This window comes from Leuciscus leuciscus (assembly GCF_965113295.1).
Source record: "Leuciscus leuciscus genome assembly, chromosome: 11".
Lineage (NCBI taxonomy): Eukaryota > Metazoa > Chordata > Actinopteri > Cypriniformes > Leuciscidae > Leuciscus > Leuciscus leuciscus.
The window spans coordinates 33,144,828-33,289,006 of NC_138735.1; the positions used below are offsets into that span (position 1 = coordinate 33,144,828).

General features: G+C 41.0%; 1 protein-coding gene and 1 long non-coding RNA gene across 3 annotated transcripts; both read right to left on the reverse strand.

Moving 5' to 3' along the window:
* Nucleotides 1-960: 960 nt before the first annotated feature.
* LOC309509811 (uncharacterized protein) lies at nucleotides 961-92,631 on the reverse strand. Of its 2 annotated transcripts, none has more exons than XM_082184762.1 (6): nucleotides 92,532-92,631; nucleotides 92,218-92,402; nucleotides 87,057-87,211; nucleotides 86,407-86,870; nucleotides 83,983-84,191; nucleotides 961-1,429 (listed from the first exon to the last, which is right to left on the reverse strand). In XM_082184762.1, exons 1-6 carry the CDS (start codon nucleotides 92,545-92,547, stop codon nucleotides 1,259-1,261), a joined length of 1,200 nt encoding a protein of 399 aa, XP_082040888.1. In that variant the 5' UTR covers nucleotides 92,548-92,631; the 3' UTR covers nucleotides 961-1,258. The 2 variants fall into 2 exon arrangements, with proteins under 2 accessions (XP_082040888.1, XP_082040887.1); XM_082184761.1 differs by lacking the exon at nucleotides 961-1,429 and adding an exon at nucleotides 83,060-83,559.
* Nucleotides 92,632-120,160: 27,529 nt separating this feature from the next.
* LOC309509834 lies at nucleotides 120,161-128,269 on the reverse strand. The gene is made up of 3 exons (XR_014210082.1): nucleotides 127,991-128,269; nucleotides 126,224-126,604; nucleotides 120,161-120,452 (listed from the first exon to the last, which is right to left on the reverse strand). It is a non-coding gene; the product is annotated as an uncharacterized lncRNA (long non-coding RNA).
* Nucleotides 128,270-144,179: the final 15,910 nt, after the last annotated feature.

Sequence of the window (144,179 nt, forward strand, 5' to 3'; positions counted from 1 at the left end):
TTACAGCATGTTTAAATTGTCATTTTTTGGGGCTCAGAAAAAGTTTTAGTGTGTGCCCTTTAAATGCAAATGAGCTGCTGCTGCACGGCACAGGGGGCACCTTTTAGGAGCAAATCAGTTACTCCTAAAAATGGTCCCAAATATTTTTCAGTTTCAGAGATTGAATGCTTTTTATGTCTTGATTAAATTGTTTCACATAATCCTCTGATACTATTCGCATTGCCAGTAGAATATAAGCCAAATAGGATCTACCTTTCCATCCTTAGGAAGGAATGGATAAACTTTGTTATCATAAACAAGACGTGTGCCATTAGAAGCAACAAGTGTTTTGTTTGTCGTTGTTAGAATAGTTTTGTCACATTTGGAAAATTGGAAATGCATTTCTGGCCTAGCTTTCACTACACTGTTTCCTTCAATACACCAGGAAGAATTCCCTTCAGATTTAACAATAAGAGCCAACTGATAGTTAGAATCAATACTGTTGAATGCTGGTAAAGGCCATGAACTATAATGTGGATGCGAACAATTTCTGTAGTGACGTACACAGCTTGTAAACAGCAGCTTGTCTTCCCATGAATAATCAACTGCCTTAAAAACACATCTGTAAGGATTTGATGTCATCAACGGTTTTAAAATTGTGCATTTGGCACCAGCTTGACCCTGTAATTTGATACTAATCAGTAAGGAGACCAACACAGTTAAGAAAAGCCTCATGTTAATTTGCTACATATCCTTCAGTGTGATAGTTGAAAATTGTCCACTGGCCTGGCAACTACATGTCAACTTATTCTAACCCTAACTCTTCCAGTCTACTAATACTCTAATAAGTCTCAAATGATATGTCAGCAACTATGTTAATGGGTTTGTAGCATACTTAGTATGAAATAAATGTATTTTAAATACATTTTGGTATAGGTTTTTTTTTTTCACTAGGGATGTAAGAAAACAAAAAGTCAATAATAATGTTATCAAACTTTATTAGTAGAAGCATTCGTCCATTTTTATCCATTCAACAAGAGTCTTTTAGCAAGAGCTCATAAGAGATGATACATACAGAGAGGAGTATATAAAGAGTGTTTTAGGCATTAAGTAGAAAAGATTACAGAACTCTAGTTTACAAGTACAGTGTTTAAAAAGGCTAAACATCATCATACCAGGTTACCAGCATCATGAGGCAGAAAACTCAAAGAGGACGATGAGTGTGTCAGCGCTCTGTAGATCATTCAGTAATGGCAGGTGTAGCAGAGGATGACACACTTTATTGTGGGTCTATTTCCTCCAGTTTTTCCTTTACACTTTCGTACTCAATTTGCCACTCCTCCTTGGAGAGAGAGGAAGGACTGACCTCCAAAAACTTGTAGGCATCTTTGGTCTGGAGCTTAAAGATGACAGATGCTTTTTGACAGTCTGCACCAAAACAGCCCCAAGCCTGTGGAATTAAAACATTTATAAATCAAGTCACCTTTATTTATAAAGCGCTTTTTTACAATACAGAGTGTATCAAAGCAGCTTCACAGTGATAATATGAAAATAAAACAACAAGTTTGTTTCTAGAAGAAAATTGTGTCATCGTCCACCCTAAGAAAGGCAGATAAATAATATTGTTGAATATTAAATGTCCCCAACTAAGCAAGCCAAAAGCCAAGGCAAAGTCACATTAGACATTTAGATGAAAAAATGAGACTGCCATTTAAACGTAAAATATGGAATTTTTCTCCACTAGGGGTCGCTAACCTATTTACAATAACAAAGGCGTAGTTTGATGACGCAACACATGCTAAAGGCCTATTTATACTTCTGCGTCGAACTGCCGCCGTAGCTACGTCGTAGGCTGTGTGTAGCGCGCGTACCCTACGGCGTACCCTGACGTGCACCTCTCCAAAAATGTAACAACGCGTCAATTCTACGCGGACGCAAAGCGCTGTGATTGGTCTGCCAGAACCCCTCCCTCGGGGTTTCACATGCTCCCTAGGTGCGCGTCAACGCGGACAGCGACGCAGAAGTATAAATTAAAACCAACACGTTGCCTACGGCGTATAGGCTCCGGCGTAGGTCCGACGCAGAAGTATAATGAGGCCTTAAGAATTATGGATGTTGTCGTCAACGTCAAGCCGGCCGTCGGCTGATCTAATAATGTTTATGGATGACTGAATACATCAATGCTTTTATCATGGCTGTGATATGAAGCAGTTCGGGATTGCTAAGAGACAGCTATCAGCTCCAAACGCGACACGAGCTCCCGATTTTCATTCTACCGAACTACACGAGTGCAGAATTACTGCTCACAGGTCAGTTTATTAGACAAATTAAACTTGTGAGGTAACGCAGCGCTGTTTCACCTGGTCTAACATTAACGTTACATTAGCACACTAAACTGCATCTGAATGTGTTGAAATGTATGTGTTAGTTTGTCTGTATGAGACTAGCAGTAAGCTAGATCAACATTCGAATAACATACAGATCATATTCTAACATTTTATCATTGTTGATCTATATAACATTGATTAGTTTTATGTAAATGTGCTCACCTGTTTAATAAAGTACATGTAGGAGCAGTCGAAGTCTCGGACGTGGAGCTCTCGCTTATATACTGTCTATGGGAGCTCTAGGCACCTCGAAAACACCGCGCTGATATTGATTCTCCTTTTAGTTCTGCTTTTTTATCCAAAGTTTGCTTGCCATGGTCCATAATGTTTGAAAACAACAACAACAGCGTGCAGATAGACATTGCGAACTCCACAGTTGTCTGCGTCTGTCGCCTTGGTTAATCAGAGGGCTCTGCTCATAGCTCTGGTTACCATGGCAGTACGAGTGGAAACCATAGGCGGAAACCAGGCAACGCGGATATGACGCCATTGACTGCGACAAAACGGAAATAAAGACACGGTCCGTGTCTTCAAATTAAAATATTAATTTCTCTGGATTTAGAAATTAATTGGAACTGTCGGGATAATGTAAATACACAACTTAAAAAAATATATAACATAGATATATTATTTTTTTTATATTTTTAAAGCAAAAAAAAAATACATATTGTGCCTTTAAGAGGGAACCCTCAAGCCTTCCCTCAGGTACAAATAAAGATAATAATAATAATAATAATAAGAAGAAGAATATCTTCCTGGAAATGTTCTTGTAATCATGTAAACATTAATTTTACCTCTGTGGCTGTTTTGATTGAATCAAGAAATTCATCTTTTAGGTCGGCAAGGTCTTCGATAAGATCTTCTCCAACAAAGGTCTTCTGTTCCAGGGAGACCAACAACACACCAACACTCGCCCAGAAGTTTTTGAGCTCACCCAGAATGTCATGAATTTTTGTCAAGCTTTTCTGAACTTCAGGTAGATAGATGGGGTCGGGTATGGACTCTGCAGAGGGGAAATAAAGGTTTCAACAAGCCACACATTCGCTCCCTGTCTTAAACTAGACTTGAATCTTGGCACAGTCTTAAGCATTACTTGTCATGTAAGTATACTTAAAACATGAAAGAAAACAGACTCACTCCTGTCCTTCATCTGCAGATCCATCGTCTGGAGTTGGATCTGCCACTGCTTCTGTTTCAGAGCAGTCTTATCAGCGATGAGGATATTCAATTCAGCTTCAAGAGCCTTCAAATGTGCATCTTGTTCAGGATCATGGGCAGCATCATAAATGCTTTTAACAATTAGCCCGATGAATGGAACGATTGCAGCGAAGACGCAGAGGCATCTACTTGTTTGAGTTATGGATCTGACAAACTCTTGAATCTCATGGTTTTTACTGTTTATCTTTTTCTCAGTTTCAGCAAGCTCTTCTGTGTTTTTTTTAAATTCAGCTTTCATATCATTCAGGGATTTTTCAGTCAGCTCTAACTCGTTGTCTTTTTCTTTAAACTTTTTATCTGTATCATCTTTTTCCTTGATAACATCACTGGTGGCCGATGTTACATCTTTAATGTGTAAATCATACCTATACAATGTTGAAGAAATGTTGCTGTTAAATTAGCATGTTATACCAATGGGCTTATTGGGCTGTGTAACTAGCTTAAAAGTTTATCTTAAAATTTGTTCATACTTTTGCCTGATTATAGCAGTTGCATGTAGAAGAATAATGTTTTCATGAGGAAAATATTCTTACCTTTCCACTATCTTTTCCACATTAGTGATAATGTCTGTGATCGAGGCTTGTGCTTTTCCTAGGACTTTGACCACCAAAATCGGCTTATTTTTCTCCACAGCTGACACCAACATGGGAAACAGCGACTTAACCAGGTTATCACTGGTCAAAATACACTAGAATTAAGAGACAAGTATCTTAGAATTTAAAAACCGACAGTCACACTGATGGCGACGAAACGTTCAGAACTCTTATTGCTTGTATTTTTCCAGTAAATCTTTCTGAAATGCATTAACTGTTGTCATTATAATTTAAGTTAAAATTTAAGTTGTAAAAATGTGAGAAATGCATTTAAAATTTATAAGCATATAAAACGTACTCGGTTACTAATGTAACCTCGGTTCTCTCTAGAAGAGGGAACGAGTATTGCGTAAGGTTAGCTTACGCATCGGGAAAGTCTTCTTTCTTCGAGATCTGAAGCCAAAAAATTATCCTTAATTTTGTATACATTGTCAACGCAGTTCAGCAGCCGACAGACCTAGGCAGGCTGTATATGCGTGCTCATTGGCTGCTCGGCGGCAACTGCTTAAGCCTATCGGTGAGCGCTCTGAACGCGGCAACCAATGAGGGCGCTTCGCGCCCTCCACACCCTTCTAACCGTCAGAATGGGTGTGGCCAGCGTGTATATATTCAGCGCTCATAGGCTAAAATTCTGGTTTTCGCAGTCTGAAGCGCAAAAGCTTGTGGCGCGACACGGCAGGTTACGCAATACTCGTTCCCTCTTCTAGAGAGAACCGAGGTTACATTAGTAACCGAGTACGTTCTCTTACGAGAGGTCTCTCGTATTGCGTAAGGTTAGCTTACGCATCGGGAACCCTTTGTCAACGCCGTGTGCCCCGAGCATCGAGCCCATGAATCCCAGGGAAACCAGGGAAAACACTCTGCTGGGAAATGTGGCCGGTCGGAGAGATGGGCCAGCGCAGTACAGGCACTTCATGCAGCATATGAAATAGAGCGGCGCGGCCGGTCTATAAACATATAACAGTACAAACAGTAGGGCCGGCAGAGCGAGCCCATACAGTACATAAGCACTCATAAGGGTAGGAGAAAACGACATAGTCGGTCTCACATGAAGGGAAAAATTCCCGCGCGACAGAGAATAATACGGGCGGCCAGCAGCGCGGGCCAGCACCGACAACAGCGCGTAACGGGAAATAGGAAACAGAGCGGATCAGCCGGTCTGAGTCAAACACTTCACCCTGAGTATAGTACCAGAATAGCGCCAGCATATGAACATAGTCTGCACACGAGAAATGGGCAGAGCATACATGTTACTTATGCTGACAGTATTTTTGCCTGTAGGGCAGGAACTTCCAGGTTATAAAACCTCATGAATGTTGATGGGGAGGCCCAGCCCGCCGCCATACAAATACCGTGAATAGAAATTCTGCTGGACCAGGCCCACGACGAGGCCATGCCTCTAGTGGAGTGGGCTCTGATGCCCAGAGGGCACTGCAGGTGTCTGGAGGCATAAGCTGCTGCTATCGCGTCCACTATCCACCTGGACAAGCTCTGCTTCGAGGCGGCAAGAACCTTGGTGCATCCGCCGAAGGAAACAAAGAGCTGCTCTGAACGCCTGAAAGCGGCGGAGCGCGTGATGTAAACTCTCAGCGCCCGGACAGGGCATAGGAGGTTATCACTGTCCCCACTGTCGGATGCTGGCAGAGCCGAGAGGGACATAACTTGAGCCCTAAACGGGGTTCCAATCGCTTTGGGGATGTACCGTGTCTCGGTCTGAGAATGACTTTCGAGTCATTCGGCCCGAACTCAAGACATGCAGGGCTAACAGATAGCGCGTGCAAAACACCCACTCGTTTGACTGAAGACAGAGCTATCAGAAAAATGGTTTTAAGTGACAGATACTTTAGATCCGCGGATTCAAGCGGTTCAAAGGGAAAAGCCTCTAGGGCCGCTAGGACCAAGGACAGATCCCACGAGGGAACCGAGGGGGGCCGCGGGGGATTCATCCATCTAGCTCCTCTGAGGAAGCGGATAATGAGCTCATTCCTTCCCATTGCCCGGCCGCGCGTCGTCTCAGCGAACGCTGAAATAGCGGCCACATATACTTTGAGCGTGGAAGGGGATCTGCCCTTTTCCAACAGCTCTTGTAAGAAGGAGAGCACCCGCGGGACCCCGCATGCGCGCGGATCCAAGTTTTTAGTAGCGCACCATTTAGAAAACACCGACCATTTAGACGCGTAGAGCCGTCTCGTGGAGGGGGCTCTCGACTGTGTGATCGTGTTCACGACCCCTTCTGACAGGTCAACGGGTATCCGTTGATCACCCATGCATGCAGCGACCAGCGGTCTGGATGGGGATGCCAGATCGATCCACCGGCTTGGGAGAGGAGATCCTTTCTCACCGGGATCGGCCATGGGGGTGAGTGCGACAGCCTCACTAGCTCTGGGTACCAAGTTTGGTTTTCCCATCGTGGGGCTATAAGCAGCACTGAGTGGTGCGTTTCTCTGATCCTCGAAATGACCTGTGGCAACAGGGAGATCGGAGGAAAAGCATACAGCGGGAGGCTGGGCCATGTCTGGGACAGCGCGTCCTCGCTCTTCGAATAAAACTTCGGGCATTGAGCATTGTCTTTCGACGCAAAGAGGTCGATTTCCGCTCTGCCAAATAGGCGCCAGAGAAACTGGACTGTCTGGGGGTGCAGAGACCATTCTCCCGGGGGAATGTTGTCCCTGGACAGTCTGAGCGGTAAGCCCACACGAGAAGGCGTTCTGTCAGCCTGCACAGATTCCTGGATCTGACACCGCCCTGTCGGTTCACATAGGATACCACGGAAGTGTTGTCCGAGCGGACTAGCACATGGTGATCCCGTATGAATGGGAGGAAGCGCCTGATCGCGTTCTCGACCGCTATCATCTCCAAACAGTTTATGTGGAGGCATTTTTCCCGGTCTAACCATAGGCCAAAAGCCAGTTTGCCCTCGAACAGAGCGCCCCAGCCTGAGGTGGAAGCGTCCGTCGAGATAACTTTGCGGTGTGAGATAGCTCCCAATGTCACTCCCCGCTGGTACCAGTCGGCCGCTAACCAGGGCTTCAGAGCTGAAACGCAGCTCTGAGTCACTCTGATGCGAATACCCCCGGAAGCCCATGCTCTGTGAGGCACTCGGGCATCCAGCCAGCGTTGTAGCGGGCGCATTCGTAAAAGACCCAGCCGAAGCACTGCTGCGGCTGAGGCCATACAACCCAGTAACCTCTGAAATGTTTTGAGAGGTACGGTGCTGCCCGGCCGGAGGGACGCGGCCAAGCGTCGAATGCAGCGCGCGCGCTGTGTCGACAGGCGGGCCGTGTACTGATATACCTGACCGTCGAAGGCGAATCTCAAGAATGGCCTGTGACGGGGTATTATCTGGATCTGAAAAGCACGCGTCTTTTAGATCGAGAGATATAAACCAGTCCCTCGGGCGAGAATTTGCGAGAATTTGCGCGAGAATTTGTCTGGTTGTGAGCATTTTGAACGGTCTTCTCATAAGAGCCTTGTTCAAACGTCTCAGATCCATAATTGGTCTGAGAGCTCCGTCCTTCTTGGGAACGAGGAAATAACGGCTGTAAAAGCCCAACTCGCTCATGGAAGGGGAAACCGGTTCTATAGCCCTTTTGCACAGAAGTGTAGCTATTTCTGCTCGAAGTAGATGTGCTACTTCCCCATTCACTCTGGTCTCGATACGCGCTTGAAAGCGCGGAGGGCGGCGAGCGAAATGCAGAGTATAGCCCTGTTTTACTGTGCTTAGCACCCGTTCTGATGCGCCTGGAATAGCTTCCCACGCTTTTGCGTGTGCAGCCAGGGGCAGAATGGCCTCCGGGCTCCGATCGCCGCGCATCGCGGGCTCGAGAGCTAGAAAAGGAGGGGCGGGCGCGGCGCGCACGCTCTTGGAAACAGTAATAATGTAAAGGATATGTCGCCGGATAGCGTAGCAGGCACGGATGGCTGAAGGCGGCGAAGACGGCCGGCTTCCTCAGGCGCTGTCCTAAGCTTGCTGGTCGCTGGTTTCAACGGCGGCGGCTCTCAAGATCCAGCGATGCGAAGAGCGTCGCTGAAGACAAGAAAATCAGAATTTTAGCCTATGAGCGCTGAATATATACACGCTGGCCACACCCATTCTGACGGTTAGAAGGGTGTGGAGGGCGCGATGCGCCCTCATTGGTTGCCGCGTTCAGAGCGCTCACCGATAGGCTTAAGCAGTTGCCGCCGAGCAGCCAATGAGCACGCTTATACAGCCTGCCTAGGTCTGTCGGCTGCTGCACTGCGTTGACAATGTATACAAAATTAAGGATAATTTTTTGGCTTCAGATCTCGAAGAAAGAAGACTTTCCCGATGCGTAAGCTAACCTTACGCAATACGAGAGACCTCTCGTAAGAGAACCAAGTACACTTATTTTACCTAAGATTGTTCAGGGCTCACATTATGATATTATGACACATTATTGATTTATTTCCAGTGAGGGGAGAGACTCTCATAACCAGTTTAGCTCAATTTAATCTCTAGCTAAAAGACAGACTATATGACATGCTATTTACTACAGACCCTTCATGTTTGGTATATTGACATACTTTTTTTTCTTTCTAGGAGGCAAGATAATGAAATCAAGAGAAATCTTAAACTGTACTTTCAACATAGTTGCATCAGAGGAGCCAAACAGAAGCTGGGTTTCCACAGCGCGACTCCTGATGGTTCTCTCCAGGTTGGGGAAGTTGACCAGGCACAGGTAAGAGAGATGGTAGAGAAGCGCTGTCTTTTCAACAACAGGGAGAAGCTCTTGTACAAACGCCGGGCTCCACTGGGACACAGCCACTGGTGAAAAACATATTGTATATTTTTAAAGACTGAAAACATCACATTGATGGCTGTATTGTTTTCAAATTTGTTTGATGAAATAAGATAATACTTGCTTTTGCTATCAGCCATCCTTAGTAGGTTTACACAAAAATGTTGTGTACTGAAAGCAGAACAGATTTTTTGGGTTTAAAAACATGTCTCAGAAAATACAATATGTAACTGGAAGGATATCTGACAATTATTATAAAAATGTTATGTGAAACTGACTTACCTTTGTTTTAGTAAGTGATATGGACAATGTATCCGGTTATTTTATACTAAAGCTATAACCATCCTGCCTCCGCCCTCTCAGAGAAGGACTTCCAAAGAAACTGAAATTTAACTTATGTCTTTATTTAAGAGAAAGGACCACAGGTGCTTAGGAAACTATAGGCCTAGTTCTCGCCCTGGAGTGTCGGTCAGAACGCAGGACAGGAGGCAGGAATCAGTCCGAACACTTTACTGAACTTTCTTCGGCAGCACAGACATTAGACTGCAACGATGCCACAATTTTCACATTACAGGGCAGATTTGAATATAGTAGTTGCCTCTTAGCTTATATTGATGGAAATGGTTGGTTTACATTATGTACTTAAATGCATTTGTGTAGCTGCAAATAAACAAAACTGTAAGAAATGTTACATATACTGTATAAAGTAGCATTATTGATGAAGTCTATCAGCTTAACATTATATCTAACACAATACACCAGCTTAACCCCCGGGGGTTGACAATCATGCCGGCGTGATAGGCTCACTTTTTTTCTTATCAGTTCAAACGAGAGTCCAAATAATCTGTTGACTTTGATCTTACAAACCAGTTTCATACATCAATCGATCCTGTTAAATGTGTATTATATTTGTGTATACTCACAATAAAAACAAAGTGTTGTTCTTTTTGCCAAATAAAGAAAAATAACTTGCTTCGTAGTTCTGCCTTCTCTCTGTCAGTGAAGTCCATTCTGAAACGCGTCCGAAAATGAACAATAACTCAGCGAATAGTCAGTCAAACAGACATACAGACACACAGGCATGAAGCTTGAATTCTCTTCTTTTAAATGAAGTATTTTTTATAAAAAACAAATATTCTCAGTTTATGTAATCTGTAAGAAAAGAGCGAGATGTCAGTCGTTCTCATCTCAGTGAATTATTTTTAATGTGACCCCGCCCACGGAGAGCGCGCGCTATTCAAACGCAAATGACTGAGGCAATCGACGCAAACCTGTGAACGCCCCCATATCAGCTCGAGAAAACACATCAAGTTTATTCAGATCATTGTACTTGTTTACACCACCTCGCAGCGCTGTGAGGAATAATAATAATGGAAAATGTACCTCAGAATTGCTGGTATTTCGAGGAACAACGGATGCCGCTGAGCTGAGGAATACTGTAGTAATTTTTTTTTTATTCTCAAGTGAATCGCGTTTCTGTGTGTGAATGAATGAACAGAGATGCGCGCTGTTTACCACAACTCGCAAAAAGACGGTTTAAATTTGAATCGCATTTCTGTGTGAATGAATGATCCGCTTTTAGCAAACTATATTGCTATACTGAGATGAGTAAAAATTGACTAAAATATGTTGAAATAAAATGTATTTGTATAAGCAACGTATTAAACTGACTTATATAAACGAAAGACCTATGTTACAGACATATGAAAGACAACATTTCGTTGATTAGTTTTGGATAGATTATACATTTTTACTGTAAAATATCTGCCACCTCAAATAAGCTTTTGTTTGCCAATTTTTGCCCATATGTTAAGTATAGTATGTTTTGTCAAAAATAATCAAATAATCAATCAAATCCTTAACTTTGAAATATGTATGATAAAATGTATACTTTAGTTTTTACAAAGAAAGATTACACTTGAATTGTTGTTGCAATTGTAATCTTTTTAATAAAAAAATATATATTTACAAGGTAGATGTAAACAAACTATTAAAAGGTAAATAGGACTTCCGGTTTAAGGGCTAATGGAGTAGACGTGTTGTCTCTTGCTCCCGTATCTTTCAGTTTAACCCAACATTTTAAGCCAATTTGATCGTTTATTTAGTTTCAAAACTGAACTAAATATACTACGCACGCTGAAACTTTGTCTAAACATGACTTCTAAGTCGGCTAAGCAGAGCAAAAAAGAAACGAAAACGGACTCTGTAGATGACACTGCTAGCGAGCTTAACATGGCGGCGATGGTCAAGCTCCTTGAACAACATCGCCAGGCCTTATCGACCGAATTCAAAACAACCATCTTGACGCTCGAAGAGAAGATTGATCGCATTCAGACTACACTGTCGGACCACACACATAAAATTGCCTCGCTCGAATCGAGTACCAATGATCTAGACGAACGGGTGCGGGCGCTGGAAACGACTTGCGTCACAATGGCTGAATGTAATGCGAAATTACAAGATAAAGTTGTGGACCTTGAGTCACGCAGCCGCCGAAACAACATTCGGATTGTGGGCTTACCGGAATCACTCGAAGGGCCACGTCCTTCAGTTTTCTTCGCGCAGGTCCTCGCAGACATTCTGGGAGAAGAAATTTTACCCTCTCCGCCGGAGATTGACCGGGCACACAGAGCTCTTGTTAGTAAACCAGCGACCGGGAAGAAACCGAGGCCAGTTATCATCCGGCTCCACCGCTACCGTCAAAAAGAGTTGATCGTCCGAGAGGCTCGAGCCAAAAGAGGCAAACTGGTTTACCAAGGCAACCCGGTCGCCATCTACGAGGATTACGCGCCTGAAGTGGCTACTGAACGCGCTAAATACCGGTCTGTTATGGCAGAACTATATAACCTTGGATATAAACCAACTCTGTTTTTCCCCGCTCGGCTCTCAACTGGACCAAAGACGGAGGTAAGAAGATGTTATCTTCAGTGACGGAGGCCGAGAACTTTGTTGCAGCTGCCCGCTCCTCGGATCATGTGCCATAACTGTCCAACAGTCAACCAGCCGGCGGGGTTAATAGCTGTTCTCAGTTTTCTAGCGGTTAAATTGATGCAAGTTACAGAAACTATTTCCAATGTTTCCACTTTGTGCTGAGAGCGGGGTTATTTTTTGCCTTTTTTATTTATTTATTTTTTGGGGTGTTTTTTCTTCTTTTTTCCCTCCCTTTTCAGTCACACCAGAGAGTCGGAAATTATAGTAGTCTTTCTATCCGCTCAATGCCGTCTATAGTAACTGTTTGGTTGGCTTGACATGATTATTGTATCGATTATCTTGTTAATTCAACGTATTTAGGTATGCATACTTGAATGTACTATACATTGTTATTATTTCTGGCATTGTTTTGTTCGACTGTTTTCACGTTAAACTATATAATTGTACAATTATAGGGCCAACTCTTACATGTACATATGCATGCGGAGACTAGGCATTTATTTATCTAGACATTTATTTATCCTAAGGTTTATTTTTTTCTTCATACTGTTGTATTGCAAAATCACATGGGTTGCCTCATAGCTGGCAACTTCACCTTAAAAACTATTACTATTATTATTTATTTATTTTATTTTGGCACTATATGTGTATATTATGTATAATATTTTTATTTATTTTATGTATACAATTATTTTTACTCAACTTATTTTTATTTATTTTAGTTTGTTGAGGCTCTTCCTTTTTGTACTTTTATGCTATAAAAAGTTATGTTTTAAACTTCAAGTTCAAGTTTTATAGGGCTTACTACTGGAACGGGAATGAGATCCAGAAGGATAGAAGCAGTAGCGGAAGTCGAGACTAAGTGCTCAGGCAAGTGAATTGTTAAAGGTGGGTGGGGGGTGGTTAGCTGTGGGGTGGGGGGGTGTTGGCTATATTGGTCTCCTTTACCTTTACCTTTTTTTTTTCTCTCTCTCTCTTTTTTCCTTTTCTTCTTTTCTCTTTTTTTTCTTTTTTCTCTCCTATATGTGGATCCAGAACGATTTCCAGTCCAATGCGATCCTGTTTCGTTAAACTCACAGTATGGTTAATACCATAATGTTAAGTGATGGAAACCTGCGCTTAGTGTCATGGAACACCAAGGGGATGAACAGTGCCGTCAAAGCTAGTAAGATTTTAGCGAATATTTTAGCGCATTTACGGGATCTCAAGGCAGATATTATGTTTCTACAAGAAACTCACCTACGAACGGTAGATATACTGCGTATTAAGAGATCATGGATGGGTCACCTGTTTCATTCCAAATTTTCTCAGAGAGCTCGCGGGGCTGCTATCATTATCCATAAAAGAGTTATGTTTGAGCACACTGATACTATTATAGATCCAAATGGACGTTTTGTTATGGTCTCGGGCAAACTAAAAAACATACCAGTAATTTTAGCTTCCATTTATGCCCCCAACTGGGACAATGATGAGTTTTTCGTTAAGTTTTTTTCAAGCTTACCCAAAGTAGATGAACATCATATAATTATTGGAGGGGATTTTAACTTGGTTCAAGACGTATCCATGGACAGGTCTTCCTCTAAACAGTCTACTCTAACAAAATCAGCTAACGTGGTGTTAAACAACGCCTCTCAACTGGGACTCTCTTACCCTTGGAGGTTTAAAAACCCTCAAGGCAAGGCTTTTTCATTCTTTTCTCATGTTCACCATACATTTTCTAGAATTGATTTCTTTTTGGTAGATAATAAATTGTTACACTGTATTTCCACGTGCACTTATCACGCATTAGTGGTCTCTGATCATGCCCCAGTATCTATTGACGTAACTTTGCCAACTAACAGACCGTCACCCCCACCCTGGAGATTCAACTCCTCCGGGCTATCAGATAGCGCATTCAAAGATTTCCTTTCCTCGCAGATTAAGTTTTACTTCGAACTCAATCAGACTCCAGATGTTAGCAGTCACACCTTGTGGGAGGCTTTCAAAGCATTCATTCGCGGCCAGGTAATTTCATATTCCTCACAAGTAAGGAAAGCCAAAAAGCTTAGACTATCCGCAATAGCTGATGAACTGTCTAAGTTAGATGTCTCTTATGCCGCTTCCCCTTCACCTGTCCTCTATGCTAAAAGAGTTCAATTACATTCAGAATTCAACCTTCAGTTGACCGATTTAATAGAGAGACAGCTTAGGCAATGTAGACAGCATTTTTTTGAGCATGGAGACAAGGCTGGCAAGCTCTAGGCCTATCAGGCTCGATCAGCTAGCACTTCAAGATGGATTTCTGGTATCAGATCCCCAACAGGTGAATTAGTTACGGAACCAGCTGAAATTAACCTGGTTTTCTCAGACTATTATGCTAGACTGTACACTTCAGAAAGCCCTCCCAATAATACTACAAATTTAGATCTTCTCAACTCTCTTGAATATCCCACAATTGATGAAAACACTGCCAAGAATCTAGGCAACCCAATTACAGAATTAGAGATACAGGTAGCAATTAATTCCATGAAACCGGGAAAATCTCCTGGCCCTGATGGCTTTACAGTTGAGTTCTATAAAGCTTTTGCTCCCCTTTTAGTTCCTACTTTAGCATTGCTTTTCAATGACTCTTTTAAGGTGGGCTGCCTTCCTCCTACTTTATCCGAGGCCTCTATTTCTTTGCTCCTTAAAAAGGATAAAGATCCTATTTCTTGCGGTAGTTATAGACCAATATCACTTCTGAACGTAGATTTTAAAATTTTGGCTAAAGTTTTATCTTCTCGCCTCGAACATGTATTACCATGTTTAATTTTTCATGACCAGACAGGCTTCAGCCCAGGAAGACACTCTTTTTTTAACACTAGAAGGCTTCTCAACATTCTCTTTTCCCGCCCATCTGACTTACCCGAAATTATTGTGTCTCTGGATGCTGAGAAGGCCTTCGACAGGGTGGAATGGGGTTATTTGTTTTTTATTTTGGGAAAGTTTGGGTTTGATTCTAATTTTATTTCCTGGATCCGACTTCTTTACTCCTCCCCAATGGCATCTGTTCATACTAATGGCATACGATCACCCTATTTCTCGCTTCAGCGTGGGACGCGACAGGGATGCCCCCTTTCTCCCTTAATTTTTAATCTAGCCATAGAACCTTTAGCTATCTGGCTCCGTAGCCACAATGGCTTTGAGGGAATTTCTCGTCATGGTTTAGTTCACAAACTCTCTCTTTATGCTGACGACCTTTTATTATATGTCTCAAACCCTGCTGCCTCCCTACCCCCAGTTTTGGATATCCTAGACAAATTTGGTCAACTATCTGGCTACAAGATAAATGTTCAAAAAAGTTAAGTTTTTCTGGTTAACTCTGAAGCTAAAAAACTTCCACGATCACTCTTACCCTTCAAGATTGCGCCTGATGGTTTCAAATACTTGGGGGTCCTTTTTACGAATTCATATAATAATCTTTTTGCAAAAAATTTTCAACCGCTTGTGGACAAATCAAAACTTGATATGTGTAGGTGGGCCTCGCTACCTCTATCCCTTGTAGGTCGAATTAACTTGGTCAAAATGGTTATTCTACACAAATTTATGTACCTCTTTCAACACTTACCTATTTGTATTAGGAAATCTTTCTTTACTGGCTTTGACAGTATTTTGCGGTCATTTCTATGGGGGAATAAGCCTGCTCGCCTTAAGAAATCAATTCTCCAACTTCCTAAAGCTAAAGGAGGCCTTGCACTTCCCAACTTTCAGCAGTATTACTGGGCCTGTAACATCAACAAGCTTCTTTTTTGGAACAAAGATATCTACTCTGGCAGCCCTCCTTGGGTGCATACAGAAACATCATCAATGAAAAGCACTCTCTATTCAGTTGTCTGTTCTCAGCTTCCCTTAGTTGTAAACAAAGTCTCAGATAATCCAGTAGTCACTAGCTCTCTTAACATTACGGTTTGCATAGAGGCTCCACTTATATGCCCATCCTCAATAACTACTTTTCCCCTCCGTCTAGTTCAGACCCTGCATTTTGTCTCTGGTCATCTAATGGCCTTCTCAAGATTAGTGACCTCTATGATGAGGGAGTATTTGTCTCTTTCTCTTCCTTATCTAAAAAGTATAACCTACCCAGTCATCACTTATTCCGGTTCTTTCAAATCCGACACTTTGTTCAGAAGCAGTTCCCCTACTTTCCCAATCGTCCCCCTGAAACAAAAATTGATCACTTTCTTGCTTTAAATGCCAACCACAGGCATTTAATCTCAGTCATTTATAATTTAATAAATTCTATTAATTCTGACACTAATGCCACTCTTAAAGATACCTGGGAGCAAGACCTCGGTGTTACTATTACAGAGGACCTATGGAATAGCATCTTGAACCAGGTACATACCTCTTCCATATGTGCGAGGCATGGCAATTCAATGTAAAATACTATTCCGAGCGCACTTAACCAATGCCAAATTGGCAAAAATCTTTCCAGACAAAAGTGCTGCCTACAACCGTTGTAAACTTTCTCCTGCCGACCATCTACACATGTTTTGGACTTGTCCGCAGCTGGTGTCCTTTTGGTCTAATGTATTTCAGACGCTTAAAAAAGCTATCAACACTAATATTGTCCCTGATCCAATTATAGCCCTATTTGGGGTTTCCCCTATGCCTGATTTAATTTTTTTTAATTTTTTTTTATTAATTTCTTTTTAAATTATTATTATTATTATTATTATTATTATTATTTTCTGAACTATTGGATGGTGGTGGGGGGGGAGAGATCATGTAAGGGGTTAATAATGGACAATATATTACTCTATACTGTTTATGATGTTATATTCTGTACTGTCGTTGAAAACCAATAAAAAAGATTTGGAGTAAAAGGTAAATATAAGCATTTTCTTTAAATAATTTTTATTGTGTTTTATTAGTGACAAATTTGGGGAGAGGATACATATTCCAAAACTGAAAATATGAGAATTAACTGCACGATTACTAGACATGTTTTCCTTGGATAATATACAATTTGAAAGCACAATTTGTGATTTTTTTTTTTAAATAATTAGATGCTTCCAACTGTGAACCAATTTGGTGTACAAAAAAAAAAAAAAAAAAAAAAAAAATTTATATATATATATATATATATATATATATATATAATATGCATATATGCATTTTTTCTTGTGGCTCAGTGACACACCTGAATGAATGGCTCATTATGTCACATGCCTGTCCTGTCTTGTGCTGCACATGGGTGTTTTGTTATTTTGGGCCATGTGCTCTTGTTATTGTCTGATCCCTCCCCCTTGTTATCTGATTATTGTTTGAGTTCATCCACCTGTTCCCTCCTGATTAGTTTCCCTTTATTAGTTCCCTCTTGTTTGCAGTCTGTGTCGGTACATTGTCTTTTGTTTCCTGTTTCCCGAGACCTGCCAGAGTGTTCTGAGTTTGTTTATTGTTTTTGTATTTACTTGGTTCTATTTTTCCCCCTCGTGGGTTTTGTTTTGCATTTTTGTTATTAAATACTTCTTTTTCTCCAGCGTTTGAGTCCTCACATTTTTGTTCTTAGTTTGCCGTGACAGAATGTACCGACCATTATGAGGACTCAGCGGAGAAGAGAGGCGCCACCAGTCTCCTGTCCGCAATGGGAGCGGATTCTCCGTTTTCAGGAGTTGGTCTCCCTCCGTCAGCAGGGGATGGAGGTGAGGGAGTTTGGTCAGAGGTTCCGTCGCGCTGCTGAAGGGCTGAACCTGGGCGAGGAGGCTTGCAGGGATCTGTTTAATTATGCGCTGGATAAACCGATGGACTGGCTGATCTGTAGGGCTTTTGACCATGTCAGCTTTGAGGCGATGGTGGAGGGTTTCATTCGCCATCGGGAGAGGATCGCCAGGGGAGTGGTCTCTGTTCCGGTGATCCAAGTTCCAGTGGACCCAGTTCCGGTGGTTCCGAAATGGAGGAGGAGAAGGAAGAACCCCTCCGTGGCTATTCCGGTGGACCCAGTTCCGGTGGACCCAGTTCCGGTGGACCCGAGTCCGGTGGACCCAGTTCCGGTGGACCCAGTTCCGGTCGACCCGAGTCCGGTGGTCCCAGTTCCGGTGGTCCCAGTTCCGGTGGTCCCAGTTCCGGTGGTCCGGGGACGGAGGAGAAAGAGAAAGGCCTCCTCAATGACCTTTCCGATGGCTCCTAACCCGGAGGCCATCCCGGAGGTGACTGCCATCCCTGACGCGTCGCCCTGGTACCTCGCCCTGCCGGCCCCGCCCAAGCTGCTCGCCCTGCCGGCCCCGCCCAAGCTGCTCGCCCTGCCGGCCCCGCCCAAGCTGCTCGCGCTGCCGTTGGTGCCAGTTCCAGTGCCTGAGCCGGTGGTGCCAGTTCCAGTGCCAGTTCCAGTGCCTGAGCCGGTGGTGCCAGTTCCAGTGCCTGAGCCGGTGGTGCCAGTTCCAGTGCCTGAGCCGGTGGTGCCAGTTCCAGTGCCAGTTCCAGTGCCTGAGCCATTGGTGCCAGTTCCTGAGCCGGTGCTGTCGGTGCCAGTTCCTGAGTCAGTTCCTGAGCCGGTGTCGGTTCCTGTTCATGAGTCGGTGTCGGTTCCTGTTCCTGAGTCGGTGTCGGTTCCTGTGCCATGGCCGCCCGAGGGGTCGTCTCCGCCATGGCCGCCCGAGGGGTCGTCTCCGCCCTGGCCGCCCGAGGGGTCGTCTCCGCCCTGGCCGCCCGAGGGGTCGTCTCCGCCCTGGCCGCCCGAGGGGTCGTCTCCGCCCTGGCCGCCCGAGGGGTCGTCTCCGCCCTGGCTGCCTACACGATCTTCTCCGCCCTGGTCGCCCGAGGGAGAATCTCTGCCGTGGCCACCTGAAGGGTCGTCTCCGCCCTGGCCACCTGAGGGAAAGTCTCCGCCCTGGCCGCCAGATGGACTGACATTGCTGTCCTGGTCTCTCGAACCCTGTGGGCCACTCTGGTGTCACAATCATTTTGTTTCTCCCGTCCCACCCTGGTCTGTCCCTCCCGTCCCGCCCTGGTCTGTCCCTCCCGTCCCGTCCCGCCCTGGTCTGTCCCTCCCGTCCCGCCCTGGTCTGTCCCTCCCGTCCCGCCCTGGTCTGTCCCTCCCGTCCCGTCTGGGTCTTATGGAGCGTCTGGTAGCCGCTCCATAGGGAGGGGGTAATGTCACATGCCTGTCCTGTCTTGTGCTGCACATGGGTGTTTTGTTATTTTGGGCCATGTGCTCTTGTTATTGTCTGATCCCTCCCCCTTGTTATCTGATTATTGTTTGAGTTCATCCACCTGTTCCCTCCTGATTAGTTTCCCTTTATTAGTTCCCTCTTGTTTGCAGTCTGTGTCGGTACATTGTCTTTTGTTTCCTGTTTCCCGAGACCTGCCAGAGTGTTCTGAGTTTGTTTATTGTTTTTGTATTTACTTGGTTCTATTTTTCCCCCTCGTGGGTTTTGTTTTGCATTTTTGTTATTAAATACTACTTTTTCTCCAGCGTTTGAGTCCTCACATTTTTGTTCTTAGTTTGCCGTGACACATTAAGTATGCAGGCCATTGTCTCCTCAGGTGTGAACCACTAAATATGCATGATGGTGTTGGATTGTTGACGCCCACTCGCATATTGCCTTTCCAAACAGACAGTGTTTTGCAAAATTTAAATCAATGTATTGTGTTATGTGAATTAGGCAGGATGATTTTCACATCATTTTGAAGAAAAAACTCTTATTGACACATGTGTTTTGTGGCCTTATTTCAGAAACTTTAGTTTTTAGTTTTTTCAATAACCATGCACAAACATGTATATTCATGTTTCTCACATATTATGGTAGCCCTGTTTGTGCTAAATAGAGTGTAATTACACCTTTGCCATTAATATGTTGATAAGCAACTGAAAAAAGCACAAATATCAGGGCATGTCAGAACATCTCAAGAACCCCAAAAACACCTCAGACCCCAGAGGGTTAACCAGGTGACTAATAACTCATGAGTCACCATTCCTTAATGTAATCTGTACAGAATAATGATATATTTGTGTGAATAATACAAGCGCAACACTTAAATCAGTTACAAACAACATGCTTAAGCATTCTACAATGACATTCGTTCTTTGCTAACTACACGGCATGACTCGTCATTTATCTTGAGTGGATTTATGACCCAAAAACTCGATTATTCCTAGATATTCACATATATAATCGATCTTAAACAAGTATTGCGTCAAATGAAACTCACTTTTCTCACATAAGGACATACACAGTTATTGATTTTCAACACAACCACTGCACCGCGACTTCTGGAACAGTCTTACTGTGGAGAGCACAGCTGTTTAGCACCCATATCACCCTGTAGCCCAAGACTTGTTGGCCACTGAAGCTAAGCAGGGTTGAGCCTGGTTAGTACCTGGATGGGAGACTCCTGTGAAAAACCAGGTTGCTGCTGGAAGAGGTGTTAGTGAGGCCAGCAGGGGGCGCTCACCCTGTGGTCTGTGTGGGTCCTAATGCCCCAAAAGGACACTATACTGTCAAAGAGCACCGTCATTCAGATGAGACGTAAAACCGAGGTCCTGACCCTCTGTGGTCATTAAAAATCCCATGGCACTTCTGGTGAAGAGTAGGGGTTGTAACCCCAGTGTCCTGGCCACATTCCACCCATTGGCCCTTCACAATCATGGCCTCCTAATAATCCCCTTACATTGAATTGGCTCTATCATTCTCTCTCCTCTCTCCACCTGTAGCTTGTGTGTGTGTGTGTGGGTCATATACACCTCAGAGAGCGACGGGTCTGTGTGTGTGTGTGTGGTGAGCGCACTGGCGCCGTTGTACTGTGGCTGCCGTCGCATCATCCAGTGGATGCACACACTGGTGGTGTTGAGGAGAGATCCCCTGATATGATTGTAAAGCGTTTTGGGTGTACAGTTGTACATATGAAAGCGCTATATTAAAGCCTCATTCTATTCTATTCTTCTTCTGTTCTTTATATCATGCGCATTCCTCTGGCAGGCTAATGTGGCTTAATGCATTAGACTGAGGCCTTGTCCACACGGACACGGGTATTTTTATAACCGTGACTTTTTTACGCGGTTCGTCCGTTCGTCCACACGGAAACGCAGTATCAGGTCACTGAAACCGAACATTTTTGAAAACCCCTGCCAGGGTGAGTATTTTCAGAAACGCCGGTTGCAGTGTTGTCGTGTAGACAGTAAAACCGGGGGTTTTGCTTCTGATTCAGGCTTCTGATTGGCCAACGTGGCTTTACGATCGCCGCCTGCTGGTGTGGTATGCTCTTGACAGGGCGTGATAGCGTGTTTTTGTGTTTTCATGTAGGTGGAGATTTCTTTTAAACCGAGCATGTGTGGACGGGTTTTTTTTTTTAAAACGCAGGAGGAAAAAGTCAGGTTATAAAAATACCCGTGTCCGTGTGGACTAGGCCTGATATATATATATAAAAAAGATATTATCAAACTCAGTAAACACCATACTAATAATGTATGCTACAGAAAAGCAGATGAGCACAGAATATGACGAAAGAAAGCACATTTGTGTTCAGTTCAAATAAACCTGCTGCCTGTGTTTTATTAATTATAATGAATTGTGTTTTTTATTTTATTTTATTTTATTTTTTTTATAACTGTTGGTCCATTAAAGGGATGGTTCGGAGTAAAATCAACCTAGGCTCCTTTGCCTTTAAATCATTATTTTTTTCTGAAGTGTTAACAACTCTGTGTTAACTAATAATTGTTGCAAACTGGTACTACCAAAAAAATATTAGTGCATTCCTGGAACTGGGCGTCATTACTCAACATGCTTATGCATCGCTTTCTGACAGGACTTTTACAGGCTTTTCCCAAATAACGAACTCTGCCATTGCCGGTCCCAAGCCCGGATGAAAAAGGAGGAGGGTTGGGCGTGGGGTTAGCAACCCCACCCAGGAAAAAAACCCTAACTGCTACAGAAACGCCAAATAGAAAAACAGAGACTAATTTCCTGGAAACGGGAAGATCTCCGACAATTCGGGGACGCATGACACTAGGTGGTGAAAGCCGAAAGGAAGCCACCGAGCCGATTCTTCTTTCAACCAGAAGAACCCATATCGGCACATGGAATGTCAGAACCATGTACGAGACAGGTAAAACAAAGCAGGTAGCTGCCGAAATGAAGAAAAACTGTATGATCTTACTTGGCATCAGTGAAACCAGATGGACGCAAGCTGGACAAAGGAGACTGATGACAGGAGAGCTATTGCTTTACTCCGGGCATGAGGAGAGTGACACACATCACAATCAAGGAGTGGGCTTTATGCTATCCAGGCAAGCACAGAGGGCACTAATTGGATGGGAGGCACATGGCCCCAGAATCATCACAGCATCATTCAGAACCAAACAGAAGAAGGTCAACCTCAACGTCATCCAGTGTTATGCTCCAACCAATGACTCCTATGAAGAAGACAAGGATGAGTTCTATCACAGACTGCAGAAAGTCGTGGAAATATTCAGAGCCAGAGACATCGTCATTCTTATGGGAGATTTCAACGCCAAGGTTGGACTTAACAACACAGGATATGAACAGGTTATGGGGATACATGGACTAGGGGTGATGAACGATAATGGAGAAAGATTTTGCTCAACAACCTGGTCATCGGAGGTAGCGTCTTTCCTCATAAGCGGATCCACAAAAACACCTGGGTATAACCGGACGGTATGACAGAGAACCAGATTGACCACATCTGCATTAGCAAGAAGTTCAGAAGATCCCTTCAGGATGTTAGATGTAGAAGAGGAGCAGATGTGGGGTCCGACCACCATTTAGTAGTAGCCAGCATGCAGCTGAAATTAAAAAAGAACTGGATGGAAACAACACCATATAGAGTGAAGTATGATGTCAGCCGCCTAAATAGTACCAGCGTTAGAGACGAGTTTGAACTTCAGTTAAAGAATAAGTTTGAGGTGCTACATGAGCTGGACAAGGAAGTGGAAAGGAGCAGTGTACAGGCCAACTGGCAAATTATAAAAGAGACACTGAGAACAGTCTGTCAAGAAGTGGTCGGGACACAAAAACACCATCACAAAGAGTGGATCACAGCCGAGACTTAAGATAGAAGAGAGAAAACAGAAGAAGGTGGCAATAAACAACAGCAGGACTAGGACAGCAAAGGCCAAGGCCCAAGTTGAATACGCAGAAACCCACAAAGCAGTCAAGAAGAATATTAGGAAGGACAAGAAAGATTACATAGATGGACTGGCAGCTATAGCGGAACAGGCAGCATACAGTGGCAATATGAAACAGCTGTACGACACGACAAAGAAACTGTCTGGGAAGTATAGCAAGCCAGAACGACCCGTCAAGGGTAAGGATGGAAAGGCCACCACAGGACTAACGCAGCAGATGGATAGATGGTCTGAACACTCTGAAGAGCTTCTTAACAGACCAGCACCACCAAATCCACCAATCATCAACCCAGCGGACGAAGATCTCCCCATCAATTGCGACAAGCCGACCAGAGAAGAGATCAGGACGGCCATCACCTTGCTGAAGAACTGGAAGGCGGCTGGACCTGATGATATACCAGCAGCGGCCCTGAAAGTAGATCTGAACTTGTCAGTGGAGATGCTGTACCCACTCTTTGAGAAAATCTGGGAGAACGAAGAGATACCGACTGACTGGAAGGAGGGTTATCTAATCAAGCTTCCAAAGAAAGGTGACCTCAGCAATTGTAACAACTACAGAGGTATCACACTCCTGTCAGTGCCAGGCAAGGTCTTCAATCGGGTCCTCCTAGAGCGAATGAATGACGCTGTCGATTCACAACTACGAGATGAGCAAGCTGGTTTTCGGCCGAACAGATCATGCACTGACCAGATCGCAACGCTGCGCATCATAGTGGAGCAGTCTTTGGAGTGGAACTCACCATTGTATATCAACCTTGTCGACTACGAGAAGGCATTTGACAGTGTGGATCGAGAGGTCCTATGGAAGCTCCTCCGGCACTACGGCATCCCATCCAAGTTGGTAAACCTGATAAAGAACTCATACGAAGGCATGACCTGTCGAGTGATCCATGCAGGACAGCTCACCAACAGCTTCCGGGTGAACACTGGAGTCCGACAAGGATGCTTGTTATCCCCGTTCCTTTTCCTCATCGCCATCGACTGGATCATGAAGACTTCTACCAGTGAACGCAGGAATGGGATTCAGTGGACCTTACGGAATCAACTTGATGACCTAGACTTCGCCGACGACCTCGCACTTCTCTCCCACAGCCAGCAGCAGATGCAAGAAAAGACCAGTGTGTTGGTAGCCACATCAGCACAAGTTGGACTCATTATCCACAAAGAGAAGACAAAGATCCTTAAGACCAACTCCGGCAACGTCAACCCAATCACACTGAGCAGAACCTCTGGAGGAAGTGAAGTCATTCACCTACCTGGGCAGCATCATTGCCTGCCAAATCCCAGTGGAAGTAGAAATATGGAAGAGGAGATGGGGTTGGATAGGGCACACCCTCCGCAAACCGCCAACCAACATCACCAGGCAGGCTCTCAGGTGGAATCCTCAAGGCAAGCGAAAGAGAGGCCGCCCAAGAAACACATGGCGACGCGAACTCGACGCAGACATCACTAGGATGGGTTACAACTGGAGCCAACTAGAAAGAATGGCCCAGGACAGAAATCTCTGGAGATCTATCTTTGGCGGCCCATACCGCCAGGGGTGGAGGGCATAAGTAAAGTAAGTAAGTCCCAAATAACAGAAGTGACCTCGACGTCCGGGTTAACGGTAGCATGAGCCATCAGGCAAGTATTATTTAAATAAACTCCTGATTCCTGAAACTACTTGTCTGCGAGTGCAAATTTCAACATTCAACTTCAGATTTTTATTTTACCGGTTTTCACATTAAGTTTAACTTCGTTCAATAGAGTGCCAGATTTCTATAGAGAAAACCCAGCTAAAACACACAATAAACCGGCCTTAATATGTAGCGGAAAAAACACCCAATCTGGCAACACCAGCCGCCAGTGTCTACTGACTCTGTTGTTCGATCTCGTTCATCAAAATGAACAAATCTTTTTTCAAGTCATTTCGTTCATTTAAGGGGCTTTAAATGTTATACTATTAACTGTCAAATTCCCAGAACACATCCACCTATGCAATCTTGATTATATTCTGAATTAAGAAATCATTATAATGCAGTCAAAAATCGTTTACAGGGAACATAAATAATTACTTTACCTTCCGAGTCTTTCGTTCATTTGTCACGTTACAGACGCAATGAATGGATTGTTCAACGACTCATCACTTACCTTACAAATCAAAACAAAAAGCAGCAAGGAGGCGTCGTATGATAATTTAAACGAGTTTTTTTTTTACAGTCTATGGTTTTATGACAAGGTCGGTGAGGATGGGACAAATCTGACACAAACACATTCAGTGTTAAAACTGATAAAATAATTGTCTGTGGTTCTATATGGGCTGTGGCAATCATTTTGAAAAATAATATCTCGCAGCAACATGGAAAAAAAGAACTATGAACTAGTTCATTTTAAAATTTGTGAACTGAACTTTGAACTAGTTCATGCAGAAAGTGAACTTTACCAACACTGCCTATAGTATATCAGATAATAGCCTAGTTTATATACAGATATGAACTGTAAAATAAAGCTACAGGCACCAAATGCCTGAAACATGTCATCTTTTATTTTTTTAAGTTGAACATTTAAAATAATTTATTTTCAGTAAACATGATGAGAGATCATATCACATCTTAGATTTGAATAGAAATAAGTTATTTTATATTACGATGTATTGTAGGCCTAGGCCTAAGCAGTTGTTACAAATTGTATCTTTTATAAAGGAATTGATGGTGTACTTACATGTTCTGTTTCTGGTTCCTTCTTCATCTGGCCTGCAGCTGCTGCCTCAGTCATATATATAGTGTGAGATTCTTCCCTTAAATCACGTGCTTTCAGAACATTCTTAACATGGGTGTTGGAAGCAAAAGAATGTGAGAATGTTTTACTGGAGTAGATTAGGGGGTTTCCCGAAGCCAAATACCTTATCTAACCTTTTGCAAGCTGTGCCCCCCCCCCCCCCAAAGCTGGTTCACACACACACACACACACACACACACACACACACACACACACACACACACACACACACACACACACATATATATTCCAGCATTGCAATCTTGACATCGCAGCCTGTTCATTATAGCCTTAATAAAATATAATAATAAAATAGTCAACCTAACATATAAAAATTACACTGCTCTAAATAGTCAAATTTAGAGCAGTAAATGTAAAAATGTAATGAATTATTACAATTCGTACATTCACAGTAAGCACCGCTCCACTGTGATGTTTCCAAGCACATTTTTTCCGTCGATATTAGAACACGAGTGAAGAACAAAGCCTATAATAAAGAATAGTTTAGCATCCAAATACATTGCAAATGTTGAAACATTTTTATTCTAATGAGAGGGTTACGTGAGCCCAACACTGCTTTACTTTCATTTTTATTTTTACATAAAATTTAAAGAATTTGTTGTGGAATATTTTGAGTGTATCATAAAATCAAAATAAGGTAAGTCAAGTAATATTTTCTGTCTTTTATATATTTATGTATGTGTGTATATAGCTGCGAGCAGCGATGAAGGGCCAAAGCCGGCGTTACCGCCACCCCAGTGCCTTAACTAAAGGCACCGGGGTTGCGGTGCCACCGGCTTGGGCCCGTAATCGCTGCTCGCAGCTATATTTCTTCTTCTTCTTCTCCAAAGTGAATCGCTTTTTAGAGGGCCTTAACATGCTCGAAAACTCATGAAACTTTGCACACGCTTCAGAAGTGGTGAAAATTTACGCGTGATATGGTTTTCACGCGTAAAGATATGGGGGGGGGGGGGGGTACATACATGTAATGACCCAATACCTACAAAAAAGTATCTTGGAGCATAGCCCTAAACACAACAGGAAGTCAGCTATTTTGAACTTCCTCTCAGATTTTGGGCATTTTCCGCCATTTCCAGATGTTGTACTTTAACAAACTCCTCCTACAGTTTTGATCTGATCCTCTTCAAATTTGGTGAGTGTAATCGGGGCTCTAGGTGACTTTTTAACCTTAACTGAACACCTTTGGAGTCAGTGGAATGGTTATATTCCTTATTTTGTGTTGAATTGTGGTGGATTCGCACCCCCCTGGTGCCCGAGAGTGGAAAAACTCACTTGCAACTTTGGGCCGCCGGGTCGGCGTCAGGAAGTATCGCGTGATATCAGGTCTCGCGATGTAACGAATTGCTTGACGGCACTGCACACGTACACGCCCCCATTCAAGCACTGGCGGGCTAGCTATAAGCAAAGGGCTACGATTGAGTTATGGCTGAGCCTGTAAAAACTAGCAGAAAGCTAGCAAATCTTTGTCGGAGGACCAACGAAAGAGGAAACGGGAGACTGACCGAGCAAGAAGTCAGACTCGAGTAAATATCGGACCAGCTTTTTCAGAATGGTGAGAACTGAGAGAAACAGAAGCCTGCAAAACAGATGCTGACCTGGCTGCTGTTGCAAGTATCTTTGGAATAAACTGTGTTTAATATAAAAATTTCAAGTAATTGTGACCTCAGGATGTTTGCTATTGTCTGTAAAGGTTTTTATTATTCATGATCGCTGTCTGTTACGGGCTTACTAGTACGCTAGATATAACTTTGATGTTAGCATTGTCATTAGCAAACACGTTTGATTTCTGTAGTTGTTTGTCCGTTCCTCTGTCGGTTTTATTTGTGTAACTTACACTTTTATTTTATGTCACTAAGTCAACGCGTCTGATAATAGGCAATAAACATGGTGCACATATCATGATTGAGCTAGAATGTTTTCTTAGACAGGCAAAGGTAAACCGTCAATCTACCAGATGAACGTATAGACCTTGCTAATATAACTTTAGACAAATATTAGCCTCCGATGTATATTTTTTTTATGCTCATGCCCATTTTTCCAATCAATAATCATCAAAAAAATTCTAAATTTCAATTAACGGTCGATAAGGGGAACCAAAATATTTGATGGCACTAGGGCCACTTTTACTAAAACGGTTATAAATTGTGAACGGAAAGAGATTTTTTTTGCTAAACTTGGGATACATCTTCCTGAGCTCAATTTGAGATCACTTGAAAAAAATCGCAACAATTGGCCACTTGGTGGCACTATAAAATGGTTATAACTTGTGAACAGAAAGAGATATTTTCGCAAAACTTGGGACACATATTCATGAGCTCATTCTGAGGTCACGTGAAAAAAAATCTTAACAATTGGCCACTTGGTGGCCCTATACAGTGAAAAAAATCATGAAAATAGCTATAAGCGCACCCAACCGTTAGTTTACTGAAAATTGGCACGCAGTGTCTTTGTCCAGGGTTCCATGATAGTCTATGAGAACATTGGTGAACATCTAAAAAAACTCAGTATACGTCATTGGCACAATGCCTTGAAGGAGCCTTAGAAGTTTCAAGCCAGTGTTTTTTCACAGGAGTGACCTCCTAAGACTCCTGAATCCTTGCCGAGTCCAACAATACCAAACATGCCAGGTTTTGCCTTATGGTTTTTGTAAGTGTCACTTAGAGCTTTAAAAAATTGTGGTTATCTTCAAAGCCGTTAGTCCGATCGAGACAACAACAAAAAAACAAAATTTTTAAAATTTTTAAAACATAGGTAAATAGCTAAACAATAACGCCAAAATGTTAAAATTATGATAGGAACTGACAAAAATTTTTTAATTAAATCCAATCAATTTCACCCATGGATCATTTTGATGCTCTCACATGTTTGAAACGAACAATGATGGATTGTGATGAAATTTGTTTTGAATTGGGACTGGCGAATCCCCGTCCATACTGTCAATGACCGGTCGCAAAGACCCGCCCACTTTAGTTACTGTTGCTATGTCTGACAAGCGACACCACTCTCACACCACACCAAGTTCTCACGCAGTAAAAAATACATTGCGGATCAGAGAGGAGACTGCGCGCTGACAGACAAGTACTTTTGATATGAAACAAACTCTCACCTTTCAGATGTAGTCATTTTTTAGAGAAGTTTAAGCAATAAATACCATTTTGTGACTCTTTAATGTGTCTGACAGATCGCTGTAGACTCAAGGCTCAGTTAAAGCTGCCCGTGAACCGATCATCTCTTCCTTCTAGTTAATTTGTAGCATTAAAATAAACATGAATGAACATAAAAGGAATGTTGTTTTAAAGTGCTAATACTGTTACGGAAGCAGACGGACAACAAGGTAAGTGAAGCAGTAATGTTTATTTGAACAACTGAATGTCAAGAAGGATCAACGAGTTGGATATAGGTGAGTATCAGAGTTCAGAGGTTGAGAGTTCTGGAATGTAATTCGCGATGACTGATAGTAGTATCTTTGCAGGAACGGCAGGATGAGACTTCAGAGTGGAGATGAACTTTGGCTGAAGAGGATGACAGGTGACAGCACACACTCACGCACCACTAGATGATACTGACAGGCTTACGGCTCGGACACCACTCGAGATGAGATCTGGACAGACTGGAACAGACTGGAATCTTCGTAGAGAACTGGTAAGTAAACACAGGTAAGTTTAGTAGTGAAACTCGCAGAGAGAAGCACTAGAGTCCGCTTCGGATTAACGAGCCCGGACAACGAGGAGTGCGTGAGGTGTGCTTAAGAAGCAGTGGTGATTGAAGGGGTGCAGGTGTGACTAATTAATATTCAGGTGACTGTGATCGCTGGGTGATTGTGGTGGATGAACCTGGCCAATCCGTGACAAATACGTCAGTACACTTTGTTTTTCAAATTTAAATCCTCCAATGTTAATCAACTAACTCTCCTGACTGCTTTGTTGGACAAAATGGCGGATTATGATTAGTCAGATCGCCTGTCAATCAAACTCCCTGCGAAGGGTCAATTGAGAATGCCTGTGCGCACAATCCTGATCAAATCGACAACTTTGCAGTTGCACATAGGAAAGCCTGGAAAATCCCGCTATAATTTAAGAGAGCATCTTTTTTATGTATTTGGACCTAGAACTAACAATGTGTTATGGTGCGCTGTCACCAGTGTTTTTTTTTGTTGTTTTTTGTTTGTTTTTTGGTGAGCGTAGGCTCCTCCTGATTTTTTTAGTCATCTCATCTCTTATATGCTGTGTATGATCATATCCTGCCCTATTCATGGTAGCCTACTTGCGGACATTGCGTCATCAATGTTATCAACTGCGTCATCAAGGGGCCCGCCTTGATAATCCTACTTAAGGGCCCGGTGTTGGCCCGTTAAGCCACTTAATATAATTGTCCAAACTCCTTATCAAAATGACATATTTACAACAAATTTGACACATATATATGGACACACTTTGAGTACGACTAATAAAAGTGGTGGAGATCAGGCAAGACTGTAAGAAGACTCAGGCAAAAAGGTGCTATAACTGTAAAAACGCTTTAAAACCATATATTTCCTATGGTAGACTGCCTGTATTGGCTGTAAATTGACTTTTTCATCTATGATGGCAGTTGTTAAATGCTTTCTAAATAAAACTTAATGTCTTTTGATGCTTGTGTGCTTAAAGGCCTTAAAGGCCTTAACTACTTGAACCCCGATAAATGCTGCTTGCAGCTTTAATTTTTATTGTATTTGTTACTCTTGAATTTTTGTAATTCAGTTTTTGCCATGAAAATAGCCTCAGATACTGGCATGGCATTAAAAAAATATATAATATACTATACGAATACAGGTTGTCTCCCCAAACCCATATAACTTTTTATCTTCAGAACACAAGGATGTGTTCGTGTGAGTTTCCGGTCACTACATTGGAAGTCCAGGTAATCAAAACGTATACCCATAGGTCGTAAAATGAATCTTTATAAATCGAGCAGTTTAATCCAGTGTAAGCAGTTCAAGATAAAATGTGCGTAGGTGGTGCATGCGAACCAATGAGGTTTGTTTCTCATGCATCAAGCAAGCACATTGGATTTTCTGTTTTCCATATTTGAAGTAGGGGTGTCGCAATATACCGGTGTTGACGATAATCGTGATATTAAAATCATGAAATATCGACATCGTGTTAATTTAGAGGATGACAATATACCGGTATTGGCGATAACCACGATGTTTAAAATAAACAGGACTCTTATGATAACATGACACGTAAATACTCCAGCGCCAGTACCTGGCTGACCTCTCAGGTGGCTGTATTGCACCCGCTGACACCTATCAAATAAGAAGACGACGCAGCGCGCGCCCACGTTAATCTGAGAAGAATGTCGTCTGAGCGAGAGAGTGAAACCCGAAAAAATTAAGCTCACAACATATCCTAAAGAAAACATCTCCTTATAAAGGGTGTCACACACCGGACGAGAAGCGCATCTTTAAAATTCGAACGCATTATTCTCTATGAGTGTACACACACCGGCGGTGTGCATCTGTCCGCGGCGCCCAGCAACTGCGCCCATGGCTCAAAATCCGGCCGCGACCATTTTCAGGTGAGATTCTCACTTCATTCAGTTAACGGATGCTCTGAGGTAAAGTGTTCAGATCGCAGACTCAGCAACTTTTGTATTTAATTGTACAGTACAGTCATAACATAGTACACACTGACATTATCTTCATTTCATAATTTCCTAAACTTAACAATATTGCTGGCCATAAACTAAGAAAGTGTGCGTCCGGTGTGCGATACCTCGAGTTGTCCTTGACGCGTTGCGTCACTTCTCGTCCGATGTGCCGCGTGTGCGATCCCCATAAACCCAATCTGCATAATGTGTAGCCACCAACCTTTTTACCCATCTCCGTGTCCATCACTCTGCGTTTTACGCCATTTTACAGAGAGTAAATTGCGATTATTTTACTAGTCATGGAATGGAAAATGTGACATTAACCTGTTAACAGGGGGTTTCTGTGATCATATATCCCATTTCTTTACTCATCTTATTTTTGCATTTGTATTTGCACTTGATTTTTTTGTTCAGATCTGCTATATGCATGACTTGGCGCCAGCGCAACAGGTTTAAGAGCTTTTCAGTTCTTCAGGAAACATTCGCAGGAAATATGTTTCGCTTCAGTTTGAAACCAGATAAACTTGTCTTCCTTCACAAAAAAATTGCCATAGACTGAGTATACAAGAAGTAATGCATGTGCCTTGTGTTTATCAGTATCCTTATGTTTGTTGTGTAAAAAAGAAAAACTATAATCAAAGTAAAAATTTATTTAGCCGACCCCCCCCCCCCCCCAGATTCTATAGATATCGCGATATCGACAATAACCGTGGTGTGAAAAATCTAACATCGTGACAGCTCTAATTTGAAGCAATCTATCTTTGTGTCGATCATTGTTCAGGTGTAAATAAAATCTTTAATTAATCTATTAATTTAAAGGGTATCTCTCACAAGTAGGGCTGTGCCGGTAAACTTGACAACCGCACCACCGTGGTGGCTGAGTAGTACCGGCGGTGGTTCGCCTAAAAAAAAATTTTGTATATGAATGCTGTTTTACATTAATATTATGACACACAAAGCTTTGTTTACAAAATAAATAATAGGTTAGCAATTAAATGTTATATCGCAGCTATGGAAAAGTTAGAATTCATGACGAATGAGAGAGTTGTACGTGAGCCCATAAACTTAAGCTTTGTTGGCTTTGAATTCTGGTTTGCGATCACCCAATTATCAGCGAATTTAAAAATATTCCATTAGTTATTCCTTATAGAAAGCTTGAATTGTATACTTTTAAACAAAACAATTCAAAACGAAAATAAACCGACTAGCATATGCTTATGTATTCCGTATGAAGTGTGCATTTCTCTCTAAGCGCGTTCACTGCGTGCGAAGAGTGAGCATCGTCAACTTCATCTTTGCAGCCCGACACTGACACACACACACACACACACACACACACTTCTTCTTCGGCGGTCACTCGAAATGAGTATGACTGTCCTCTCCGTCGGGTCGCCTTATTTGTGGATCCTCAGGTGGCTGTAGAGGCCGATCTGTGATCCACAGATTCTGGTGCAATGTGGGCATTGGAAGGTTGAGGTGATGTGTGGTGGTGGAGCCTTTCTCTGTTTGTCTTTGCGTTGTTGCTGCTTTGCATCTGCGGCACGGTGGAGTTCTGTTTCGTGGTGTGCTGCACCTTCCTGCACTGCTTTTCTCCAGTAGTCCCTGTTAAACGCGAGATTCTCCCAGTTGCCGGACGTGATGTTAAACTTTTTCAGGCTGGTCTTGATATTGTCCTTAAAGCGTTTCTTTGGCCCATCAGGGGCTCGCTGTCCTTCTTTTAGCTGGCAGTACAGGATCTGCTTAGGGAGATGGTTGTTGGGCATGCGGATGACATGTCCTGTCCATCGGAGTTGGTGCTGCATTATGGTGGTAGTGATGCTGGGCATATTTGTTTCCTCCAGAATACTGGAGTTTGTACATCTGTCTTCCCAGTTGATCCTCAGGATTTTTCTTAAGGCTCTATGATGGAATTGTTCCAGTGCTCTCAGGTGTCTGCTGTAGGTGGTCCAGGATTCCGCTCCATACAGCAGAGTTGGGAGAATCACAGCTCTGTAAACCAGGACCTTGGTTTGAGCCCTCAGGTCTCGGTCATCAAAGACTCTTGTCCTGAGTTTGGCATAGGCTCCGCTGGTACAGCTTAGGCGATGGTTAACTTCACAGTCTATATCAGCTTTGGAAGAGAGAATGCTGCCAAGGTAGGGGAAGTGGTCCACACTTTCCAGAGTGGTGTTATCCACTTTGATGATGGGCTGGAGTGATGGCTGGTTGGGTGGTGGTTGATACAGAACCTGAGTTTTCTTGATGTTCAAGACCAAACCCAGGGCTCTGTATGCCTTGGCAAAGGCATTTAGGATGCCCTGGAGGTCTTCAGGAGAGTGTGCTGCAATGGCGTTATTATCGGCGTATTGCAGCTCTATGATGGTGGCATTTCTGACTTTGCTCTTGGCTTTGTTAACCCTCTGGGGACCAAGCTGTTTTTGGGGTCCTTGAGATGTTCTGACATGCCTTGATATTTGTGCTTTTTTCAGTTATTTATAAACATGTTAATGGCTAAGGTGTAAATTCACTCTATATAGCACAAACAGGGCTACCATAATATGTGAGCAACGTGTATGTAGATGTTTGTATTTTTAAGAGAATAATGTTTATGCGTGGTTATTGGAAAAAAATAAAATGAAAGTTGCTGATTTTAGAACACAAAACACATATTAAATATGTGTCCACAAGACTTTTGACTAATTGATGTTGTCCCTTTGTGTTCTAGCTTCAAAATTATGTGAAAATAGTCTTGCTTTATCGTTCACAAAAAAAAATACATTGATTTAAATGGTGTAAAACAGGTTTTGCTTGGAAAGCCAATATGCGAGGGGGAGGAGTAGTTTACACCTTAGATTACAGTGTCCCACCCACTCTGCATAATTAGCCATTCATTCAGGTGTGACACTAGCTGTGTCCCAATGTTGAAGGCTGCATCCTTCGAAGGACGCAGACTTCAAGGATGCAGCCTATGCGTCCTCTGAAGGACGCACCATGTAGCCTTCCTAGGATTTCCTAATTGTGCAACCAGGTGTTCCCGATCACCGCTCCTGGCGCCAAGCAACGGTGCGAGAGGACAGCTGCTATCCTGATCATTCATTTTGATAACTGAATAAACAGCTATGGAGCCAGAATTGGCTATTGTCATTTTTATGTTTTATATTTTACTGGAGGTCATGGTGTGCCCCGGCGCTGCCGAATCATGTATTTTCGGTTTAGCCCTGTTTGAATACAAAACCCAATTTAATATAAAAAGTCCAGTATTTCTCGCGCTCGTCATCTGCAGCTGTCACGGTTGCCAGGCGACAAGAACAATCCTTCGTAGGCTAGACCGGTCCGAACGCTTCAGATGCGCCCTTTGATATGGGACGCTGCTGTAGTTAGCAACAATTTGTTAATATTGTGACAATAAGCCTACATTTTGTTACTTTAATTTTCGGAACTGCATATTTCGTTTTCGTATTCACTTACAAATGTGAAGTAACCTGAAGTACTTTTTTCCCTCACATCACAATGTGATTACATTACACTACACAAAAGTATATAATGTTACAACCAGATATTACTGTATATTGAAAATATACAGAAGTAAAATGCAACATAGCCTACGCAGTAATGCAGTAGTAGCCTAACATAAATGCAGTAGTTATTAAAAGTACTTTTTTCAGAAAGCCGTCGATTGAATCAGCCCTGCAAACCTGTTGGTAGACAACTTAGTGGATAGTGGAAATATGCACTTTAACACTCTGGAGACCATTCCAGATGATGTCCCACCAGCAGGAGGCCTTACCAGGGGCAGCTCATCCCGGTCCAGCAGCTCCAGCGTCTCCCTGCTCAGCTCAATAGAGTCTACATCATTTTTTTTTTCTTATTTTATGTATTGTAAAATTAAATGTTTATTTTATGTTGATTTTGATATGTTTAACGTATTTTGTAAATAGTTGGAAAAAGTACTTTAATGTAGCCTATAGAACAAATGATTTTCATTTACCAATTTTATTTGAAAAAATAAAAAGGTATAGAATTTGTTTCATGCAGAAAGTATTACTGTCATTACAAAAATAAACAATGTCCAGAACAATTCATTCTCTTTTATTTACACAATTAAAGGGATACTCCACTTTTTTCGGAAATATGCTCATTTTACATCTCCCCCAGAGTTAAACAGTTGAGTTTTACCGTTTTAGAATCCATTCAGCCGAACTCCGGGTCTGACGGTATCACTTTTAGCATAGCTTAGCACAGATCATTGATTCTGATGAGTCCAGTAGCATTTCTTTCAAAATGACCAAAGAGTTTCAATATTTTTCCTATTTAAAACTTGACTCTTCTGTAGTTAAACCGTGTACTAAGATCGACAGAAAATGAAAAGTTGCGATTTTCTAAGCCTATATGACTAGGAACTACTCTCATTCCAGCGTAATAATCAAGGAACTGTGCGGCTGTAACATGGGTGCAGCAGGCGTAATGATATGACGCAGCGCCTGAAAATAGGTCTAATAGGTTAGACAAACTTAGTCCCGGTCACGTTGGAAGAAGTTACCGAGCTGGGGACTATTTTCAGGCGCTGCGTCATATCATTACGCCTGCTGCACCCATGGTACAGCCGCACAGTTCCTTGATTATTACGCTGGAATGAGAGTAGTTCCTAGCCATATAGGCTTAGAAAATCGCAACTTTTCATTTTCCGTCGATCTTAGTACACGGTTTAACTACAGAAGAGTCAAGTTTTAAATAGGAAAAATATTGAAACTCTTTGGTCATTTTGAAAGAAATGCTACTGGACTCATCAGAATCAATGATCTGTGCTAAGCTATGCTAAAAGTGGTACCGTCAGACCCGGAGTTCGGCTGAATGGATTCTAAAACGGTAAAACTCAACTGTTTAACTCTGGGGGAGATGTAAAATGAGCTTATTTCCGAAAAAAGTGGAGTATCCCTTTAAAGTTGCATAAAAATAAATGTACATCATTTTTCTTTAAAAAAATAAAAGTGAAAAAAGTTAAACAAGAATATGTAGAAAATATATATATTTTTCAATCATTCTCTCAAGAAGAGAAAACAGCCTGTCCATCCTCTTCCTTCTTTCCTGTGCACTCCTCGCCTCTGCCTCCCTCTGTAGTTGCATTTCTTCTCTGATCAAGTCCAAAAACTCGTCCTGTCTCGCCGCCTTTGTGCTGGTGCTGCTGCCCCTGGCTCCTCCTCACCGTGGGCACCCACTACTGAACTCGGCCCTGGTGTGTCCTCAGGGATTGAGGCGATGAAGACAGCGGGGTTGGTGCAATGCATCTGTCCCAACACCTCATCCATGAGGACAAACCAGGGCCAAGCTTCAGCAGTGGGTTTCCCACTCACACCCTCTCCTGTCCCAGGACACTTGCAATCCTAAAGGCAGAGCAAATGAACCATGGCTTGTTAACAACAACAGGACAATACATTTCAGCAAAGATGTGTGTACTTTTCTTTATATATATATATATATATATATATATATATATATATATATATATAGACCCATTTTTTCCTGAATTCTTCTAAAAAAGCAGAAAAGGGTACTTAACACAGAGGAGCAATCTTAAGTGCATTGTTAACACTGCAAAATATGACACATCAAGACATGCATACAAAATACTTAAGAAATCATATTTCTGTATACTAAAATTTGGTTAAAACCACATAGCTTGCATGACAGCACTACAAACACACATAAAAGTGAAACCCCATTGCCTTATCTACTGCTTTTCTTATTGTTTTGGGCTTTATTGGGTGAGTGATATTTCTTATAATACACAAGTGCAAATATTACAAATAGGTCGTTAAACTAATAACGTTATTACCACAAGTTTTGCCTAAAACTACCTAATAAATGAAGCCACGCAATGGTGACGAAGGAGTTAAGAAGAAGTTTATAAGAAAATTTAACTCTGGTTTCGCTAGCTATTTGAGTAAATGAAAACATAATACTTACATTTAAATGTGAATTTGCTGTCCACCACCGATCTCGTCTCGGCCGCCTTTAAAAATAAATAAATAAATGCTGTCTTCAACGGCGCGCAATGACTTATGGGGTAGGATAGGCCGCTAAGTGTCCATTTATGTATCCTTCTTTTCACGGGGAAACGAAGGGTGCATTTGGCGTCGCTTTTGAATCAGGGAAGCCTTCGTCGCGGCGCGATGACGCAACCGGCCTTCGAATACGGCCTTCGGAGGATGGAGAATTGAATTGGGACAGCCTTCATCGAGCCGCGGTGACGCAATCGGCCTTCAAATGCGACCTTCCAAGGATGCAGCCTTTGAATTGGGACGTCCTTCGTCGCGCCGCGGTGACGCAATCGGCCTTCAAATACGGCCATCCGGCCTTCAAATACGGCCTTCGAAGGACGCAGCCTTCACTTTGGGACACAGCTACTGACTGAGCCACAATGCAAAGACAAAAGATGTATTTAGAAGACTTATATTGACCATTTAAGATTTCGCTTACATCTCTCTTGTAAATATGTTTTGCTATTTTATTAAAAATGTTACAATTACAACAATAATTACAATTTCAACAATATTTCAAGTGTACTCTTTCTTTGTAAAAAAAAAAAAAAAAAGAAAGATTATAGGCCTACATTTTATCATTCATTAGTTTGAATATAGCCAACATTGGAACATCTAACATCTTAGTCTATGAATTTATTTTTGACAAAAATAGTATTTTTTTTGCAGGTTAATATGTTGCTTATACAAATACATTTTATTTCAACATATTCCAGTCAATTTTTACTCATCTCAGTAGGCTATAGCAAAGCAGTTTATTCTTTCACAAACAGACGCGCGATTCATATTTATGCTAAACAGTCTTTACAAATATGTCCCCTTCATTCATCTCACAGAAAGGCGAGTCATATTATAGAAATGCGATTCATCTTTTTGCGGTTTGCATAGGCCTACACTAACGTTATTCCATAACGTTATTCCACACGTGAGAAAAGAAAACAGCCTACCTCACTCCTCAGCGGAATCTGCTCCTCATATCAGGAGATATTGCTCCTCATATCAGCACTGTTCTGAGGAAACATTTCTCCATAAGGTAGGCTATAATGTCTCACTCGCGAGGAGTCGCGACGCGCTTTGTTTACAGCTGATGTGGGCGTTTCACAGCTCTGAAATAGTTCTCAGAATTTGCGTTTGAATAGCACGCGCTCTCCGGGGAGTGGTCACATTACTGTGAATCATCTCGTAATGAGGTCGACTGGAGTCGCTCTCTTTTTATACAGATTACAGAAGCTGATAATATTTGTTTTTTATATAAATGACTTCATTTAACAGATGCGATCTCAAGCTTTATGCCCGTGGGTCTGTTTGCCTGTTTGACTGAATTTTCGCGGAGTTATAGATCATTTTCGAACGCGTTTCAAATGGGAGTTTACGGATAGAGAGAAGGCAGAAATCGCATCATGTTAAAGTTTCTTTATTTGTCAAAAAGCAAAACACTTTATTTTTATTTTGAGTATACAGAAAAAAAATAGAAACTGAACAGGATCGATTGATGTATAACACGAAAACTAAAGATCAAAATTAACAGAGCATTTTGTGTTTATTTTTCATTGCTAAAAAAAAAAACGAGCAAAACGCGCCGGCGCGTTTTTGGTCCCCAGAGGGTTAAGGTTGAAGAGCCTGCCGTCAGTCCTGCAAAGGATTGGGATCCCCTGTAGCAACTCTTGGCCAGTAAGGTGGAGTATGGCTGCAATGAAGATGGCAAATAGGGTAGGTGCAATGATACATCCCTGTTTGACTCCAGTTTCTACGGTAAATGGCTCAGATTCAGAGCCACTATTGAGCACTGTGGCTGGCATGCCGTCATGCAGTAGGCTCAGTACACGGATGTATTTGGCATGACATCCATACTTTGATAGTATGTTCCACAGTGTCTGCCTATCCACAGAGTCAAAGGCCTTTGTCAAGTCTATAAAGGCCATATACAGAGGCAGTCCCTGTTCCCGACACTTTTCTTGTAGTTGGCGAGCAGAAAAGATCATGTCAGTTGTTCCCCTAGATGGACGGAAACCGCACTGTGATTCAGGGAGTATCTCCTCAGATAGTGGTAACAGGCGGTTGGCGAGGACACGAGCAAGGACTTTGCCTGTTGTTGATATGAGCGAGATGCTCCTGTAGTTTCCACATTCAGCCCTATCCCCTTTCTTGAATATGGTAACAATTTGGGCATCCCGGAGCTCTGAGGGGAGCTCTTCCCTTTCCCAGACCTTGACGAGTAGATAGTGGATGTGGTGCCAGAGCCTTGGTCCTCCTTCCTTTAAGATCTCCACAGGGATCCCATCAGGACCAGTGGCCTTGTTGTTCCTGAGATTCCTGATGGCATTGTGAACCTCAGTTAGGGTAGGAGGTTCCCCCATGTCTTCTCTGATGGGACTCTGCGGGATATGGTCGGCGATGTCTGGTTTGGCTGAGCTGTCACGGTTCAGAAGTTCTTGAAAGTGCTCCTTCCAACGTGCGTTGATGGAGTCATTGTCTTTTAAAAGAGTCTGTCCATCTTTTGGGCGCAGGGAATTTAAGCCGTGGTGGCTAGGGCCATAGACAGTCTTAGTGGCACTAAAAAAGCCTCTGGTGTTACCTGAATCTGCCAGTCTCTGGAGTTCTAGAGACTTTTCTGTCCACCATTTGTTCTTGAGCTCCCTCGTCAATCTCTGAACGTCAGCCTTGGCTCTGGAGTGTGCTGCCCTTTTGGCCTCACAAGTTATGTCATTTTGCCACTCTCGGAAGGATTTTCGTTTTCTGTAGATAAGTTGTTCTATCTTTGTGTCATTTTCATCAAACCAGTCCTGATGTTTCCTGGACTGATACCCAAGGGTTGATTTGCATGAGTCATGGATGGTGGATTTGAGAAGGCCCCAGTCCTCTTCAATGTTATCAGGATATTCTTGCTGAAGACTTTTCTCGAGAGAGTCCTGAAGTAGCTGCTGGGTGGCAGTTTCATTCAGGCTGTCAAGGTTCAGTCTTCGCCGTGTCTGCTTCTTCTGAATCCTCCTCCTTTTTTTAAGTTTGATGGACATTGTGGATCGGATAAGGCGGTGGTCTGTCCAGCAGTTGTCAGAGTCTATCATGGCCCTTTTGATGTTCACATCACAGCGGTCCCTGGCCCTTACAATGACATAATCAATGAGGTGCCATTGCTTGGAGCGAGGGTGTCTCCAAGATGCCTTGGATTTGTTTTTCTGTCGATAGAGAGTGTTGGTGATGATGAGGTTGTGCTGAGCGCATTTACTCAGAAGCAGCACTCCGTTGGAGTTGATATTCCCGATGCCCTCCTTGCCAATAGTGCCCTTCCAGAGATGTTGGTCCTGGCCTACCCTAGCATTGAAGTCTCCAAGGAGGATGATCTTGTCATCCCTGTGGATTTTTGACAGGGTTTCTTCCAGGCAGGCGTAGAGGGCTTCTTTTTCTTCCACGTCGGAGTCTAGGGTAGGGGCATGGGCGCTCACTACTAACGCTGTCTGGTTGTTGGCCAACACCAGACGGATTGTCATGAGGCGCTCGCTGATCCCCACAGGAAGTTCGGAGAGGTGGTTGACAAGCTGGTTTTTGATGGCAAGTCCAACTCCATGGTTTCTAGCCTCATCGGCTGGCTTTCCTTTCCAGAAGAAAGTGTAGCCACCTTTCTCCTCCTTCAGCTGCCCTTCACCTGCCCGCCGGGTTTCGGAGAGAGCAGCTATATCAATCCGGCATCTCTGCAGTTCTCTGGCTATGATGGCGGTTCGTCTCTCAGGTCTGTCACTGGATGTGCTGTCCATCAAAGTGCCCACATTCCAGGCTCCAAAATTAAATTTATTTTGTTTCTGACCGCAAATGGGGTGTTCCCTCTGGACGCGGTAATCCAGTCGGGAGGTATGAGGCAGGCTATTTTTAGGGCACCTTTTCTAGCCCCTTCCCCATGTGGGGTAAGCAGAGCGGATCCTAAATAGGACTGCTTAGTCATGGGTGTAGCTGCCGAAGAGCTCTTCTGCCTCGTTCCAAGAGCCCAGCGACTGATTCTGACACCCATCGCCTGATGTGCCAGCTCATGACTAGGGGCTTCCAGACTACACAAACCTGCCCCCGTCGCCACTTGCTGGTCGCCATAGGACTTTCATCCGGGGTGGTAGGGTGGATTCCCTTTGTGGAGGACGCCTGTGCGTGGCGTTGTTTAACGTGTGGAGGCTGGTGCACAGACAACCACCACACGGTCCTTGGCAGGTCTGGGTCAGGATCCAGTGGCACGGAGTCCAAGATGACTGGGGACCCATCACTGCTGCAGCCTTCATCCGCCTTCCCAGCCGTTGTGATACTCCACTTAAGTCAGCCACCATCCTCCGCCTGTTCAACAATTCAAATGTCTCCTTGCTATATTTGACACGTTCATAATCATTACTTTTGCCGGTTCTTTGTGACAGCTGTTAGCCTATGTGCGTTATTGGCAGCGTCACCCTCCGGTTACATGAACGTGTCACCACTGCACTGCATCAGCACCAGAACATGGAGATTTTATTTTAGAGAATGATCGCACAACAGACATTAGAACATTAGATATTCTATAATTAAATCAACTAATCGAATATTCAAAAATCGTGACTCATCCCTGCATGGAATCTCTTTTTTCTTTTCCCATATCTTCACTCGCGTCTGACCCAAAGACGCGTTATAAACGTTTCTTCCTTTGTTCGCTTTTAGGTCGATTATTTTCGCATTCTTTACTGTGGTAAAGTAGAAAAAACACTGTAGGACAGATAGCCTACATTTTTACTTGTAGGCTACGTCAAATTCTTTTTAACACAGTTTGTGCTTGTTATTAGACATATGAGAATGTTGGTAAGGCGCGTCAAGTTCATTTTGTAAAGCGCGTTCCACACGCGCGGGTGATTTTGGCTTTCTCTGGCAGCGCGCAAACAGCCTAAATGCCCTTGTAGAAGATAAAATTCACTCTTCATACCTTTTACAAGTAGAAAACATGAAGATATCAGAAAAGAGATCGATGGTCTCTTTCCTGCTCGTGTCCCACATCCCTCTCTAAGTGCAGAATGGTAGGCTGTATCACGCGCCTTTGTGTGGAAATATTAAACTAATTTTTTTTTTTTTTTTTTTTTTATAGATTCAACTTTATTATATTATGTAAGTTACCAGTATTTACTGATATTTATTTCAATGCTTTACAGGCTTTAGTGTGCTATTTCTTTTTTTATTTTTCTTTTTTTTTATTTCAAAACAAACCCCCCCCCCCCCCCCCAACCAACCAACCACCGCAACACCGCCGGTATTTGGGTCCATTACTACTGCGGTGGTAAAAAACTGCCACTATCACAGCCCTACTCACAAGTCTTGGACTCATTTTATGACGTCTTTGACATGTTTAGATCTTCTAAGTTTTGGTTACCTGACCTTTCAGTCAGATTTCTTTAAAAAAATCTTGAAGACTAGCCAAAGTCTCATGGGTTCGGAATGCCTTGAGGGTAAATGACAAAATTTGCATTTTTAGGTGTACTACCCCTTTTAATAATAGTTCAGTGATAAATCCTAAAAAAATTTTACTTCATTTTTATTATTTTAGCATGTTTGTTTTGCTATTTTGTTTTATTATTTAAAAAACTGTTTACAATTCTGTATGAAATGTTTGTATACAATTTAGTAAGTTCAATATTCCAAACTATCTGTACACATCAAGCAATGTTTTTATACAACCTGTTGTTTTAAAAACCTGTATGACTTGCTTTCTTTTGAAGAATGCAAAAAACAACATTAGTCACCATTCATGTCATGCACAAAGAAAATAAAATGTAACAATTGTGAATGGTAAGGCTGCCAGTCCCTAGCATCATTGTTTGCATTCTGTAGAAAAAATCAAGTCATGCAGGTTTAGAATTACATCTGAGTAAAACTTATGAACTTTTCATGAATTTTAGAACATTGAAAACTTCAAGAAACATTGAAAATGTTCTTAACAGCCCTTTTTTATTATTTAAAAAATACAAATGTAGCAACAGTGTCTTCAAAAATTCCAGTTATAACTGACGGTTAATTAAAATATGTACACTAAGATGATGTGGCTTGTTGTCTTTCCATAAATTGTACAAACGCTAAAAACAAGTCAATTCCATGATTTCCATCCTCATGTAATGGACTGAATGTTTGTTGAATAGTTACCAATGTGCTGTCATTTGGTTGGTATCTGTTGTTAGGAACTACAACATTGTTTCTGGTCTCTAGTTCTGGTACTAGCTCAGGTACATTCTCATCCATGTAAAAATGGTCCTCAGTTTCAAACACACTCGATTCAGCTGTGTTGTTGTGTCCGATATGACTAATTATACCCCTGCGCCATAACTGCAGAGGTGTTTGTCCCCCTTCAGTTGATAATCCATGGTTGTTCCACATGTTCCTGAACTCTCTAACTGCATTCTGGATCCGGGGTAAGTAAAAACCATGAAGACAGAATAAATGTAGCTCACAAAGAGAATTAATCATGTACTGTGTGAGCATGCGTCTCATATGAGTATGTGCGCGTCTTGTGTGTGTAGAGTTTGCGTGTATGTGCGTGAGTGAATTTAGGTGTGTCGGTGTGCATTTCATATGTATTTGTTTGAGCATTCAGCAGTATACATGTATATGTGACTACTTAGTATGTGTATGCAAGTGTTTTATATGTGCGTGAATAAAGTTTAATTTAAGCCCTAGAACGGCAACTCATACCCACTCCAACCCAACATACATCTTATCGTCGGATATTCGAGTTTCTTTTCTTTTTTCTTTTTTTTCTCTCGCTTACACCTCGGGCGATCGCTGTCAGTAAAGTTACATTACTGTGATTTCAGCGAGGCTGTGAACGTTGATGTTCCGTGAATAAACTTCAGCAATGTCAGACGAGGAAGCACAAGCGCCGCGGGAGAACAGTGCGCGGACGCGCCGTGCACACACCCCAAAAGACATTCCTTTACCGCCGTCATTTCGCAACGATGGCTCCGAGTCTTTTCAGCTGTGGGCCTGTCGTTATGAGGTAATTCAAGAGGCTCGCTATAAAGATAGCGGTGTTGATTTGGATGCAGTGTTAGCAGCTGAGTTACCTACTAGATTGCCACCTGAACTGTTTATTATTTGGGACAATTTTCCATCCGAAATTCAGCAGTCTTTTGCTGCAGCGAAAAAACAATTACAAGATGCTTTTGGTCAGAAGGATGTAATTGCGTCTTTTCAAACATTTCCTAATTCACGCCACAAATTGCCCAATGAACCAATGGAAGTGTACGCAGCAGACATATGTAGACTGGTCAAAGAAGCTTTTCCTGATTTTGAGCAGAATGCTTCCGAATACATGAAACTGTCGAGATTTCTGGCTGGTTTAGACCAAGAACTCCAGATTAAATAAACTGGAGCTAAGCCGTTTAGGGCTTTATAAGTCAGTAGCAATACCTTGTAATTAATACGGAACTTTATAGGTAACCAATGTAGTGATGATAGAATTGGTGTTATATGGTCAAATTTTCTTGATCTAGTAAGAACTCTAGCGGCGGCATTTTGGACTAACTGTATCTTGTTTATTGAGGATGCAGGACAACCAGCTAATAAAGCATTACAGTAATCTAGTCTCGAGGTCATGAACGCATGAACTAGCTTTTCTGCTTCAGAAACAGATAGCATATTACGTAGCTTAGCAATGTTTCTAAGGTGGAAAAAGGCTGTTCTTGTAACATATGAAATATGATTTTCAAAAGACAGGTTGCAGTCTAGTATAACACCCAGGTCTTTTACTGTCGAGGATGAAGTAACAGGACATCCTACTATGTTAAAGTTGTATTGTGAGAGGTTTTGTGGGCGTTTTTTTTAACCGATAATTAGTACCTCTGTCTTGTCTAGATTTAATAAAAGAAAATTGCGCGTCATCCAGTCTTTTATATCTTTAACACACTCTGTCAATTTGGATAATTTAGCGTTTTCATCCGGCCGTGATGAAATTTATATTTGAGTGTCATCAGCATAACAATGGAAACTAATTCCATGTTTCCTTATAATATTTCCAAGTGGCAGCATATATATTGAGAATAATAGAGGGCCTAACACAGATCCTTGCGGCACTCCATAGTTTACTGGAGTTATGATCAATTTTTCTCCATTTAAATAGACAAAATGGTATCGGTCAGATAGGTATGATCTGAACCAGCTTAATGCTTGTCCTTGAACACCAGTATAATTTTGTAGTCGATCTAAGAGTATTGTGTGATCTATAGTATCGAACGCAGCACTAAGATCAAGTAAAACTAGTATTGAGATACAGCCTTGGTTAGAAGCTAAAAGTAAATCATTTGTGATTTTAACGAGCGCAGTTTCAGTGCTATGGTGCGGCCTAAATCCAGACTGAAACTTTTCATAGATGTCATTTTCTTGCAAGAAAGAGCACAGTTGAGCGGACATTCAAAATAATCTTTTTCTAGTATTTTAGACATAAAAGGAAGATTTGAAATTGGTCTATAATTTGCTAGGTTATTTGGGTCTAATTGTGGTTTCTTAATGAGTGGTTTTATAACTGCCACTTTAAATGTTCTTGGAACATGACCTAAAGTTAAAGACAGGGCCGGAGTGGGGCCACTTTTCAGCCCTGGAGTTCAGGCCCAAGACCGGCCCACTTTTTCCATGGTGGAATTCCAAATTAGCACTTTTTCCAATTTGGATAAATGAAGCAACAGTTCAGCTATTACTATTGTGTAGTTTGTATTAATACTATAGTTCAAGAAATAATGTAAAGGTTAAATAATAATTAACTTAGACATTATAAGAAGCAATTGCGACTTTATATCACACAATTCTGACTATATCTTGCAATTCTAAATTTCTGACTTTAAAAAGAAGCAATTGCAACTTTATTTCACGCAGTTCTGACTTTATATCTTGCAATTTCTGACTATAAGAAGCAATTGCGACTTTAATTCACACAATTCTGACTTTATAACACGCAATTGCGACTTTATATCTCACAATTTTGACCATTTCGCAATGCTGACTTTATAACACACAATTGCAACTTTATTTCAGGCAATTCTGACTTTATATCTCGCAATTCTGACTTTATAACACGCAAGCGACTTAATATCACGCAATTCTGACCATCTCGCAAAGCTAACTTTATAACACGCAATTGCAACTTTATTTCAGGCAATTCTGACTTTATATCTTGCAATTCTGACTTTATAACACGCAATTGAGACTTTATTTCACGCAATTCTGATGTATTCCGAGATGTAAACTCGCAATTGTGAGATAAAAAGTCGCAATTATCTTTTAAAATGTTTTATTCTGTGGCGGAAACAAGCTTCCATACCTCCTGGCCTCTTCCTCCCATCCATCCTCCCTGACGCGTACCGTTACGGTAGGGCCGGCCCAGCTATCGGTAGGCGCCGGCGATGCCGCGGGCCCGCGGCCGCAGTAGCCTACCTAAAAACGTTTTGGAAAAGACTGGCTGTGGACCCAACCAACTCTGTAGTAGGGGAGGGGAGAACTCCCTCACATGGTACAACCCATGCAGAGACTGCGCGCTGCAGTATCAGAAGGCGGAACGTGTAATGTTACTAACGTGACATTGAAATGTGAAAAAAAAAAAAAAAAAAAAATCCTCGACCGGCCCAAAAGTGAAGCGGCCCACCGGGAATTCTCCCGATTCTCCCGATTACCCAATCCGGGCCTGGTTAAAGACGAGTTAATAATATTGAGGAGAGGCTCTTCCACTATAGGTAACACTTCTCTCAGTAGTTTAGTTGGTATGGGATCTAATAAACATGTTGTTGTTTTAGAGGAAGTGATAAGTTTATTTAACTCTATTTGTTCTACAGTTGTAAAGCACTGTAATTGTTCTTGCGGGGTGATAATCGAGGCTGAGTTATAAGGCGCGATTGAGGATTGAACGTTTACAATTGTGGTTCTGATGTTTTCTATTTTCTCAGTGAAAAAATTCATGAAATCATTACTACTAAACTGTAACGGAATATTTTGTTCAGGTGACGCTTGTTTATTTGTTAGTCTAGCCACGGTGTTAAATAAAAACCTAGGATTGTTTTGGTTATTTTCTATTAGATTGCGGAGGTGCTCAGCCCTGGCTACTTTTAGGGCCTTTTTATAACGTGACGTACTGTCTTTCCAAGCGATTCTAAAAACCTCTAAATTAGTTTGTTTCCATTTACGCTCTAAATTACGGGTTTCTCTCTTTAGAACATGCGTAGCACTGTTGTACCATGGTGCTTTAGTTTTCTTTCTGACCTTTTTAAGTCTAATAGGTGCAACAATATCCAGTGTTCCAGAGAGAATGGCGCTCATAGTGCTAGTTAATTCCTCAAGTTCATCTGTTTGTTTGGGTTCACTGAGAATCTGAGACAGATCAGATAAGCTATTTGAAAAATTATCTATGGTGGATGGAAGGATTGTTCTGCCTAATCGATAACGCAGCGCAGCATGATATATTACAGGAGTACGTAATATGCAAGTTACCATGTAATGGTCAGTGACATCATCACTTTGTGGAATGATATCTATATCGGTTGGATCGGTTCCATGTGATATAATTAAATCGAGTGTATGATTAAAACGATGAGTTGGTCCGGTAACATTTTGCTTAACCCCAAAGGAGTTTAATAAATCTATAAACACAGCCCCTAACACATCATTTTGATTATCTACGTGTATGTTAAAATCTCCAACAATTAATGCTTTATCGAAATTAACTAATAGGTCTGAGAGAAAATCTGCAAATTCTTTTAGAAAATCAGCGTACGGCCCTGGCGGTCTATATACGGTAGCCAAGGCTAAAGATAATAGGGATGTTTTTTTAGCATCTAAGAGCGTAACATTTAGTACAAGTAATTCAAACGAAATAAAATTATAGCCCGTTTTCTGAGTAACACTAAGAAAATCTCTATAGATTGTTGCAACACCGCCGCCACGACCAATCAGACGGGGCTCATGTTTATAGGAGCATCCTGATGGAGTAGACTCATTTAGACCGAAATAATCATTTGGTTTAAGCCAGGTTTCAGTAAGGCAAAGTACATCAATGCTATTATCTGTGACTATTTCATTTACAATAACTGCCTTAGGTGTGAGTGATCTAATGTTTAAAAGACCTAGCTTTATAAATTGTTTTTGTTTACTAATAGCAACATTTTCTGTTTTAATAACAATTAGATTTTTCCTAGATCCTGCAGTAGATTTATGATTTGATCGCACTAAACGAGGAATAGACACAATTTCTATGCAATGTTCTACACTAGTATTTATATCAGTTAATTTGGTGCAGCAGAGACTATGATTTGGGCTTTTGGTTACTAGTCAAAAGGTATTTAACATTTTGGAGATGTTATCCGACAGAAGATACACGGAAAAGCCTAGGACGCTCCCAAAACAGATTCCAATTATTTACAAAGAGCAGTTTCTGCTCGTTGCACCATGACGTTAACCATTCATTTAGCGCGAATAATCTACTAAACTTTTCATGTCCTAGACGGTACGTGGGAAGCGGTCCTGACACAATGATCGTTATATCAGGCGATGTGCTGCGTACCGTATCGATCAGATTCCTGAAGTCTTTCTTCAGGACTTCCGTCTGGCGCAGCCTGATGTCGTTCACCCCCGCGTACAACACCACAGTTCCGACGTGCTCGTTATCATTCAGAATCTCGGGAACGTGAGCAGCGATTTCAGAAACACGAGCACCAGGAAAGCAGTGACTGTGCACCTTACTCTTACCTAATGAAGCGTGGACGTGCCGAACGATGGAATCGCCGATGATCACAGCATCGCGTTCGGTTTCGCGAAGAGGGGAGAAGCGGTTTTGTGTGGATAACTCGAAAACCGGGAGGGTCGGAGAGGGTCTTGGTCTAGACCTGACTTCCGTCTTCCGCTGCGGGAATATCCAGGCTTCGTGGTGGCGTGTTGGAGCCGGAGTGAACGAGACCATGGCATCGGTCGCGACCTCGACGCTCGGGACCGATGCTCAGTAACGCACGGAGTAGACGAGGTCGGAATCAGCGGGTTAGTAACGTTAATCTCTGATTTGTGTGCATCGGCGCGTGATGTTTCAAGAGCTAACCGCCGGTCTATCAGTTCGGCTTGTCTCACTAAACATTTTCAACATTTGATGCAGCTAGTGTTGCAGGGTCTGTCCTGGAAAACATGTCTTGTGTATTTAGACGATATCATCGTCTACAGCAAGAATTTTGCAGAGCACATTCAACATTTGAGGGAGGTCTTCCAGCGTTTGAAATCAGCAAACTTGAAGCTGAATCCAGCTAAATGTTCTTTTGCCCAACAGCAAGTGACATTTCTGGGCCATATTTTGTCTTCTGCAGGCCTTCAGCCTGATGTTAAAAATATTCAGAAGGTTAAGGAATGGCCTACTCCTGGAAATCCTACAGAGGTTCGAGCATTCTTAGGCTTGTGTTCATATTACAGACGTTTCATTCGCTGCTTTGCTCAAATGTCACAGCCACTGCATGCTCTAACTCAGAAAGCGAAGATGTTTGTTTGGACTGAATTAGAACAGGAAGCTTTCAATTCTTTGCGACATGCACTTACCAATGCTCCAATTCTTTCAAAGTTTTTGCTCTTCACAGATGCTTCCAACACAGCTATCGGAAGTGTTCTGTCCCAGATGAATGTTGACGACAAAGAAAGTTCCATCGCTTATGGCAGTCACATCTTGACACCTACTGAGAAACGATGGTCAACATATGATAGGGAGTTGTGGGCTATTGTTTGGTCCATTCGTCACTTCCGTCAGTATCTCATGGGTCATTCTTTTCGAGTCATTACTGACCACAAGCCCTTGCTTAGTCTGAGGAGAATGGTTTTGGATGGTGATCCAACAGGGCGCAGAGCAAGGTGGGCTCTGGAGATCGACCTCTATGACTGGACCATTGAGCACCGACATAGGGCTGCACGATAAGGGCCAAAATGATAATCACGATTATTTTGATCAATATTGAGATCACGATTAATTATCACGATTATTTGTTGATTTTAACCAAAACAATTTTTTATTGTCACACAAGCTAATTACATTTACTGCCTTCACATCCATATTGTGCAACATTCCTGCTAATGTACAGATATGTGCATCAAAATAAAATAGGTCCTCTTATTCACCAAAATTCAGTGAATCTCCTTAAAGAATAAATAAAAATAAATTAAAACAATAAAGAAAATGTAGCAAAACTTCAACAGGGCACTATTTTACATTTTACAATGTGTAAATATATTTTAGGAAGCAAAATATAAACTTAAGTTGTACCTGCATAATGGATGTGAATAAAACTAAAACTAAAATATACAATCAATAAGAAACAAATATTCCATAACAGAATGTAACCAAATAAGAACATTTCAAGGCAGAAGAACTATGCCGAAAAGAGTACTGTAGTTTACAGGTTTTTGGAAAGAAACACTAGCCTGTCAACATTTTCTGGCTTGAGGGATGAGCGAAGGCAGGTCACCACATTCCCCCCTGTGCTGAACACCCTCTCAGAGGGAAAACTTGTAGCCGGGATGCACAAGTATTTCTTTGCCAGTTTTGAGAGACGTGGGAAGAGTCTCTGATGTTCCCTCCACCACTCTAGCGGGTCCTCCTCACTGTCTAGGTTACCTGATTGTAGGTACGACTGTAGCTCAGAAGATATAGCTTGTTGTTCTTGGAGAGGACTGAGTCTTTGTGTGGCTGCCGCTGCTCCCTCAGCAGTCTTGGAGAAACTCCCCAAGGTCTTTTTCTTTTTTGTAGTGGGTGCATCCTCAGCAGTCTCACCATGGAGATCAGTTGTTGGGCCCATCTCCTTGAAGAGTAAATAAGATATGATTAATAAATAGCCCTAATAATCTAAACATATTCAACACTCATTTCCAGAGAGTACATTAAGCCACTGGATTTCATATCATTTTAATCCACTTAAAAGCATTAATTTATCATATATTCTGCAATTATATACATTTACTTACAGCCATGGCAGCAGGTGCAGTCCTCGCCATTTCAGAAGTCAGTCTGGCATGAATTGGTGCAACATTGTCCTCACTGACGTAGCTGAGCTTGAACCGTGGATCTAGCGCAGAAGCCATATCAAGCAGTTCTTGTGTCAGAGGGTCATTGTATTTTTCATCCAGATAGCTCAGGATTTTTGTCTTGATGGTGCAGGTTAGGTCTGTCTCATCTTCGTTCACTTTCAAGATGGAGGATCTGAAAAGGTGGAGGACTGGCTTCACAAAGGAAACGCTGACATACTTCTCACTGGAAAGCACATCAGTAAATTCCAATAGAGGGCTGAGGGATTTGTTTATGGCCTCAAGGACATCTGTGTCCTGCCAGGTAGGGATGAGGTGTCTGGCTTTTCTGTCATCGGACAAGACCTGAGAAATCGCCCTCTGCTACTCCAGGACTCGTGCAATCATTGCTTGCCTTGATCCCCACCTTGTGGGACACTCAGTCTTCAGTGTATGCTATGGAAGCTTCAGTTCTCTTTGTGCCTCCGTCAGCTGCTTTTTACGTCGCCAGCTGTAAGAGAAACTGCTTAGCAACTTTTTGCAGAGACCCACTGCTCGATCAATCCGAGGATCTCTCATTGCATTCTCTAAAAAAGAACATGAACAAGTCAAATCATATGTAAAATTAAACCACAGATTTGATAAACAACCCGAATCATATTGTTCAAGATTAAAGTTAGTTAAATCTTATGTCAGACAACATGAGTAAAACTGTTTGGTTTTGTTTTCTTAACACTAGCAGAAATAACAGTTGTTATCAGGGCCGGATATAGGCATGGGCAAGGAGGGGCAATGCCCCCCCAAATGCCGTGACTGCCCCCCAAACGTGATGGCATGCAAAGATCCCAAATTTAAAAAATATTTCAAGAAAAATGGTCAGAGTGAGCGCTCTGCTCTCTATCCCTCATTCAAAGTAGCTACTGATTGGTAGATGCATCGCTTCATCGGCTTGTGGTGAACCTGCTGAGCTTCACGTCTCAGTCACACTGCAGAGCGGAGCACGCAGACACACTGTCGTCAGCTGAGCTCAGCCCCTGTTTTGAGTTTCCTTCGCCGTCAGTACGTTTACATGGACACAATCGGAATGAAATCAGTCCGATTGATGAAAGTAATCGGGTTGATGTGCGCGTGTAAATGTAACAAATTTCAAATCGGATCTGATGTTATGGCATGCGCACACTGCACGAATATACAGAGTTTCCCGCTTTTCGCGTATAAATATTCTCCTCTATTGGTTCTTTATTTGTTTTAAACAGCAGACGTAATATTAATTCATCTCTGGTCATAATTTAGAGCATATTATCCGTTTTGCCGTGCTGCTTGTTGATCACGCAGTAAAAATGCCCCTCCCCGCGGCCAAAACAAGTCGTCTGTGGATGAGAATCCAAAACAAGGACAGGTGGGATGTTGTCCTGCTTCACTTCACAGACGCGCGAGTGAAATGAGAATTTTAGAATGTCGAGAAACCTATTAATATGACACCAGAGAATGTCCGTAGACGGGCTCTGATGACACTTTACTCAACAGGAAGAACAGCTCGTTCCGCGCGTCATACGTCATTACGCTATTTAACGTCATCGCACATGCTCAGTCCTTTCAGTTTCGGTTTTCAATCCGATCAAGTGTTTACATGTTCTCTCGATCGGATTACAAAAGGGATAAACCACCCCTTTCAATCCGATCGAAATTTCATTCGGATCGAGCTCAATCGGATCGTTTAAGGTGTTTACATGAAGGTTTTTTAGTCCGATTGAGCCGTCAATCCGATTATAAGTGTCCATGTAAACGCAGCTACTTAAATTAATTGGTTAACATTACTCTTTCTGTAAGCGTGTTCTCATTCCCTCCATATTTCTCTATCGCTTTCTCTTGTATTTTGCACCGAGGGACGAGTCGAGTATGCGCCGATTTCCGGTTGCTAAAGCTAGCAAAATATTGTCAATATGAAATGAATTAGCTAGGAACTAACAACAAATTATCAGAATAATTGTTTTTTTAAAACAAAAAATCTAACAGAATATAGATACATTTTTGTTTAAATCCTTGGTGCAAATTAGAGCAGCTTTCAAAGACAACATAAACTAAATGAAATGCTAAGCTATTAGCAGTGTCAAGCCAGATGTTAATTATTTTGTTTAGAATCAGACCAGAATCAGGTGTGTGTGTGGGGGAGGATTTTTGACTGCTAGGTTATATTCTGTGTGTGAAGGCTTATTTTATTTTAATGTTTAAATCTCTTTGTTTTTTTTCCCTCTTATGGTATAACGCTGGAGTTCTCGGTAAATTTTTCAGCAGACGGAACATTAATGTTCTCCGCTGCCCGGTTGGCTCCTGCAGCCCAGACATCCACATGTGTAGGCTACCGCTTGCTAATTCACAAGTGCTGTAGGTAACAGTGGGAAGTCTGGGAACATGGCTCAGTCTGTTCCCACAATGATTGGTTCGGCACAGCGCTACTAAATTCTGATTTGGCCAAATGAGCCAAAAAAATTGGACAAATGAGTTCTATGCAATAGTCTCATATTTCTATCGAGAAAATGTTATTTCGCGATAGATTTCGTTATCGTTTTATCGCCTAGCCCTAAGATAGATATATGAATAGATGAACTGATATGATGATAGTGTAGTTAGTATAGATTTCTATGCATTTTAGGGGTTTGGGGGGATTTGACACCCCAAAAATGACTTGCCCCCCCTGATATTCTACCTGCACCCCCTAGTGGGGCTGGCTGAATCCGGCCCTGGTTGTTATATTAAGCTACTATTGTTATTATCAGATTCAGTAACATATGGACACACATTAGCAAAATAAGTAATGATCAACTCCAATTAATAATCACAAATAGCATATTATTTCAATTAATTATATCTATTTTTAATTAATATACAATTATTGTAATATTTTTCTTTAATATATATTTTTTTACTTAATATACAATTCTTTAAATATTTTTTTAATATAACTTTTACTCACCTATTGCTAGATGGAGTCTGTGGCCAAAGCACTGAAGACTACTCCAATTATTTAGAGAAGCTGCCTTCACCACATTAGCTCCGTTGTCTGTTGTAATGCAGACAAGCCGATCCTCCTGCAAGCTCCAAGAGGCCATCGCCTCCCTCAGGCCCTGGGCAATTGACTCTCCTGTGTGATCTTGCGGGAAAAAAGATGTTTGCAAGCATCTACTCTGCATTGCAAAATCCTCATCGATGTAATGAATTGTCAAACTCATGTACGGATCCATTGTCCTGCTTGACCACAGATCCGTTGTAGTTGCAAAGTACTTTATATTGGCAAGATCAAGCTCTATTTCCCCTCTGCGTTTTCTGTACATCGCAGGTAGTGCCACCTTTGAAAAATAATTACGCGAGGGCATCACGTATCGTTTATCCAGAGTGTTGACCAAGAATTTGAAGCCTTCGTTTGTCACCGTGTTTATTGAGCACGTCTTTAGCCAAATGAAATGCGACTGCATTCGTTATTTCACTGTGTCTTTGGGAGGTGGATGGGTATGGTGATGCGCTAAAGAGGCTCGCTTCGATGGATGTCTGAGTTGATGTTGTGGGATGATTAGTCTTTGCAACGCATTTCTTGGCCCTCATACATTCATCGTATTGAACTTTATGGTGTTTTTTTAAGTGGTTAAAGAGGTTCGTTGTGTTGCTTTGTGGTGCCAAAACAACTTTATGGCACTCTTTGCATATGACCTGTTCTTGTTTTGTGTCACTTGCCTGAAACCCAAAATGTTTCCACACAATTGATGACGATCCGATTCTCGGGACAAGCCCCTCGGCCGCCCCCTCAGCTACGTTAGACATTTTTTCTTTGTTAAGATAGATTATAGCCTGCTATCTGTTGTGGTATTTTCCTCACGCGACTCTGTCTTCTGTCTGTGACTGTCTACATCTGGAAAGTGACTGAGCTGCTGCGCGGTGCAGGGAACAACTCTGATTGGTGCATGGACGCATGTGATCAGACAGTGGCTTTACAGCGCGCTAGACTGGCTTTGAAAAAAAAAAAAAAAACCTTTAATACAAAGCGTGAATGAATGACGCATTTTAAATATCGCTCGATCACACGAATTTGATCGTGGGAAGCCAAAATCGTGATCGTGATTAAAATTCGATTAATTGTGCAGCCCTACACCGACATGGTCACAAACACGCCAATGCTGATGTCTCGTCGACCTGACAGGGAGAGCAACATTTCCAATGACTTGGAGATCAAGCCTGTCCATTGTGTTTCTATTTCGACGCAGACTGAGGTAGCCGAATCACATCCTACTTCTGCACAGCCTTTTTCTTCTGGTGCCGGTTCTGGGTTTGAGCCTTCAAATTCTGCGTTTTCTGCCTTTTCCAGTGTTACACGCCTGGGTATGGATAGTGACGAAATGCTACAGGCTCAGAAAGAAGACCCTGTTTTGAGCATTGTCTCTGAATGGGTGTTAATGCAGAAAAGACCCCCATATGCAACGCTCAAAGGGGCTGCTCATGGATTCAGGCATTTATGGAAAGAGTTCAAAAGGCTTACCTTTGTAGATCATGTCCTTTGTCGAAGAGTCAGACCTCCACCAGGTGAACAGATTTTGCAAGTTGTAGTTCCAACTGCACTACAACGTAACGTGTTTGAGACTTTGCATGGTCATATTCACTCTCTGGACATTTCAGTGCACAAAAGACATTGCAACGTGCTCTAGTGAGATGCTACTGGCCCCACATGTCTAGGGACATTACACAATGGTGTGCTCAATGTCAAGCTTGTGAATCAAGGAGACTACAAACACCTCATCAGCAGGCCCCAATGCAAAACATAGTCACAAGCATGCCTTTTGAAAAAGTTGCTGCAGATCTAACGGAGTTGCCCATTACACAAAAAGGTAATCGGTATGTTCTTGTAGTAATGGATTACTTCACCAAATACCTCAATCTCTATGCAGTTACTGATCAACATGCAACAACTGTCGCCAAGTGCTTATTTGAAGACTATGTGAGCCAACATGGTGTGCCCCAGAGTTTGCACACTGACCAAGGCCGACAGTTTGATTCTGATTTGGTGAAAGAACTGTGTTCCCTGCTTGGGATTCGTAAAACACGGACATCCCCATATCATGCCATGTCAGACGGTATGGTAGAACGTGCCAATAGGTCCATAAAAGATCAACTTGCAAAATATTTGTATACCAAAGGTGGGGAATGGGATGACCACTTAAAACAGGTTGAATTTGCCTACAATACTACTGTTCATTCCTCAACCAAGCATACACCTTTCTTCTTAGCACATGGCAGAGAAGCTCGCCTACCTGCTGATTTTCTTCTTGGTGTGCCCCCAGCCACTTCCAGGGCTACACCCGGAACCCCAGCTGAATATGCACATTCTATGCTGGGACGACTACGCTCTGCTTTTACCACCGTTGAAGATAACATCCAGACAGCGGGAGCACAGCAAAAGCATTACTACGACCGTCATGTCCGACATGTGGCTTATCAACCTCATGATCTTGTAAGGGTTGATCTTCCAGCTATGTCAAGACACAAACTCTCTCCGAAATGGACTGGTCCATACAAAGTCTTGAGCAGGTTGGACTTACCGACTGGTGACATTGGAGTGACATATAAAGTGAAAGATCTGCTTGATTCTAGGTCAAAGCCTAAAGTGATTCACTATAATCGGCTGAAACCTTATCACTCTGTATGGTCACCTGATCCCCATCCAGTTATGCCATCCCCTCATATGGGACGCCCTCCACTTACAGCACTCTCAGGCTCCAGACCTTATGTTTTTCATGACTCTGTAAGGCCAACTCCACAGATTCGAAAGCAGGATGGTACATTACCTCCTGTTCAGGCTCAGGTTAAGATTTCAGAGGGTTCTATGGCTGACTCCCGTATAGAACCCCCTACAGAACAGCCAGCAAATGTCATTAGAACAAGGTCAGGACGTTTGGTGCGCCCTCCATTACGGTATAGGGATGTATAATGTCTTTAATATCCATCTCCACATATTCTTGTTCATATATAACAAAATTCTTGAGTATCGGATTGTGTAATGTATAGTTGAAAGAGTGGAGTAATGTCAAATGAGTTCAGAAAAACTGACACATTCAAAGTGTTATCTGTATTTTGTAAAAAAAAAAAAAAAAAAAAATCATGTTTGCATTCTGAACTGTTTTCTCACAATATTTTAATTTTTTTTTCTGTACCCCCCAAAGTGTTTTGTTTTGAATTGCAAAGATAAGGAAAGCATATTTTGTTACAGATGTATTGTTTCTGTTCTGTATATCCGGAAACGAGGACGTTTCTTTTCATAAGGGGGAAGTAGTTTAAGAGTTAAAAGTGAAGCACATTAAATTAAAAGATTAATGCTGATGTTATATTTGTATCTTTAAATGATAATTCAGCAGTATAGTGGATGTTGATGTTAGGACTTTTATTATGACGGGGGGTACAGAGAGGAGAGCGAAAGAGAAAGGGCGAATAAAGAGAGAAAAGAGGCTAAAGAAGAACTCGTCCGTGTCCGAGGGTTTTATTGTTATATTTCTAAAGTTATTTTTGGATTAAAGCCCCGAGAACACCCACAAACAAGTATTACAATATTGACCCATTTATGAGGGAAAAAAAAACAACGTGTCAGTTCTCGGGTTACGGACGAGCGCTCTGAAAGCACCACTAAAAGACTGCTTTAAAACTTTCACAGAGACCTCAAACAAAACAGCTGCCTTTCTTTAAATTGAATTTCGTTTTGTATTAATTATATCTTAATTTTAATCAATGTTTCATGAACCAATTGCCTGGATTTATAAGAAGTAAATATAGCAGACAATCACGACATTGGGGGCGCCGGTGAGTGACTGGAGTTTGTCTCATAAATGATCCGAAACTCAGCGTATAATGCACATTCACATTCACAGCGTATTTAGACACATTTATAACCATTACTTTTACCGGTTCTTTGTGGCAAGCTTTATGTGTGCGGTCGTGCGCTTGAGTGCGGCTATATTACGTAAACGCTCATTATATAATATAATATAAATAAATATAAAGGGTGAGATTTGTCCATGAATGACTTAAATGAACAACTAAAACTTTTAGTTGGAAGCAGCCCTTACTCCACATATTTTCGAACCAGGCAACAGGACATCTGGGTTGAGCGAGCGACCCTGCGGAATATTCAGAAATGCGCTCTCCACTCACGAGCTCTGATCGGAACAAACCTGAACCACACTGTCTGCTGAACTTGCGCAGAAACATCAAAATATAATATTTTCTAAAGAAGAATTTTAAAACTTTATTGCTGGTAGTTGAGAAGAATTCCTCTTTCCATATCTAAATCATTTGGAGCGCAATATAAATTTAGGCTATCATATTGTTATTCTTATTCTTATTATATAAGAATAAGTTTTTTTTTTTTACAACATTTTTAACATATAGAGAATCTAAGTTTAGCGTGTTGTCTGTATTTCCTAATTATAAGCTTTTGGTGAAATTGCAACAAAACTAAAAGTGCATAAAAACATTAAAAATTACAAACCACCCACCCCCCAGGTCTGCTAATTCTTTGCCAACCCCCAATGCTAATCGATCTCCTCTCAGGGAATCAAAAGAAAAACGTTTTTTTCCAGTTTTCACCAGCGTGTGGACGGGGTTTTAATCCCTTTAATCCCTTGCAGTTCCTTTGTTTAAACACAAGTTTGTATGTGTTTGTTGGATAAGTATGAATTAACGTTAGCATTTAACGAACTGGTTTGTGGAGACAAACAGCGTTTTCCTTTGTTTACTTCCTCGCTACAACGTACAATTAACAATACGAACTATTACAGGAAAACACATCAATGAAAAAATCATACTTACAGTTTGTGGCTCGTAAACAGCTTCTGTTTTTAAAGTTGGAACTGCTCCATGTTTCAGGACAAGCCGTTGTGTGAATCCTGCATTGTAACTCGTGTAACATTAGATTGAGGAAGCTTTCCTCCGGAAAAATGTGCAGCATAGAGAGCGACATTTGGATTATAATTATGAGGGACCGAGTTAAAAATACATTTTAACCGTCCTTAGGAAGACTGAACAAAGTGGACCTGCAATCTGGGTGAAAATAACAGCGTTTCGACGGCATAGCGGCACTCCACTACCACAACAGCTCTTCTCCAAAGCAACATAAAATGGCCTCGCCCCCGTTATGTATTGTGTTCCCAGAGGAGGGGTTTATGTAAATATTGGGCATAGTGATGTCAGCATGCCCACAGGAATGTCGTGTAGTCCCTATCAGCCGTTTCTGTAGTTCTTAGAAATTGATTTCTTTAAAAGCAAATATCTCCCTTTGAACGTAACTTTGCAGATGCTGTTTATGCTCAAACAGCAACATTACACACTAACTAAAGTTAGAAAAGTGAAATCGTGTTTTACCACCCCTTTAATGTTATTAATAATCATTGGTACCGATCCTGTGGGTAGTGATGTGACATTTGAACCGAGGCGTCGGAGCTTGTGTTGAGAAAAAATGGGCATGCCAGATGAAGCCGCGATTCGAGGCTTGTGTTGTTAACTGAAAACCACGTGACTAATGACAAACGAGGCCTCGGTTTGTGTGGAAACGTCATCGGTTCGGTCTGAGTGTCGCTTCCGGAAAAAGGGGGTTCGAAACTCGCGCCACCTTGTGGGTGTTGCAGGAGTAGTAGAAGCAATTGTAGTAGTGTCAGAGAGTCAGATAACTATCATTGTCATTGTCGTTATTGTGTCATATTATGTGTTAGGGCTGTATATTATTATATTATCAGGTTAGAATAGTCATAGTATAGTGTTATTATTAATTATAGTAGCTATATTATAGACTTGTTATATTAATTAGATAAGCTTCTTTGGATTGCTTTGGATTTTTGGATCTGGACTGGACTGCTTTTTGATTTGGATTGCCCTTTTGGATTTGTTTGCTTTTTGTGATCTCTTCCTTATTCCTGGTAATGGACCAGCAAGAAAGAGGGAATCCTCCCCTGTCTGGGCTCAACAGAAGCATCAGTATCCTCATTTATACCAGATGACACTGGCATTTTATGTTCCCCTGCATCCTCTGTTCCTTGTGAAAGGATCTTTTCCAAGACTGGAGAGATTTTGTCCGAGAAGAGAAATCGTCTAAACCCCAACACACTTTAAATAATTCTGTTTCTCAATAAAAATCTATTGTAATCTTTCCTTCCAGACTATTCTGTTGCGGTTTACTTTATTACACTCCCTCATAAGCACTGCACTCAACACAGTGTCATTTTTGTTGTTCATATTGTCACTATCCAAACAATTTATGAATAATTAATTAACTGTGTGTGTGAGACTATGCACAAGTAAAGATACATATCAGACAGAGAAAGATACATATTTTATATTATACAGGTAATGGACAAATGTCTGCTCATGTCTTTTTATTATTGCAAATGAAAGGTTACAGACATTAACAGTGAGTAGAAAATAAAGAAATAATTTTGTTTATAAAAAATTCTGGTTCAGAATGAATTAATTTGTCTGCTATTTCTTTGCACAGTAGCTAGGTGTCACTAGTGAGCAATGCTGAATGAAGCTTCGAGTAATGAATCTTTGGCTGAAGCAATGGGCTGAGAGGTCTCAGTGGTTCAGGAAGCCTCATTTTGCCATCACTACCTGTGGGTGCTCTGCCATTTCCGGATCGATGATTATATAAAACATAATGATTATTATGAATAATAAAGCCTATAGTTTTGAAGAATGTCAAGTCAAGTCAAGTCAAGTTTATTTGTATAGCGCTTTTCACAATACAGATTGCATCAAAGCAGCTTCACAGTATTAAATTAAAATAATACAACAAAGTTTGTTTCAAGAGGAATTTATTGATTGATAAAATTAAATTAAATATCCCCAAAATATCCCCAACTGAGCAAGCCAAAGGCAACAGTGGCAAGGAACCGAAAAACTCCATCAAGTGACCTAATGGTGTCCTAAAACTCCATCAGGTGCCTTAATGGAGAAAAAAAAAACCTTGGGAGAACCCAGGCTCAGTCGGGGGCCAGTTCTCCTCTGGCATTGGATAGAGGCCGGATTGTAGTTTGAACTGTAGGATTATATGAATGCCTGGCTGAAGAGATGCGACTTTAATCTAGTTTTAAACTGGGAGAGCGAGTCTGAGCAACGAACAGTATCAGGAAGACTATTCCAGAGTTTTGGAGCCAAATGTGAAAATGCTCTCCCTCCTTTGGTGGTTCTGGATATCCTAGGTATGACCAAAAGCCTTGAATTTAGTGATCTCAAAGAGCGCGATGGATTATAGGGCGATAGAAGATCCGTTAAATAGACTGGAGCTAAGCCGTTTAGGGCTTTATAAGTCAGTAGCAATACCTTGTAATTAATACGGAACTTTATAGGTAACCAATGCAGTGATGATAAAATCGGTGTTATATGATCATATTTTCTTGATCTCGTAAGAACTCTAGCGGCGGCATTTTGGACTAACTGTAGCTTGTTTATTGAGGATGCAGGACAACCAGCTAATAAAGCATTACAGTAATCCAGTCTCGAGGTCATGAATGCATGAACTAACTTTTCTGCATCAGAAACTGATAGCATATTACGTAGCTTAGCAATGTTTCTAAGGTGGAAAAAGGCTGTTTTTGTAACATAAGAAATATGATTTTCAAAAGACAGGTTGCAATCGAGTATAACACCCAGGTCTTTTACTGTAGAGGATAAAGTAACAGGACATCCTATGATGTTAAAGTTGTATTGTGCGAGGTTTTGTGGGCGGTTTTTTGAACCGATAAGTATTACCTCTGTCTTGTCTGGATTTAATAAAAGAAAATTACGCGTCATCCAATCTTTTATATCTTTAACACACTCTGTCAATTTGGAAAATGTAGCGTTTTCATCCGGCCGTGATGAAATATATATTTGAGTGTCATCAGCATAACAATGGAAACTAATTCCATGTTTCCTTATAATATTTCCAAGTGGCATCATATATATTGAAAATAACAGGGGGCCTAATACAGATCCCTGCGGAACTCCATAGTTTACTGGAGTTATGATCGATTTTTCTCCATTTAAATAGACAAAATGGTAGCGGTCAGATAGGTATGATTTGAACCAGCTTAGTGCTTGTCCTTGAACACCAGTATAATTTTGTAGTCGATCTAAGAGTATTGTGTGATCTATAGTATCGAACGCAGCACTAAGATCAAGTAAAACTAGTATTGAGATACAGCCTTGGTCAGAAGCTAAAAGTAAATCATTTGTGATTTTAACGAGCGCAGTTTCAGTGCTATGATGCGGTCTGAATCCAGACTGAAACTTTTCATAGATATCATTTTGTTGCAAGAAAGAGCCCAGTTGAGCGGACACCACTTTTTCTAATATTTTAGACATAAATGGAAGATTTGAAATGGGTCTATAATTTGCTAGATTATTATGATCTAATTGTGGTTTCTTAATGAGAGGTTTTATAACTGCCAGTTTAAATGTTCTTGGAACATGACCTAAAGATAAAGACGAGTTAATAATATTGAGGAGAGGCTCTTCCACTACAGATAACACTTCTTTCAGTAGTTTAGTTGGTATAGGATCTAATAAACATGTTGTTGTTTTAGATGAAGTGATAAGTTTATTTAACTCTTTTTGTTCTATAGTTGTAAAGCACTGTAATTGTTCTTTCGGGGTGATAATTGAAGCTGAATTGTAAGGCGCGATTGAAGATTGAACGTTTATAATTGTGGTTCTGATGCTTTCTATTTTCTCAGTGAAGTAGTTCATGAAATCATTACTACTGAACTGTAACGGGATATTTTGTTCGGGTGACGTCTGTTTATTTGTTAGTCTAGCCACGGTGTTAAATAGAAACCTTGGATTGTTTTGGTTGTTTTCTATTAGTTTGCGGAGGTGCTCAGCCCTGGCAGCTTTTAGGGCCTTTTTATAACGTGACATACTGTCTTTCCACGCGATTCTAAAGACCTCTAAATTAGTTTGTTTCCATTTACGCTCTAAAATACGGGTTTCTCTCTTTAAAACATGCGTAGTATTGTTATACCATGGTGCTTTATTTTTCTCTCTGACCTTTTTTAATTTAATAGGTGCAACCACATCCAATGTTCTAGAGAGAATGGTGCTCATAGTGCTAGTTAGTTCTTCTAGTTCATCTGTTTGTTTGGGTTCAGGCAGCAGCTGAGACAGATTAGATAAGCAATTTGAGAAATTATCTATGGTGGATGGGAGGATTGTTCTGCCTGGTTGATAACGCGACGCCGCATGACATATTACAGCAGTACGTAATATGCAAGTTACCATGTAGTGATCAGTGACTTCATCACTTTGTGGAATGATATCTATATCGGTTGGATCGGTTCCGTGTGATATAATTAAATCGAGTGTATGATTAAGACGATGAGTTGGTCCGGTGACGTTTTGCTTGACCCCAAATGAATTTAATAAATCTGTAAACGCAGCTCCTAACGCATCATTTGGATTATCTACGTGTATGTTAAAATCTCCAACAATTAATGCTTTATCGACATTGACTAATAGGTCTGAGAGAAAATCTGCAAACTCTTTTAGGAAATCAGCGTAAGGCCCTGGCGGTCTATATACGGTAGCCAAGGCTAGAGATAATAGGGATGTTTTTCTAACATCTAAGAGCGTAACATTTAGTACAAGTACTTCAAATGAAATAAACTTATAACCCGTTTTCTGAGTAACATTTAGAATATCTTTATAAATGGTTGCAACACCTCCGCCACGGCCAATCAGACGGGGCTCATGCTTATAACAGTATCCAGGAGGAGTAGACTCATTAATACCGAAATAATCATTTGGTTTAAGCCAGGTTTCAGAATGAATGGAGACTTATGCTCCTTGGCCGACTGAAGGGTGTCATGGAAATGCTTGATATATTTTGTATTGATTTTTGCCAATAGTTTAGGAAAATTGCTGGTAAAATGTATTTTGTATCAAAAGTACACCAACCTCTGTCTATGAAAAGTAAGAGTAGTTAGAATATCACAAATAAATAGATGGACAAGATTATGACGCACATAATTCTTAATAAATCGTTGTCTATTTCACCCTGTCGCCAAATCATAGAAGCATGCAGTTAAGACAATTGTATTCATCTTAATAATACATAAAACAATATACAGAAAGATTTGTTCACAGATCTAAGAGCTTCTCTTCTTGCATCGCTAGACTAGATTTCTAAAATGAGGGACGGGCATCAAAACTGTGATGTTGTGTGTAATATTCAGTTCCTGTAAGAAACTGTTCCACTGGGTGGACTATACTGGAACTGAATATTACACAACAGTTTGCAGAAGAACCCAAGTGCAGTTTATTAACATAAGCATGGACTAAACACAAAAACAAAGACTGGGCTTGACACTGCTTGGCGTGGCATAAAACACAAGGACATGACCTCACCAATAGTGGTACATGGACAATACTTGAACAAAGGAACATGGCAAACACGAGGACTTAAATACACACAAGGACTAATCATTAGACAAGGGACACCTGTGCACAATCAAGACAATTAACCAATCAGAACAAGACACATGAACAGGGGAAGCACATGGCAGGATCACATGACAAACAGGAACACATGACCAGAAACATGAATCCAAAAATCCGTGACAATTACAATCATACACACAAATCCATAATAAACACCAACAGCACAATTAAAAACTACAGGCACACACAAGATAATGTGAGTTGTGTGGTTGGTCTGTGACCAATCAGTTTTTGTTGCTCACTGCCTGCAGATGCTCCCTCACTTACTCACTAGATGAAGTGAAATGGTCATAATACCGCCATATGCAACACAGTCTCACCCCAAAACGTCACATACTGACGCGTCTTGACCATACGTCAACATACGACGAAAAGGGTACCCCTATAACGTCCATGTGTGACGATTCGGGTTATGGGTAGGTTTAGGTATACGTTAGGGTACCGCTAGGAGGCGCTGCTGGTGCGCTTATGTCTGCGTCTCATATTGATGTTATAGGGGTACCCTTTTCGTCGTATGTTGACGTATGGTCAAGACGTGTCAGTATATGACGTTTTGGGGTGAGACCGGGCTGCCATATGTTAGTTAAAACATTAAAAAACGGAAGTGCCTGCCCTTGATGGCGATGATAACTGGCTATGAGGAGGTAAGTGTGGATTGTAGCTCGGATGCGTTCAGATTTGCAAACGGACCTTCGGTTTTTCAATCTGTGGGTCGTAACTGTCATGCACACCCTGGACTCTGCCTCGCTCTCACAGTTCTCATACCTGCAGCTCATATTATCTCGTCTGAAGAGTTAAAAGATAAAGAAAAGTGCAAATACACATAAGTGCCTTATTGTTTATGTTAATGGGATTATATATAATTATATTAAAGTTTTAATTAGGTTTTGAATTATAAAAAATCAGGTGGATGAAAAGGGTAAGTATAATTGTGCTCAAGGTCAGTTCAAGCTCAAATACCGCTTTGGGCAAAACACTGTTGTGGCGCCCCCACTTCACACTCACAATTAAACACGATCTTTGAGATTATTTTCATTCTGCAACGTTAAAAGAAATCAGCACGCAACCAGCAGCAAAATATAAACTCTGTGTTATATTATATAATAAGAATATTTCCTGGAAGATTTGGGAGAATTCCCGGTGGGCTGCTGATAAATTGGGCCGGCGGTAGCCTACCAATTCGACATAAAGACGTGCAAAGCACAAGTCTCTAAGTTCATTTTCAACGAGAGACACACGGAAAACGGCAAATCGGTGGCAGTTCTAGTGGCGAAGCGACTCTGTGCAAGCGGTGCTCGTACACCCGAAATCTCGCACAACTCTTCGTAGAGGTTATAAATATATGGCGTATATAAATATTAAGCACACAAATACGTGAGCTACGTGACTTCTCCCCCGCCTTCTCTCACACACACACACACGGGGTGAACTAACTCCAAGGTTGACACCAAAGCAAGCAAACTTTATCAGGGATTTATCATGGAAGAAAGCACACAAAGAGCACTCCCTTTATAATCACTAAAAAGCTGTTATATTACTTCATTGCAATCTCACAAAGTTCTGTTATAATAAATGAAGCTGTCTGCACAATGAATCTCTTATTTACATAATGTCTTCACTATGTTTGTTATTATGAGAGGATTTGCGAGCGTGCAAAACTCAGAATCCACTCACCGCTATGTCTATGGCTCAAAACGACTGAGTTTTTATTCAGTGCTAACTTAAACACCTCTGATTGGCCATTGCGTTCAAGAAATCAACAGATATGTTTGTGATTGGCTACATTGCTCAACGCTGATAAAACACGTTGTAAAAACGTTACTTATATATACTTTGCATATACGCACTGGATTGTTTTCCAAATCTGTTTCGCCAATATGCTATTATTACGGAAAAAACTGATCCTAGACCAGCAGTTATGGGCAGCTTTTCCCCATTAAAGCAATCAGAAGTAGCAGCAGGCAGTGGTTTGAGTGAGAAAATTCCACAATATATTTTAGTCCGGGGATACACACACACACACACACACACACACACACACATAGGCCTACATAAACCTACCTTCAGAAGATTTTTAAAAAATCATTAGTCATCTCCAGTAGTAAAAGTCGTCATCTTTTGTATTCATGTCCGGATAGTTTTATTCGTTTTGACGACATTAGTAGTATATATGCTGGGGCTTGTGTCAAAATGATTAATGACTTTGACCTTTGACCTTTGTGACAGGTTGAACTTCCTGTGACCTTTTATGATTGATGGGTTGAACTTCCCGAAAGGGATTATGGGATTAACCTATTGACCTCTCCCACGCATCGATCATGTTGTATGACAGGTGCTTAATCCGTTTTAAACCTAGTTAGTCCTAAATCATAATTTTGAAGGATAGTTTTGACGGAAGGAAATAAAACAGATGTTGTTTTGCCGGATAGTTTTGACGGCTTCAAACAGCCGGTGTCATGTTATACGGATGTGTGTGTGTGTGTGTGTGTGTGTGTGTGTGTGTGTGACAAGCTTTGTGTCATATGTGTGTGTGTGTGTGTGTGTGTGTGTGTGTGTGTGTGTGTGTGTGTGTGTGTGTGTGTGTGTGTGTGTGTGTGTGTGTGTGTGTGTGTGAAGAAGGGTCATATGGTGTCATGTTGTACGGATGTATGTGTGTGTTATATAGGACATGTGTCACAGACACTCCCTCCCACTCTTGCATTCCAGAGCATCGGGCACTGACATCTGAACATGTGCTGTTCGGTCACTGTGAAACTGTGAAGCGTATGCCACACAAAAACATTCTATCCTTTATATCATTTATATAATATAAATTATATAATATAAATTATATAATCTAAAAACAATTAACATAAAGTTGAAAACATACCATTCTTTATATTCTATCCTTATAATTTATATAATATACTAAAGCAATTTAACTAAGGTTGAAAAACATTCTGTTCTTTTAAAAGAATATAAAATAAAAAAGCTTACTAAAACCAGTAGTTTTAGTTTTAGATGAATAAAATCATCTTACATAAAACATTCTGCTCTTTAAAAGTGTATAAATTGTATAATATAAAATAAAATAATTAAACCAAAGTTGAAAACATGCCTTTAAAAGTATAATATAAATATCTTATTGATCCAATTGTTTTAGTTTTAGATGAATAAAAGAATGAATATCAAATAAAAATATACTGAAACCAATTATTTTAGCTGAATAAATAAAATCGTCTTACCTTATTATTTTAGATAGATCCTACAGCTTATGAAACGGGCTCGGAGCACCATCTGTTGGACTCTCTCTGAATCAGCGATCACAATGAGACATGGTCAGTGTTTTGTTAGGGGTTAAAATGATTTCAAAGTTTAATACATTATTAAAAGTAGTAATAATGTTTTAAAATTATTAAAACTGGTAAAAACAAAACACTGTTTTTCCTGAATGTCTCACCAGAGCTCTCAGATTGGTCCGCGTGTGCCTCTGTGTCTATGCGCGCGCGTGCCTGCATGCGCGACCCCCTCCCCCTCCCCCTCTGACCCCCCCCCCCCCCCCCCCCCTCCTGAATGTCTCAACCAAAGCACACAAGCGTCTGTCTCTGTCTGACATCCCTCAGTACAGTGAGACTGAGATTAAACAACGTTACACAAATAATAACATGCAAAAAATCTACTGAAACCATTTAATTTAGTTTTAGATAAAAAAAAATATATAATATTAAGTTCTTTATAAGTATATACAATAATCATATTGCTAAAGTTTAAAAGAAAAAACATTCTATTATTTAAAGTGTATAAATGAAATGGTTATAAAATATTTTTACTAAGGTTGAAAAACATTTTGTTCTTTTGTAAGACTATATCTACTGAAGCCAATGGTTTCAGATAAAATTCACCCTACATTTTTTAAGATAGCTGAAGACTCTTTCTCATCACCTTCTGACCTCGGTCCAAGAAGCAGGCAGCGGTTTTATCAGGGCTTCTTTGTCCGTGAAAACAGGTGTTAGTAAAATCATAATCTCTTTAAAATATACTGCTAATGAAGCCATCGTATCTCATGCCGCAGCCGTCGAAACAGTCAAAAACAGGGTACTCCTAGCATGACAAATGGCTTTTGGGTGTGTGTAAACCGGTACCAGCTTTGAATAACGAGACAAGGTCGCGACCTCGCTCTGATTCCATGAATTTGGACCGTTCCATTCGTGGGACTTTGGCTCCATCTAGTGGTCATTTTAACACTTTTCATATAGTCACCTGTATAAATGCAATTTGATGGGGTGTGTGTGGCATCATTTGCTCCAAAAAACTTTTCAGGACTATCCCCTATCTCTACACATCGCTGCTCATCTCTCAGAGACAATGAGTGAGTATTTTCTCATTTTATGCTAAGCTGTTTTATTTATAACCTTGTTTATACAAAATGGAAAAGACATTATAATTCATTAGTGTTTAAACACAGATTATAGTTTCATCTACCGTAACGGCTGATTCATATACATTATGCTATGGGTTTGATTGGTTATGGAATTTGACGATGTAGATTATTACATTGTGAGACAATCATAGACCGAAATATCTTCAAAAGAATCGCGAAGTGAAATAAAATCAAACAGAGATTACAGATAAAAGTATCACATTCCTGCTCCGATGGCGGCTTCAGTCAGCCGCAAACAGCCACATAATCTATATCACCTTTTAGCTTAGAATGTTATCTTTCAAATGAGACCATTTGGTAAGAAAAACCTTTTCGAATGAACTGAGAGAAGACGCGCTCTATGCCATCTGTACAGGCGCGAGCCTTACTTTGTGTTACAGCTAAGGGAAGTTTATATAGTATATAAATCTAACCGGAACGATCTCGCGTCACTTCACAAAGACGCGAGTTCAAGAGACGGACGCGTTATGGATGCGCTCAGTGTTGCCAACTTAGCGACTTTGTCGCTATTTTTAGCGACTTTTCAGACCCCTTTGGCGACATTTTTTCAAAAAAGCGACAAATCTAGCTACTTTTTGGACAAACCTCAGTAACCTTCAAATGAGGCCAGTACTGTCCTGCGAGCGCGAGCTCTTGCGTTCTCCGTGCCGTCACACCTGTCTCTGCGTCTACCCTGTTCAGTGAATGGCTGAGAGGAGCAGCGGGCAGCGGCTCATTCTTCTGTTGAGCGCACGGCAGCTGACTGACGCGAATCAGCAGTGTTTTTCACTGACTTATCACTTATCTGCTTCTCTTTTGTTTTATATTTAATTTAAACCATTTTAATTTTCTTTTCTTCTCTTGTGCTTAATACTTGTTATACTCACTATCACAGAGCTTTAGTTCATCCGATTCGCTAACTCTAAGATAATTTTCCACATAGGCCTATAAAAAAATGTAGTCACTATATTATAGCTACTCGTCAGACAAAAAAGGAAGAAGAAAAAAAAGATAGGAAATGAGACCAGCTTTACTTGAAATTCGGCTATATTATATTATATTATATTATATTAAATACAGATTGTGAGCATTAATTTAGAGAGAAAATACATTAGGCAGGCATAATGCAAGTACGAAGCGATTACGTCATGAATATGCTAATTGACGTATGACGTCATCTAGCGACATTTAGCGACTTTTAGGGAAGGCGTTAGCTACTTTCCTGTGAAAATAGGTGTGTTCGACATCGGCTGCGGCTGGATGCACCCGTGCTGCGTTCCAGTCCAAAATTGTCATGCCCTTCACTCGCAAACTTCCCTCCGTCTCGTTCACTCGGATGTACGTCATTGCGAGTGCTCACTACTGGCGGAAACTGCAATGGGCTGAACTGGAACGTCCTAAGCCCTTGATCACTTGGAATCAGCTGTGGAGTTGATTTATTATTTACTTTTTTTTTCCTTTAAGAATTTGTTTAATGCAGCATCCAAATGTTTATGTGTGTTTGGGTTGTTTTAAACAAAAAAATATATATAATTAATATATCATATAGTTGTATGTTGTGGTGGTGATTAGATGAGATATGTGGTGACGTCACAATCGTACTGCATTGTGGGACATATAGGTGCCTGAAGTGTACATTTGAAGCAGACTCGCTCCCTCGGTCAAAATCGAGGGAACGAGGGTCTGTCCATATAAACTTCCCTCGTCCACTTCACGAAGTGGAACGCACTTCAAAATGGCGGCAGGGATTCCCCCAAAGGGGAAGTGCTTAGGGAAGTTCGCAAGTGCATGTCTAAAAGTGGACTGGAACGCAGCACCGATCGGCGAGAGTAGCCGCGTGCAGGCAGGGAGGAGCTGCAAACGGAGACGTGAAGTCGGACACTTTCTGGTTCCCGTAGTGACCGCTCACGTGGTGTTTGCATACTTTACCACAGCTGAAGTGAAATAAATGCAATATTTGCCAAATAATGTTTCAGAGACATTTTCATTCAATACTTTATATACTGCTTCTTCACACAGCGTCTGTTTGAACAAGAATAAAGTTCAACCTTCAACATAAGCTACTATCAATGAAGTGGAGTCTACGTTTTTTAATCAGTTTTATTTTGATAAACATGACACAATATAACATCGCAACTACATGAAAAGAGTGTTTACTGTTATAAAAAACTGATTTGTGCGATTTAGAGGAACTAAAGGTGTTTGAATAAACACGAAACACACGTGATCGTTGTCATGCAATGGATCTGGCCAATCGTGGAACAGCTGTGTCGTCATCAGCCCTCGTGAAGCCCAGTGCAGCCGCTCTTGAGAAGCTGCGCTGGCTGAGTTCTCCGGCTACTCTCGAATCGGTCTCGCGGTACTTTGATGGCATATGTCACAGTCACGTGGCGTCGGCGCTGGATCAAGTCGGACAAAATTTCTAACCGGCATGCACTGCTTCAAGTCAGCCGCCGATCGGTCTGCGCAGAGCTGCATGAAGTCGAACAAGCCTAATAGTTGGCAACAGTGGATGCGCTCCCTTGATCACTTCCGGGTCAGCCTGCGAGCTCTCTTTTGAGTAAAATATCCTTTAGTTTGCGTGTGTTATTATAGTTTATGAACTGTTTTGATTTCTATAATTGCATCTAGAAAGATACAAGCATAAATGGCATTGATAAAAGCGATCTTTGGAAGTGCAACTGGTTTCTAAATGGACGATTTGGAGAAGTTTTGAATGCGCACTCTCCAGACTCTCCAGAGCTTTTGGGTACGTATATAACCTTATGTTTTTTCAGCATTTACAATGTTTATATACATTTTTTTGATAAAGTTATTGTTAGTTTGAAATGTGAAAGCACAGCAACCAATCTAATAAACTATTATTTGAAAATAAATGTCAAACGTTTTGGATTATGGAATGATTGCGCAGTAGTTTACAACTTTGCATAAGTGGAATAAAATGGTCATTTCAGTAAATCTACATTTTGATATTGTGAAATGGATATTATTACAGTGCAGAAACTATGTATAAATAGCGTTTTCTTTGTTTCATGTTCTGTTGAAGATTGGCACTGTTGGCACAGCTGGCACAGCTGGCATCAGATCTCCTGGAGGCTGGCTGGTGATGTTGAGGTGATGCACAACACAGGTGACAAAACTGATGCCCATATAATGAATGATATAAATCTGGAGGATGGGGATCCTGTTCTAGATTGTAATAGACCACAGATTTTAGGCAAATAATTTGTAAAATTATAAGTCTTGTATCTTCTGAAAGAATAAAATGATAAAAATCATAAAGCGCCTATTTTTTTTCTTTTTTTTTTCTTATATCACAGACACCATATACTATAATATTTATCACATCCAGCAGTGTTTTATATAATTTCAAAGTGTTTTCTGTAAAATGACACTGGAATATTGCATATATTCCACTGTATATGGGTATGAGCAGAGTTTAGATTTGGGTAGGTGGAAATTACATAAAAAAAAGGTAATATTCCTTCCTTCAGATTAATATGCACATCTTTTTCATTTTGTAGTATAGAGAAAAAAATATATTTTCCAGAGTTTGCTGGCATCTAGAGGAAACAGCCATAATTGTCTGCATGTTGCTGGACCCCACAGGGCCTGAGTTACACACTTTCAAAAATTAATTTAAAATAAAAAAATCAAAAAGCGCCTATTTTTTTGGGTTTTATTACAGCTCAGACAACATATACTTAAATGTTTTTCACTTTTAGCACTGTTTTATGAATCTGCAAAGGGTTTCCTGTAAAATGACACCAAAATTGTCTATTTTGGAAAAAATATGTGGAAATGGGAGGCTTTTCAATTTGGGTAGGAAAATCCAGGCGGAAATTCCCAAAAATGGTCTAGGAGTGTAAGAGGTTAAAGCCAAAGCCATCAATTGAATTCTTACACCCTGTTGATACTTCACCGTGGGATACTTCACAGAGAGAGAAGTTTCCAACTGCAAACACTTGCATTAATTGCTTGCGTCTCCCGTTGCACAAGAACTATGACCTTTTTAAGTCTAATATGGACTTTGCCATTTGCAACACACAAGGGTTTGGTCAGGAGTAGCCTGAGAAAAATTCAACATTCTGCAACGTAATAAAATGTTTAAAGAGTTAAGAAAAAGTTAGTGAAAACTTTAAATATTAAATACCAGTATTAATAAGTTTTATGCTGAAAAAGTTTTACACCGTTCTTAATAATGGTTTCAAAAAGGGTTTAATGTAGTTTTGCATCAAATTTTGTTTTGCATCAATTTTAATGGACATAACTGTGAACAAAATAAAGAAATGCAAACTGTTTTGAATTTTTTTTTTAATACAATGACTTTTTGTTAATGTTTTTTAATGACTGTTTGTTTAGCTGAATGGAAGTTTAAAAACCTGACAAAAGATAATGCCTCAGCAGACAATTAGCAGATATTCTAAAGCTTTGGTTCTACAATAAAAAATAAATCAAACACACTACAGAAACAAATGAGCAAGCTAGTTTTCCAAATATTTTTTCACTCGGTCAGTGACAGTCGTTGAGAAATTCCATTGCAGCACCTTTGATATTTTAGTTTTAAGTCTGCAATGCTTTCTATCGCTCTCAAAACCTCTTCCTGTTGCTCCTGGCTAAGGTCAACACTGGGTTGCTGGACATTAACAGCAGGGAACTGGTCATCCAATTCAACTGGGAAACTGTGAATACCATGTTGTGCCAGAAGTGCTTCTATATTTTGCTCTCTGAATGGATCATCACCAAACACATGGTTGATAGAGGTGCTATCGACTCCCATGTTTGTCAGCATGCCATCTGTCCAGATCTGAGAGGGTGTTCGGTTGTTTTCTGTTCTTAGACGGTGATGATTCCACGCTTCATGAAATCTGCTCAGTCTGCTTTGTATTTCCGGTAAGTACACAAGCTGAAGAGAAAGCCTGTGAATGTCATTTTCAGGATCTAGGGTACCACTGTCCTCAAGGCTGTAGAATTCCTTGTAGAAACTCTGCAAAACATGCAGGAAAACATCCCTCCAAAGACGCTCAATCCTCTGATTGTGCACTGATTCCCCTGTGATGTGGTTTCTGTGCTCCACTCCATGAACAAGATTCATGAACAATGCCACTTGGGTGTTTTCTCCACCATGATCTGACCGCACTCTAGATGGAAGTCCATACACACACGTGGCTTTTAAGAACTGTGTAAGCACTGTGGCAGATCTGTTGTCTGTATTACAGTTCAAGTACGTTATAAGACAAGAATATCCATCTATTGCTCCATGAACGACCAATCCCCATCTAAAAAGAACAGTTTTAGAGCACTTCTATTATTGATTGCCATCAGGATGTGAAGAGAGTTTCAACAGGGTATAAAAAAGTGTTTATACATTTCTTTTGCCTTCCCTAGCTTTAAGGGTGTAAAGTCCGGACAAACACACATAAATTTAGCTCAAAATACTCAAAAATCTGATGCAAATAGGTGCATCAGTATTTTTAGTGTGCAGACACTGGTTGCTTTAGATTTCCCAAGCATGTTTTACTCAAAGTTTTAGGTTGTTAATAGAAAGACATACAAAAGAGAGTTGGGGCAATGATAGACTGTTTTGGCTCACCGTTACTGTGATCAGTGTTTGTTTTAGTTGGGCTACTGAGCCTTGCCCTTTTAACTAAAATAAACCAGATTAAATTAAAACCAACTGTGCTAATCTGAATGACAGAGGTCGCCTATAAAACACGGAATGAACAAAGAAAAGCTTAAAATCTTAAAATTGCATGGAACTGAGAAGTAAATTAATGGAAGACAATGGCAGCAGAAAAAGACTGCAATTAAAAAAAAAAAACTGCACACATCAGCTGCAATAAAAGAAAATAACACAAAACTGATTAATCATTGGTTCTTTCAGCAGCTGTCGGGATCTGGACAGTTTAAACGTTGCAGAAGTCCTGGTCAGGCCAGTGTGCACATCGATGGACAGGAGTTGTCCCATATTCGACTTCAATTAAGTTATTCAACTGTGCTCGTAGTGATAGCTATAGGCCTATTTATAAAGAGCTTTCAAGTCATATCCCACCACACAGGTGTAAGAGTTGGGTAACTCACAACTATGGATTTTCCATGCACTCTTGAGTTTTGTTTATTAATCAATGAGACTTTAAAATTTAGATGTTTGAAAACCGAGTATCTGACCCCAAACCAGCCCAAATTTTTTGACCAAACCAATTTTTACCCACACAATCAAATTCAAAACCACCTCGCCAATCTGGCAACACTGATGTGCCGTTTTCTGCAGTTTTGTTATTGCTGCCATCTTCTGGACACCAGTTGGCAGTGCAGGATGAATAAAGGTGAAATGATGCCATAAAGAATCGCATGCACAGGGTAAGATTTGTGAAAGTGTACACAAGATTGTGTAACCCTCCCCAGCCGGGTACACTCGTATAATACTATTAAAGGAGCCCTGGTATCCCTGCAGTAGTAAAGGGTAATGTCTAGTCCTTCCCCTGAAGAATGAACAGTTAGCTACAAGTATACTACAATATTAATATGTTCTATAGCGCGGTGCTTCCAATTAATAAACATATTCTCAGGGGTTTGAGAATAAAAAAAAACACAGGTTGAGCATAAGAAAGTTATAATAAACCCTGAGGTTTATTGAAATAATCCCTAAACAAAACAAACAAACAAAAATAAACAAAAATAAATGAATGACAGGAATATGAAACTACTGAATAATTGGCTTACAGTGATGGAAGCTTAACTGGTTCACAGAAACCAAAAATACAGTTACCACATTTAAATAGTGCAACCCCTGATCCAAACTCAGTACTTCAGAGACTTAAAATAGTCTGGCCCAAAAAAAAAAAAAAAACAGTTGACCTCAAATACAAATGAATTACTCTTCTTAACAACAATTAATACTTATTAGAACATATAGGACTGATTTACTCGTTTAAACCCAAAATAACTCAAATTTCCTTCTTAAAATGACTCAATTATAATCAAATTTATTGCAGCTAATTATTGGAAATATTTATAGACCGCCTAACTCTCCCAAATTGGAATCAATTAAAAATATTATTTCTGTTTCTAATAAAGAAATTATACTTCTGGGTGATTTTAACATTAATTGGCTTCATTCATCAACACTTACTGAAAGAAATTTGATTAATAGCTTAAACTTGACTCAACTTATAACTGAGCCCACAAGACTTACTCTTAACTCTAAATCTCTTTTGGACTGGGCCTTAGTTTCTCACCCTGAACGAATAATTAAATCTGGGGTTCTACCAGACTGCTTTCGTGATCACCACATGATTTATTGTATTTGGAAAATTGTGAAACCACGTCTCCCTCCTAAATTTATTAAGATAAGGCAAACCAAATCCTTCAATAATGACCAATTTATTAATGATTTGCAACAAATTAACTGGTACAGGCTCAATCTAATTCCATTTATTGATGATGCATGGTATTTTCTATATACTGAGCTTCTGAATGTTATAAACAAGCATGCTCCTTGGATCACTGTTAAAGTTAAAGGTAGTCATTTACCGTGGGTAAATGGAGACCTTATTAGTCTTTTTAAACAGAGGGATAGGGCTTGGTACAAATTTCGAAGTACAAAATATACTGCTGACTGGGAAGAATACAAACGTTTAAGGAACATTTGCACTATGCAAACGAGAAACTCCAAATTAAATTATTTCAGAAATTGTCTAACGAATGATTTTAAAAACCCACGACGATTTTGGAAACAGGTTAATAATGTACTTGGGAAATCAGGGCGGGCTACAACTAATCTGAACCTGAATAATGAAAGTATAGATGATCCAGCTACCATTGCTAATGCCTTTAGTTTGCACTTTTCCCTAGTACCACAAGCACAGACTTCTACTTTTCAACCTGATCTGAGTCCTTGTTTCCAGCCAGGCAGTTTTTTTTTTCATTTACAGAGATCAGCCCAGCTGATGTGCAAAGGGCCATAAGTGAACTGTCCTCTATAGGTGGTGGTGGTCCAGATGGCATCGAGAATAAATGTATTAAAATTGGTTCGCATATACTAGCAGTGCCATTGGCCTCACTTTTCAACTTGTCGTTCTCATCTTGTAAATTTCCTTTAGCCTGGAAATGTGCCAAAGTTATCCCACTTCACAAAGGTGGAGATCCTGAAAATATTAATAATTACAGACCCATTTCAATCATTAATAGTGTTGTAAAAGTTTTTCCAATTATCGAATTATTTAGCCAACAATAACCTATTATCTCAATGCCAATCTGGATTCAGAAAACATTTTTCTACTACTACAGCACTTCTTAAATTTACCAATGATGTGTTTTCGAGTTTTGATAATCGTATGTGTACAGGTGCATTATTTTTAGATCTTACTAAAGCTTTTGACTTAGTTGATCATTATTTACTTTTAGACAAATTGTATTCTGTTGGTCTGTCTACCTCTTCTTTGCTTTGGTTCAACTCTTATTTACATAATCGTCGCCAGTGTGTGTCCTTTGGGGGCAGCATCTCCTGCTAATTGCAGTGACATTGACAGAGGAATTCCTCAAGGTTCCTCTCTCAGGCCTTTACTTTTCTCGATATTTATCAATGATCTTCCGCGTAGCTGCACTGAATGCAATATCCAACTTTATGCTGATGACACGGTCATTTATTGTTCCAAACCTAATATTTATGACATCAGCAATACATTACAAAATGGTTTTGATTCAGTCCAGCGGTGGCTATTGTCCAACAAGCTTTTACTAAACAAATCCAAATCATATTTAATGCTTTTTCAAAAAAAGCCCAATCCTTCATCTGAAAATTTATTAAAAATTAAATTTCTTGATCAAACTCTCATAAAACCTACTAGGCAGGTCAAGTATCTTGGCCTTTGGCTGGACTCTGATCTTTCTTTTAGCACTCATGTACATAATATAACTAATAAGCTCAACTGCTCACTTAGAATCTTATACCAATCAATTAACTGTTTAAATTTTTCCGTCAGAAAAAGAATTGTTTCTCAACTTTTATTACCAATCTTGGATTATGCCGACACTGTATACCAAAATACTACAGCCTCCTGCCTTCAGTTTCTTAACACTGTCTACAATAGCCTGTGTAGATTTATCCTCTGCTGCCCCTACAGAACACACCATTGTGAAATGTACCATCAACTGTCCTGGCTGACCCTATCAGATAGAAGGCGTTTTCATTGGTTACAATTTATTTTTAAATGTATTTTTATGGATTATCCTTCCTATTTAAAACAATATCTAATTCCATTTAGCTCATTTTATAACTTGCGACACAATAACCAAATTTATTTTCTCATTCCTCAAATCAATAAAGAAATAGGAAGAAATGCATTTCAACATAAAGCACCGTATGATTGGAATAACCTTCCAATTTCAATTCGCTCTTTGACTTCCTTTTCAATGTTTAAAAATGCCCTAGCTCAACATTTTCAGAAGTCATGCCACTGTTTTTAAATTTTTTTTTTTTTTTTTTTTTTTTTGTTGATATTTTTTTGCTGGTTTGAGGGCATAGGTCAGGGCAGATGCTGTAGCATTATCGGTGGGCACTACCGCTTTACAGTGGTTACCACTGATAGAGTTGATATCCTTAAAATGGATGAAATGGAATGTTGTCTAGATGTGTGTTTGGTACATATATATTACATGTGTCTACTCTGTTGAGTGATGAGTGAGCAACCTTTAGAGAGTATTGTATGAGTGAATGTCTTGTTTGTATGAGTTATGTATTATATATTTCTGCACTTACCATTATTATATTGTGTTTTCTGTTGCATCTGTGAATATGTGTTTTTTATTTTATTTTTATTTGACTGCCGCTGTAAGGTCAATGTCAATTGTTGTACCTGGTCTCGAGGACCCCCTCGAAAACGAGATGGCTCATCTCAAGGGGTTATTCCTCTTCAATAAATAAATGTCAAATTACTCTTAAATTGACTTGTTCGTAATCAAAATACTCTTAACTTGACTCCTTTGAAATCAGAATACTCATGAATTGATTCGTTAAACGAGTCTTTGATAATCCGTTCACTCACTTCAATTCCCCTTCACATGTGTCGAAACAGAGTTTAAACACTCAATACCTCAATAATAAAAATGAGAACCCACAAACTTAGTCTCTAAGCCAGTACATGTGCAATTTTCATGAACCGTTGGTGCACTTTTCCTCCAAACCGATCTGAGATTCAACCAAGCTCAGTCCAAGAGTAAGTTACTCACTCTGCATGTGCATGAACATGAACATGAAGGCTATAATGCGCGATGTTGGCGGTCCAAGGTCCTGAATACCATCAAACCGGAAAAAAATAATAATCAGAAGGTAGCAATCTCAAATCAACGATACCCGATGATTCAGTCCTCCACTAGGCCGTGGGTGAACCTCCGCCAGTAACGTTAGCTCCAAACGAGTCCTCCACTCTCCCCCCCGAGATTTCGGATCCAGTCCTCTCCTCACCTCTTAAAAATTTTTGTAACCAATCGTACACAAAACTGTTCATCAAATCAGTTCAGACAGCAGAGCAGAATTAATCTCTGTCCAACGTAATGCTCATAGCCTGGTAATACCAGACTCTGCTACTTCACTTTGCTTCGTAGACAGAGTCTGGCATGGCATAATAGAGAAGTGTTTTCTCTCTCGCGGGGGGGGGGCTTGTCTGAAGTTTAAAATCATTGGTTACCCGTAAGCCAATCACATAACGTTTGGTTATGGCGTGTGTTATGCGCATGCTCAGCCGCATCTAACTTCCACTGTAAACGCATATATGATGCGAAAACAAAACCATCGAGCGAAATACCGGAGTGAACATGGCTGTGAACGACTTTTGCAGATTATGTGAAGTAAATCTACGCATCCACGGTACAATCAGCGTCTACGTCACGGCTCTCAGCCCGCCCTCTGTTCATTGATCGGCCCGGCTGTTTTTTAAGGCCGGTGGAAAACTGAAAGAAAGGCTGCTATCTCAGACTGAGTACAGGAGCGAAATGAAATTAGCGGAAGTAAGAAGTCTGACGTAGTCAGGCTATAATGCTCATCCCACCAAAAAAAAAAATCATCATTCCCCTTATCTCCTTCACCAAACTCCCCCTCACTCAAAAACATTTCTTTTCCCCACACACCCCCGCAGCACAAACTCTCATTGGTTAAGAACAGACATACAATTTCAACATTTTTCACAGAACTTAAAGGTAGGCTACACTCTTGTTACAAAGCTTACATTGGCAAAACCTTTAAACACACTTGTTTTTTTTTTTTTTTTATAGCCCTGAATTTTCAAAAAGGCTACAATTGCATGATCTTTGATGAACCCCAAAAGGTGCAGAGACTTTATTATATTCTCAGAATATATTCCGGCACCCCTTTTTGTCTCATTTTAAAAAAAAAGTTTTTCATGGTTAACTATTTCAAAAGCTTCTATCCAATATTTTCTATCCAAAATATATATATATATATATTAGTGGTGGGCCGTAATCTATTCTCAAAGTTGGGTTGGTTCTATACTACGCAAATGATGACTTTCACCTTGATATTTTAGCGCGGATGTATACCTAGCCGAATTCGATTCGGTGTTCGGTACGCATTTTCAAACCGAAAAACTGTTGGACCGTTTTTCCTGCCGATCAAAATTTCGTTATTTCAAATGTAGGCGCGTTGCGCGTGGCAAGCGCGCTCATAATGTAAGAGATGCTGGCGCGACCACAACATTGTCCAACATCAAATGGCAAACGTAATGCAAGCAGAACGAAACTGCTCGTTATTGTATGGTTGACGAACCGTTTATCAGTTTTGACCAAAGCAGCGCGAGCCGATCGTGATCATGCGACACTGTTACTACACAGCGCTGATAAGAGATTCAGTAAAGAAAGCATTTTAATTCGCCACAGAAGTAATAACATCGCTGCGAGATCTAGTGAGAAACATTCACATTTCTCTGTTATTAATAGATCAAACAGTGCGTGGAAACCAGGAAGAAACATTGTGGCATGAATGAACTATCCAGTGTCCACAGATCAGCAACATTCACCATGGATTTACTGTAGTAACACTCACTGCAACCACTGAAGTTTGGCAGGAATAGTGGCTATACTACTTTCATTATAGTAATATAGTACTTTCAATTTCATTATAATCATTTCATAACATTACATTGGTTTTATTTTGACATTATGAATAAAATGTCTGCCCTCAAATGTTAATCCAAGGAGCTGTTTTGTTTTATATGCTCATAAGAAGAGTCTATTATAGCTCCATCTTTGCTCAAAGTAAAAAAAATAAAATAAAAAGAAAATCATACTTTATTATGTTAGTTTTAATAATAAATAAATCTCTGGCATTTCTTCACAAGTTCTTTTAAATGTCACTTTGTATTTAAGAAACACGTGCCCTTTAGTCATTATTTGGGTAGCACACATATTCTGAATGCCTTCGGCAGAATTCAAATGAGCCATTTTAATCTAGATTAATTTCAAGATTACAGTGAGATTAATCTAGATTAAAAATTATATATATATATATATATATATATATATATATATATATATATATATGTGTGTGTGTGTGTGTAAGGAATAATTGACGACAGGCCGTTGAATTATTAGAAAAATAATGCACACCCGAGGTGGTAATGCGATCTCGACGCGAAGCGGAGTTACACCTCGGGTGTGCATTATTTTTCTAATAATTTAACGGCCTGAAGTCAATTATTCCGCTTATACTACAGTTACCACACCTCGAAACATTGTTCAGATTATGTATTTCAAGACGTTTGTAAAGTTTTTGTCATTAAAATGCTCTTGTATGTAGGACTAATTTCTTGCCTCCTTTCTAATCTAATCCAATGCCTCCGTTGCTAATTCCAAAACGTCATTTTAGAGTTATAGTTAGTAACGGAGGTTTGAGCCACTGATAGCAGACTAATGCTGGGGACACACGACAAGCTGACACATTCTCTGACTGTTTCCATCGACTGCAGCAGATTTTAAACACCGACTTTGAACACAGACTGAACGCGCTGAACACGCGTTTGGACATGATCAGTCATACGTATCAAATTACATTAATAACCGGCCTTAAAGTGTGTCCCCAGTTATTAATGCAGTTATTAGCAGGGGTGTGTCTAGAGGGGGGTTACGGGGTGGCACCGGCCCCCCCCGGAACTGTAATGCGGTCAAGACCTGCCTGGAACTACTTTAGCTGTGCGTTTCCCTGAAAATAATGCACACCTTAGAACGTTCGTCAACCAATCAGATTCAAGCACGGCCCTGTAGTATAAATATATATATATATACACACACACATATTTTCATTATTACAACTGGTAAGTAGGCAGTGCCATTCCTTAGTTACATATTAAGTGGATTTTGTTGCATGTTATTACATTTTGTATTAAAGTACTTCAGAAATTACTCTGTAACACAAACACCATAAAGTGTTACACATCTCTATATCCAATGACTGAGAATTATTTTAAAGGCTATACCAGCAAGTTTACTCCCAAAACATGTTCAGAATGACACTCTGCCACCAGTGAATGAATGTTGGGATATAGTAATCCATCATTGCTCCGGTAAACTGTGTTAAAATCATCTGCGTAAGGGAGCTTATTCATTATCAGATTGAAACAAGATAATATTTGTAAGCTGTATAATGTGACAATTTTTGTGCATCCAGTGGCATCAAAAGTAGTTTGAGATGACGAGATATTTGCTGCAGAAACTAAGATCTATGACTTCAGACATAAAAAAATGAGTCAATAATAATGTTATCAAACTTTATTAGTAGAAGCATTCGTCCATTTTTATCCATTCAACAAGAGTCTTTTAGCAAGAACTCATAGAGATGATACATATAGAGAGGAGTATATAAAGAGTGATTTAGGCATTAAGTAGAAAGGATTACAGAACTCTGCAGTTTACAAGTACAGAGTTTATAAAGGCTAAACATCATCATACCAGGTTACCAGCATCATGAGGCAGAAAACTCAAAGAGGACGATGAGTGTGTCAGCGCTCTGTAGATCATGCAGAAATGGCAGGTGTAGCAGTGGCAGGTATAGCAGTGGCAGGTATAGCAGGGGATGTATAATTTCTTGTTGGGTCTATTTTCTGCAGTTTTTCCTTTACACTTGTGTACTCTATTTGCCACTGCTCCTTGGAGAGAGAGGAAGGACTGACCTCCAGAAACCTGTAGGCATCTTTGTTCTGGAGCTGAAAGATGACAGATGCACTTCTACAGCTTGCAGCAAAACTGCTCCAAGCCTGTGAAATTAAAACATTTATAAGTCAAGTCACGTTTATTCATATAGCGTTTTTTACAATACAGATTGCATCAAAGCAGCTTTTCATTGAGAACATGAAAATAAAACAACCAGTTTGTGTTTAGGAGAAAATTGCATCATCGTCCACCTTAAGTAAGGCAGATCAATAATATGGTTAAATATTAAATGTCCCCAACTAAGCAAGCCAAAAGCCAAGGCAAAGTCACGTTAGACTTTTAGATGAAAAAATTAGACCGCCATTTAAGAGGGAACACCCAAGCCTTTCCTCAGGTACAAATAAAGATGATAAGAATAAGAACAAGAATAAGAATATTTGTAATGGAAAGGTTTTATGGAAAGATTACAAATGTAATGGAAATTAATTATGGAAATGTTCTTGTAATCGTGTAAACATTCATTTTACCTCTGTGGCTTTTTGGATTGAATCAATAAATTCATCTTTAAATGTGTCAAATTCGTCAAGGAAATCTTCTCCAGCAAAGGTCTTCTGTTCCAGGGAGACCAGCAAATCACGAACTTTCAGCCAGAAGTTTAGGAGCTCACCCAGAATGTCACGAATTATTGTCAAGCTTTTCTGAACTTCAGGTAGATAGATGGGGTCGGGTATGGAGTCTGCAGAGGGGAAATAAAGGTTTCAACAAGCCACATGTTCGCTCCTTGTCTTAACCCCTTAAGTGTCACCCTTAACCCTTAAGGGGTTAAGTGACACCCATATATTTTTAGAACAATAATATCTTAGTAAAAACCTAAAGTAATATTGACAAACTATATATCATTTGAAATCTTACAGTCTCTAGTTTTCATATTTATGTATTTCATTTTTTAAAAAATGTATTACAGAGGAGCAGTAATTTATCAATTTGCTACAAGAATAATTCATATTCAATAGGCGTGTTTAGGCCTTTATTTTGAAATTGAAAAATAAACATGAAAAATCATGAAATATTTGTAGAAACCTCAGTTTGTTTTCAGGCCAAGAGTGCAAAAGATAACTCCAATTCATTTTTATGAGAAAAAAAAGGTCTGAAAATGTTTTGAATATAAAGAAAAATATTATGGATCCTCCATTTGTAATGCGGCAGCGGGCTATAATGTGCTCTTTTTATGGGTTTATTAGAGGTTCGAACGGAGAGATATATGAATTATCAGACCCCTATTAAATCAATATTCCATCTAGCTAGTATTAATAGATGTTAAAAAACACGGTCACCTTTCGTTAATAATTATAATTACGTTTATACTATGGTATCGAACAAGATAGTGAACTGCATATGAAGCTACTTTCTCCAGCTAGATATAGAACAAATGTGAATTTACATTATACTATACATGAGAGCTAGTCCGTCTGCGTTTTACACATGACATCATCGTTATATATAGATATAGTTAGCTGAATGGGTGCTTGCCTGTTTATTAGAATACAAGCGAGATCGGCATCTCTCTGTAGTTCTAGCTTGTCACGAAGTTCTCTCCATCTTGGAAACACAACTCCAATGTTAACCCGTGTCATGTTACTTCTCCTGTCCCAAAACCTTCTCAGGTCATTTCTTAGAAAATCCATAACTACTGATTGAGGTATACAGACTAATATAAAAAATATAGATATCTAATAAAAATATCTCTGCTCATCTGTGTATGCTGTGCAGTATGGGATGGTCAGAGGCAATAAATATAGCCGCCCGCGCTGTCATAGCCAGATCTCTTCTTCCGCCGGAAGTTAGAGAAACTAGAGGATATAGACGGGCGACAAAACGGAAATAAAGAAACAGTACGTGTCTTCGAATTAAACTATACATTTCTCCGGGTTTGAAAGTTGGTGGAAACTGTCGGGATAATGTAAGTACACAACAACAACAACAAAAAAACATAGATATAGTGATTTTTGTTATTTTTAAAGCAGAAAAATTACATATTGTGCCTTTAAAGGAGTCATGGTGTTAATTTGTTTCTTTTAATGGCAGCAGTGAATAGCCTATATTAACTGAACAATTATTTGAACTGTACATTAAACTAAACATTGGGACATTTATTTTTATTAGAGATGCACCGATTATATTTTTCTTGGCCGATTCCGATTTTTCATTGAGTTTGACCTGCCGATATCGATTTTAACCGATTCCGATTTCATTTTTTCTAATCACTTTACAGCACACACAAATATTTATTTTCTATCTTTTCTTTAATAGAACATTTTGCATAGAACATAAAACATTTTTTAACAGATAATCAGTATAAAATGGAACTATATAAATTACTCCTGGTGTGGGAAATTAAGTTAACTAAAATTAAATTAAAAGAAAGCTTATACAGTATATTCTGACTAGTTTACAATTAAAAATATATATATTAAACACCATATAGGCTAGTACTTTTACCCAAACTGAATACTAAAACCAAGTTTAAATGGGTACATTTTCTATAAATATTATTTTCTGACATAGCCTACTCCAGTTCTTGTTAAAACACACTAGACATGCAAATTCTGTGCATTTTGGGCACTTTTTGTGTGAAATAATTATTTTGTCCATCAAAAGTGTGCTTTCACTTTAATTGAGCGTGAGCAGCAGCAAAAATAGACTCAGGGCCGAAACACTTCACTGCTGCTCACGCGACGCTCCTCAATCTCCTCAGAGGAGATGTCATGCGCACCAGCATCAGTTGTGTGCTCGTTTATTATTGGCATTGAATTGCCGCCATACAACCATATGTCTATATTCCAAAGCATTCTTTAATTACAACCATTTAAGTTTGGATAGTGATTTTCATGCCTATGCGAAAAAAGCGGTAAGTGTAAGTGTACTTTAAACATGAAAGAAAACAGACTCACTCCGGTCAAAACTGGCTTTGGCAGCCAGCATCTGCTGATTAATGATCTTGAGTTGGATCTGCCACTGCTTCTGTTTCAGATCAGACTTCTCATCACTGAGGATTTTCAGTTCAGCTTCAAGAGCCTTCAATTTTGCAACTTGTTCAGGACTCTTTGCAGCATCATAAATGCTTTTAATAATCTGCCCGATGAATGGAACGATTGCAGCGACGACGCCGAGGCCTTTACTTTCTTGAGTTATGGATCTGACCAATTCTTGAATCTCTTGGCTTTTGCTGATTATCTTTTTCTCAGTTTCAGCAAGCTCTTTTGTTTTATCATCGAGTAATTTTTTCATACTATCCAGGGCATCTTTAATCCCCTTCAACTCTTGGTCTTGTTTTGCAATATTTTTATCTGTTTCTTCTTTTTCCTGGTAAACATCACTGGCGGCCGTTGCTAAATCTATGTTGTGTGCATCATACCTATACAATGTTGAAGAAATGTTGCTGTGAAATTAGCATTTTATAACAATGGGCTGTGTAACTAGCTTAAAAGTTTAGCTTAAAACATGTTCATACATTTGCCTGATTGTAGCAGTTGCATGTAGAAGAATAATTAAATTGTTCAAGGTATTTTGAAATATGTCTTCATGAGGAAAATATTCTTACCTTTTCACTATCTCTCTCACATCAGTGATAATGTCTGTGATCCAGACTTGTGCTTTTCCTAGGAATTTGACTGCCAAAGTCGGCTTATTTTTCTCCACAGTTTTCACCAACAGGGGAAACAGTGTATTAACCAGGTTATCACTGGTCAAAACACACTATGAAAAGGAAGAGACAAGTATCTTAGAATATAAAAAACATTCAGAACTCTTGACTGTTTTTGTCCTGTAAAATTTTTCGTTTTTGGTTAAAGACTTTAAAGTTTGTGAGTGTATATGATACGAATGAATGACGATAGTTTTATCAAATGAAATGGTAAAATTCTTGTGAAGTGACTCTCACTTGTGAGCTTTTATCTCTGCGATGAAGATCAAATTTGTGCACGACGCGCGCTTCAGTGTGTAGACAGACCACTAGATGTCCTCTTAAAGGAACACTCCGACTTTTTGGGACTTAAGCTTATTCACAGTATCCCCCAGAGTTAGATAAGTCCATACATACCTTTTTCATTTCTGTGCGTTCTGTAAGTATTATTTGACGCACCCACCGCCCAAGTAGCTGTGCTCCTACGCCTAGTGAGAATATAGTTCCCAGTATTTATACGATTAAAAATGGTCTCTGTCTCATATAGCCTTGTTATTTGTACACGCTGTGACTATACAGATCACAACATGTAAATAGGAAAATGTTTGCATTACTTTGTCACTTATTATGACCGCCGCTAGCGTAGCTAGCGAAAGCGGTCATATAGGGATTGTCAAAGTTTTATTTTTTTATTTTTTTCGTCACCTTACTGAATTTTTCGTCAACGATACCAGGGACACCGAAGCACCGGGGAACATGAAATTTGGTGGGCATGTAGCCCCACTAGACTTCTACGGAAAAATTTCGTTTGGTCCCCGGGGGCCACTCCCCCCCCGCGCTGGGCCCCCCCAAACCCCAAAAAAGGCAGTTTTTCCTAAATAACTACCTGAACCGTGGCACCGAGGATGAAGACATTTTTATGGTATGTTGGTCTACTAGACTTTTACGGAAAAATTTCATTTGGTCCCCGGGGGCCACTTCCCCCCCCCCCGCGCTGGGGCCCCCGTAAATTTTTCGTCAACGATACCAGGGACACCGAAGCACCGGGGAACATGAAATTTGGTGGGCATGTAGCCCCACTAGACTTCTAAGGAAAAATTTCGTTTGGTCCCCGGGGGCCACTCCCCCCCCGCGCTGGGCCCCCCCAAACCCCAAAAAAGGCAGTTTTTCCTAAATAACTACCTGAACCGTGGCACCGAGGATGAAGACATTTTTATGGTATGTTGGTCTACTAGACTTTTCCGGAAAAATTTCATTTGGTCCCCGGGGGCCACTTCCCCCCCCGCACTGGGGCCCCCGTAAATTTTTCGTCAACGATACCAGGGACACCGAAGCACCGGGGAACATGAAATTTGGTGGGCATGTAGCCCCACTAGACTTCTAAGGAAAAATTTCGTTTGGTCCCCGGGGGCCACTCCAAACCCCAAAAAAGGCAGTTTTTCCTAAATAACTACCTGAACCGTGGCACCGAGGATGAAGACATTTTTATGGTATGTTGGTCTACTAGACTTTTCCGGAAAAATTTCATTTGGTCCCCGGGGGCCACTTCCCCCCCCCCGCGCTGGGGCCCCCATACATTTTTCGTCAACGATACCAGGGACACCGAAGCACCGGGGACCATGAAATTTGGTGGGCATGTAGCCCCACTAGACTTCTAAGGAAAAATTTCGTTTGGTCCCCGGGGGCCACTCCCCCCCCGCGCTGGGCCCCCCCAAACCCCAAAAAATGCAGTTTTTCCTAAATAACTACCTGAACCGTGGCACCGGGGATGAAGACATTTTTATGGTATGTTGGTCTACTAGACTTTTACGGAAAAATTTCATTTGGTCCCCGGGGGCCACTTCCCCCCCCGCGCTGGGGCCCCCGTAAATTTTTCGTCAACGATACCAGGGACACCGAAGCACCGGGGAACATGAAATTTGGTGGGCATGTAGCCCCACTAGACTTCTAAGGAAAAATTTCGTTTGGTCCCCGGGGGCCACTCCAAACCCCAAAAAAGGCAGTTTTTCCTAAATAACTACCTGAACCGTGGCACCGAGGATGAAGAAATTTTTATGGTATGTTGGTCTACTAGACTTTTCCGGAAAAATTTCATTTGGTCCCCGGGGGCCACTTCCCCCCCCCGCGCTGGGGCCCCCATACATTTTTCGTCAACGATACCAGGGACACCGAAGCACCGGGGACCATGAAATTTGGTGGGCATGTAGCCCCACTAGACTTCTAAGGAAAAATTTCGTTTGGTCCCCGGGGGCCACTCCCCCCCCGCGCTGGGCCCCCCCAAACCCCAAAAAATGCAGTTTTTCCTAAATAACTACCTGAACTGTGGCACCGAGGATGAAGAAATTTTTATGGTACGTTGGTCTACTAGACTTTTACGGAAAAATTTCGTTTGGTCCCCGGGGGCCACTTCCCCCCCCCGCGCTGGGGCCCCCGTAAATTTTTCGTCAACGATACCAGGGACACCGAAGCACCGGGGAACATGAAATTTGGTGGGCATGTAGCCCCACTAGACTTCTAAGGAAAAATTTCGTTTGGTCCCCGGGGGCCACTCCCCCCCCGCGCTGGGCCCCCCCAAACCCCCAAAAATGCAGTTTTTCCTAAATAACTACCTGAACCGTGGCACCGAGGATGAAGAAATTTTTATGGTATGTTGGTCTACTAGACTTTTACGGAAAAATTTCGTTTGGTCCCCGGGGGCCACTCCCCCCCCCGCGCTGGGGCCCCCGTAAATTTTTTCGTCAACGATACCAGGGACACCGAAGCACCGGGGAACATGAAATTTGGTGGGCATGTAGCCCCACTAGACTTCTAAGGAAAAATTTCGTTTGGTCCCCGGGGGCCACTCCCCCCCCCGCCCTGGGCCCCCCCAAACCCCAAAAAATGCAGTTTTTCCTAAATAACTACCTGAACTGTGGCACCGAGGATGAAGAAATTTTTATGGTATGTTGCTCTTAAGGGCCCACATCAACCTAGCCCATAATCAGTCATTTGTGATTTGCGCCCCTCCCATAAAAAATGAAAATGCAATATTATTCTGCTTTAATCGCCCCTATCTTCACTTGAGATGTTCAGAACTGCACCATATTTCATGTGTATGATTAACTTAACATCCTCTGGGGGTATGCTAAGTTTCGTAGAATTTCATCCATGGGGGGGTATAAAATAAATTAATTTATGTGCACATTTAGTGACTGTACACTCATCGGCCTGTAGATGGTGCTGTTGAGCGAAGGGTTGCTGGTTTAGGATGATACTGTCACACACACACATGCAGGAATACAAACAAACGCAAGCATGCACACACACTGACATCCACACGCACAGACACACACCCATACACACACATACAAATCCACATGCACAGACACACACACAAAAACACACACGCGCACACATGTACGCACACATACATACACGCACAGACACACACACACACACACACACACACAGACACACACATACACAAACACACACACACACACATACACACACACACACACACACATACACACACACACACACACACACACAGACAGACATGCACATACTACTACTTTTTTTAGGTATATACATAAACACGCAATACAGCCAAATTACTCCACGTCATTTATTTTTGTAGAAAGCCAGTGCAGGCCTGAGCGGCGGTCATATTTTGTACCGCGATGCGGTACATCTAGTTGGGATTAGTATGCTACCTTATCCATTTACATCCAGTCTTTGTGCTAAGCTAGGCTAGCGGTGGGTGCGTCAAATAACACTTACAGAACGCACAGAAATGAAAAAGGTATGTATGGACTTATCTAACTCATGGGGATACTGTGAATAAGCTAAAGTCCCAAAAAGTCGGAGTGTTCCTTTAACCTCATATATGTTATAACATACATAATGTTACATAGAGACACGCAGAACATGCAGAGTTTATTTCAATAGCACTCTTTTTTGAACTTTGATATTCATAGACACTAGAGCATATCGAGATTTGTTTCATTGTACGTCCCTACTTTTGATTTATTCATTCAGAAAATGGCCAAATTCCGTGACGTTCCTCTTTACAGTAGACTAAGTTACATTTGTGACTGGATTCCGCGATTCGGTCCGCGTCGCTGCGCAAACACAGACGGGGTGAATTTATGAATGTAAGTTCGAAAGTTCCGTCACAAAACGATGTTGTTACGAATTCTCACGCATTTTTTAAGTGGGAATACGGAAATCCTTGACCTTTCCTAATGGGTATACGCCGTATTCCTGCGTATCACCACTGTGATATTATGGGCACGACATAACGCGGTGCTAGGTGTCACAAACTTGTTTTAAATACTTACAAACATGCTAGTATGATGAAATTTGGTGTATTTACTAGTTGCCATATCAACACTAAATAGAGAACAAATTGCGCCAAAATGTTTTTTTTGTTTTTTGGTTTTTGGAAGATAACAATAGACATTGATTAAACCTTATTACATGGCTTGGCTGAATTCCAATAGCGGTAACAGACCGCTGCGAAGTATATGCCATGAAAAACAGTGCATTGCTATGGACGCGGAACGGACTATTTTCTTGTGTCAAATTATTTATTTATTTTGTAGGTAGCCATGTAATAAGGGGATATTGTATAGCGAGGTGGTCGTTATAGCGAATAATAACCCCTTGAGGCTGATTCAAGCTCCGCTTCGCGTGTCGTCAGGGTTGTTATTCGCTATAACGTCTGCTTCGCTATACATTATCCCTTACATAGCAAAAGTACATTTCTTACTTAAGTTAATTTTTCTTCTTTATTTTTTGTGTTTATTTAAAGGAGCTGTATGTAAGATTGTGGCCAAAACTGGTACTGCAATCACTGTGTGATTTGCAAAAAGCGTTACTTTGAGCCCCGCTCTCTCCTATTATTTATTTATTTCCAGTTAAGGGAGAGACTCTCATACTATAGCCAATTTAGCTCAGATTAATCTCTAGCTAAAAGACAGACTATATGACATCCTATTTACTACAGAGCCTTCATGTTTGGTGAATTGACACAACGTTCACCCTTTTTTTTTCTTCTAATGAAATCAATGAAATCAAGAGAAATCTGAAACCGTACTTTCGTCATAGTTGCATCAGAGTAGGTGAACAGAGTCTGGGTTTCCACAGCGCGAGTCCTGATGGTTCTCTCCAGCTTGGAGAACTTGCCCAGGCACAGGTAAGAGAGATAGTAGAGAAGCGCTATCTTTTCGGCCGCAGGGGTAAGCTCTCGTACAAACGTCGGGCTAAACGGGGACACGGCCACTGGTGAAAAAACACATTGTATATTTTAAAAAGATAAAAAATATACTGAAATACTGATATGGCTGAAAACATCACATTGATGGCTGGTATTGTTTTCTAATCTGTTTGATGAAATAAGATAATACTTGCATGAGGTATCAGCCATCCTTAGTAGGTTTACACAAAAATGTGTGCAATGAATTTCTCCTTCAATGTACTGAAAGCAGAAAAGATTTGTTTGGTTTAAAAACATGTCTCAGAAAATACAATATAATATGTAACTGGAAGGATATCTGACAATTATTATAAAAATGTAATGTGAAAATGACTTACCTTTGTTTAAGTAAGTGATTTGGACAATGTATCTGGTGCTTTTATACTAAAGCTATGACCATCCTGCCTCCACCCTCAGGGCGGCACCAGAGAATTTTTAACGCATGAGCTAAGGGGGTGCTAGATCATTGACAGGGGGAGCTATAATACATATATTGCCTATAATTGTGCAGCTTCCCCTATCAATGATCTAGCACCCCCTCGGCCCCTGCTTTGTTTTAGTAAGTGATATGGACAATGTATATGGTGTTTTTATCCTAAATATTATATATTTATATATATATAGAGAGAGAGAGAGAGAGAGAGAGGTATATACTATTAATAAATAAGCAAATTCAATTATTAAATATTTGCCATATATCTTACTTGTGCTGTTCACTTTTCATAATCAATATAGATTGAAAAAAATAGCATTATAATATTTTAACAAATATGAAACAAAATGCGCTTTTTTAATGGCTACAACAGTATAGTAGGCCTACAGACTCTCTATTTGTACAAATTGCTGCACATTCATTTAATTCTGAATTTTGCACACACAAGTTGAAAGGCATTTGTTCAAATCAAGTTCACGGATAATTGTGCATGCATTTATTAATCATTATGATACTTAAATCATAACAAAGTAGGCTATGCTATGTACAAAAAAATCAGATGAGCCCAGAATATGAACGCAACGTATAATTACACGTTAAAGGGATACTTCGCTTTAAAATGAAAATTCTGTCATCATTTACTCACCCTCAAGTTGTTTAAAATCTGTATGAATTTCTTTCTTCTGCTGCACAGAAAGATAGATATTTTAAGAATGTCAGTAACCAAACAGTTAACTGTAGCCATTGACTTCCATAGTAGGGGGGGGGGGGGGGGGGGGGGTACTATGGAAGTCAATGCCTCCAGTTAACTCTTTGGGTATGTATTCTACAGGGAGAAAAACACCTTGTCAGGGTTTTTATGATGGTTTTGCATTTATTTCTGGCTACTACTGCATTACTTCGTATGTCGCATTTTACCTCTGAATATTTTCAAGGTTGTTACATTTAAACTAAATACTTTTGAGTAGTTTAATGTAAAACAATGCATCATATTGTAAAAGAACATAACTTTGTAGTGTTGCTGTCCTGTAAGAAAAAAAAAAAAGTTCTTCAGAAGATTAATAATAATAATGCATCACACTTGTATAGCGCTTTTTTGGACACTCAAAGACGCTTCACATGGGGAATAAAACAAAACAAAACAAAACAAAAAGGGTTTTAAGGAAAAGCTAGTTTGAACAGGTGGGTTTTGAGTACTGATTTGAAGTTTGGTAGTGAGTCTGAGTTTCTAATGGATGTGGGGAGGGAGTTCCAGAGGGTGGGGGCAGCGATAGCGAAGGCTCGATCCCCCAAGGTCCGGCGGTTAGTGCGGATGATCGGGGTAAGGCGGTTGGTGCCAGCTGAGCGGAGGTGGCGGGTGGGTTGGTGCTGTTCCAGGAGCTCAGTGAGGTAGGGCGGGGCCAGGTTATTGAGGGACTTGTAGGTGAGGAGGAGGAGCTTATATTGAATGCGATAATGAACAGGTAGCCAATGGAGCTGCTGGAGAACAGGGGTGATGTGTTCTCGGGACCGGGTGTTGGTGAGGAGGCGGGCGGCTGAGTTCTGGATGTATTGCAGTTTTTGTAGTTGATTGGTAGGAAGTCCTATTGAAGGCTATTGCAGTAGTCAAGTCTTGAAGTTATGAATGCGTGAATGAGGATTTCAGCTGTTGACAGGGTAAGGGAGGGGCGAAAGCGGGCAATGTTGCGGAGGTGTAAGAAGGATAGTTTAGTGATATGGTTGATGTGTGTTCGGTATGAGAGGGTGGAGTCCATTATGATACCAAGGTTCCGGACAGAGAGGGAGGGGGTGACATTATGTCCGTCGATAAGTAGAGTAAAGTTCTGAATAGAGGAGAGGAGAGATTTTGGGCCGGTGATAAGGAGTTCTGTTTTATTGCTGTTGAGTTTAAGAAAGTTATTGTCCATACAGGTTTTAATGTCAGAAATGCAATTGGTGATGGTGGAGAGGATAGCCGGGGTGATGGATTTGGTGGACATGTAGAGTTGGGTATCATCAGCATAGCAGTGAAAATGGAGTCCATGGTGGCGGATGATCTGACCGAGGGGAAGCATGTAGATGATGAAGAGGAGGGGGCCAAGCACGGAACCTTGGGGGACACCATGGGTAACAGGGGAGGTGTGGGAGTTGCAGTTGTTAACAGAGACAGTGGTGACGGTCAGAGAGGTAGGAGGTGAGCCAGAGAAGTGATGTGCCAGAGATGCCAATAGATTTAAGACGATGGAGAAGGACAGTATGGTCTATTGTGTTAAATGCAGCGGAGAGGTCGAGGAGAAGGAGGATGGATATGGAACAAGAGTCGGCAGCAATGAGGAGATCATTTGTGACTTTAAGAAGTGCTGTTTCTGTGCTGTGGTATGGACGGAATCCGGATTGAAATGTTTCGAAGAGTTGAGAGGAGTGGAGATGTTGGTGGAGCTGTGTGATGACGGCACGTTCCAGAATTTTTGAAAGTAACGGGAGATTGGAGATGGGTCTGAAGTTGTCCAGATTATCAGGGTTGAGGCCAGGTTTTTTCAGGAGGGGTGTGATGGACGCAAGTTTTAGCGGTGATGGAACAGATCCAGACGTAAGGGAAGTGTTGATGATGATGGTGATGAGAGGGATGAGGATTTATTGACAGTTTTTTAGGAGGTAAGAAGGTATCGGGTCAAGCTGGCAGTTGGCAGTTGTGTAGGCTATTTGGTTGAGGCAGGTGGAGAGTGTGTGGTTGTAGAAGTTGACTAGATCAGAGGCAATCGGATCAGAGGGAAGCGAAGAAGTAGAGATGGCATGGGATATGGAGGAGGTGAGAGAGATGGGACTAATGGATTTCAGGTTTCGAAATGTAATTGTTCTTTTGAGTTTGATAGTAGGAGAGGGGGTATATGCAAAGTATATATAAGTAACGTTTTTACAACGTGTTTTATCAGCGTTGCGCAATGTAGCCAATCACAAACATATCTGTTGATTTCTTGAACGCAATGGCCAATCAGAGGTGTTTAAGTTAGCACTGAATAAAAACTCAAAGAAAGCAGACATAGATATAGCGGTGAGTGGATTCTGAGTTTTGCACGCTCACAAATCCTCTCATAATAACAAACAAAGTGAAGACATTATGTAAATAAGAGATTCATTGTGCAGACAGCTTCATTTATTATAACAGAACTTTTTGAGATTGCGATGAAGTAATATAACAGCTTTTTAGTGATTATAAAGGGAGTGCTCTTTGTCCGCTTTCTGCCATGATAAATCCCTGATAAAGTTTGCTTGCTTTGGGTTCAACCTTGGAGTTAGTTCACCCCGTGTGTGTGTGAGAGAAGGCGGGGGAGAGGTCACGTAGCTCACCTATTTGTGTGCTTAATATTTATATACGCCATATATTTATAACCTCTACGAAGAGCTGTGCGGGATTTCGGGTGTACGAGCACCGCTTGCACAGAGTCGCTTCGCCACTAGAACTGCCACCGATTTGCCGTTTTCCGTGTGTCTCACGCTAAGCAATGTCAAGCCAAGTCTGTTTTTGTGTTTAGGTTTAACAGGTTTATGTTAACCTGAGTGCACTAAACTGCACTTTGGTTCTTCTGTGAACTGTTGTGTAATATTCAGTTCCAGTATAGTCCATCCAGTGAGTTTCTTACAGGAACTGAATATTACACAACTTCTCAGTTTTGTGGCCCGTCCCTCATTTTAGAAATCTAGTCTGCCGACACAAGAAAAGAAGAAGCTCTTAGTTCTGTTAACAAATCTTTCTGTATATTGTTTTATGTGTTATTAAGATGAATACAATTGTCTTAACTGCATGCTTCTATGATTTGGTGACGGGGTGAAATAGACAACGATTTATTAAGAATTATGTGCGTCATAATCTTGTCCATCTATTTATTTGTGATATTCTAACTACTCTCACTTTTCATAGACAGAGGTTGGTGTACTTTTGATACAAAATACATTTTACCAGCAATTTTCCTAAACTATTGGCAAAAATCAATACAAAATATATCAAGCATTTCCATGACACCCTTCAGTCGGCCTTCTTCAAAACTATAGGCTTTATTATTCATAATAATCATTATATTTTATATAATCATCCATCTGGAAATGGTAGAGAACCCACAGGATCAGCACCAATGATTATTAATAACATTAAAGCATATTAAACTTAAAGCATATGTTGTATTGTCACAGATACAGCCAGTGAAATATGCAGGACCAAACCTGCAGAAATTACTAATAAAAATAAAAATTAATTTTATTTATTTTTTATTTTTTCCCAAATGTATTTATTACACCAACCTCTGTCTATGAAAAGTGAGAGTTCTTAATAGATTGTTGTCTATTTCACCCCGTCGCCAAATCATAGAAGCATGCAGTTAAGACAATTGTATTCATCTTAATAACACATAAAACAATATACAGAAAGATTTATTAACAGAACTAAGAGCTTCTTCCCTTCTTGCGTCGCTCGCTAGACTAGATTTCTAAAATGAGGGACGGGCCACAAAACTGTGATGTTGTGTAATATTCCGTTCCTGTAAGAAACTGTTCCACTGGGTGGACTACACTGGAACTGAATATTACACAACAGTTTGCAGAAGAACCAAAGTGCAGTTTATTAACATAAGCATGGACTAAACACAAAAACAAAGACTTGGCTTGACATTGCTTAGCAAGAGACACACGGAAAACGGCAAATCGGTGGCAGTTCACGAGTTCTCACTTACAAATAAGTCAGATAGAATAAATGCGTATTTGGCGTGCTGTCTGAGGAGAGGGCTCCGGGCTCGGTATTCGGCCCGAACCCAGAGTACTCCCCCCGTATTCCTGGCTGTGAAAGAACAAGCCAAGAGTGAGGAGCCGGGGTGGTGGAGGGATGCTGAAAACTGTCAAGGAAGTTAGGCGAGTTGACAGAGTGAATATATATATATATATGCTTCCTCTCATGCTGATAGGGTAATTGTTTGATGAGTTGATTGATTGATTATTTGAACGTGCTCCTCCCGAACTTTGTTAATGAAACATCATTTCTAGTGGCGAAGCGACTCTGTGCAAGCGGTGCTTGTACACCCGAAATCCCGCACAGCTCTTCGTAGAGGTTATAAATATATGGCGTAGGCTATATAAATATTAAGCACACAAATACGTGAGCTACGTGACCTCTCCCCCGCCTTCTCTCACACACACACGGGGTGAACTAACTCCAAGGTTGAACCCAAAGCAAGCAAACTTTATCAGGGATTTATCATGGCAGAAAGCGCACAAAGAGCACTCCCTTTATAATCACTAAAAAGCTGTTATATTACTTCATCGCAATCTCACAAAGTTCTGTTATAATAAATGAAGCTGTCTGCACAATGAATCTCTTATTTACATAATGTCTTCACTTTGTTTGTTATTATGAGAGGATTTGCGAGCGTGCAAAACTCAGAATCCACTCACCGCTATGTCTATGGCTCAAAACGACTGAGTTTTTATTCAGTGCTAAAACACCTCTGATTGGCCATTGCGTTCAAGAAATCAACAGATATGTTTGTGATTGGCTACATTGCTCAACGCTGAGCTCACAGATGCAGAGCGAAGTCTGAAAGAGAAAGAGTGGAGCATCCAGAACCAGCTGATGGACAATCAGCTGAAGATGGCCAAGTAAAAAAATTAAAATGGTGAAACACTACTGTGTTTTCCTGTAAATATTTAATTTAAAATAGGAAAACCTGAAACGCGGGAAAACCTGGAGCAGATTACCGGAATCAGCGGAATGCTTTGAGGGGAGGGGAGGGGAGCGGAGCGGTGGGGGAAGAGGGGCACCTCAGTCAATGAGGGCAGAGGGGCAGTGGCTCTAACCACCGGCCCTGGAGCACAGGACATTGTCCTGTCCAAACTTCAATCTTTCCTTATCTCTGCATCCCCCTCTCCCTCAACCCTTTATCATTAAGGAGACCTTGTGATTTCTGACTATCACTGACTTAGCACGTTGCAAGCTCGCAACTATTAAAAAAATGACACCTTTGTTATGAGTCAGCAGTGAGCGGCCGCTTAGCGTAAAATAGTTGCACTGTATCCTCTGACTATTTCAGGACTGGCTAGTTTGTGATCGTGAGCGCACATTCGTGACGAGACGTCTCAAAGCAACACCGGGTCCTTAATGAACGAATTTTTGAAATTATGAGATGCTCAGAATAATCAGAGATCTAAATTAATTCATAATCAATATTTATGATTATTTTGTAATCAGAAACACAATCTAAATTTGATTATCATTTGAAATTGGTTTGGGGACTTTATTGTCCCCAAGGGGAAATTTAAGTTGCTTAAACATCACAAAAGAAATCACAAATCACAAAACACATCGACAAGACCCTGAGAAGCATCGACATATTGTACTTCACAAGAAAAAAAAGAAGAAAAAAAACACACCCAGAAAAGAATAGAAAAAAAGGGCATTGTTGACAACACAGTTCCTTGAATTAAAGTGCAAGTGCTAAAGTGCTAGTCTGGTTGTTGCACGTTGCTCCATTGCACTGAAGTTTGTGTAAAGTGCTAGTGTGTTTATTGCACGTTGCCCTATTGCACCGGAAGTAAAGTGCTGAAGTGCTCACATATTTATTGTACACAGCTCTATTTCACATCTTTCAGCATCTTAATGGAGGCTGGCACAAATGATCATTTTAGGCGTTTAGTTTTACATTTGGGTACATGGAGTCTTCAACCTGATGGCAGGGTTTTGTATTCAGGGAAGAGGGCATGTTAAGGGTCTGATTTACTTTTCATAGCCTGTTTCATAATTGTCTGATCATACAGGCTCTGTATAGGCTCATAGTCTCTCCTTCCTATAATTTTCATGGCTGTTTTGTGCATGTTGGCAAGCTTATTTTTCAGCTTAACTGTTAAGTTGCCAAACCATGCACTAATTCCATATCTGATGACACTCTCCACTATTGCATGGTAGAAGATCATCATGATCTGACTGCTCACACCATACAACCTTAGAAAATAAAGCATCTGCTGTAGTTTGTTGCACGGGTTGTCAACATGTGTATTCCAGCAAAGAAGACTGTCGATGTGGACACCTACATGTAAGTATTTGTATGAGGACACATGAGTTACTTCTTGGTTTTTAATGACCACTGGCTCGTGGTCTGTAACTTACCTCGGGTCGAAGACCGTCTCCTTTGTTTTTTGAATGTTTAAAATTAGATGGTTGGTGTCACACCATTTAACGAATGTGTCTATTTCGTCTTGGTACACAGAGGAGTCTGCATCCTTGTACAAAAGGCTCAGGATCGCGGTATCATTAGCAAACTTCATTATATAGTTGTTAGAGTGTACACTCCTACAGTCATTGGTGTAAAATGTGAAGAGTATTGGTGATACAACACAACCCTGAGGAACTATTTGATCTCCGATAGCGTCCTATTGACCTTCACTTGCTGTGCCCTGTTAGTTAAAAAAGAATAAAACCATTTAAGATAGGCAAGGCAAGGCAAGTTTATTTATATAGCACATTTCATACACAATGGCAATTCAAAGTGCTTTACATAGAAGAAATTAAAATAAGAAAAAGAAATAAGAATTATTAAAACAGTTTAGAAAAATAAAATAAAATACAGTACAGTACAAACAGTCGGACGAACAGCTGCACAGTGCTCATTCAGTAAATGCACAGCTAAACAGAAGTGTTTTGAGTCTGGATGTGAATGTGACAGTAGGAGCACATCTGATCTCCTCTGGAAGCTGTTCCAGCATAATAGCTGAAAGCAGACTCGCCATGCTTAGAGTGAATCCTTGGTATTTCTAGCTGATATGATCCTAATGATCTGAGTGATCTGTTGGGTTTATATTCAGTGAGCATATCTGCAATGTATTAAGGCCCTTGGCCATTGAATGATTGGTAACACTTTACTTGAAGGGGTGTGCATAAGACTGACATGACACCTTCATAACATGACATCTTCATAATCATGACATGGCAGATGTCATAAATATGAAGGAGGTCTTATGCATTTTTATGACAACTGTCATTAAGTGGCATTCGCTCAATTATGACATTTTTTATGCAAATATGACATTGTTTGAGATGTCTTTGTTATGACAACTTGACATAAACCAATACATCATAACCTGTCAGTGTCTTTGTCATGACAACTTGACATTACCAAGACAACACAACCTGTCATAAATATGTCATAAACATGACATAGATTAATTATCAAACTTAAAAAAACACTTAGCTTTATGGGTTAACATTTCATTAAACGGTCATGTGGCTGGTTTTGACATTGGCTGTCATGAGGCCATTACCGACTACTATCGTGGTTCAGAAATTCTCCGTATAGCAAAGCTTGCAGTTGTCAGCTCCAACATATAGTCCCAAGCACAAAACACTTAAGACACGAATTAAAACAAAACACTACAAACACTACAAACACTTAAAAGCAACAACAGCACTCGCCCGGGTCGCTACAGAGCAGCGCAACCGGAAGTAATAGTATAATCGTAGGAGTCAGATTAAGCGTAGAGCTAATGTAATATTTAAACTAAATTACAATAAATTAAGTGAACTTGGACACTGGAGCGCTGACAGGACATACACACATTATCCCTTCGCCCAGGCCGTGGACTCCGTCATTGGGCCAATGGGTGGTCTTTACAAGTGTATGGGGACAGAATATATTGTATGAAAATCGGTATGTCTATGGAAAGTCGCGTCGGGCTCCCGCTCAGCCTGTCGACGGGGTTGTTATTCGCTATAACGTCCGCCTCGCTATACATTATGCCTTAGCAAAAGTACGTTTCTTACTTAAGTTAATTTTTCTTCTTTATTTTTTTGTGTTTAAAATAATATCAAATTTGTGTAATTTTAAATAATCTCCAATATGTCATTTTACAGTTGAGATAGTTCTTTAATGCTTTGCTAACAAGCAGAAGACACTAGCCGGGTTTAAATCCCAGTTGTGCAGGCGGGGCATGTTGTCACACTGGGTTACAATGAGCCCCTATTGGAAATATGCTATTCTATTCTATACTTTTATGAATTCTATTGGGAAAACATGAGAAAAAGGTGAATAAAGACTGAGTCAATGTTCAGAAATTACTAATCATTAATATGTTTTGAACTATGTTGTATAGCAGTGTTTTGCAGAGTTCGTAGTCAAAACTCAAAAAATTGTTTAAAATTTCATTATTAAAATAAACATTATTTTATATGAAAAAGTTAATAATTGTATTTTACTGAGAAAATATTTTAGTTTGTCTTGTATGTTTGTTTGATTAGATCAGAGCATTTTAAGCTGTCTTATGGTCATGTTACAATGTGCCCCACCTATGGGGCATGTTGTCACATTTCACTGTCATTCTTTCAGGGTATATCAAGAAAAAAGTATATACTGTATTAATAAAACAAAACCACATTATTGTACTAGACGTGGGAAATTAATGTGGGAGAAAATAAATACTCTGAACCATAAGTAGATTTACACAAACTGAGAAAGTCAAAAAGCGTTATGCCTGGTTCAGATTACACGATTTTAGCCCGATTTTGCCACGATCCGTTTGACTTAGAGTGTCGTGAGAATTCGTATACGACAGCGGGCGTCGGGGCGCAAGATTCGATCGTTTCATCTCGTATAGTGTGTCATAGCGGGCGACAGCCTACGTTGCGTCTGCGATGCTTCACGACACCACGACAAAAAGACTAGCATGTTTAATTTTTTTTTCGGTCCTCCACGACGGGTTCTATCACGTGTGACATTGACCAATAGGACCACAGATGCATTTCCATACACAGCTTTCAAAAATGCCGAAACGAAATAGAGACGATGGTGTTGCTAAGTGGAATTATGAAATGGAGAAAAGGTAGAGCTGTGGCAACAGTACTCCTGCCTGTATGATGTTTCATCAAGAGAGTACCATGACAGAATTAAAAAAGAAAAATGCTGGCGAAAAATAGCAGAAGTACTTCAGCAACCCGGTGAGTAACTGACTGGAATTAGCATTAAGCTAACTAATCATTCTGTTTCTGTTTGTTCATTTATATAGCACTGTTAAAACACAACCAGGGTTGAACCAAAGTGCTTTACATACAGATTCCAATAAGGAATATAAAAATAACGACATACATAGACCAGTCAATAAATAACATATAGAATGTCACATCTACTCATGATAGGCTAACGACATCAGATGTGATTTACACAAATGCTTAAAAATTGACAGTGATTTTGCAGACCTGATAGATAGCGGCAGCTCATTCCACTGTCTCGGCCCTGTTACCGCAAACGCCCGGTCACCCTTATGAAGGCGTTTTGTTCTAGGCACTATCAGTAGTTCCTGATTCTCTGAGCGTAGTGTTCTGGAGGGGGTATGCAAAGTTAAAATGTCATATACACAACAGTCATAGCACTGGGGAGGAACTCAATTACTTTATTTCCGGTTCAGCACTACAGGTCAAGTATGCATAGCAACGGTATTGTTTAGATTAACATGTGACATCTCCCCTTTTAAAGACATCACACAACTTATAGCGTTTTCAACATATTTCACAGCAAGTATTATTTGTTAACATTACTAACTTGCATAGACTATGCTTATTCGCAATTGCATTCTCACTGTATTTACAGTATTAACGCATAGTGCATATTATTCAACAAACCTGTTCAATAAACATAGTGAACCAAAATATCTCTTAGCAAAATCCTAACCTCAGATCTTACGTGAAGTCAATATCTTTTCAGTCAACAGTTAGGTATAAAGGTAGCTTAACTGGTCTAAAGCCACTAACTTGAGTATTAATCACAGTGCTAAGACTTGAACGTATAGCTACTAACACATGTACAACATTTAAACTTTACTTGTACATAACGTAGTCATCAAATCTCTTTGGCAAACATCTTGCCCTGGCTGGGCGCTCACAGACGGACCCTGGCAGCTGTGATGATGGCTTAGTGAACTCAACATTTATAGGGGACGGATGTGTCTCCTTCAGCACCGTAGGTGTACAGTCCGAATCCACAATGTCCGGTGTCACTTGAAATGCTGATTTGTCAGGATCCACAGACAAGTGAATTCTGTTGCGACGGTAAGTGGCTCCATTTTCTGTCATGACGGTATATGATCGAGGGGTGGTATGAGGTTGTACCACAACTGCTCGGTTCCATACGCGGCCTTGTCTAATACGGCAGCTTTCACCAGGTTGGAGGGAAGGCAGTTCTCTTTTTCCCCGGTTATAGTAGCGTGCCATCTGTTGTTGTCGAGCCACCAACTCATCTCTACCCTGCACTGTGGCTTGAGGCATTAGTTTACGTGAAGTTACAGGCAAGATAGACTTGAGACGGCGACCCATAAGCAATTGTGCTGGAGTGACTTGGAGTCCGCTGATAGGGCTGTCTCGGAAATCAAGCAGGCACTTGTAGATGTCCTTGCCATCCTCTGCTGCTTTTCTCATTAGCTGTTTTATTGTTTGCACAAACCTCTCACTTTGTCCATTGGACTGCGGATATGTGGGACTAGACGTCACCAGGTTAAAGTTCCAATCTGCGGCAAACTGACGAAAAGCATGACTGGCATATGGCATATTGTCACTCACCAACGTGTCCGGCACGCCATGCCTGGCAAAAAGGGACTTCAACTTGTTGATGATCTCTTGTGCTGTCTTGGTTCTCAGACTCATCACTTCAGGGTACTTGGAGTAGTAATCAACGACAAGTAGGTGATCTGTTCCATTAAAAGTAAATATGTCAGAGCCCAGCTTAGCCCATGGACGGTCTGGCACTTCATGTGGCAACATTGGCTCCTGGGTGTTGCTTCTTTGAAATTTTGCACATACACTGCAACGAGCAATTGCATCTTGAATGTCCTTAGACATCCCTGGCCAATACATGATAGCTCTGGCTCTGTTTTTGCACTTCTCAATGCCTATATGAGTGTCGTGTAAGGCAGAAATAATCTCCTGTCGCAAAGATTCTGGGATTACTACTCTGTCTCCTACAAAAACAAGTCCATGCTCGCTATATACTTCATCTCTCACCTGCCAAAACTGTTGTGCTAGGGGAGTTACACTTGCCTTGTGAGACGGCCAACCTCTCTGACTCACTGATCTTACTGCCTGAAGCGTCGGGTCACTGGCTGATGCTTGCTGAATCTTTTCAATTCTTTGGCTACTCATTGGTAGTACTTCAGTGACACTGTGTACCCGTAGCTGTTGTGCGTCCTCTATGTTGTCAGATGGAGCATCACAGGTCTGATACGCTCGGCTTAAGGTATCTGCAATGTACATATGTTTTCCAGGGTGGTATTTCACATCTATGTTGTATTTTAACAGGCGTAACAACATTTGCTGGAGCCTTGGTGAAGCCTTGTGCAGTGGCTTTTTGGTGATCATCTCGAGCGGGCGATGGTCGGACTGAACCGTCACATGTCTGCCATATACGTACTGGTTGAACTTTTCAGTTGCAAAACAGATCGCCAGCAACTCCTTTTCAATTTGAGAGTAATTTTGTTCTGCTGTGGTCAGCGAACGAGATGCATATGCAATGGGATGATTATGCTGCAGCAAACAGGCTCCTAAACCGGTTGATGACGCATCACATTGTATCACAGTGTCTTTGGTTATGTCAAAAAACTTGAGCACTGGCTTGCTGCTGATAAGTGTCTTCAACGTCTTGAGAGCTGCTGCATGCTGCGGTTCCCATGTCCATGCTGTGTCTTTTTTGAGTAGGCTCCGTAATGGCGTTGTCGTTGTGGACAGATTAGGTATAAACTGTGACAAGTAATTGATCATGCCCATGATCCTTAGAAGATCCTCTCTTGATGTTGGGTCCGGCATGTCAGTTATGGCTGTCACTTTTGACTCGTCAGGCTTCAGACCTTCCTTGCTGATCACATGGCCCATGTACACGAGTTCAGACCTCTTGAATTTGATCTTTTCTTTGTTGAACTTACAGCCCATAGATTTAGCTCGCTGCATCACCTCATGTAATGTCTTGTCATGTTGTTTCTCATCTAGTGAGGCGACAATCAAATCATCTGCTATAATATGCACATCTGGGATGTCCCCGAAAACCATCTGGTTTCTCCGCTGTAGGACTTCGCTGGCACTTGATATTCCAAATGGCATCCGCTGAAAGGAATATCTCCCGAAGGGAGTATTGAATGTGCACAGGTCAACACTGGCTTCAGTGAGTGGAACTTGCCAGTATGAACTTGTCTGATCAAGCACAGTGAACATTATTTTTCCTGACATCTGGCTGATCACATCAGAGCTGGTTGGAATCATGAAGTGTTCTCTTCTAATGGCTCGATTCAGATCTTTAGGGTCAAGGCATAACCGAAGTGAGCCATCTTTCTTTTCCACTACTACAAGACTGTTGACCCAGTCTGTGGGTTTTGATGTTTTACGGATAACACCAGCTGCTTCCATATCATCAAGCTTTTCTTTAAGACGAGTATGAAGACTCAAGGGCACTCTGCGCGGCGGGTGAATTACTGGCGTCACATTGGGCTTCAATTTAATGTCATATGGTTCAGTGAATTTTCCTAGACCACTAAACACATCAGGGTACTGTGCAATCAGATCTTCTTGAGTTAGTGATTTTTCAATGTTGTCCATTCTCTGAATGAGTCGTAGACCAGAGCATGCTTGACGACCTAAGATGGTTGGTCCATCTTCAGTAGTGAGGAAAAAGTCATAGCTTGCTTGAGCACCCTTGCGCGTCACACATTTTAAATGAACTTTTCCTATATGCTCTATGCTGTGCTTTCCATATCCTGACAGTCTGGTTGTAGACTTGTAAACAGGGATGCTGGTGTATCCTGTTAGCTGTCTAAACTGTGACAGTGGCATACAGTTAGTATCTGCTCCTGTATCTAGCTTCATTTCAATGTTGTCCTCATTAACCATTACCTCTTCATACCAGCAGGAATCGCTGATATCATGTGTCATTGAGTCAATAAAGAAATGTTCAAAATCAGACTCCACTGTGTGTACAGTTGATGCTCCACGACCACGACCTCTGCTACGATAACTAGGCATTCTGGCTTGACATTGATCTGCAAAGTGGTTTAATTTCTTACAGCGACGACACTCCCTACCATATGCAGGACAGTTGCGAGGTTGATGCGTTGTGCCACATCTGCTACATGCGTTGGACGTGTGCTGTGTTGCTTGAGCAGTAGCTCCACTCTGCAGGTGGTTACTGGTTCGCGCTGACTGCGCGCGCTGTTTTCCTCGTCCTTGATAACGTCTACTACGATCTCTGCCTCGCGTGTAGGTGTTTAGAGTGTGAACTGACTGGTCCGGGGTTTGCGGCGACTTGCCTTGTATCATATCCAGTTCCCGCTTAGCGCTCTCAAACGTGCGCATTCGCTGTGTCACTACTTCAAGGGATGCATTGCCGTCATCACCCATTACTTTCATTTTCATTGCCGGATCTTTTATGGAGAAAAATAATTTGTCTCGTAGCGTGGTCTCTAAATCAGTAAACTGACAGTTACTTGCCATCGTCCTGAGATCATTCACAAATGCTTCTAGACCCTGTCCTTCAGGTCTCTGGTATGCCCAAAACTGTGCACGGAGAGCCATCACTGGATTCCTCGTGTTGGAATACTGCTCGAATTTTCTGAGCACCGTATCAAAGTCATTGCGATCTTCCGCGCGTCTATCACCTTCAGCCGGTGCCCATCCAAAGTTACTATATATATCATATCCCCTCTCTCCCAGTATCGTGAGCAAAATAGCAACCTTTTTCGCTGAAGATGCGTCACTGTTTCCCGATGCTGTGAGGAACAGGGCGAAACGTTGCTGCCACTTTTTCCACGCGGCGCTCACATTAGGACAGTCAAAGTCAAACGGCTCGGGTGGCTTATAGTGTAGAACATCCATTGTAAAATATGCATCCGTTGTTTAATGTCATAATCTTTTGTATTAACGATAGACTTACTTCTGTTCTGACACCATGTCATATACACAACAGTCATAGCACTGGGGAGCAACTCAATTACTTTATTTCCGGTTCAGCACTACTGGTCAAGTATGCATAGCAACGGTATTGTTTAGATTAACATGTGACATAAAAGATTCGCCAAATATGGTGGGGCCTGGTTATTTAGCGATTTATATACAAATTTTGTATCTTATTCTGTACTGTACTGGAAGCCAATTTAGAGACTCCAGTGCAGGTGTGATCGACTCATATTTCTTTATCCTCATTAAAAGCCTCCCCGCCGCATTTTGGACCGATTGCAATCGAGACAGAGATGCGGCGGTGATGCCACAATACAGCGAATTACAAAAGTCGAGCCTTGAGAAGATAAAAGTGTGGATAACTCTTTCAAAGTCTTTATTTGATAGAAATGGTTTGGTTTTAGCTAGTAGACGCAGATTATAAAAACAAGCCCGGACCACAGAATTAATTTGCTTGTCCATTTTTAGGTTATTGTCAATTAAAAAGCCTAAATCTCTGACTGTAGATTTCGTGTAAGATGCTAGAGGACTCGAATCTAATATAGTTTCTGCGGATTTATTTTGATGGTCAAATACAATAACCTCTGTTTTGTCCTCATTTAACATTAAAAAGTTTTTAGCCATCCAGTTTTTAACGTCCTTTAAACACTCTAAAAGCGACTCGAATGAACTGGTAGAGCTGAGTGGTAGATACATTTGCGTGTCGTCGGCGTAACAATGAAATGACACTCCATACTTTCTAAAAATTCTTCCCAAAGGGAGCAAATATAATGAGAATTGTATAGGAGACAGGATAGACCCTTGCGGGAACCCCCACGGAAGGTTTTTTTTTCCTGAGGTCCGATCAAAACTGTGACTTTTAACTGTGACTTTTCAAAACTGTGCCTTTTAAACCTACTGCGTGTTCCAGACGGGAAATAAGGATGTCATGGTCAATCATGTCAAAAGCTGCGCTTAGATCAAGCAGCACTAGAACAACATCATCTCCTTTGTCTAAGGCCAAAAAGATGTCACTTAATACTTACAATAGCGCCGACTCTGTGCTGTGGGTAGTTTTAAACCCTGATTGGAACATTTCTCCTATTACATTTTTATGTAGAAATGGTAGTAGTTGCTGCAGCACAACTTTTTGTAAAATTTTAGAAACGAAAGAAATCTGAGAAATTGGCCCCAGGCATTCTTCCTCAGGAAGTTGTGCACACAGAGTGCAGCCAGTGTAACTGTTGTTACTTTCTCAGGCTCCAGTGCAATGTTGGAAAGAAAGACACAGAGTCTATCGGCTAAAATTCCAAACGTGTTTTCTACTGTACGCCTTGATAGCCTGTAGTTAAATATTCGCCCATGGTCCAGATTTCGGAAGGGTTATGGCTTCATCAGATCGATTCGGAGAGGGAAAGCTTCATCACCAACAAATGCATAGGGTGAAGATATGTTGCTCCCTGGTAGTGGCTCTGGGGGTGGGACATTTAGCAGATGTCTGTCCATGGCAGCTCGGAGGTCTGACTGGCCAAGTATTCCTCCATCTGACACTCTTCCTTGTACGCCAACATTGGCATAAATAAATTTGTAATCTGCGTCGACTACTGCCATGAGTACAACTGAAAATCTAGACTTGTAGTTGTGATATGTACTTCCAGAGTTTGCAGGTGGTTGGATATAGATGTGCTTTCCATCTATAGCTCCTAAGCAATTAGGAAACTGCCATTTGGTTTCAAATCCCATAGCCACCTCTCTCCACTCTGCCTCTGTTGTAGGAGTCTGAAAAAAATAAACACCATATATAATTAATACATGTAATGTTCTCTCATGTTCGATCCGGTACTGGAAGCTAAGATCTAAACGTCTCTCCTGTGGAAGGAAGCATGTATAAGGTTTATAATGTAGCATGTATAAGGTTTATAATGTACCATGGCCTGGATTTACAGACACAGCAAGATTAAGCACAAATTAGGCATTAAATGAGATGGAGCATTTAAGTAGCTTTTATAAACTTTCCTTAAAAACATTATCTTTATCTTAAAAAATGTCACTGACATATTTTAAGGTAAGTCAGTGCAAACAGGGCCGGAGTGGGGCCACTTTTCAGCCCTGGAGTTCAGGCCCAAGACCGGCCCACTTTTTCCATGGTGGAATTCCAAATTAGCACTTTTTCCAATTTGGATAAATGAAGCAACAGTTCAGCTATTACTATTGTGTAGTTTGTATTAATACTATAGTTCAAGAAATAATGTAAAGGTTAAATAATAATTCACTTAGACATTATAAGAAGCAATTGCGACTTTATATCACACAATTCTGACTATATCTTGCAATTCTAAATTTCTGACTTTAAAAAGAAGCAATTGCAACTTTATTTCACGCAGTTCTGACTTTATATCTTGCAATTTCTGACTATAAGAAGCAATTGCGACTTTAATTCACACAATTCTGACTTTATAACACGCAATTGCGACTTTATATCTCACAATTTTGACCATCTCGCAATGCTGACTTTATAACACGCAATTGCAACTTTATTTCAGGCAATTCTGACTTTATATCTCGCAATTCTGACTTTATAACACGCAAGCGACTTAATATCACGCAATTCTGACCATCTCGCAAAGCTAACTTTATAACACGCAATTGCAACTTTATTTCAGGCAATTCTGACTTTATATCTTGCAATTCTGACTTTATAACACGCAATTGAGACTTTATTTCACGCAATTCTGATGTATTCCGAGATGTAAACTCGCAATTGTGAGATAAAAAGTCGCAATTATCTTTTAAAATGTTTTATTCTGTGGCGGAAACAAGCTTCCATACCTCCTGGCCTCTTCCTCCCATCCATCCTCCCTGACGCGTACCATTACGGTAGGGCCGGCCCAGCTATCGGTAGGCGCCGGCGATGCCGCGGGCCCGCGGCCGCAGTAGCCTACCTAAAAACGTTTTGGAAAAGACTGGCTGTGGACCCAACCAACTCTGTAGTAGGGGAGGGGAGAACTCCCTCACATGGTACAACCCATGCAGAGACTGCGCGCTGCAGTATCAGAAGGCGGAACGTGTAATGTTACTAACGTGACATTGAAATGTGAAAAAAAAAAAAAAAAAAAAATCCTCGACCGGCCCAAAAGTGAAGCGGCCCACCGGGAATTCTCCCGATTCTCCCGATTACCCAATCCGGGCCTGAGTGCAAATTACTTTTAGTTTAAACAGCTCAAACTTGCATTCTAGTCTGGGACTACGGGACTAGATTAAATTGTGTCAGTGAAACCAGGGTCATATAATTTTTTTAAATGTACTTTTTACCAGTAGCAAGGAATCGTAGGGTAAGTGACAGCCTCATTCTTGCACTGATTGCTCTTCTCAGTTTTGTGTCCCTTCTTTGGATAAATGGTGTAACTTTGCCAAGCAAGCAGCTGAAATCCTCCACATCCATCCTAAGCAGATCACGAAAACCCTTCCTGTCACTGTCCTTCAGTGTAAAAAACAAGAACAAAAAAAATATCAGGCTTTTTTTTCAGGGTGTTAGCACATAGCAATTTTTAACTTATAAAACCTTCACACATAATGCAAAACTTCAAAACAATAAAAAAAGAATATGCTATGGAAATGGTATTGCCATTTTTATAATTGAGAGTAAGTCTATAGAGCATGGCATGGTGTTATGAATCGATCAAAGGCATTAAACTGTTTTTTATTTTATTGTTAAAGGCTCAATTACCCATGTGACTGCATAACAATAAATGGTTACTTCTGAACATTAGAAGTATTTAATTAAATTGGTGAACAATTAATTGTTGTAACAGTCTGTTTTTTAAATATTTTACCGTTGTGGCAAGCTAGCAACATTTATATTACTTTTACTACTGGCTAAAAGTACAAATATAGGCCTAACGTTATATAAAAAAAATATATTTTACCTCAAGTTCTCTTTGAAGGATTGACAGTCCATACTGTCCTCTTCGTGCAATCCAGGAATGTGTCCATTGTCGGGTTTTCTTTCCTTTTTTTTCTTTTTCTGAACACAAGACAGCCAATACGAAAATCGCCGCTTCATCCATTGTTTGTTTACGTTCGTTTCCGGAAGTCAGGCGCTACTAGTTTCGCTTTCACGCGCTTCTTCAAAGACGGCACGTGATGACTGGTCTGGAAGAAACGTGTAGTCTGACATGGTTTTTGTCCACGACACGACAAGATTTTAGGATTCAAAATCGTGTAATCTGACACAGTGACTATCGCATAAGACAAAAAAATCGTGTAATCTGAACCAGGCATTACTTTGTGCCCTGCTCTCTCCTATTATTTATTTATTTCCAGTTAAGGGAGAGACTCTCATACTATAGCCAATTTAGCTCAGATTAATTTCTAGCTAAAAGGAGGGGGATATTCTAAGGCTAGCCAAAGGCCAAAGGCTAGATTAGATCCGAGGGAGGGATGTTGACCTGAAAGTTGCTCCATTTTAAAAGAAAGTCCCTGCTGTATCGAATGTGCGTTGGGTTGGGCAACTCATTCAGAGTTTCCACCAGGTGGAACGCCGTCCACAATAAAATCAAAGCGGTCCACTCCATGCTATTTGTTTTTATGTTGGCTACTGTTCTCTGCTTTTCAACAAATTATTTGCACACACATTTCTGTCATTTTTCTATCTGAAGCTTTGCCTGCATGCAACATTGACTCGCAACGTGTGCAATATCTCACAACCTCCCGAGTGTCCGAACTCGCACCGTGTACGCCCACCCTTACAGATTTATTTTCAAGAGGACAAACACAAGGGGCAACAGGTAAATACAGATAGGCCTAGTAATGATTAGCATTAGCAATGCTGCAACGTAATTATTCTGCTAATACCGTTGTAGCGTTGTCAACCTATTCACAAGCAAAATATAATATTTTATTAAAACATTTTTGTATCACCCAATACATGGCGAGTCATAGACTTTGCAAATATTATGCAATTTAATATTGATAACAAAACTCAAGCTTGTATGCAGTAAAATGACCTCTTAAAGGTGCATAGCACAAGTCTCTGAGTTTTTGCAGAACTATGCCCCCTCTGGCGACAAGCGAAACTGCAACCAGAGGTGTGAACGCTGCATGACGTCACGCCCAGTCTCAAATTCCGTCCTGAATCCCTCTTATTTATTTTACTGTACAGGATTATAGAGGCAATCGCAGTGATCAGAGAAGGGCTCATTCAGCCCATCAGGCAATTGTTTAAGCATGTATGGGTTAGAAAAACGGGTATTTTAACATGAAATGTTGCGCAATGCACCTTTAATTATTATTAATTATTACATGGCTTGGCTGAATTCCAATGTAGAATGCGGTCTGTTATTTCTTGATAACAGACCGTTGCCATGCAAAACAGCGCGTTGCTATGGACGCGGAACAGACTATTTTCTTTGGCGGAAGCAACAATAAACTCCTTTTTAAATCAATAATTTGTCAAATTAATTATTTATTTTGTAGGTAGCCATGTAATAAGCGGGATAATGTATAGAGAGGCGGTCACTATACATTATCCCTTACGTAGCTTCTGAGCAGCAGATAAGCCAGTCCCCCGCTGAAAATGAGGAGGCCATGATGACTAGGGACAGGTAACGTTAGAGAGGATACCAGAGTAAACAATATTGTTACGTCCCAGGGTCTTTTAATATAATGTGTTGTGAGAAAATGCTTGTATGCCCCGTGTTGTGCTCTGTTTCTCTCTCTCACTCTCTCTCACTCAGGTTAATTACCGTCACCTGCAACTCGTTGTGAGCATGCCTGAGTCTGAGCTGAGCAGTATAAATGCAGCACTCCGAGAAGCCTGTGCTGAGGAACACTTCTCCCCCAGCCTCAGACTGAGATTGTGTGTTTTGGGTGGAAACCGTGCTTGTACTTGAGTTAGGAGTGGACCTATACTCATTTGTTTGGTGCTAAGCAGGGATCGAGTTGCTTTCTAGTGTTGTTTTCTCTACCTGTGGGTAATTAAAAGGTATTGTATGAAATCTTATTAGCTTTGTTCATTGTGGATTATCTGGGAAACGTAGGGAGAGGGTGCCTTTTTATTTTAATACATTTTTCTCCTGTTTTTGGTTAGAGAGGGAGCTCAGGAAAGTTTTGTTGTTGATTTTCATCTTTGTTTTTGTGCAGGGTAGATAGCTCCCTTAAACCTTAGTTAGCCTCTATTTTTGTTTGTTATTTTAGGCCATGCTCTCTCCTGAAGAGTTATTCCCATCCTTTGTTAATCACTTCTATGTAACAGAAATAAATACTTTTATTGTACTTGAAGTTGTGCTTGCTTTTACTCTGGGGCTGAGGCCGAGGTGTGTCCTCCACTTAATTTTACGTTTCAATGTTACCCCTTTTTTTTTCTCTTTGTTACTTCCCCTCCTGACCCCTAGACTGGGAGGGGAACGTAACAAGTGGGGGCTCGTCCATTCCCGTTAATAATAGTGTCAAGTCACTCATTTGTGGGTAAGTTTACTTTTTTCTTTTCATAGGCTGTTTGGCAGTTTTTTGGTGTGGGGAGGAAACTGTGGTAGTAAGATGGAGTTTGACTTGATTAAGTTCACTCTCTCTCCTACCACAGAAGTCTTTGAGCGTTGTAGGAAAGTGGATTTAATTTTGATTGCTAACTTCTTTAATATTACTGTTCCTACAGAAGCAGCGAAACATGTTATCAAGCAAGAACTGCGCGATAAACTTGAAGAAATGGGAATTCTACCAGAACCCTCTGGCAGGGAGGAGGTGTCGCCCGACATAGCAGAGGGAGCTGTGTCGGATGATGGCCCTCCTGGTGTTCCTGCTGTAGAGCCTTCTGTCGACCCAATATTGGCGTTAAAGATGAAAGAACTCGATTTGATTAAAAAACAAGAGCATCAAACAATGCTGGTTAAATTGCGCATGTTAGAGGCGGAGACTGATCGGGATATTCAATTGCGTCAGATGGCTCGAATTGAAAAGCAAACCTGTACCTTTGCCTCGTTCACGAACTCCTTCTGTTAGCGCTCCTTCTGATAGCCATTCTGCTGCACCTCAAAATCCACGTGAGGCTGAAGCCAATGAAAATTGATGTAAGCAGATATTTGAAACTGGTTCCGCCATTTAGGGAAAGCGAAGTAGATGCTTATTTTGTTACTTTTGAGCGCATAGCCGTGAAGTTGCGCTGGCCTAAAGACGTGTGGGCATTGCTTCTGCAGTGCAGCCTTTCTGGGAAAGCCCAGGACGTTTCCTCTGCCTTGCCGCTAGAACAATCGCTTGACTATGACATTGTGAAAGCCGCTGTACTTAGAGCGTATGAACTAGTACCGGAGGCGTACAGACAAAGGTTCCGTTCTCATGCCAAAGCTGCCAAACAGACTTATGTTGAGTTTGCTCGTGAAAAGCGCACACTTTTCGAGAAGTGGTGTCTTTCTAATCGGGTCACTACTTTTGAACAGCTACAAGAGCTAATTTTGCTTGAGGATTTCAAGAGTAGTGTACTTCTATCGTTGCCGCAGCTATTTTAGCTGATGAATTCGTGTTAACGCATCGGAATGTATTCTTTACTCCTCGGCGTAATGTAATGTCCTCCGTTAACGTTAATACGAACAAGGAGGCGAGACCTGTCTGGTTACACGCTAAGCCAGTCACACAACCAAGTTCACCTCGTAAAAGCGACAAGCGAGCTTGTTTTTTCTGTCTGGATCCAAGTCACCTAATTTCTGAGTGTCGGGCTTGGAAACAGAAAACTGCTGCTTCACAGCCTAGAAGTGCAGCTTTGGTGCACACAGTCGGTAACAGTAAGGATAGTGCAGAGATTGTTACGAGTGCGTATCAGCCGTTTTTACTGGATGGCACAGTATCTCATTCACCTGATGCAGTAGGTAGGTCAGTGAAGATTTTGAGAGACACTGGATCAGTCCAGTCATTGATTTGTGAAAAATCATTACCGTCTCTAACTGTTTACTCCGGCACCAATATCTTAGTGCGAGGGATTGGCATGGGATGCCTTAGTTTACCATTACATGACTTGTACCTCATGTCAGACTTGGTTACCGGTCCTGTAACCCTCGGAGTTTGTTCGCATCTACCGGTTGATGGAGTAGATGTTATTCTAGGGAACGATCTTGCTGGTGGAGATGTTTTTCCTAGACCTTTGGTGATTAGGGAACCAGCTCAAAATAACAGTTTGTCACTTGTGCAAAAGTTTCCTGCTGCCTTTCCTGCATGTGTAGTTACGCGTGCCCAAAGAAAGAAGATGGGAGATGTTATTGATCTCTCTGAGAGCTTCTTAGTTGATTCAGATGATCAGAACTTGACGCCAGAGACGGAGGATGTTACGAAAACCTGCGAGGTAGATTATGTACCTGAACTGAAAGTTGTATTGGGAGTGGGCAGGGAACCGTTGGGTGCTGCTCAGAGAACAGACCCTTCTTTAGCAAGCTGTATCGAGTCTGTTGTGAATCTCAAAAGAAAACCTCACGATAAAGTCAAGTACTTTTGGGAAGGGGAGGTTTTAATGCGGAGATGGAAGCCCATTACTCATTCTTCCCTCAACGCAGTTCCTCAAATCGTTCTGCCTCAACCGTATAGACACTCTGTACTGAAAATCGCTCATGAGCATGTACTCTCAGGTCACTTAGGAGTTACCAAGACATACAAACGAGTGTCACGCTACATTTTCTGGCCAGGGCTAAAATCAGCGGTGTCCAAGTTCTGCCGCTCGTGTGCTGCCTGTCAAATAGCTGGTAAACCGAACCAAAAACTTCCAGTTGCTCCCTTGCGGCCTATTCCTGTTATGCGAGAACCTTTTGAACGCCTGTTATTAGACTGCGTAGGTCCTCTGCCTAAGTCCAAATCTGGTCACGAATACATACTGTCTATAATGTGTACTTCTACACGTTTCCCTGAAGCAATCCCCTTGCGCTCCACGAAAGCCCACATCATTGTTCGTGAACTGATCAAGTTTTGCACTCTCTTTGGATTGCCAAAGGTCATACAAACTGATCTCGGTACAAATTTCACCTCGAAACTGTTCTCACAGACTCTAACTCAGTTTGGAATTACTCATAAACTATCAAGTGCATTCCATCCTCAATCTCAAGGTGCTGTGGAAAGGTTCCACCAAACGCTAAAGACGATGCTGCGGACTTACTGTCTTTCTAGTGGTAAAGATTGGGCAGAAAGCTTACCCTTCTTGATGTTTGCGATTCGAGAAGCAGAGCAGGAATCACTTGGATTCAGTCCTGCCGACCTCGTCTTTGGTCACACAGTGCGGGGCCCTCTTAAAGTGTTGAGCGAGCAGTTGTTGGCTAAGGATGCAATGCCTGTCACAGTCCTTGATTATGTAAGCTCATTTAGAGAACGGTTACATAGAGCTTCTAAGCTGGCTAGAGAACATCTGGCCACCACCCAATCTAAAATGAAAGCCTGGTATGACAAAAAAAGTGTATCTCATAGTTTCCAACCAAACGACGAAGTTCTTATACTTCTACCTGAGCCTGGTTCGTCCCTCAATGCTAAGTTCACTGGTCCTTATTTTGTAAAAGAAAAACTTAGTGACACAGACTATGTTGTCAGCACTCCTGATAGGCGGCGTAAAACCAGGATATGCCACATTAACATGTTAAAGAGATTTGTTCGTGACTCTAAGCCTGATCCACCATGTAACCTTGTAATCCACCATGTGACTACGCCTTTACCGGTTGCTGTAGCTGAAGCTGTTGAACAAAATGGTAAAGGACTACTGAACTCTGCTGTATTGAAAGATCTACCTTCCTTTCTTTCTCACCTAGAACCTGAGAAAGCCAGTCAGATTATGCAACTAATGCATTGGTATTCACCTCTGTTTTCTGATGTACCAGGAAGAACCACAGTTCTTGAACATGACATCAATGTAGGTTTTGCTAAACCGATCAAACAGCACTCCTACAGAGTTAACCCAACTAAACGTCACATAATGAAAACCGAAGTCGAGTACATGTTACAGCATGGTCTGGCTCAGCATAGTCAGAGCCCGTGGAGCTCACCGTGTCTATTAGTGCCAAAGGCAGATGGCACATACCGGTTTTGTACTGACTTCCGCAAGGTAAACGCAGTGACGAAACCTGACTCTTTTCCGCTCCCCCGTATGGAGGATTGTGTAGACAGAGTAGGATCAGCCAGGTTTGTAACAAAGCTTGACTTGCTAAAGGGTTACTGGCAAGTGCCACTATCCACCCGTGCTGCAGAAATCTCTGCATTTGTTACACCAGATCATTTCCTGGAATATTCTGTCCTTGCTTTCGGAATGAGAAATGCTCCAGCCACCTTTCAAAGGTTGATGCAAATTGTGTTGGGTGACGTACCAAATTGTGATGCATATCTTGACGACATTGTAGTCTATAATGAATCATGGGAAGACCATATTGAAACCTTGGAAATGGTCTTTAAAAGGTTAAAACGTGCTTCGCTAACCTTGAACCTGTCTAAATGTGAGATAGGGAAAGCTACAGTAACCTACCTCGGGAAAAAGGTAGGCCATGGTTGGGTGAAACCTGTTGAAGCTAAAGTGGAAGCTATTCTTAAGTTCCCTAAACCCAACAACAAGCGCGAGCTTCGCCGATTTCTGGGAATGTCAGGTTATTACAGAGGTTTTTGCAGAAACTTTTCCTCTGTAGTTGCCCCTCTCACAGACCTCCTGAGCACAATGAGAATGTTTAGGTGGAGCACTGACTGTGATCGAGCATTTGAAGCTGCTAAAGACCTGTTGAGTAATGCCCCTGTGCTAGCTGCCCCTAACTTCAAACTGCCATTCAAACTGCAGGTGGATGCAAGCCACGTTGGTGCGGGAGCTGTCCTTATTCAAGAAGATGCTCAAAGCATTGAACACCCTGTGTCTTATTTCTCCCGCAAGTTCTCAAAGGGTCAGTTATCCTATAGCACAATCGAGAAGGAAGCTTTGGCTTTACTGTGGGCCTTACAACATTTTGAGGTTTACGTTGGGAGTAGTGCTCTACCTGTAATTGTGTATACAGACCATAATCCTCTAACTTTTTTGTCCAACATGTCTTCCTCTAACCAGCGTTTACTGCGCTGGGCTCTCAAGCTTCAAGATTTTAATCTCCAGATCCAGCACATCAAAGGCACCGACAACATTGTGGCCGATGCTCTGTCCAGATCTGTTGGGATGGCAACTTAGGTGACGTGTATGTTGGGATGGTGATACAGAAACCTTATCGCACCCTGGTCTGTAATCTTAGTGGTGGGGGTGTTACGTCCCAGGGTCTTTTAATATAATGTGTTGTGAGAAAATGCTTGTATGCCCCGTGTTGTGCTCTGTTTCTCTCTCTCACTCAGGTTAATTACCGTCACCTGCAACTCGTTGTGAGCATGCCTGAGTCTGAGCTGAGCAGTATAAATGCAGCACTCCGAGAAGCCTGTGCTGAGGAACACTTCTCCCCCAGCCTCAGACTGAGATTGTGTTTTGGGTGGAAACCGTGCTTGTACTTGAGTTAGGAGTGGACCTATACTCATTTGTTTGGTGCTAAGCAGGGATCGAGTTGCTTTCTAGTGTTGTTTTCTCTACCTGTGGGTAATTAAAAGGTATTGTATGAAATCTTATTAGCTTTGTTCATTGTGGATTATCTGGGAAACGTAGGGAGAGGGTGCCTTTTTATTTTAATACATTTTTCTCCTGTTTTTGGTTAGAGAGGGAGCTCAGGAAAGTTTTGTTGTTGATTTTCATCTTTGTTTTTGTGCAGGGTAGATAGCTCCCTTAAACCTTAGTTAGCCTCTATTTTTGTTTGTTATTTTAGGCCATGCTCTCTCCTGAAGAGTTATGCCCATCCTTTGTTAATCACTTAAATATGTAACAGAAATAAATACTTTTACTTGTACTTGAAGTTGTGCTTGCTTTTACTCTGGGGCTGAGGCCGAGGTGTGTCCTCCACTTAATTTTACGTTTCAATGTTACCCCTTTTTTTTAGGGGTTCAAGCACGAAGTGCTGAAACCCTATTGTAATTGTGCTGATTTTTATTAGGGGTTCAAGCACGAAGTGCTGAAACCCTATTGTAATTGTACTGATTTTTTTTTTTATTAGGGGTTCAAGCACGAAGTGCTGAAACCCTATTGTAATTGTGCTGATTTTTAGGGGTTCAAGCATGAAATGCTGAAACCCTATTGTTATTGTAAGGATTTTTATTATTATTATTATTTTCCCCTAAAACGCATCGTGCAGACCAAACCGTAAGAGCTGGAACCTTGGAAGTTGGCCAAATGATAGTGCTCAATTTGGGGAGAACCTATCAAAGTATGGCCCCAATTGGCCCATAGGTGGCGCTATAATGACCCCATTTACTAAATTGGTCATAACTCATACATAGTTTGTCCTAGAGGCTCAAATTTAGCATCACTGTGATCCCTGGCTCCAGACGAACAACATGGCTATCTCCAAATTCCGATTTGAGCAAAAAAAAGCAACTAGTCCCTGGTTTTTGGTCCAATCAGAACAAGACCAGTCTAGGACAATTCTCTGGACTCTCTAGATCAATAATTATTGAAAAAAAGTTGAACTTTTGCATTTGCCTGGTTGTAACAGGGTCATTTAGGAAAGTGGAGGGACAAAAAACACTCAAAAGCCTATACAACCTAAGGGAAAACCTCAAACTTCACAAAAATCGATGGACATATGTGTCCTAACATGGTGAAGAAGCATGCCAAGTTTCGTGAAGATCGGACCATTTTTATTAGGGGTTCAAGCACGAAGTGCTGAAACCCTATTGTAATTGTACTGATTTTTATTATTATTATTAGGGGTTCAAGCACGAAGTGCTGAATGTCACAGGTCGGGGTGGAGCGCCAGCGGGCCGCCCACCCCTCCGCCCGCGTGCCGCCCCTGAGGAGCTGACCGTGGACACAAAGGAGGCAGACACAGAATTAAAAATAAATATTCTTTATTAAATAATAAAAACAATATAAAGTCCCTTCCACATCCTCTTTTCTTCGGGAGCAGGTTCTTCCAGCATCAGCAGGCTCTTCCAGCATCAGCCGGCTCTTCACTAGCCTCAGGCTCTTCCAGCATTAACAGGCTCTTCCAGCATCAGCAGGCTCTTCCAGCATTAGCAGGCCCTTCCGGCATTAGCCGGCTCTAGCATCAGCAGGCTCTTCCAGTATCAGCAGGCCCTTCCAGCGTTAGCCGGCTCTTCACTAGCCTCAGGCTCTTCCAGCATTAACAGGCTCTTCCAGCATCAGCAGGCTCTTCCAGCATTAACGGGCTCTTCCAGCATCAGCAGGCTCTTCCAGCATTAGCAGGCCCTTCCGGCATTAGCCGGTTCTTCACTAGCCTCAGGCTCTTCCAACACTAACGGGCTCTTCCAGCATCAGCAGGCTCTTCCAGCATTAGCAGGCCCTTCCGGCATTAGCCGGCTCTTCACTAGCCTCAGGCTCTTCCAGCATTAACGGGCTCTTCCAGCATCAGCAGGCTCTTCCAGCATTAGCAGGCCCTTCCGGCATTAGCCGGTTCTTCAAGCATTAGCAGGCTCTTCTCTGGACTCAGACAGAGGGAGGAATAGACACGTGTAACTCACAGCATTAGCAGGCTCTTCAAGCATTAGCAGGCTCTTCAAGCATTAGCAGGCTCTTCACTGGACTCAGACAGAGAGAGGAATAGACACGGGTAACTCACAGCATTAGCAGGCTCTTCACTGGACTCAGACAGAGGGAGGAATGGACACGTGTAACTCACAGCATTAGCAGGCTCTTCAAGCATTAGCAGGCTCTTCACTGGACTCAGACAGAGGGAGGAATGGACACGTGTAACTCACAGCATTAGCAGGCTCTTCACTGGACTCAGACAGAGAGAGGAATAGACACGGGTAACTCACAGCATTAGCAGGCTCTTCACTGGACTCAGACAGAGGGAGGAATGGACACGTGTAACTCACAGCATTAGCAGGCTCTTCAAGCATTAGCAGGCTCTTCACTGGACTCAGACAGAGGGAGGAATGGACACGTGTAACTCACAGCATTAGCAGGCTCTTCACTGGACTCAGACAGAGAGAGGAATGGACAGCTGTGATTGCGAGTGAACAGCAGAAATAATTCCCAACTCACATTTCCACCACACACTGTAAGGTTTCACTCGTGCTCATTTCCACAATAAAACTGCAATTCAACAGACTCAGTGTACCAAGGCTTCCACCCGCAATCCAGCCGAAGTTTTCTCTGGCTCTCTCATCTGTCTCTCTCATCTGTCTCTCTCGTCCTCTCTCTCCCGCGGCCTCCCGCCGCGACCGCGGCCACGGCCGCTCACGTGCTGCCCGTCTCACCTCTCATTCTCGTCGTGTCCCCCTCTGCTCGTGCCTCTCTCTCTCACAACCCCCGCGGGGAAGAACCAACACTCACTTTCTCTTCCTCTGACTTTTTATACTCTCATGAGCTAGTGTGGCCCCATTCAAACGCTCAGCGCAAATTACCCACACCTGCCGTCAATCCGCCACTAGGTTACCATAGCGACAGGCACTCACCCAGGCTTTGGGACGGTGTTTCGCTTCCCAAATCTCAGCGGGGACATTTCTCTAGCAGGGATAGTCCCGGGCTTATTTGTCACCCCGTGACATACCCCCCCACCAATCCGCTCCAGTCCCTGGAGCGGGACGCCGAAGAAAAGGGAAGAGAAAAACAAAAAAAGAAACAAAACAAAAATAAACAACAAAAAAAAGGGAAAAAAACTGGTCGCCATACCTTCGGCCCACGGTTGCTCAACTCAGGGCGGCATCCTGCCGACTACGCCATTTTATGTCACAGGTCGGGGTGGAGCGCCAGCGGGCCGCCCACCCCTCCGCCCGCGTGCCGCCCCTGAGGAGCTGACCGTGGACACAAAGGAGGCAGACACAGAATTAAAAATAAATATTCTTTATTAAATAATAAAAACAATATAAAGTCCCTTCCACATCCTCTTTTCTTCGGGAGCAGGTTCTTCCAGCATCAGCAGGCTCTTCCAGCATCAGCCGGCTCTTCACTAGCCTCAGGCTCTTCCAGCATTAACAGGCTCTTCCAGCATCAGCAGGCTCTTCCAGCATTAGCAGGCCCTTCCGGCATTAGCCGGCTCTAGCATCAGCAGGCTCTTCCAGTATCAGCAGGCCCTTCCAGCGTTAGCCGGCTCTTCACTAGCCTCAGGCTCTTCCAGCATTAACAGGCTCTTCCAGCATCAGCAGGCTCTTCCAGCATTAACGGGCTCTTCCAGCATCAGCAGGCTCTTCCAGCATTAGCAGGCCCTTCCGGCATTAGCCGGTTCTTCACTAGCCTCAGGCTCTTCCAACACTAACGGGCTCTTCCAGCATCAGCAGGCTCTTCCAGCATTAGCAGGCCCTTCCGGCATTAGCCGGCTCTTCACTAGCCTCAGGCTCTTCCAGCATTAACGGGCTCTTCCAGCATCAGCAGGCTCTTCCAGCATTAGCAGGCCCTTCCGGCATTAGCCGGTTCTTCAAGCATTAGCAGGCTCTTCTCTGGACTCAGACAGAGGGAGGAATAGACACGTGTAACTCACAGCATTAGCAGGCTCTTCAAGCATTAGCAGGCTCTTCAAGCATTAGCAGGCTCTTCACTGGACTCAGACAGAGAGAGGAATAGACACGGGTAACTCACAGCATTAGCAGGCTCTTCACTGGACTCAGACAGAGGGAGGAATGGACACGTGTAACTCACAGCATTAGCAGGCTCTTCAAGCATTAGCAGGCTCTTCACTGGACTCAGACAGAGGGAGGAATGGACACGTGTAACTCACAGCATTAGCAGGCTCTTCACTGGACTCAGACAGAGAGAGGAATAGACACGGGTAACTCACAGCATTAGCAGGCTCTTCACTGGACTCAGACAGAGGGAGGAATGGACACGTGTAACTCACAGCATTAGCAGGCTCTTCAAGCATTAGCAGGCTCTTCACTGGACTCAGACAGAGGGAGGAATGGACACGTGTAACTCACAGCATTAGCAGGCTCTTCACTGGACTCAGACAGAGAGAGGAATGGACAGCTGTGATTGCGAGTGAACAGCAGAAATAATTCCCAACTCACATTTCCACCACACACTGTAAGGTTTCACTCGTGCTCATTTCCACAATAAAACTGCAATTCAACAGACTCAGTGTACCAAGGCTTCCACCCGCAATCCAGCCGAAGTTTTCTCTGGCTCTCTCATCTGTCTCTCTCATCTGTCTCTCTCGTCCTCTCTCTCCCGCGGCCTCCCGCCGCGACCGCGGCCACGGCCGCTCACGTGCTGCCCGTCTCACCTCTCATTCTCGTCGTGTCCCCCTCTGCTCGTGCCTCTCTCTCTCACAACCCCCGCGGGGAAGAACCAACACTCACTTTCTCTTCCTCTGACTTTTTATACTCTCATGAGCTAGTGTGGCCCCATTCAAACGCTCAGCGCAAATTACCCACACCTGCCGTCAATCCGCCACTAGGTTACCATAGCGACAGGCACTCACCCAGGCTTTGGGACGGTGTTTCGCTTCCCAAATCTCAGCGGGGACATTTCTCTAGCAGGGATAGTCCCGGGCTTATTTGTCACCCCGTGACATACCCCCCCACCAATCCGCTCCAGTCCCTGGAGCGGGACGCCGAAGAAAAGGGAAGAGAAAAACAAAAAAAGAAACAAAACAAAAATAAACAACAAAAAAAAGGGAAAAAAACTGGTCGCCATACCTTCGGCCCACGGTTGCTCAACTCAGGGCGGCATCCTGCCGACTACGCCATTTTATGTCACAGGTCGGGGTGGAGCGCCAGCGGGCCGCCCACCCCTCCGCCCGCGTGCCGCCCCTGAGGAGCTGACCGTGGACACAAAGGAGGCAGACACAGAATTAAAAATAAATATTCTTTATTAAATAATAAAAACAATATAAAGTCCCTTCCACATCCTCTTTTCTTCGGGAGCAGGTTCTTCCAGCATCAGCAGGCTCTTCCAGCATCAGCCGGCTCTTCACTAGCCTCAGGCTCTTCCAGCATTAACAGGCTCTTCCAGCATCAGCAGGCTCTTCCAGCATTAGCAGGCCCTTCCGGCATTAGCCGGCTCTAGCATCAGCAGGCTCTTCCAGTATCAGCAGGCCCTTCCAGCGTTAGCCGGCTCTTCACTAGCCTCAGGCTCTTCCAGCATTAACAGGCTCTTCCAGCATCAGCAGGCTCTTCCAGCATTAACGGGCTCTTCCAGCATCAGCAGGCTCTTCCAGCATTAGCAGGCCCTTCCGGCATTAGCCGGTTCTTCACTAGCCTCAGGCTCTTCCAACACTAACGGGCTCTTCCAGCATCAGCAGGCTCTTCCAGCATTAGCAGGCCCTTCCGGCATTAGCCGGCTCTTCACTAGCCTCAGGCTCTTCCAGCATTAACGGGCTCTTCCAGCATCAGCAGGCTCTTCCAGCATTAGCAGGCCCTTCCGGCATTAGCCGGTTCTTCAAGCATTAGCAGGCTCTTCTCTGGACTCAGACAGAGGGAGGAATAGACACGTGTAACTCACAGCATTAGCAGGCTCTTCAAGCATTAGCAGGCTCTTCAAGCATTAGCAGGCTCTTCACTGGACTCAGACAGAGAGAGGAATAGACACGGGTAACTCACAGCATTAGCAGGCTCTTCACTGGACTCAGACAGAGGGAGGAATGGACACGTGTAACTCACAGCATTAGCAGGCTCTTCAAGCATTAGCAGGCTCTTCACTGGACTCAGACAGAGGGAGGAATGGACACGTGTAACTCACAGCATTAGCAGGCTCTTCACTGGACTCAGACAGAGAGAGGAATAGACACGGGTAACTCACAGCATTAGCAGGCTCTTCACTGGACTCAGACAGAGGGAGGAATGGACACGTGTAACTCACAGCATTAGCAGGCTCTTCAAGCATTAGCAGGCTCTTCACTGGACTCAGACAGAGGGAGGAATGGACACGTGTAACTCACAGCATTAGCAGGCTCTTCACTGGACTCAGACAGAGAGAGGAATGGACAGCTGTGATTGCGAGTGAACAGCAGAAATAATTCCCAACTCACATTTCCACCACACACTGTAAGGTTTCACTCGTGCTCATTTCCACAATAAAACTGCAATTCAACAGACTCAGTGTACCAAGGCTTCCACCCGCAATCCAGCCGAAGTTTTCTCTGGCTCTCTCATCTGTCTCTCTCATCTGTCTCTCTCGTCCTCTCTCTCCCGCGGCCTCCCGCCGCGACCGCGGCCACGGCCGCTCACGTGCTGCCCGTCTCACCTCTCATTCTCGTCGTGTCCCCCTCTGCTCGTGCCTCTCTCTCTCACAACCCCCGCGGGGAAGAACCAACACTCACTTTCTCTTCCTCTGACTTTTTATACTCTCATGAGCTAGTGTGGCCCCATTCAAACGCTCAGCGCAAATTACCCACACCTGCCGTCAATCCGCCACTAGGTTACCATAGCGACAGGCACTCACCCAGGCTTTGGGACGGTGTTTCGCTTCCCAAATCTCAGCGGGGACATTTCTCTAGCAGGGATAGTCCCGGGCTTATTTGTCACCCCGTGACACTGAACACCTATTGTATTTGTACTGATTTTTATTATTATTATTAGGGGTTCAAGCACGAAGTGCTGAAACCCTATTGTTATTGTACTGATTTTTAGGGGTTCAAGCATGAAATGCTGAAACCCTATTGTAATTGTACTGATTTTTATTATTAGGGGTTCAAGCACGAAGTGCTGAACACCTATTGTATTTGTACTGATTTTTATTAGGGGTTCAAGCACGAAGTGCTGAAACCCTATTGTAATTGTCCTGATTTTTAGGGGTTCAAGCACGAAGTGCTGAAACCCTATTGTTATTGTAAGGATTTTTATTAGGGGTTCAAGCACGAAGTGCTGAAACCCTATTGTAATTGTCCTGATTTTTAGGGGTTCAAGCACGAAGTGCTGAAACCCTATTGTTATTGCCCTGATTTTTATTATTATTATTATTCTTCCCTAAAACGCATTGTGCAGCCCAAACCGTAAGACCTAGAGACTTGAAACTTGGCCAGATGGTAGTAGTATTGCTCGCTACTCAGATACACGGACTGAGCCCAATCGGCCCATAGGTGGTGCTATAATGACCACATTTACTAAATTGGTCATAACTCCTACATACTTTGGCAAAAAAAAAATTTATATGGCCACTTTTGTCCAAAGCCTACTTTGGCGAACTAGTCCCTGGTTTTTGGTCCAATTGGAACCAGACCAGTCTAGGACAATTCTCTGGACTCTCTAGATAAATAATTATCGAAAAAAAGTTGAACTTTAGCATTTGCCTGGCTGTAACAGGGTCATTTAGGAAAGTGGAGGGACAAAAAACACTCAAAAGCCTATAAAACCTAAGGGAAAACATCAAACTTCACAAAAATCGATGGACATATGTGTCCTAACATGGTGAAGAAGCATGCCAAGTTTCGTGAAGATCGGACAATAGGTGGCGCTATAACTGGCAAAAACGTCTCTTCTTATTAGGGGTTCAAGCACGAAGTGCTGAAACCCTATTGTTATTGCCCTGATTTTTATTAGGGGTTCAAGCACGAAGTGCTGAAACCCTATTGTAATTGTACTGATTAGGGGTTCAAGCACGAAGTGCTGAAACCCTATTGTTATTGCCCTGATTTTTATTATTATTATTATTCTTCCCTAAAACGCATTGTGCAGCCCAAACCGTAAGACCTAGAGACTTGAAACTTGGCCAGATGGTAGTAGTATTGCTCGCTACTCAGATACACGGACTGAGCCCAATCGGCCCATAGGTGGTGCTATAATGACCACATTTACTAAATTGGTCATAACTCCTACATACTTTGGCAAAAAAAAAATTTATATGGCCACTTTTGTCCAAAGCCTACTTTGGCGAACTAGTCCCTGGTTTTTGGTCCAATTGGAACCAGACCAGTCTAGGACAATTCTCTGGACTCTCTAGATAAATAATTATCGAAAAAAAGTTGAACTTTAGCATTTGCCTGGCTGTAACAGGGTCATTTAGGAAAGTGGAGGGACAAAAAACACTCAAAAGCCTATAAAACCTAAGGGAAAACATCAAACTTCACAAAAATCGATGGACATATGTGTCCTAACATGGTGAAGAAGCATGCCAAGTTTCGTGAAGATCGGACAATAGGTGGCGCTATAACTGGCAAAAACGTCTCTTCTTATTAGGGGTTCAAGCACGAAGTGCTGAAACCCTATTGTTATTGCCCTGATTTTTATTAGGGGTTCAAGCACGAAGTGCTGAAACCCTATTGTTATTGCCCTGATTTTTATTAGGGGTTCAAGCACGAAGTGCTGAACACCTATTGTATTTGTAAAGATTTTTATTATTAGGGGTTCAAGCACGAAGTGCTGAAACCCTATTGTAATTGTACTGATTTTTATTATTATTATTATTATTATTATTATTATTATTATTATTATTATTCCGCCCTAAAACGCATCGTGCAGACCAAACTGTAAGAGCTGGAACCTTGAAACTTGGCCAAATGATAGTGCTCAATTTGGGGAAAACCTATCAAAATATGGCCCAGATTGGCCAATAGGTGGTGCTATAATGACCACATTTACTGAATTGGTCATAACTCCTACATACTTTGTCATAGAGGCTCAATTTTAGCATCACTGTGATCTGAGCAAAAAAAAAATTTATATGGCCACTTTTGTCCAAAGCCTACTTTGGCAAACTAGTCCCTGGTTTTTGGTCCAATCGGAACCAGACCAGTCTAGGACAATTCTCTGGACTCTCTAGATAAATAATTATCGAAAAAAAGTTGAACTTTTGCATTTGCCTGGCTGTAACAGGGTCATTTAGGAAAGGGGAGGGACCAAAAAACACTCAAAAGCCTATACAACCTAAGGGAAAACCTCAAACTTCACAAAAATCGATGAGCATATGTGTCCTAACATGCTGAAGAAGCATGCCAAGTTTCGTGAAGATCGGACAATTTTTATTAGGGGTTCAAGCACGAAGTGCTGAAACCCTATTGTAATTGTACTGATTTTTATTATTAGGGGTTCAAGCATGAAATGCTGAAACCCTATTGTAATTGTGCTGATTTTTTTAGGGGTTCAAGCACGAAGTGCTGAACACCTATTGTATTTGTAAAGATTTTTAGGGGTTCAAGCACGAAGTGCTGAAACCCTATTGTAATTGTAAGGATTTTTATTATTAGGGGTTCAAGCACGAAGTGCTGAAACCCTATTGTAATTGTCCTGATTTTTATTATTATTTTTCTTCTGCCGTAAAACGCATCGTGCAGCCCAAACCGTAAGAGCTGGAACTTTGAAACTTTGCCATATGGTAGTACAAAAATCGAGGAGAGGTTATCAAATTATGACCTCGAATGGCCCATAGGTGGCGCTATAGCGACCAAAAGCGCGAAACTGCTCATAACTCCTAGACCGTATGTCGTAGACTCAAGTGTCTTATATCATTGGAAAGCTGGATGCCTGACGAACAAAACGTATATCTCCGATTTCATTTCCGCCATGATAGATTTTCCGCCATTTTGAATTTTGTCAAAAACCTACTTTTGCGAACTAGTCCCTGGTTTTTCGCCCGATCGGAACCAAACCAGTGCAGAAATGTTCTCTAGAAACTGAAGATCAATAATTATCGAAAAAAAGTCGAAATTTCGATTCACGGACGCTAAGGGGCGCCAAAACGTACGTTGTGGGAGGGGCCTATTTTACTAAAATGGCTATAACTCCAGAAGTAAATGAGGTATCTTCACCAAACTCGGTACACATATGTATGAGCTCAATATGAGGTAACAGTAAAAAAATCGCGGCGATTGGCCACATGGTGGCGCTATAATATGAAAAAAACATAAAACAGGCTTTAACCACCTGACCGTTAGTCCGATTGACTTGAAAATTGGTATGCAGTGTCTTGGTCCAAGGTGTCATGTATGTGTATGAGGACATTGGCGTATCTAAAAAAACATGGCCGCCATCGGCCAATGAAGTTTGAGCACCTATTAGACAAGGTTAACGGAGGCCGATCGGAACGAAACTCGGTGGGCATGTTCTACTCATGGCCCTAGAGTTCTGTAAGAATTTTAAAAGAAATCGGCCACTAGTTGGCGCTAACGAGTTTTATGGCTCTGTAATCACGTGGTGTTACACTTATTGTCACAAAATGCATACCATTTGATAGATCTCCTCTTGTTGAACAACTTTGCCTCAAGAACCATTGCTGTCAATCAAACCGTTCATTAAATATTCGTAATTATGTTAAAAACCTACTTTTGCGAACTAGTCCTAGGTTTTTCGCCCGGTCGGAACCAAACCAGTCTAGGACAATTCTATGGACTCTCTAGGTCAATAATTATCAAAAAAAAAGTTGAACTTTTGCATTTTTCGCATGGCTAACAGGGTCATTTAGAAAATGGGCGTGGTAAAATGCACTCAAAAGCCTATAAATCCTAAACGAAAACTCAGAACTTCACGAAAATTGATGAGCATATGTGTCACAACCTGCTTAAGAAGCATGGAAAATTTTATGGAGAGCGGACCATAGTTGGCGCTATAACTGTTAAAACGCTTTAAAACCATATATTTCCTATGGTAAATTGCCTGTATTTGCTGTAAATGGTGTCTTCTATCATATAATGTTCATATCATAATGTTCAAAACCAGTGCAGCACAATTCTCTGAACTCTCTAGATCAATAATTATCAGAAAAAAATTTTAACTTCTTCAAAAGGTGATTTTATATGAATATAATGACATATTAAGCCAATAAGTGGTATTTTACTGCCCCCTGCTGTCATTTCATCATACTACTCCCTAATATTGTTATAAAATTCATATTTAGACTTTATAAAATCATTATTTTAACATTTACAATCACATTTTGTCAAAACTCATCTATTGAGTATTACTATTGACAATTGTGTTACACTGAGATATGGAAATGGACGAAAGTAAATGAATGAAATGAAACGAAAGTATAACGGCATTTAAGCCACGCCCCCAAATACAAATTCATTCATAACTCGAAAACGGAAAGTCGTTGCGCGCTCAAATTTTGATGGTGAGGACCTCTCGGGGCTCTTGATCGAAACGTGTCGTCGCGGGCCTCGGGAGCGCGCCCCCCCCCGCGCATCGCAAGCCCGCGGACCCCCGACTTTGAACGACCGCAACTCCCGACCCAAACCACCCCGAACCTTGTGTGAGAGCTCGTTGGAAAGGGCGCGTCCTTGGCTAGCTTCGATTCAAATGTGGTGTTATTTGCCCTGGGCATTCCAGAGATAATAGCCCGAACAGATATGCCTTATAACAGTCATAACTCCCAGCCCCAATCGCCCAAAAACACCTTGATGGTCTCATTCAACAGGGCTCCTCAAGCACTATCTATGCTCTGAGTTTCAGAATTTTTCGCCTTTCGGTTCCTGAGATATAAGTAAAAAAACTAATTCCCATTCATTCATTCAAACACTTCAACTGTAAAAAAAGCTATAATACCACTGTTGTCCACTAGAGGGAGCAGCAGGATTACGCATGATCTTTTAATTCGCTTTCAGTATTGGGAAATAAACAAATGCTTTAAGAAGCAATCTTTTTTATTACGATGTTTTTTGTTTTATTATGATATTTGTATATATTTTTTTTTATTATTATGATTATGAACGGTTTGATTGACATTAGTGATTCTTGAGGCAAAGTTGTTCAAGATGAGGAGATGAAGATATTTTCACAATATCACATCATAAAAACATTGAAAACATATTTGTCTTTGTGTGTGTGTGTGTGTGTGTGTGTGTGGATGGATGTGTTTGTGTTTGTGTGTGTGTCTGTGTGTGTAAGCATGCTTAATGGAAAGAACATGGAGAAACTGCTTTGTTTTACTGGTGGATAAAAAAGTCTTTCAAATGAAAGTGAGTCAATTAGTGGTCTTCTACTGCCCTCTGCAGGACATTCTACTTAATAAAATATTTTCATCTGTGCTTTTGCATTAGTTTTTGGACTATATAAAATTACTTGCATGAAAATCACCTATTATAACACAGTCATGTTTTGTCAAAGTTTATCACTTCATTTTTACTGAGCTCTCAGTTTGAACAATTCTGCCTCTCAGTGATTAATTTGAAATCTGAAAATGGTGTTATACAGAGGAGATTTGCAATTATCATTTTGTTACCTATCTTTTATTTTAAATATCTACATCTACAACAAAATGTGTGTGCATGTGTGTGTTCAAGCATGGTTAGTGTATTAAGTATTATTGTTTAAGTATTATTGTTTTCATTTACATTTTAACCACCAGAAGAACACTCATTGGTTCATTCTGCTCACTAAAATATTATTTTTCATTTTTTTTTCCATTTGAAATATTGTTTAAACTTAATAAAATCATTAAAATAACATTTCAAATCATATTTTGTCTGTTTATAAATCCCACAGACTCACATTGGCTGCAATACTAATGTTTTTGTAAAACACAGACCTGATAGTCTAATCTGTGTGTATTGTGCATATATTATTGATATTATTACTATTGCAAATCATGTTATTGTAACTCATATCTTAATAGAATATTATTTGTAATTTTAATTCTTTATTTCTTAATTGTTTTTTTATGATTACTACAGATATTATCACCAAAGATATCAACTACACCTTCACTTTTAGTATTGATACGCTGCACACACAGCACAATCACACACTCACTAATGCATTCAAATAAATGTAATCTTACTGTGCTACTTTATTTGTACATGATTAGAATGAACAGAAATCTAAGACTATTTTTCTTCTTTTGTTAAAGCCATTTCAGACTCCAAGTAAGCATTATATTACTAATCATCTATTTTAAAGGTGCCATACAATTGAAAACTGTATTTATCTTAGCATAGTTGAATGATAAGAGTTCTGGACATGGAACTGACATACCGTGAGCCTCAAACACCATTGTTTCCTCCTTCATGTGTAAATCTTCTGTTTGCAAAAGACCGCTGAAAAATGAGTGAATCCCACCATAACACCGACTGTGACGTTGGAGTCAGGATCATTAATATTTATACCCCCCAAATTTGGATTTTCCAGTCAATGTTCTAGGCCAGGCAGTATTAATGTGGACCTGCACAGCCGAATCATCAGAAGATCTGCAGGTATTGTGAAGAAGCAAGCAAGGACAATAGTGAAAATGGCAGATCATGGATATAAATGTTATGTCTGAGGCTGTGCTGCGGATTTGAGAACTTTTCATTCCCTTCCCACAAAAGAGAACTGTCAACAGGCATGGTTGATGTTTACAACAGGATACCTCACCATTTTAATTCAAAGCTGTTAGTTTGCTCTTAACGGAGGCCGATCAGAACGAAACTCGGTGGGCATGTTCGACTCGTGGCCCTAGAGGTCTGTAAGAATTTTGAAAAATCAGCCACTAGTTGACGCTAACAGGTTTTACGGCTATGTAATCACGTGATGCATATCATTTGATAGATCTCCTCATACTGAACAACTTTGCCTCAAGAACTACTGCTGTCAATCAATTTGTTCATTAAATACTTGCGATTATGTTAAAAACCTACTTTTGCGAACTAGTCCTAGGTTTTTCGCCCGATCGGAAATATACCAGTGCAGTACAATTCTCTGGAAGCTCTAGATTATTAATTATATAAAAAACTTTAACTTTACCCATTGGGTAGCCATAACAGGATCATTTAGAAAATGTGTATGGCAAAAAACACTCAAAAGCCTGTAAATCCTAAACAAAAACTCAGACAACTCACTAAACTGCCTTATGTGCTTAAAGACCCTAAATGCTTGAACCCCGCTAAATGCTGCTTGCAGCTTTAATTATTATTATTATTCTTCTCCGCTAAAACGCATCGTGCAGCCCAAACCGTAAGAGCTAGAGACTTGAAACTTGGCCACAAGGTAGTACAAAAATCGAGGAGAGGTTATCAAAGTATGAGCCCGATTGGCCAATAGGTGGCGCTATAGCGCAAAAAACAAAAAAAAATCACTATTTTGCTCATATCTCAATAACCATTTGTCTCAGCTTCAAGTGTCATACATCATTGGAATCCTTGGCTCAAGCCGAACAAGAAATATAGGAGGTATTTTATTTCCGGTATGCAAATTTTTCCGCCATTTTGGATTTTGTCCAAAACCTACTTTTGCGAACTAGTCCCTGGTTTTTCGCCCGATCGGAACCAAACCAGTGCAGAAATGTTCACAGTAGTCTGAATATCAATAATTATCGAAAAAAAGTTGAAATTTCGATTCACGGTCGCTAAGGGGTGCCAAAACGTTTGAAGAAGGCGGAGCCTATTTTACTAAAATGGCTATAACTCCAGAAGTAAATGAGGTATCTTCACCAAACTCGGTACACATGTGTAAGAGGTCAATCTGAGGTCACAGTAAAAAAATCGCGGCGATTGGCCACATGGTGGCGCTATAACATGAAAAAAACATAAAATGGGCTATAACCACCTGACCGTTAGTCCGATTGACTTGAAAATTGGTATGCAGTGTCTTGGTCCAAGGTGCCATGTATATCTATGAGGACATTAGTGTATCTCAAAAAACATGGCCGCCATCAGCCAATGAAGTTTGAGCACCTATTAGACAAGGTTAACGGAGGCCGATCGGAACGAAACTCGATGGGCATGTTCGACTCATGGCCCTAAAGGTCTGTAAGAATTTTGAAAGAAATCGGCCACTAGTTGGCGCTAACGAGTTTTATGGCTCTGTAATCACGTGGTGTTACACTTATCGTCACAAAATGCATATCATTTGATAGAGCTTCTCATCCTGAACAACTTTGCCTCTAGAACCATTCCTGTCAATCAAACCGTTCATTAAATATTCATGAATATGTTAAAAACCTACTTTTGCGAACTAGTCCCTGGTTTTTCGCCCGATCGGAACCAGACCAGTCTAGGACAATTCTCTGGACTCTCTAGATCAATAATTATCAAAAAAAAGTTGAACTTTTGCATTTGTATGGCTGTAATAGGGTCATTTATAAAATGGGCGTGGCAAAATACACTAAAAAGCCTATAAATCCTAAATGAAAACTCAGAACTTCACAAAAGTTGGTGAGCATATGTGACATGACATCATTAACAAGCATGCAACATTTTATGGAGATTGGACCAAAGGTGGCGCTATAACTGTTAAAAAGCTTTAAAACCATATATTTCCTATGGTAAACTGCCTGTATTGGCTGTAAATGGTCTTTTCCATCTCTGATCATATAGTTTTCATATCATAATGTTCAAAACTAGTGCAATACAATTCTCTGGACTCACTAGGTCAATAATTGTCAGAAAAAGTTGAACTACTTCATTTGGATAGATATAATAGGTTCACTTCAAAATGTAGCCTTTACCAAGTGTCCCCGAAAGCCTATATCTCTTTAATGAATGACTCAGACCTTCTTAAAAAGCCAGTGAAATATCACTCTGAACATGCATGAAAATTTTCAGACCGATCGGACAAAATTTGCCTCTATAACAGTTAAAAAGGTGAAAATTATATGAATATAATGGCATATTAAGCCAATAAGTTGTATTTTACTGCCCCCTGCTGTTTAAAATTTATAAAATCACTATTTTAACATTTACAATTACATTTAGTCAAAATCCGTCCGTTAAAGTATTAGTATTGACAGTTTTATCACATCATATATTTCAAATGTCTGTATCTACAACATAATGTGTTTGTGTAGTCTTAGGTTTCTGAATAAATTCTGAATCTTCTGATTAATAGCTAACAAAGACTTTGTGAAATGTTTATAGACCATTCAAATATATTTTCATTATGACATATCCCAATAGCATTGAAAAAACAACAACAACATTTGTCTTTGTGTGTGTGTGTGTGTGTGCATGCATGATTGAGTTAACATGGAAAAACTGGTTTGCTTTAGTGCAGAAAACTGCTTAACTATATAGTTATAACTATAAATCCTAAACGAAAACTCAGAACTTCACAAAAATTGATGAGCATATGTGTCATAACCTGCTAAAGAAGCATGGAAAATTTTATGGAGATCGGACCATAGTTGGCGCTATAACTGTTAAAACGCTTTAAAACCATATATTTCCTATATGGTAAATTGCCTGTATTTGCTGTAAATGGTGTCTTCTATCTATTATCGTATAATGTTCATATCATAATGTTCAAAACCAGTGCAGCACAATTCTCTGAACTCTCTAGATCAATAATTATCAGAAAAAAAGTTTAACTTCTTCAAAAGGTGATTTTATATGAATATAATGACATATTAAGCCAATAAGTGGTATTTTACTGCCCCCTGCTGTCATTTCATCATACTACTCCCTAATATTGTTATAAAATTCATATTTAGACTTTATAAAATCATTATTTTAACATTTACAATCACATTTTGTCAAAACTCATCTATTGGAGTATTATTATTGACAATTGTGTCACACTGTCTGTCTGAGATATGGAAATTGAAAATGAAAGTAAAACGGCATTTAGGCCACGCCCCCCCAGTACAAATTCATTCATAACTCGAAAACGGAAAGTCGTTGCGCGCTCAAATTTTGATGGTAAGGTCCTCTCCGGGCTCTTGATCGAAACGTGTCATCGCGGGCCTCGGGAGCGCGCCCCCCACGAATCGCAAATTCGTGGGACCCCCGATTTTGAACGGCCGAAACTCCCGACCCAGACCACCCCGAACCTTGTGTGAGAGCTCGTTGGAAAGGGCCAGTTCTTGGCTAGCTTCGATTCAAATGTGGTGTAATTTGCCCTGGGCATTCCAGAGATAAAAGCCCCAATAGATATGCCTTTGAACGGTCATATTTCCGGGCTCCAATCGCCCAAAAACACCGCGATGGTCTCATTCAACAGGGCTCCTCAAGAACTATCTATGCTCTGAATTTCAGAATTTTTCGCCTTCTGGTTCCCGAGATATAAGTGAAAAACCAAATTCCCATTCATTCATTCAAACACTTCAACTGTAAGATGGAGGCTGTAATTCCACTGTTGTCAACTAGAGGGAGCAGCAGTATTAGACATAGTATTAATCTTTTTATCAGCTTTCAGCTTTGGCCAACAAACAAATGGTTAAAGCTATTTTTTTTTATTATTATTATTATTGGACTGATAATATAGATCACAATGAAATATATGAAATGGTTAGACCATTAAAATATTTTTTTCACAATAACACATCCTAAAGACATTGAAAACATATTTGTATATGTGTGTGTGTGTGTGTGTGTGTGTAAGCATGCATTATTGAGTTAACATGGAAAACACTTATATTACAATAACTATTATAACACAGTCATATTTTGTCAGTGTTTATCACTTCATTTGCACTGACACTTCACATAATTGCTAGTAATGTGGTAAATCACGCTAGAAACATGGTAAATCATAGTAAATAATTGATGGTCTCATTCAACAGGGCTCCTCAAGCACTCTCTATGCTCTGAGTTTCAGAATTTTTCGCCTTCTGGTTCCCGAGATATAAGTGAAATACCAAATTCCCATTCATTAATTCATTCAAACACTTCAACTGTAAGATGGAAGCTGTAATACCACTGTCCACTGGAGGGAGCAGCAGGATTACGCATGACCTTTTCATTAGTTTTCAGTATTGGGAAACAAACAAATGCTTTAAAAAGCAATCTTTTTTAAAAAAAATTTTTTTTAATATTATTAGATCACAAAGGAATTCTAATAGACCAATAAATATATTTTCTCAATAACATATTCCAAAACATTAAAAACATATTTGCATTTGTGTGTGTTTATTTCTGTGTGTGTGTGTGTGTGTGTGTGTGTGTGTGTGTGTGTGTGTGTGTGTGTGTGTGTGTGTGTGTGTGTGTGTGTGCGTGTGTGTGTGCGTGTGTGTGTGCGTGTGTGTGTGCGTGTGTGTGCGTGTGTGTGCGTGTGTGTGCGTGTGTGTGCGTGTGTGTGCGTGTGTGTGCGTGTGTGTGTGTGTGTGTGCGTGTGTGTGTGTGTGTGTAAGCATGCATTATTGAGTTAACATGGAAAAACTGGTTTGCTTTAGTCCAGAAAACAGGTGAAAATCATGAAGTTTAAAGTGAAAGTGAGCCAATAAGTGGTCTTCTTCTGCCCTCTGCTGGCCATTCTACTTATTAATGAAGTCTTTTCACATGTGCTCACATTCATATTTAGACTCTAAAAATCACTTATATAACAATAACTATTATAACACAATCAGATTTTGTCAGTGTTTATCACTTCATTTGCACTGACACTTCACATAATTGCTAGAAACATGGTAAATCATAGTAAATAATACTATAATGTGGTGTATCAAGGTAAACCATGCTAGAATCCTGGCAAATCATTCTAGAACGTGGTAAATCATGGTAAACTATGCTAGAACAGGGTAAATCATGGTAAACCATGATAAACTATGGTAAATCATGTTAGAATGTGGCATATCATGGTAAATCATGCTAGAACAGGGTAAATCATGGTAAACTATGATAAATCATGATAAACTATGGTAAACCATGCTAGAATCACAGTAAACAATGGTAAATCATACTAGAATGTAGTATATCATGGTAAATCATGCTAGAATATGGTAAATCAAGGTAAACTAAGATAAAATCATGGTAAACTATGTCAATCATGCTAGAATCATAGTAAATAATACTAGAATGTGGTAAATTATTGTGGGAGGAGCCTATTTTACTAAAATGGCTATAACTCAAGAAGTAAATGAGATATCTTCACCAAACTCAGTACACATGTGTATGGGTTCAATTTGAGGTCACAGTAAACAATTTTATGGAGATCGGTCCATAGATGGCACTATAACTCCTATAAAAAGCTTTAAAACCATATATTTCCTATGGTACATTGCCTGTATTGGCAGTAAATGGTCTTTTCCATCTATTATGTCAGTGCTTACATGCTTGCTAAATAAAACTTAATAACTTTTGATGCTTTTCTACTTAAAGGCCTTAAATGCTTGAACCCCGATAAATGCTGCTTGCAGCTTTAATTATTATTATTATTATTATTCTTCTCCGCTAAAACGCATCGTGCAGCCCAAACCGTAAGGGCTAGAGCATTGAAACTTTGCCAGATGGTAGTACAAAAATCGAGGAGAGGTTCAGAGATTATGAACCCGATTGGCCCATAGGTGGCGCTATAGCAACCAAAAGCGCGAAACAGCTCATAACTCATAGACCGTAATTCGTAGACTCAAGTGTCTTATATCATTGGAAAGCTGGACGGCTGACGAACAAAACGTATATCTCCGATTTCATTTCCGCCATGAAAGATTTTCCGCCATTTTGAATTTTGTCAAAAACCTACTTTTGCGAACTAGTCTGTGGTTTTTCGCCCGATCGGAACCAAACCAGTGCAGAAATGTTCTCTGGAGTCTGAAGATCAATAATTATCGAAAAAAAAGTTGAAATTTCGATTCAAGGTCGCTAAGGGGCGCCAAAATGTATGTTGTGGGAGGAGCCTATTTTACTAAAACGGCTATAACTCCAGAAGTAAATGAGGTATATTTACCAAACTCGGTTCACTTGTGTAAGAGGTCAATCTGAGGTCACAGTAAAAAAATCGCGGTGATTGGCCACATGGTGGCGCTATAATATGAAAAAAACATAAAACAGGCTATAACCACCTGACCGTTAGTCCGATTGACTTGAAAATTGGTATGCAGTGTCTTGGTCCAAGGTGCCATGTATGTCTATGAGGACATTGGTGTATCTCAAAAAACATGGCCGCCATCGGCCAATGAAGTTTGAGCACCTATTAGACAAGGTTAACGGAGGCCGATCGGAACAAAACTCGATGGGCATGTTCAACTCATGGCCCTAGAGGTCTGTAAGAATTTTGAAAGAAATCGGCCACTAGTTGGCGCTAACGAGTTTTATGGCTCTGTAATCACGTGGTGTTAAACTTATTGTCACATTATGCCTATCATTTGATAGATCTGCTCATGCTGAACAACTTTGCCTCAAGAACCACTACTGTCAATCAAACCATTCATTAAATATTCGCAAACATGTTAAAAACCTACCTTTGCGAACTAGTCCCTGGTTTTTGGCCCGATCGGAACCAGACCAGTCTAGGGCAATTCTCTGGACTCTCTAGATCAATAATTATCGAAAAAAAGTTGAACTTTTGCATTTTTCGCATGGCTAACAGGGTCATTTAGAAAATGGGCGTGGTAAAATGCACTCAAAAGCCTATAAATCCTAAACGAAAACTCAGAACTTCACGAAAATTGATGAGCATATGTGTCATAACCTGCTTAAGAAGCATGGAAAATTTTATGGAGAGCGGACCATAGTTGGCGCTATAACTGTTAAAACGCTTTAAAACCATATATTTCCTATGGTAAATTGCCTGTATTTGCTGTAAATGGTGTCTTCTATCATATAATGTTCATATCATAATGTTCAAAACCAGTGCAGCACAATTCTCTGAACTCTCTAGATCAATAATTATCAGAAAAAAAGTTTAACTTCTTCAAAAGGTGATTTTATATGAATATAATGACATATTAAGCCAATAAGTGGTATTTTACTGCCCCCTGCTGTCATTTCATCATACTACTCCCTAATATTGTTATAAAATTCATATTTAGACTTTATAAAATCATTATTTTAACATTTACAATCACATTTTGTCAAAACTCATCTATTGAGTATTACAATTGACAATTGTGTTACACTGAGATATGGAAATGGACGAAAGTAAATGAATGAAATGAAACGAAAGTATAACGGCATTTAAGCCACGCCCCCAAATACAAATTCATTCATAACTCGAAAACGGAAAGTCGTTGCGCGCTCAAATTTTGATGGTGAGGACCTCTCCGGGCTCTTGATCGAAACGTGTCGTCGCGGGCCTCGGGAGCGCGCCCCCCCGCGCATCGCAAGCCCGCGGACCCCCGACTTTGAACGACCGCAACTCCCGACCCAAACCACCCCGAACCTTGTGTGAGAGCTCGTTGGAAAGGGCGCGTCCTTGGCTAGCTTCGATTCAAATGTGGTGTTATTTGCCCTGGGCATTCCAGAGATAATAGCCCGAACAGATATGCCTTATAACAGTCATAACTCCCAGCCCCAATCGCCCAAAAACACCTTGATGGTCTCATTCAACAGGGCTCCTCAAGCACTATCTATGCTCTGAGTTTCAGAATTTTTCGCCTTTTGGTTCCTGAGATATAAGTAAAAAAACAAATTCCCATTCATTCATTCAAACACTTCAACTGTAAAATGTAAGCTATAATACCACTGTTGTCCACTAGAGGGAGCAGCAGGATTACGCATGATCTTTTAATTCGCTTTCAGTATTGGGAAATAAACAAATGCTTTAAGAAGCAATCTTTTTTATTACGATGTTTTTTGTTTTATTATGATATTTGTATATATTTTATTTTTTTATTATGATTATGAACGGTTTGATTGACATTAGTGATTCTTGAGGCAAAGTTGTTCAAGATGAGGAGATGAAGATATTTTCACAATATCACATCATAAAAACATTGAAAACATATTTGTCTTGTGTGTGTGTGTGTGTGTGTGTGTGTGTGTGTGTGTGTGTGTGTGTGTGTGTGTGTGTGTGTGTGTGTGTGTGTGTGTGTGTGTGTGTGTGTGTGGATGGATGTGTTTGTGTTTGTGTGTGTGTCTGTGTGTGTAAGCATGCTTAATGGAAAGAACATGGAGAAACTGCTTTGTTTTACTGGTGGATAAAAAAGTCTTTCAAATGAAAGTGAGTCAATTAGTGGTCTTCTACTGCCCTCTGCAGGACATTTTACTTAACAAAATATTTTCATCTGTGCTTTTGCATTAGTTTTTGGACTATATAAAATTACTTGCATGAAAATCACCTATTATAACACAGTCATGTTTTGTCAAAGTTTATCACTTCATTTTTACTGAGCTCTCAGTTTGAACAATTCTGCCTCTCAGTGATTAATTTGAAATCTGAAAATGGTGTTATACAGAGGAGATTTGCAATTATCATTTTGTTACCCATCTTTTATTTTAAATATCTACATCTACAAAAAAATGTGTGTGCATGTGTGTGTTCAAGCATGGTTAGTGTATTAAGTATTATTGTTTAAGTATTATTGTTTTCATTTACATTTTAACCACCAGAAGAAGAACACTCATTGGTTCATTCTGCTCACTAAAATATTATTTTTCATTATTTTTCCATTTGAAATATTGTTTAAACTTAATAAAATCATTAAAATAACATTTCAAATCATATTTTGTCTGTTTATAAATCCCACAGACTCACACTGGCTGCAATACTAATGTTTTTGTAAAACACAGACCTGATAGTCTAATCTGTGTGTATTGTGCATATATTATTGATATTATTACTATTGCAAATCATGTTATTGTAACTCATATCTTAATAGAATATTATTTGTAATTTTAATTCTTTATTTCTTAATTGTTTTTTTATGATTACTACAGATATTATCACCAAAGATATCAACTACACCTTCACTTTTAGTATTGACACGCTGCACACACAGCACAATCACACACTCACTAATGCATTCAAATAAATGTAATCTTACTGTGCTACTTTATTTGTACATGATTAGAATGAACAGAAATCTAAGAATATTTTTCTTCTTTTGTTAAAGCCATTTCAGACTCCAAGTAAGCATTATATTACTAATCATCTATTTTAAAGGTGCCATACAATTGAAAACTGTATTTATCTTGGCATAGTTGAATGATAAGAGTTCTGGACATGGAACTGACATACCGTGAGCCTCAAACACCATTGTTTCCTCCTTCATGTGTAAATCTCCTGTTTGCAAAAGACCGCTGAAAAATGAGTGAATCCCACCATAACACCGACTGTGACGTTGGAGTCAGGATCATTAATATTTATACCCCCCAAATTTGCATTTTCCAGTCCATGTTCTAGGCCAGGCAGTGTTAATGAGGACCTGCACAGCCGAATCATCAGAAGATCTGCAGGTATTGTGAAGAAGCAAGCAATGTCTGAGGCTGTGCTGCGGATTTGAGAACTTTTCATTCCCTTCCCACAAAAGAGAACTGTCAACAGGCATGGTTGATGTTTACAACAGGATACCTCACCATTTTAATTCAAAGCTGTTAGTTTGCTCTTCACGGAGGCCGATCAGAACGAAACTCGGTGGGCATGTTCGACTCGTGGCCCTAGAGGTCTGCAAGAATTTTGAAAAATCAGCCACTAGTTGACGCTAACAGGTTTTACGGCTATGTAATCACGTGATGCATATCATTTGATAGATCTCCTCATACTGAACAACTTTGCCTCAAGAACTACTGCTGTCAATCAATTTGTTCATTAAATACTTGCGATTATGTTAAAAAACCTACTTTTGCGAACTAGTCCTAGGTTTTTCGCCCGATCGGAAATATACCAGTGCAGTACAATTCTCTGGAAGCTCTAGATTATTAATTATATAAAAAACTTTAACTTTACCCATTGGGTAGCCATAACAGGATCATTTAGAAAATGGGTATGGCAAAAAACACTCAAAAGCCTGTAAATCCTAAACAAAAACTCAGACAACTCACTAAACTGCCTTATGTGCTTAAAGACCCTAAATGCTTGAACCCCGCTAAATGCTGCTTGCAGCTTTAATTAGGGGTTCAAGCATGAAATGCTGAAACCCTATTGTAATTGTGCTGATTTTTATTAGGGGTTCAAGCACGAAGTGCTGAAACCCTATTGTAATTGTCCTGATTTTTATTATTATTTTTCTTCTGCCGTAAAACGCATCGTGCAGCCCAAACCGTAAGAGCTGGAACCTTGAAACTTTGCCAGATGGTAGTACAAAAATCGAGGAGAGGTTATCAAATTATGACCCCGATTGGCCCATAGGTGGCGCTATAGCAACCAAAAGCGCGAAACTGCTCAGAACTCCTAGACCGTATGTCGTAGACTCAAGTGTCTTATATCATTGGAAAGCTGGACGCCTGACGAACAAAACGTATATCTCCGATTTCATTTCCGCCATGATAGATTTTCCGCCATTTTGAATTTTGTTAAAAACCTACTTTTGCGAACTAGTCCCTGGTTTTTCGCCCGATCGGAACCAAACCAGTGCAGAAATGTTCTCTAGAAACTGAAGATCAATAATTATCGAAAAAAAGTCGAAATTTCGATTCACGGACGCTAAGGGGCGCCAAAACGTACGTTGTGGGAGGGGCCTATTTTACTAAAATGGCTATAACTCCAGAAGTAAATGAGGTATCTTCACCAAACTCGGTACACATATGTATGAGCTCAATATGAGGTAACAGTAAAAAAATCGCGGCGATTGGCCACATGGTGGCGCTATAATATGAAAAAAACATAAAACAGGCTTTAACCACCTGACCGTTAGTCCGATTGACTTGAAAATTGGTATGCAGTGTCTTGGTCCAAGGTGTCATGTATGTGTATGAGGACATTGGCGTATCTAAAAAAACATGGCCGCCATCGGCCAATGAAGTTTGAGCACCTATTAGACAAGGTTAACGGAGGCCGATC

Excerpts from the sequence above, each read along its gene's own strand:
- LOC309509811 (XM_082184761.1), bottom strand. Across the intron at positions 86,871-87,056 it reads GTGAGAGAGATAGTGAAAAG|GTATGATGCACACAACATAG; the intron begins GTAAGAATATTT and ends AACATTGTATAG. Across the intron at positions 83,560-83,982 it reads CAATCCAAAAAGCCACAGAG|GCTTGGAGCAGTTTTGCTGC; the intron begins GTAAAATGAATG and ends TTAATTTCACAG.